Here is a 127,855-nt window from a genome sequence, read left to right as displayed (position 1 = left end):
AGAATGAACTATGGACATCAATGCTGAGAAAAGTTCTCTGCATTAAGCATTATGTGAATAGAAAGTTAAAATTTTAGCAGCTTATCATTTTGGACGACACAGCCATGACTTTGCTCTTGCAGGAACTCACGAAAGGAAATGTTTTAAATTTTATGTGATGTTCAAACAGAAGAGATAGTGCCAGTTGCATTACTGCTTCCATTTATTAAGGGTGAAACTGTTTAATTTCTTTATATAATAGTAGGGTAACCGAGAACAGATTATCTCAACTGTTACTCAACTCGTTAATGACGAATAACTTTTGTTACCAAAATTGTCACGTATACTTGGGGAAGTACCTTGACTAACATAAACTGTAGGCTGGTCCTATAGTCACCTTAGACTGGTCTACTTGGGTCCTCTTAAGCACGTTTTGCCAACCATGTAACAATATCTTCTTTGTAACAGTATAACACAATGTGGGAGAACATAATATATCTACCTTTTACCAACTGGCCCAGCCCATCTGTTGGGTGACTGTTACTTGTTGCATAACAACTACTTAATGAAGCTAATCATACATGTAACAACGCTGGGTTGTCACCACTTATAAAATCACTTGTGAAACATGTGTTACTTATTTCCTAACGCACTAAATATGATCAAAAGTTTATTGGGTCTTCAGTGACAATAATGAACTTTTCTTTTTGTGTGTTATTATAAAGGTTTTCTGTATGCACATTCAAAAGGATTATCACTGTAGCTATAGTGTTAAACGAGAACGGAGGGTATTATCTTACAGCGGCTCTTCTAAAATACGTCCGATTGATGCGAGTGGGAGTGATCTTGGTAAGGACCTCGAGAGGGGTAGAATACCTGTATGTCCGGCGTCCTCCCCTCGGGAAAAAGCGTAAACTTACATCAGCGATGGCTCTAAATAATGTCTACTCTCATCAGGGTTATCAAACTGCACTTGCCCACAATAGGTGGCCAGGGGAGCCAGATACTTATCCCTTAGCTCCTTTTAAGTGACATATGCCGTGGACACACTTTTATCCTGACTCTGAACATGAACCTCATAGCTAATTAAGAAGCTACAGGGGAAATGATAGCTAGCACAAAGTTAATGTAATTAACTCACATTTAAATAAATAGCATGCCTATAAGACAGGGCTAATACTAGTACAAGGTTGATCTGTGCAATGTTTTATGTTAAAAGTCTTCATTTTCATATTTACTAGTTAGATAAAGTATTTTATAATGCAAATAAGGCTTTTTTCTAAGATGTGTAAGTTATTTAGATTATAAGTTGTTCATTGCATCTTTGCTTACCTATGTATACTGTACGTGCATATGTAAATACATAGTTTAGAAAAAAAAATATTAAACCCTTTATGTTAAAATGTAATACACCTTTCTCACTATTATATATAATTGCTTTATTTTTTTTTTTTTATAGTATGGAGCCTCCAACTCTTGACATAGCTTAGGGCTAGCATATCTTAATACAGCCCTCCATCCAGCAATAATTGGGTGATTATATAGTTACAGTACAGTACAATACATTTAGGATTTATTATAATTAAGTTTGGTGTAATACTGTACAGTACTGTATATTTCTACTTTAATGTTAAGCAAGTCAAAAGGCGAGCCAAGTGGTGCCTCTCTCCACCCCACCAAGGCTCCAGCAACCATATAGGAAAAGTAAGGTATCCTGGGTGGTAGTTGTTATTATGCTTTTTTAAAGGGTAATATCAAATGAAGACAATTTTAAAAAGGTACTGGAGACAGTGAGTATTACAGATGAGGTGTGTGTGTGTGTGTGTGTGTGTGTGTGTGTAAGATGAGGTGTAAATATGGAGAAAAGTAGAGATGTCTAATGAAATAAGTTGAAAGAAGTGCTGCATGACCAGCCTTCTGGAAAACATGTAACAACACACAAGTGAACATACTGGATATGGCATGTATATATGTTTTATGATGGGAATGAGTTTATCTTGGGCCACTGCAGGATGAGTGAAGAGAGTGGGTGAACTTTTGACAGTTTCTCTAATGCATCTTTGTTGAATTAGGTCCACTCAGTCTACTTCCCGACCTGCTTAACTTCCTCTATCACAATAAAAAGTGAGTTAGTGAAATACTGTACAGGCATCCCTTAAGGTACAGAAGCAGTAATGGAGAATTCATATTAAAAGGAACGGAAAAATATGGAATAATCTTTGAGATACAGAGGAAAAACTTCCATTGATTACTAGGACACTGTACAGTACAGTACCTACTGGTATTGGTTTGATCAGATCGCCAGAGAATCTCCACCCCCCAACTTATTGCACCTAAAGATTAACCACCTTAATGCTATTTGTGGGGATGGGGTTAGGTTAGGTTAGCATTTGAACGGTGTATCATTGCGATGAAATAAACTAGGATGGAAATTCATCAGGTAATCCTACTATTACAAGGTGCCGGTAAACTTGGTTTTGGGGGGTGGGGGCTTTCAGTCTTATACTGTATTTTCCTTTTTGAATTTATATACATGTTAAAAAGTTTTATAAATTGAAGTTTAAAATTTAAAGACAAAAAAATATTTTGTGCTAATAAAGTTAGTCACAGATCTGTAATGTACAGTTAAAAGGTCAGGAATTTTGGGTGTATGTTTTAGGGCTGCAGTCCCATACTGTTCCTTAAATTTACCATTGAAATACATAGAATGATTTAACATGATTCAGCACCACACCTGGTAGTGAAGAATTAACATTAAACTTTGAGATGACTATACAAGAATTCTGCTCATTCTTGGTGGCAATCTTTTTTTTAAGAAAAAAGTAATACTGTATGAGTAGTACTGACTAAATTAATATAAACACTTTCAAATATTAGTAGTATAAGGTGGAGGAGAACAGTTACCTGAAGTATCTTATGGATCTGAACCAAAAATTCCTGGAGATACTATTTGCATGATGAAAACGAAAATGGGGCTTAAGAATATCATTACCAGAACATATTAGAACCTGACCTAACCTTATCTAACATCTAACCAGTGGACACTTTCATGAACACCAGAAAGGGGTGGAACTTAGCACAAAAGTGGTGTTTTAGGAGATTGCTATGAAAAGGCCTACTGAGAAAAACAAATAAAAGTACTGTACTAAGATTATAGAACTTCAAGAGAAATAATTAAAATGTACAGAAAAAGAAAAATTAGATACTTGGTCATATAATTAGGGATGAGGAATAATAACAAATACCAATGTGTAAATTTGAGGATAGGAGGGAGCCCAAGGGGACAGGGGAAGGCAGAGACTGGGATGGATAAGAATAAATTAATAACTGGGTTCCCAGAGATCACGTAACCTAAGAGAATTGGTAAAGAAACAACAGTAGAATCTTTTGAGTGGAGGTCCTCCCTCGAAAACGTTCTTAGACTATGATAAGCCAACCCACAGATAGGAGATTACTCTGCATAATTAATCTCTCGAAATTCTGTCACAACTGCAGTTGAAGATGGTCATGAAAGCAATTGCTCAACACGATATCTTACTATGGAAGGAAAATCTTAAGTTAAAAAAGAGTATTTGCTCTTCCGTATTGGCATCAATTGTGACATTCCTGTAACTACTGTATAACCTAAAGTTACCACCGTGTGTGTGGATATGTGCTTTCAAATGACAGAGATTAAATTGCAGTTTAAAGAAGCACCATGACACTTTAAAGAAAGTTGCTTTTATTGGTACCAGATATCAAGATGAGAATATTTTCTGCTTAATATGGCAAGAGAAGTTTGAAGACAAGGAGCCTCCCCTAGCTTACAGAGTTAGAGTATTAAGGTTTGGTAGGTTTCTTTGGTTGGTTAGGGTGGTTCTGTGGAGTTCTTGTAAATGCTTGGCCTCTTTAAAATACTTACTATAATAATAAGAACATCTGTGGAAAAATAGATGAGAATGAGACAACTCCTTCTGGTGGTAGTGAATTATTCTCCAGAAGTGCAATTACTTTCATCTTCATAATCTCTCTAACACAGGCTGACAATACATGACTTTCTTTTCTTTTCTTTTTTTGCTTATCCTGTTCGCCACTGATCGGCTCGTTAACCGCTCACGTGGTGGTCGTCCTGTTACACACTGTTAGCAGTACTGGGCATGCATTGGCTCCTGAATATATCTGAACCTGCTCAGTGACTTTTATACTCTTCGCCACTGATCGGCTCGTTAGCTGCTTAGGTGGTCGGTCACATCTTTGTTACGCACTGTTGGCATGCACCGGCTCCTGAATATATCTGAACCTGCTCCAGTGTTGATTAAGTCTGGTCTTGAAAGAGCTCACACTCGGTGCCATCACAACACTCTTTGGCAGGTTGTTCCAGGAGTTCCCAACTTTCACTCTGAAAAGGTTTGCCATTACAGTTTTCTGGGCTTACGGCTTCTTCAACCTTGAGCAGTGACCCCTTGTGGGGCGAGCGTCTGCCAGCTCCAAGTAAGGACACTCGACTAAGTAGTGCCCTTTGAGATATTTATACACCTCAATTAGGTCCCCCCTTGCCCGTCTGTAGTATAAGCTAGGCCATTGCAGGTGCTCTAATCTCTCTGGGTAGCTGAGGTGCCGAAGTGCAGGCACCAGTCTGGTGGCCCTCCTTTGTACATTTTCAATCAAATGACAGTCTCTAGCATATCTCGGGGACCAGACAGGGTGACAGTACTCCAGGCAGGGAAGCACCTCACTCTTGAAGATCGTTATGAGGGATGGACCAATTAGATATCTGAACGACCATCTTATAAGACCTGATAATTTAGTTGCTTCATTCACCTTCTTCTTACAATGGCCTGAGAACTTCAGTTCATTGTCAACATACACACCCAGGTCCTTTTTGCATTCAGTCACAATTATTGCAATATCTTCATCCTGTTGGGACATATGATATGCCTCCTTACCATTGGTATGTCCCAGGTGCATCCTTTTGCCCTTCGTGACATTGAATCTTAGCAGCCATTTCCTCAACCATTCTTGAAGCTCACAGAGTAACTTTCTGCAGCCCTTCACAGTATGCTTGGTTCTTAATTTCCCTAAATAACTTGGCATCGTACAACAAATATTTGCATGGAGGAGTGTATAGCTGCTGGCATGTCATTTATGAAACAAACAAACAACAACGAGCTCAATACATTGTCCTGTGGTACCCCGCTTGTCATGGGTACACATGACGATTTTGTACCATTAAGCACCACACACGGCTTTTCATTGAAACTGAGTTTAAAAATAACTAAATTGGTCAAATTTCACTTATACACCGGTCTTTGTTTGGATATTAAAAAATATGTTTTCCGATGTTATTTGATGAGTTTCGAACGAATTTGATATTTATTTCAGCCGGAAATCAATAGTTTTTGAGATCCACCCCTTCCCCAACCATCAATCTTAACGAAAATGTTAATTTTTTTGAGTAAATCACGTAAATAAAAAACCAACCAACCAACTAACAAAACCTAACCTAACCTGACACTAGTTTTCTGATGAAACTCTGCAATTGACGTAAAATAATCTCTATCACAATATAGGCACAGCTCCTTCCACCTGTTCAGCCATATCTGGTTATTATGGTACTGAAAAATCAAATCTCCGCTCCCGATGCACCCACATATTGCTCATTGGTTAAGACAAAAAACTCTTGTCCAATTATAGTCTCCTATTGCTATTGCCAATACGAAACTCCCACACCACCCTCCGCACATGCGCTGTAGACGTTTAAAAAGCCAACACGGAGGCAAGGAGCACTGCGTGATGGGTGGTCAGACCTCCTCTGAGATGAAAAAAAAAAAAATAGCGACACTTGTGACTTATCAAATCTAATAATATTAAAAAATTAATATCTCGGTTATCCTTAATTTCTGAAGGAAATATCATAGAAGAAAAATGTCTTAAAATTGTCTAAACATTACGAAAAACATATTAATAACAGAGAGAGGAAGACCGGTGCATGACTGAAATTTCACCCCAAATTTTCACTGATTATATTAGGGAATACTGTATTATGTTGGGGGAAAAATATTGAAATGGGTGAAATCATGTGCTAACCTAACCAAACCAAAGAAAACCAGACCTGACCTAACCTATATCTTAACTCGCCTATATCTAGAAAACTAAGCATTTGCACAAAAAAAAAAAAACACCGGAAAAACATTTTTAATACCCAAACAAAGACCAGTGCATTAGTGAAAATTTACTGAAAGAAAAGCATGATCACTGTATAAAACTGTGGTATTGTAGTGGATTCTCCCCTACAACTCCGTTTGTCGTTGACCAGTTGACCCTCTTCGAATTCCCCAGCCTGCGCCTCGTGTCTAGGTCGGTAACCAGTGCCGCCTAACAACGCGGACGTCAACTATCGAGCCACGCCTACCCCCGCTATTTAAGACCTCATGTGGCTGTGACTGCCCTCTTTCGACCTACAGCCACCAGCAACTTTGCCGCCCCACAAGCTGCCTGTCCTCCTCTGAGCACCCTCACCAACCAGCTCTCTCTACACCACGCTTGGACTCACGCTGCCACTCCCCAGCTGCACTGTACATCCAATACAATATGTATACAGAGAGCACATTGTGAGCTTCCTTTCTCCAACCCATCCTGAGTGTGAACCTAACCTAACCTAACCCCACAAATGGTGACCCCCGGAGATTCACACTCACACAGGATGGAGGAGAAACTCATAATCACTTAACCACTGACAGTCACCAGCCTTATATTAGCCTTTGCTGCTTTATTAACTTGAGAAAATTAGTTACTAGAATTAAAATAAACACATACCTGCATCTGCTGTTTCCCACACACAGGTAACGAGGTACTGTAGATGTGTGTAATTTATAACTGGCAGGTGACAGCTTGGCCACCTGGTCAATGTTTGTTTACTAATATTCTGGTTACCTGAGCATGGCCAGTTCCTTTACCTTTATTAATAAGACTAAAGACGTGATTTAATGGCCTTTATATTATGCTAGACTATTAATAATAATCTAAATTTATTTAACCGAGTTATACTGTCATATATAAATATATATACAGCTGTGTTAAAAACGTTTATGCATTAGGGAACATCTTTCTTAATCTATCCTCAACTTGGGGCTCGAACCCAGGAGGTACTGGAGAGGGGCACGCACACTATTGGCTACAGTACACCAGTTAAAATGTTATTTTAGGAATAATATGATGCTGAATTATGTCTAACAACCTCAAAAATTATTAAATTAGTCTTGACCATCATTTCAGAATCATTAATAGAACAATCAGCCGTTACTGCACAAATCCTCTCAGGTAAGACCTTAGGGACAGCCAGGCGAGGGTACAGGGAGATGATGCTTTTGTAGTCCAAGTGGTGTAAAATTAAATTAAGGGAGGGGACTTACTTATCGTCGGGTGTATCTACAGATCCCCAAACTGGTGCCCACTAAATCAAAGGAACTTAAGAGCCTTGTAGTGGATTCTCCCCTACAAACGCTGTTTGTCGCTGCCTAGCCGACCCCACCAATTCCCCAGTGTATGCCTCGTGGTCTAGGTCAACCAGCGCCGCCATACACCACGGAGCGGGGGTCAACTGCTAAGCCACGCCTACCCCCGCTATTTAAGACCTGACCTCGTGGTGATCTCTCTCTTTCTACCTACACCAACCAGCCAGCAACACCTCCTCCTGCCTGGCGGTCCTTGCTCCTCCGCCTGCCTGGCGGTCCTCTCTCCCGCTGGCGAGCATGGCGACCCACAAGCTGTCCTTCTCTGAGCGTCCTCACCAACCAGCTCTCTCTACATCACGCTTGTAACCATGCTGCCTTCCCAGCACCAAGCTGCATTGTACATCCAATACAACATGTATATAGAGAGCACATCGTGAGTTTCCTTTCTCCATTCCATCCTGAGTGTGAACCAAATATCTTGAACCCCACAAATGGTGACTCCCGGAGATTCGCACTCACACAGGATGGAGGAGAAACTGATCACGCTCCCAGTCTTCAAGCAACATGGAAGACTGGCTTATCCACACAGAAGCAGCTATCATCGGCTCTACAGCTACTGTCTCTACACCGCAGGTTAGACACCCTAGAGCAGCTCTGCTACTCTAAGCAGAGACCAGCTCCTCTTCCTGCCCCAAGCACCACGTCCTACCGACCCCAGCACACCCGTCCTGCCTCAGACGCCGACCCCGGCCCAGCAGTAACCCCTGCCGCCCCTGATGCGGCCTCTGTTCCTGAGTGCGGACCCACACACCCCTCTTTTCTCCCTCAGGTACTCCCTGCTAATGTCCTGCACCCTGCTGCTGTCGTGGACCCAGCTGCTGTCACGAGCCCTCATCCGCTGCTGCTGACACAGCCCCTGCTCCTGACCCAGGTCCACACACCCCAGCAGGCGCATCTGTCGACTCTGTACCTGCCGTGAGGGAAGCACAACATTCATCGCCTCCACACACCCTTATTCTCCCTCTCTACTCCCACAGATATTGTGTATCTAGACAGTTGTATCCAGCGACCGGCTCATCACGCCATCGCCGTTGTCTCACATGAGGCACGCACCGCCCGTTCTGCCTCACATGTGCTATGCAACCCTGCAGACAACAAGTCTCCTACACAGCCTGGAGGGAAGGGGGAGTATTGTAGTGGAATTCTCCCCTACAAACGCTGTTTGTCGCTGCCTAGCCGACCCCACCAATTCCCCAGTGTATGCCTCGTGGTCTAGGTCAACCAGCGCCGCCATACACCACGGAGCGGGGGTCAACTGCTAAGCCACGCCTACCCCCGCTATTTAAGACCTGACCTCGTGGTGATCTCGCTCTCTTTCTACCTACACCAACCAGCCAGCAACACCTCCTCCTGCCTGGCGGTCCTTGCTCCTCCGCCTGCCTGGCGGTCCTCTCTCCCGCTGGCGAGCATGGCGACCCACAAGCTGTCCTTCTCTGAGCGTCCTCACCAACCAGCTCTCTCTACATCACGCTTGTAACCATGCTGCCTTCCCAGCACCAAGCTGCATTGTACATCCAATACAACATGTATATAGAGAGCACATCGTGAGTTTCCTTTCTCCATTCCATCCTGAGTGTGAACCAAATATCTTGACCCCACAGCCTTAAATAGTGCGCGATGCTCAAATAACTATGGGGCTATCATACTCCTTTTCCACCCCCATGACTTCAAAAGTTACCCCATTACTTATATTAATATATCTTTTTAGAATATTCAGAAATCACTGTTCCAACATGTTAAGACCCATCACATAGAATACACGCAAACAGCTCCAAGGTGTAGTGGAATTCTCCCCTACAAACGCTGTTTGTCGCTGCCTAGCCGACCCCACCAATTCCCCAGTGTATGCCTCGTGGTCTAGGTCAACCAGCGCCGCCATACACCACGGAGCGGGGGTCAACTGCTAAGCCACGCCTACCCCCGCTATTTAAGACCTGACCTCGTGGTGATCTGTCTCTCTTTCTACCTACACCAACCAGCCAGCAACACCTCCGCCTGCCTGGCGGTCCTCCTCCTCCTCGCTGCTGGCGAGCATGGCGACCCACAAGCTGTCCTTCTCTGAGCGTCCTCACCAACCAGCTCTCTCTACATCACGCTTGTAACCATGCTGCCTTCCCAGCACCAAGCTGCATTGTACATCCAATACAACATGTATATAGAGAGCACATTGTGAGTTTCCTTTCTCCATCCCATCCTGAGTGTGAACCAAACAATCTCATACCCCACAAATGGTGACTCCCGGAGATTCGCACTCACACAGGATGGAGGAGAAACTGATCACGCTCCCAGTCTTCAAGCAACATGGAAGACTGGCTTATCCACACAGAAGCAGCTCTCATCGGCTCTACAACTACTGTCTCTACACCGCAGGTTAGACACCCTAGAGCAGCACTGTTTCTCCTAGCAGACACCAGCTCCTTTTCCTGCCCCCAAGCACCACGTCCTACCGACCCCAGCACACCCGTCCTGCCTCAGACGCCGACCCCGGCCCAGCAGTAACCCCTGCCGCCCCTGATGCGGCCTCTGTTCCTGAGTGCGGACCCACACACCCCTCTTTTCTCCCTCAGGTACTCCCTGCTAATGTCCTGCACCCTGCTGCTGTCGTGGACCCAGCTGCTGTCACGAGCCCTCATCCGCTTCTGCTGACGCAGCCCCTGCTCCTGACCCAGGCCCACACACCCCAGCAGGCGCATCTGACGACTCTGTACCTGCCGTGAGGGAAGCACAACATTCATCGCCTCCACACACCCTTATTCTCCCTCTCTACTCCCACAGATATTGTGTATCTAGACAGTTGTCCCCAGCGACCGGCTCATCCACGCCATCGCCGTTGTCTCACATGAGGCACGCACCGCCCGTTCTGCCTCACATGTGCTATGCAACCCTGCAGACAACAAGTCTCCTACACAGCCTGGAGGGAAGGGGGAGTATTGTAGTGGAATTCTCCCCTACAAACGCTGTTTGTCGCTGCCTAGCCGACCCCACCAATTCCCCAGTGTATGCCTCGTGGTCTAGGTCAACCAGCGCCGCCATACACCACGGAGCGGGGGTCAACTGCTAAGCCACGCCTACCCCCGCTATTTAAGACCTGACCTCGTGGTGATCTGTCTCTCTTTCTACCTACACCAACCAGCCAGCAACACCTCCGCCTGCCTGGCGGCCTCCTCCTCCTCCGCCTGCCTGGCGGTCCTCTCTCCCGCTGGCGAGCATGGCGACCCACAAGCTGTCCTTCTCTGAGCGTCCTCACCAACCAGCTCTCTCTACATCACGCTTGTAACCATGCTGCCTTCCCAGCACCAAGCTGCATTGTACATCCAATACAACATGTATATAGAGAGCACATTGTGAGTTTCCTTTCTCCATCCATCCTGAGTGTGAACCAAACAATCTCATACCCCACAAGGGTATGGTGGCCAAACTGGAACACCTTGCCCCAGTTGGCACCAGTCACCATATAGTGTTGTCATTCAGATTTAACTGTTACCTAGTTCAAGATAAGGCCAGGTTAAGGTGCAAATATTACAAGGGAAATCACAAAGGGATGAGGGGTATCCACTGGCCTGACTCAGTAAGGCACAAGAACGCAGCCACTACGCTGAATATCATAGCTAGTAAACTGACCCATTTGATCGATAAATATATACCCAAGACCAAACCCAGTGCCTCTAGGAATACAAGGGGATCCCTACACATGAACCATACGGCGTTCGACAAAGTTAAGAAGAAAACCCAGAAATTCAAGACATGAGTTGGGTCAAACGATGAGCAGGACAGGAGGATGTATGCAAGAGCCAGAAACCAAGCAAAGGTAGAGTGTAGAAGGGCTGAAAAGGAGTTCCAGAGGCTGGTTGCAAGTGAGGTCAAGTCAAACCCAAAGGCATTTTACAGCTATGTAAAGTCAAAATTAAAAAAGCGAGTAGGAGTATCAGATCTGAGGTTTGAAGATAGCAGTTACACAGATTCTGACCAGGATAAAGCTGAGGCATTGAACAGCTTCTTTTCCTCGGTGTTCACAAGAGAGGATGCAATTAACCTTCCTGCATTTGAGGACAGATGGTTCGACACAGCACTGACCCACATTGTGTTCAGAAAAGAGGGTATTAGAAATAAACTGTCCAGGCTAAAGGTCCATAAGAGTCCCGGCCGTGACATGGTGCATCCCAGAGTACTAAGAGAGTTGTGCAACGAGCTTTCCATGCCCCTGAAGATCCTGTTTTGTAAATGCCTGGATGAACAAAAGGTCCCCATTGATTGGAAAGTGGCTCGAGTCCTATCTTCAAGAAGGGCGATCGTCACTCCACGAACAACTATAGACCGGTAAGCCTGACCAGCATAATATGGAAAGTACCTGAGAGTATTATCAGAGATGCCGCGATGGAACATCTACTACGAAACAACCTTGTAAAGGATTGCCAACACGGTTTTATGCTGGGGCGGTCCTGCTTAACACATTTGCTCAAGGTATTGGATATTTGGACCCATATTCTGGAACGGGGTGGTAATATCGACAATATATACCTAGATTTTGCCAAGGCTTTCGACAGTGTACCCCACGAAAGGCTGAAAATCAAACAGGAAGGGTACGGAATTCGGGGAAATGTCCTAGTGTGGATAGAAGACTTTCTGCATGACCGCAAGCAGTATGTGGTGATTAATGGCACGAAATCATCATCTGTACCCGTCACAAGCGGGGTACCACAGGGCAGCGTATTGGGTCCGCTGTTTGTTTGTTTGTTTCATAAATGACATGCCTGACATTGTACACTCCTCCATACAAATGTCTGCGGATGACGCCAAGTTATTTTGGGAAATCAAGAACCATGCGGACTGTGAAGAGCTGCAGAAAGATCTCTGTAAGCTCCAAGAATGGTTGAAGAAATGGCTGCTGAGATTCAATGTCACGAAGTGTAAGAGGATGCACCTGGGGTGTACCAAGGTAAGGAGGCGTATCATTAACGGGATGAAGAAACTGCATTAATTGAGACTGAATGTGAGAAGGACCGACGTGTGTATGTTGACAATGAGCTGAAGTTCTCGAGCCATTGCGAGATGAAGGTAAATCAGGCTAATAAATTATTGGGTCTTATAAGAAGGCCGTTCAGATATCTAGACGGTCCGTCCCTCGTAACGATCTTCAAGAGTGAAGTGCTTCCCCATCTGTAGTAGTCACCCCGTCTGGTCCCCAAGATATGCTCGGGACTGTCAGTTGGTTGAAAATGTTCAAAGGAGGGCCACCAGTCTGGTGCCTCCCCTTGCCGCACCTCGGCTACCCTGAGAGATTGGAACACCTAAACTTGCCTAGCTTATACTACAGACGGGCAAGGGGTGACCTAATTGAGGTGTATAAGCATCTCAAGGGGCACTACTCAGTCGAGTGTCCTTACTTGGAGCTGGCAGACGCTTGTCCCACAAGGGGTCACAGCTCGAGATTGAAGAAGCCACAGGTCCAGAAAACTGTGAGGGCAAACTTTTTCGGAGTGAGAGTTGTGATCTCTTGGAACAATCTACCAGAAAGTGTTGTGATGGCACTGAGTGTGAGCTCTTTCAAGACCAGACTTGACCAACACTGGAGCAGGTTCAGGTACATTCAGGAGCCGGTGCATGCCCAGTATTTGCCAACAGTGCGTGACAGAGACATGACCGATCGCCAGGGCGGCTAGCGAGCCGATCTTTAGGTGAAGAAGATAAATGAAAAGGAAAAGTAATCAGAGACGTGACCGATCACGCAAGTGGCTAACGAGCCGATCAGTGGTGAAGAGGATAAAAGTAAAAGAATCTCAGGAGTCGTCTTGATTCCATGAAAAAAATTAATTACTTGGAGGATGGGAAAGTAAATTCAAAGAAAACTACTGTACCTGTATGTTGAAAATGATGCTTCATTCCTAGGTGTCCATTTGGTGGAAAAATCAAACTTGTCACTGTGTAACACAGTTTTTCTGCTATATGTTACGAAATACATTATAGAATCCCTCTTTAATTTCCTGAATAAAAGATATAGTTGTTACCGCCCCTCACTGGGTGAGCGGTAATCGTGGAATTTGTGATAACATATGTGGGTGTTATGATAACGGTAATATGGAAAAATAGTTGATACAAACACGGAGTTAACTAGTTAAGTTGAAGGAGTGAGGGGGAAGTTAGCAGTGTTGATGGTGGTGGTTCTGCTGAAACCACACGATGACGCCGTGTGTCATCTGTCCTGGGTGGGTCAGTTCAAGGCACAATGCCGCCACTGTGAGCACTGTCACCTACGGACTAGTATAAGACACGTTACACATAAGTCTATGCTCTACGAGGCTTTATTGTTCTAAAATGTCATGTATTGGGAGATACTGTGAATACACCTTTGTAATATTCAGATAAGTGTGTATTAAATGCTGTTACCATTGTATCCAATAATAGAAAGCTGTATTTGTCACCTAACTTGTAATCCACAAATCACGAGTATTGACAGGCTTTGACCATTAAACACCATTGAGTCTATGTACAGTACACCGGTCTTCTTATCTAGACGTCGCACACTTACTGCTTCATTGGTGGTAACAATAGTTTAGATTCTGAAAGAACAAAACAATTTAGTCCTTTGAAAAACTTAATAAAGGGGTAACAGATGATTAATTGAAGGCATATCGTGGACTTATCATGCCAGATTTGGATCTGGCTTCATTTGCTTTACAATACAGAGATGCCTGTGAAGCACTTGGCTCACAAATGAAACCACATGAAATAGTAGGAGCTATTGTTCAGTCAGGAAAGTCTGCAGAGAAGCTGGACAACTTTTAGAGTTTGATAAAAAATGTCAATACAGTGTACTCAAACTATTGTGCACTCTGCAGCAAGAACCAAGAGAAATGTATTGTATCTCCAAAAAAGTTAAGATCCTTTGCTGTATAATAAAAAAGGAAAGAACAATGATACTTTTATTGAGAAAAGCCTTAAAATGAAAGCTGTTTATTATCATTACAATATACTGTATTGGATACAGTAGGCAATTACGATGAATTACTATGTTCCAGAGATCATACACATTCCAGCAGGTGAATACAGTACAGCGTACCCTCAAAGATTCGGACCCCGTAAATCCGGATTTGGGCAAAATTTACGGCGTTCCGGGGGCTAAAAAGTCTCCTTAAGAAGAACTCCCAAAACAGAGCAAAGTTCATCTTAGGCCCGTGTAACTATGATGTCACTGCGTGGGACACAGGTGCCTGAGGTGGGAAAAATAAACTGAGTTATCAACTGTTATTTGTGGGAATAGTATTTCATTCACTAGTACAGGTAATGTACACCATTTCTTATTTTATCGTAGGTAAATGCAAGGTTTATATACTTTATTTATCACTGTGCCTGTCACCATTTTCAAATTAGACAACAAGATATGTAGTTTTCCCATCTGGATATCCATCGTATGCCTGGCAACAGGAGTGAGTGAGAGACCACTAGTTAGAGCATCGTCTGCAATTGTAACTCTCCTCACTCCCTGCCATACTTCACTGGATTTACTGTTATTATTAGTGTTTACTGATACACTATAATAGTGATTAATCATGGCATTGTAGCCAGGTTAGACTCAACACTGTAACCACCAGGATACTGGGCTAAGCTCCGAGGTGTTATGGTTGTTTTTCAACTCGTATTTTCGGGTTGATATACGTAACTTTCTTCATTTATTTTTGCTTAGTTACATGCACATACTTATTGAGAAAAAGTAAAAGAAGTAATTGTCCTAAGGGCAAACACGTAAAGGAAATATACATTTCTTTGCACACGAGTTAGCTGGCTCAGTGAGGGGGCGGAAGGAGAGCACAGAGTGTAGGGGGTGGAGAGCATTGCTTGGGAATTGGCGTCCCATTTGGTCTCTGTTGCTATGATGAAGCAGGAAGTTTATGCAAATGGTGACTGCGTTAAGCTTTCATTTGGCTTTTATTAACTGATTTGGCAGTATAATACAGTATCTTTTGTTGCAACTTATTTTTGGGTAATATTTTTATTTCTTCCTCACATTTCCTGGTACAGTATATATTATTTTAAGAAAACTGACTACAGGAGGAAATTATACAAAAGTTTGTTCCTAAATATTCCCGGCTAAAATGGGGGTTGCGTCTTATATGCCACAAAATACGGTACCGTATATCGGTGTTTTTCTCTATCATTATTTATCGTTTTTATACATTTAGTACATTCGCCAGAAGATATGGGCAATCGTTTTTTCGGATAGGTGGTGCCCCCCTTTTAGTTTGGATCTTCGAGGGTTCACTGTACACATAAAACCCAATAATTGACCTGCCACACTTCAGACTTTTGTCCTCTTCATTAGACAATATGAAATGAGTTAGAAAACAAAAATATAGGAATACAGTACTAGATTTGATAAACTGGTGAACTAAATGCAATAATTGTGGAAGAATGGAATTCGCCATCACAGAATTTAATCAACAAAGCAACAGATAGCTTGGTGCACTCTTTGGAGATTTGTGTCCAACAAGATATTTTTGCCATTTGATGTCCTAATACAGATAATATACTGGAATATTTATTAACTTGTTTTATTTTTATATTCTTTCTACAAAACTAAAATAAACACATTAAAAGGAATAGGTTACCTTTCTCTGGGTAACCTTGTATGAAGGAAAATTACAAAAATATATCTACATCACAAGAAAGAACATAATAGTACTTACACTCCTGTACAGTATTTCCATAATCACAAAGAAAAGAGGAGTCACTTCTAAGATGTCAAAAATATATCAGTTATTGGTCGATCATCGTGGTGCATTACTTATGTATTTAAATAATTTTACATCTAATAACTGAAAATGTCTCCACCGAAATATAATGATGGTTATCAAAAAAGAAAAACAAAATTGGAGGGGATTTTGTTTTTAGTTACCAAAACAGGATATGTGCTTTAGAAATTTTTTTTGATAAAAGTGATGAAGCAAGTTGTTCAAGTAGTAATGATGGTGTAGATATGATGAAGCATGTTGTTCAAGTAGTAATGATGGTGTAGATATGATGAAGCACATTGTTCAAGTAGTAATGATGGTGTAGATATGATGAAGCAGGGTGTTCAAGTAGTAATGATGGTGTAGATATGATGAAGCAGGGTGTTCAAGTAGTAATGATGGTGTAGATATGATGAAGCATGTTGTTCAAGTAGTAATGATGGTGTAGATATGATGAAGCATGTTGTTCAAGTAGTAATGATGAAGCAGAGTGTTCAAGTAAAAGTTTTGAAACACAGCTACAGGTATAATAAAACATCAAGGGTTGTAATTTATTTAAACATTATTGAAAAAGCAAGAGATTCATATGTAAAGAAACTAGTGAAGAAAAGGCTAAACACCATATGTGAAGGCAATAATGTCATCTGACTGAGGACACTTTCCAACAAATATCACAAACAGTAAGTTAGAGAGAATATGGTAATCACATCAAAGGGATCATGTAGACCCAGAGAGCCATTCCCAGGGGTATAAATCAGGATGGTAGATGTTTCTCAGAAGCTTTTTACTCTTAAGGAATTGAAATCAGGTACAGCACTGCCGAGAATGTGTTTATCTTATTTCTCATTGACCAACACTGCTTATTGCAAACCATACCTGTACTGACTTTTTGCTTATTGTAAGTCATCTTTTAATGATGGAATAAGAGACTGGAGTTATCTATGGTAACCCCAAAAATTCAGACACATGAATGCATAGACACACCTTGAAGCTTGACTGACAATGTAAAAATGGCATTTAACCTTTACTCCCCAGGCCATACCCCCAACCCGGGGTAAAACGAGACAAATGAACTTTCCCAAAAATAATTTTTAACCTTTATTAATGATAAAACAATAAAAAAAGACTTTAAAACTATACATTGTCCCTCTATACTCTTCCGTGGCTCCTCAGTGACGAGACAAATAAGGGGAAAGTTTTTTTTTTTTTTTTTACATCGAGAGCTCGATGTCACTACGCACTTAGGGGTCATTTTACCGCTTGCTTTTGTGTCCGAGTTGACCAATAATAATACATTTATTTACTGATCATAATACTTATTTCCTATAAATAATTCATTTAGACTTTATTTTATAAGCATTACTCTTCATAAGAAGTTCTCTGCGACACACACACAGTCTGTCGTCAGGCTTTATGTTTGGGAGACCACGTAGGTCATGCAAGTAATTATCAGAATGATAATTCCACAAATAAATACATTTATAATATAATCATAGCATTATTTTTCAGTAATACTACACTACTTTTATCAATATTACTTTGATACAACATGATAAAATGGACAAACAAAGAAAATTAAACAAACAAAAGTAGGTAATTATGTTCAGGAAGCTTCCCTGTGGCCGAGGTGTGGCGTGACAGGCAAATAGTCACACTGAACCTGATAACCCGCACTGGGCATTTAAAAATGGCAGGAAAAGGCGGGCGTTCTGAAACGTCACCCGGGGCGCGCCGGTCGGGCGTTCTAGAATGTCACCTGGGGCGTAAGGGTTAATATAATTTATAATAAAATTAAAAGAAAAATCATTGATGATATAAAAGCAGCATCTTTTTTCAAAAATTAAAGAAACTAAACAAAACATTTGAAAAGTAGATCAAATGAGTCAAATCTTTCGATATGGTAAAATGAATAGTGATATCTCCGTTAGCCGGAACAATTGGTGCTGAGCACTTCCAGGAATGAGAGATTTCCAGGTAACGAGACGACTCTCTTAAAGCCGGAAAAAAAAAATCCCTCATACCCAGAATTTTCTGGGTAATGGGAAAATTTTCTCGGAACTTCCAGAATGATGCATTATTTCACCTCCCAAAGCCAGCAAACATCCCTCATCCCAAGAATTTTTGGAGCAACGGAAAAATATTCTTGGAAGTTCCAGAAATTGGGCATTACATCATCTCTTAAGCCCCCAAAATATCCCCCATCCTCAAAAATTTTTCGGAATTCTCCAGGTACCAGAAAAAATTTATTGGAATTTTCCAGAAAATGTGCCCCTAGGAAAATCTCAAATCCGACCATCAGAGAGTTCCGGGTTTGAGGGATTCCGGCTAAAGGAGATATTACTACTAACTCTGACGATTTCCTTATGACTTTAAAATCAAGGAATCATTTCTTGGAGTTCGTGAAGTTCCAATGAAAAATTATGGAATAGCTAAAAAACAACCAAGTGCTGAATATATTCACTATTCTGCCTATAACCTAAACCTGGCTCTCAGTGATTGTGTTCAGAGTACTGTACTGTATTTATTGAAATGAGGAAATTTTATGACACGGTTCAACACTTTTATAATTTCTTTGACTGCAGGATAAGATGGTGGGGCCACTATGTTGAAAGAATTTGCTCCTGTCTCGCAAGCTATGGGGAAAGTAACGCTTGAACGGTTATGTCCAGCTCGATGGTCCTCTAGGCATAATTCACTAGTTGCATTAACATTCTGCTATTCACACACTGTAAAGGGACTTTAAAAATAATTCTTGTTCATAAATGTAATGGTATGTAAGTTGCTGTGTATGGTGTACTGAAGCAAATAAAAAAGTAGGAGTTTATTTTTTTTAGTTGTTCTTCAAAAAAATTTATTACAAACAATAAATGCAATTTCTAAGGCACTGCAAAGTCCAGATATTATGTTGGAAGCAACGGTTAAATTGCTAAAGATCTCAATTGACTCTTTCTTTTACTTACACATAGTAAGTAAAAGAAACAGCTGAAGAAATTTAGAGGGGTGTGGAGGCCAAATTTCAGTGCAATTGCATAAAAAATCTGGGGAGGGGAGGGGAGGGAGAGGGGGGGAATTTCTTGCTTCATTACTTTCAATAAAATTGAAAGACTGAACTGATACATAGTACAGTACAGCAAGTCCTTGTTTAACGTTGCTCCCAACAACGTTGTTTACTTATAACATCGCTACTCTTTAGATACCCATGATTCCAACAACATCCAGACTGATTCGTTATAACATTGTCTCCCAACACAGACTACTTTGTATGGCGCATCACCCTCTCTCATCTTGGCGCGCTACGCTCTCTCGCGGAGCGTCACAGCGTCCCCAGTCTTTGTTAGACTTCCACAGTGTACGCGCGTCCTTAAGTGTTTTTGCGATAAATACTGTACTGTAACCATTCGAAATGGCTTCCAAGCGCCCATCAAGTGTTAGTGGTGCTAGTGTTGTGGGGGGAACCCAAGTCAGAGCAGAAAGGGGAGCCCCCCTCCGGGTTTCGGTGACTCGCCACCCTCCTCCTCTCCATTACCCACCACACACTCGCTCCACCTCTGCCCATCAGTGAGTACAATACAAAATGATTTAGTTTATTTATCTTTTTGGATGTATAATATATATTTTCTATAAAATTCCATTGAATTTATGTACAGTATATGTAATGTATTTTATGGGGCAAAAGGAGGCTGGGGAATGTAAGTTGAGTATTTTATCTATTTCTTATGGGGAAAATTGATTCCGTTAAGGTTGTGTTTTTCAAGAACGTAACCACGACGTTAAACGAGGACTTACAGTACCACTATGCTGTAAGTACATTTGAGGAAACTAAAGCTAGTCACACAATGGCTGCATTACCATCAACTATTACTGATTCAATAATTTTTACTCAGAAACAGGGTACAGTACTGTGTTGTGCAAGATCCCAGTGGCCTTTTGATTAACAGCTGGATCAAGGTTGATGTTCCACTTTTGCTAACCACTACAGAAATCCTGCAGGTCACTTGAGATACAACCAGTAAGCTATAGAAAATGACAGTAATACTTATACAAAAAATGGATGTAACATGAAGTGTGACCAGAAAATAATTTAAAAGTTGCACTTCAGAAAGGCATATAAGTGATTAAATCAGGGTTTTCAGCACATGGATATAATTAGATAATCTTATAAGCAGAAAATCCTAACTGAGAGCATGCTGTAGAGCTTCGGGTCACGACATATGATGTTTTGATCTTTCACAGGGCTATTTGAATATAAAGGGCTGGTCTGGCTAGATTATGTTGCCAAGTAGGTATATATCTTTCACTCACTCACACATAAGAGCCTCCCAGTCTCTTCTCACCTTTTGTGATGTAGTCATCTCGTCCTTGGTCTTGACTCACTTCACCATGTGTTTCTACCCCCCAACCACATGTCTAGTATTGTGATCAGTTATTGATAATAGTGTAAATAGTAATAACATAGTAAAACAAATGTCCTGCACCTCATACTGCTTACAAATTAGTGTTGGTTATCTCACACTATTGTGTCACACACACACACACACCACGAACATTCTTAACTCTCCCTAGCCCCGGTGTTGTCAACCTGTGGTAAGGATATGTATTTATTTCCTGTTTATATCATGCATGGCCAGTTTGTAAGACTAGAATGACTTTTTATTTTTTATTTATTTTTCTAATGTTCCTGAATATACCCAAATGGGGGGGGGGGGGTGCTGACCATAGCCTAAAGCCCAGGGGTTAATGCTCAGTACAGTGGTCTGGGCTGACAGTTGGAAAATAAAAACATCTGATAAAGGAAAGAATGACATTGGAGTGAAATAAAGATGCTGAGAGTGACACCGCAGATTGAACAACAAGAGAAGAGGAGGTACAGAAGCCAGCAAAGAATGCTACTGTATTTTAGGATAATACGAAGATATAAAAAATGATAAATATGAGTACACTTCGTTTAATAGATATCTGTGATAAGAAGAAAGGAAGATGATAAAGACAAAGCTATAAGTACAGAAAGAAGCATAGAGTAAAACTGTGAACTGTTGAGATAATATGTATGTTATGGTGATGATGTAAAAAGTTGGTTATGTAATTATTATGCACCATCATACTTACAGTCAAAGGCTGATGGTGGTGCCTTTATTAAATAATTTCCAGATGCAGGTTAGGAAAGGCAGTAAATGTTGTAATTAAATATTATAGTCTTTGTACCATTTACTTTAAAAAACAAAAAAACATGAAATCAGTGTTAATATGGGAGACTGAGAGGTTAAGTTTTAAAATATATACTATACTAAATACATCATTGATACAAGTATTCTTCCAAAACGTACAAATATAACTGGCTAACACATTTCTTGGATACTTGACTCCGAGCCATTACAGCCGGTAAAAAAGTTATGCTCAAGACTGATTTGGTTCAGTGATGTCATAACCAGAGACAATGACTGACATTATGACTTTCAGGGCCTTTGCCCAGGCCTCATCAGCCACAGACGTCCATGCAGATCCAAGGTTGTCTCGCAGATAGTTTAGCAACACAGGAGCCAACAGCTGAAGGAAAGAGAAGAATTTTTTTTAGACATTTACTGTAAACTAAAATTTGAAGTTACCTGAACACAAAGATAAGTTCTAACAATGTTAAAACTTCAATTAAGTTAAATATTTGGTGAAATCTATTCTAAACAATGTTCATCATCACCTTCTGGTACCAACTACGCTAAGTCTTTGATATCCACGAGGAACAGGCGACGACAAGTGGTCAGAGAGAGCACAATACTCCAGCGGTCGTAGTATTTCTTTACATTTGTTTTTGACCTTATGATAATCATTTCTTTCTTTCATTTTTTTTAACATTATGCCTGAAGATTGTGTGCATGTTACAGAGTAAAAGATATATATATAAATATATATATATATATATATATATATATATATATATATATATATATATATATATATATATATATATATATATATATATATATATATATATATATATATATATATATATATATATATATATATATTTTTTTACCTGAAAACATGAGTAGACAAATAACAATAACAAACTCACAGCATGCCTGCATGTGAGTCACTTCACTACCACCAACTACAACACTCACCACCACACTCCTGTGACCACCAGCCACCACTACCCACCACCACTCATGTGACCACCACCATCACCACTATCTTACACCCACACCCTAAACATAGCCTGTCCCATACGAGAGTCGACACATAGAACAGGGGTCTGGCTATACCTTCTTCTGGAAGGGTAAGCCTGCTGTGGAGAGAAACCGCATTTACGGAGTTGGCTTTACCATTTGCCAATCCAACCTACACAGGCTAACTGAAATACCTGTTGGGATCAACGAGCGCCTCATGACACTCCGAGTCCCACTGAATCACTCACATCATGCCTTCTAAATCAGTGCGTACACCCCAACACTGGATGCAGAGGATGACATCAAGAAGGCCTTTTATGCTGGCCTTGACAGAGTGCTAACCTCTATTCCCAAAGAAGATAAGGTTGTGCTCCTTGGTGACTTCAATGCCAGAATTGGCAGAGATGCTGACATATGGCAGGGAACCAAAGGGAGAAACGGAGTAGGCAAGTATAATTCCAATGGCCTACTCCCAGGGCCGGTGCAAGATGATTTGGCGCCCTAGGCAAGCCTTTAGATGTGCGCCCCCTTGAAGGTTTTGATAAGCTAATGTAGGTACAGTAACCCATTACTACATTGTTTTCATCTTGTGGCTTTATTACTTCACCCATGCAAATAACCAATTATTGTTATTACATTAAGTCAATAAATCCTTGACGTAAACTTCAGAGGTCAGGTAACCTTGCCTCATCCCGACAAAGACAGGGAAGGGGCGGCTCAGCCGCCCTGGTAGTAAGGGAGGGGAGGGGATGGTGGGGTTGGGAGAAGGGTTCCTCAGATGTCAGCCTTCAGGTCACTGCTCGACAGTTCTCCAGGCCACCAAAGATAAGGACCCGGGTTAGTCCCTCCGGGGGGTTTACGAATAATATTAAAAAAGAAAACACAGTCGGCTACCGTCTACCTACCCTCGCCTCCCTCCGACCCCCCACCCTTCTAACATCCTGCTCCGACCCTCCACGGCTCCACCACAGTGTCCACCACAGTTTTCCCTTCATTTTTAATTTTATCCAAGTTTGCCCTGAATTTGTGGCGCCCCCAGATGTTGGCGCCCTAGGCGATCGCCTAGTTCGCCTAGTGGGTAGCGCCAGCCCTGCCTACTCCTCCTCTGCAAGTGTGCTGAACACAACCTCACTATCACCAACACCTTGTTTAGGCAGGCCGACAAGTTGGGTTCTTAGCAACACCCACGATCCAAACATGGCATCTCATTGACTACATAATTGTCAGAGAAAGAGATCGCCAAGGGCAACAAGCCTCTTCTGAGGCTTGAACACCACGTCACTGGAGGATCCAGCGGTAGCACATGCTTTCAGAGAGCAGCTCAATGAGAGGCTGATAAACAACCCGACAACAAACAACCAAAATTCCAGTGCTGAATGTGGTCCCATCGAAGCTGTCATCACAAAAACCTGCAACGAGACCCTCGGCCAGATCAAAAGAAGACACCAGGATTGGTTTCATGAAAACTACCTGAAAATCGAAGTATGTATACTCATCAATAGTAAATGTGCTGCACTCTTTGACTGACAGAACAACCCTAAGTCTCGGACCAAAGCCGATACTTTCCATGAGAAGAAAGTGGTGGTCCAGTGTGAACTTCACAAACTAATGAATGACTGGTGAACAAAGATAAAGCATGTGAAATGCAAAAATTTGCAGATCAATACAAGATGCGTGAATTTTTCAATTCCGCTAAAACAATATATGGCCCAACTACTAAAGATGTGCCCCCCTCCACTCATCTGACGGTAACTCCCTAATTATAGATGAAGGTATGTGTCAGTGCTGGAAAGAGCACTACCATTCGCTACTCAACCGAAACACCGATGTGGATGTCTTGACTACCCAGCAGGTCCCTCAGCATACAGAGCTGACCCATCTCGGCTATCCTCCATCCCTGGATGAGGTAGCTACTGCCATCAAGCAGATGAAAAATAACGAAGCCATAGGGCCTGATGGAATCCCAACTGAGGTGTATAAAGCAGGAGGAGCTTTGCTTCCCAGCTGTCTCCACTCTCTCCTGGAGAATATATGGGAGAAGGAGGAAATCCCCCAAGATCTTAAAGATGCCCCAATTGTCAATATTTATAAGAACAAGGGAGACCAGTCAGACTGTGGCAACTACTGCTAGATCTCACTGCTGTCTATAGCTGGCAAGAGCATCGCTCGAGTCCTCCTAAACAGACTTCTTCCTGAAGCGGAAACCTTCCTCCCAGAAACTCAATGTGGCTTTAGACCATCACGTGGCACCACTGACATAATATATGTTGCCCACAAGATTCTGAAAAAGTTTAGAGAACAGCGTCGTGACTTGTACAGTACTACAGTACTGTACATGGCCTTCATTGAAGTGGACATTCAAAATATGCTGTGAAATTTAAGAATGGACTCAATTAGTCACCGCCTCAAGGAAAAACAGATGTAGGCCTGTGTCAGGTGTCATGAGGATAGCTCCGCCCAGACCGTGAACTAACCAATCAGAAAAGGGAACAGAAGAATCTTTGGAAAAATGGGCTCTGATTGGACAATCAGAATGTGTTCTTAGCAGCTGGTGAGCAGTGTTGGAAACACAAGCAGTTTTTAGCATTGGGTGTGATAATGTGTGGAGGTTTCTGGATGGCCCTGCAGTGTATTGGACTGAGGCGTCATAACATGTATTTAATGTTTTTTCTGCAGTCGTACGGGTGTATTGTGAGCTCCTTTTTCCCCTACGGTATCTGTAGTTAGAAATAGGACAAACACATATGACTTCATATCATGTCTTTGCTGAATAAATTTAACTTGGAAAATATCTCTTTCCATTTCCCTTCCTAACCAATACATTAACCTAAAAAGGGGTTCCCAGTAACATGTGGATGGTTACCAGAGTATATAGAGTCAAGTGACCCACCTTTAATTAACTCCAGTGCCACCCCGACTGAATAGAGTAAGTAGATCAACAGCTTATGTTATACACAGGGAGTAAATATCCCTCATACTGTACTCACATCATAGTCTTGTTTTGGTATTCCTCTATTTTTGTGGTTGACACCAGTTGTCTGGAGGAGCTCCACTAACACCCCTACATCATCCAAGTTGTCAACCATGCTGGTTATCGCTGTTAACACCTGGAAAACAAAGAATGTTAGGTCATGTAGGGGTGATGTGGTGACAGGTCTAAGGGCTAGTTTACACGATCAGTCTCGGAGCATGTTTTCGAAGCATGGTAGTGAAGCCGTGCTCGGGCAGTGTTCGTGTAGACGGCAACACTGAACCACCAACCATTCCCGGGCAGTTATGTGTAAGCCTAATAGTTGCGGGGCCACCTACGTGGGTCCCTGCCACACCACACAGATGCGCAAGTTAAAAGCAATGATGGACGTTGAGCCGTTGCCTACACCTCCCAACAGTGACCCTTTGGAGTCAAGGTCACCATTTGAGTGGACAAAGACGTTAACATTACAACTGATTGAACTGTATAGGGACCAGCCATGTCTATGGCAGGTTAGAAGTAATGGATACAGTAAGAGAAATTAAAAATGTAAAGCTTATGGGGAAATGTATAATTATGTGAAAAAATGTAAACCCTATGTGCACACTTGATAGTGTCAAGAAGAAAATAAACACATTACACAGTCAGTACAGAAGAGTGTGTTGCACATTTCAGGGGTCATGCGAATGTATCGATGCCCGTCCTGTGTGTCCTCACGCTTAATGGTACTACCCTCTCTAATATTACCCACTTTTAGTATCTCGGCTCCTACCTGTCCACCACCACGGACATCGATGAAGTGATTCAACATCGGATCAGATGTGCATCTCAAGCCCTTGGCAGACTCCATAACTTCATCAGAGACTGGTCCTCTGAAGGCTGGGTCTGCCATCCAGAACTACTGCAGTTATTACCCATTTGTAAACTCTTCTGTTCTCAGTCAATAGTAAAGGTCCATATCACCCCCAGTTGTCCTCCATACCTACTAGTCTATACTTGCCTTTTTCTCATATGGAAAATTCAGGAAATTATCACCCTTCATTCACAGATTGGCTTTCCATTTCCAACACAGGTAATTCCTCATCGGCACAACTCAACGTAGATCTTCACTCAGTTCTTCTCTAATTAAAACACCTTGAGTAAATGCATCTCCAAAGTCTTCACCAATACCATCACATCATTAGCCATTAAACAGGGTAGAACCAATGTCACACTCTGGCTCTCCCAGAATTAACAATGACAATAGACCCCTCTCATCTACAGGTCAGACCCCTATTTATGGTATGCCCTCAGATCAGTATAGCACACTCTAGTACCGAGTACTGTTAGTATAGTATTGATGTACACATGCATGAACCTGAGATACAGGAAGCATAGATTCACTGTCATCAAACTTTCTTTTGAAGTGTCGAATAAAAAATACAATATACTGACTCAAGTTATTCAGAATTAATAATACAGTCTCTCCTCGACTTACGACGGGGTTCCGTCCCGACGACCAAGTCGAAAGTCGAAAAGGCAAAAACAATACATAGAAATTCTAAAATGGGTGTCCCTTTTTCTTCTCAGCACCACGAGGATTCTCACTTTTACGCTTGCCAGCCATTTTAAAGGGAATTACAAACAAAAATTTTGTCAGTACACAGCACACTCACTAATGTCGGGACTCGAAAATACCATGGCCGTCGTATGTCCGGGTTGTCATAAGTCGAATATGTCGTAAGTCGAGGAGAGACTGTATTACTGATGTTTAATTTTTTTAGGGATAATGTAGCAAAAGAAATATGTGGAATGAGTATGAAAATACTGTACAGTAGTAGATAGTGTGATGTAAAGGTAAATAGGTGTTCATTGTTCATACTACTGTACACTGTCAAGTTTTGGGGAAACACGAAGATATTTGATAAGTAACAAGTCTCGACAATGTGGCAACAATGCAGAAAGATCTGAATGAGCTGTTCAAATGGTCTCGACACTGGCAAATACGTACTCTTTAACATTACAAAATGCAAGACCCTACACATAGGATATAACAACATTAATCACATCTACAACTCCTCCCCGACTTACGACGGGGTTAGGGACCCAAATCCAGGTCATAAGTCGAAATGGTCTTAAGTCGAAAATGCTTAAATAATACATAGAAAATTTAAAATGGGTGTCTCTTTTTCTTCTCAGCAACACAAAACTCTCACTTTTAAGCTTGCCAGCCATTTTAAAGGGAATTACAAATTAAAATTTTGTCTGTGTACTGATGTTGGGGCTCGAAAATACGTAATTTGACAAAATTTTGGTACGACTGAGGCAGGTCGTAAGTGCAGGTGGTCGTAAGTTGAGTAGGTCGTAAGTCGGGGAGGAGCTGTATTCTGTCAACAACACTTTCCTGGATACTGTCGATAAGGAGAAAGATCTAGACATTATGATAGATCATTCACTGAAGGTGGCACAAGTGAGAAAAGCAAATCGAGATTTGAGAAATATAGAGGATACCTTTGAATAGAAAAACAGGAAAATACTCCTCTAACTGTAAAAATTTCATGTACGTCCCAGTCTGGATTACTGTAGCAATACAGACAAAGAAACCCTACCTTCAGAAGGACCTAACCTTTCTAGAAAAAGTGCAACACTCTGTTGAGTGATTAGGATGATTCAGGATCTACAGTATATCATTTAAATTATCCAGGTAGACTGAGGGGAACTAACAACTCTTCAGATAAGACACAATAGGGCGGATCACATTGAAACATTCAAAATCCTGAAAGCGATGGAAAACATAAACCAGAGCTGTTTCTTTGTGATGTCATGCACCACCAACACAAAGGGGACATAACCACAAGTTCACTAAGTTATCATGAAGAACGAAAATAAAGGAAATATTTCTTCACACAGAGGCTGGTAGCCCTATGGAACAGTCTACCAGCTCAAACTGTGGATTTAAGAACAGTACTGGGCTTCAAAATAGCCCTTGAAAAAATTATCAAGAATAATGGAGGGATCCTACACAGGCCTCCTTCCTTTGGCTTAGCGACCTCTAGTGGGTGGCCATTAGGTAAATAAAGAAAATTATTTCTTAGGCCTGAATTGAGTGGAACAAACACCCCTGAAATTGATATAAGTGTTAGATGATACTTCAGAAAGTGTGAGGGTGAATGCATGAGTCACACCCAGAATAAATAAATGTGAGAGAGGACTAGGTTGGGTTTGAGCGAGTCTGTAGGTGGGGACAACTGACCGTGGTGCCATGGGCTGCAAGACGCTTGTTTTCACGTAGCTGATCCTCTGTCTTGTTCATAAACCCCTTGAACCTGGTCTTTAACTGTGGCTCTTCTCGGAACAACCTGTGATGGAGGAACATTAATGTTAAAAGTTAAAATACAGAAGACAATTTCACTACTTCCTGTATGAATAAAATGTAGAGCTTAACATTTAGCTGAATCCAGAATTTAATATGGTCTTAAACACTAGAATTTTTTATTATGTTCTGCGTACAGTATGCTTATAATCAAATTCGTACACAAAGGAACACTGTTACTGTACCATGAAACTTATAGCTCAAACAATTCATCCTTTTTCATACATAAGTAAACATACAGTACTGTACAGTATATCTTTTAGATATTATTAAGGCGAGAGGTACACTCGGAAACTATATTCTCTAGCCCACCTGGGTCGGTGCTGGAGGTTAGTACAGTGTCCTTTCTGGACGGGGGCCCACTCTAACTATCACGTGAGTTACCGTGGGCCTCCATGTGCCCAAGTGGGATGGTCAAAGTATTACACTATATGTGTGTCAAATGAGGAGTAGCTGATCCACATGTAATTTAAGGTTTTTGAAATATGTAGTTAAATTAAACACAATTTTTCATATACTGTAGTTACGCGAATGATGGGAAATAAAAGATATAGATGGGGTGTGGTGGAAGCGCTGTAAACGTTGTGTGGATTCACTGGGTGGTTTGGAAGTGTTTATTTCCTTTCATACTTTCGTAGCTACAACCTATGGTAATTTTTCTTTGTGTTTATATATAATGAAGATAATGCAGAGTATAAAATGCCATATACAATATTTATACATAATATCATCTATACAGCTGTACTATGACTGTGTGTGTTCGTGCGTGTGTTGCCTCATGATAGTTAGAGTGGGCTCCCGTCCAGAAAGGATACTGTACTAACCTCCAGCACCGACCCAGGTGGGCTAGAGAATATGGTTTCCGAGTGTACATGACAAGCAATGCAGTAAGATGTAGTCTCAGGGAATTTTCCTTGCAGGCTTGGATACAGGATTTCAAGTTGGGGAAATACCATTGTTTTACAGTGTCAAGGACTAAAGACCCAATGTATTAGGTTTGGCCAGAGATCTGAGGGCTGCTCAGGTCCCCATAAACTAGAAGGTCTAAAGGAGTCTGGAGATGTAAAATTAACCAATAAAACAAAACCCATTCTGAAAAAATTAAATATGACAAGAAATTGAGAGAAGGGAGGTACCCACTCTGTCCTTAAATTTACCAGTGCCTTGTACCACATAGAAGAGAAGAGGAATTAATTCAGTGATGTTACCATGAGCTTTTATACTCTACACCTGAAGAATTAAATGTTTTATACAGAAGAAATAAAGTAAGCAAGGAGAAAGTACTCCAAGGTGGGAGGACAGTTGAACAACATTTATAACATGCACTGGAGGTGTGAGCAGTTTGAAATACAAGAACAGTGAAGGTGTGAAATTCACTTGCACAGTACTGTACAGTGAGTCAGTGACCATTAAAGTAACCATAGGAACATCATGGAAATGCAGAAACATTATTTCATTGTACTGTAATTCACATTTAAATAAGATAATGTAAGAGAAGAATTTTTTATTCTGAGTGTGACTGTCTCTGTACTAATGAAGTTAAGATATAAGAGCAATAACATGAAAAATTAAGTGTTTAACAAGAATATTGATAAACAAATTATTTTTTTTGCATGCTATATGAAGCTTAAACTGAGATAAATATGAGTGTACACTATAATTACAGCAGAACTCAGTTGAAAAATAAAAGGTCTAGGTATCTGTTTTGATGTTTATATTCTTATTATATTTTCATCAGTGAGTTCTGATATGATAACAATTTTGCAGGCATTTGTTAGGTTCGATTAGTTTAGGTTCAACTTTTAAATAAACACTTTTTAACACATTTGTCATTAATACGACAGTGTCCACTATAAAACAGAATAAAATTGTGGCATTTTACATTTATTTTCTACGAAAAATTTACAACGGTGTATTCATAAAAAATTACCGGAATGCTATAGAAGAAAAGTGCCTTAGAATAGTTTAAACTACTGATTCCAATAGTTTAAATATCTATGATTTCTCAGATGATAAAAACTAAAATGATATTATTTTTGTTTTGGTCATCCAGGGAATCTTAGAAATTTAACCACCCACTTTTCTTCTTTGAAGTTTCCCTCGCAAATGACTTACATATGCCGGGGGGAGTGGGTGGGGCCCCGGGTCAAGAGCTATCATTTGCGGGGGAAACATCATAGAAGAAAAGTGTCTTAGATTTGTCCCTAAACTGTGGCTTATTAAACCATAGGAACTTAAGAGCCCTAATAGAAAATGCAAAGGTTCTCAACCCTGGCCGCCTCCTTGTCATGGGGATTTTAACTATGGCGACATCAACTGGAGAAATGAAACCACGGCAAATGATTTAAATAACCCCGCTACTATTTTTTGTAGAAACTCTGGGACAATTTTTTGTTCCAACATGTTAAAGAGCAAACACTCAAGCCTCTGGACCTCATCATAACTAACGAGGAGGGTATGGTGGCCAAAGCTGGAACACCTAGTCCCAGTTGGTACCAGTCACCACATAAAAATCCTTCAGAATTAACTGTTACTTGGTTCATGAGAAAACCAGGCCAAGGTTCAAATATTACAAGAGTAATTATGACAGGATGAGGGAGGAGATGAGGAGTATCCACTGCCCTGACTCACTAAGGTATAAGAACACAGACACTACACTAAACATCATAGCCAGTAAAGTGAACCATTCGATTGATAAATATATACCCAAGTCCAAACCCATTGCCTCCAGAAATACAAGGAAACAGCTACACATGATCCATGTGGTAGTCAACAAAGTCAAGAAGAAAACCCAGAAATTCAAGGTGTGGATTACGACAAACGATGAGCAGGATAGGAAAATGTATGCCAGATCCAGGAACTAAGCAAAGTCAGAGTGTAGAAGGGCTGAAAAAGAGTTCCAGAGGCTGGTTGAGAGTGAAGTCAAGTCCAACCCAAAAGCGTTTTGCCACTATGCAAAGTCAAAATTAAAAACGCGAGTAGGCGTTTCAGACCCGAGGCTTGAAGATGGTAGTTACACTAATTCTGACCAGGTTTCCTCCTGTTCTAACACTGGATAGACCGCCCAAACGGCTACTAAGCTGATAAGTGGCGAATATGATAAAAAATAATAATATTAATAATAATTCTGAGTGTCAGTACCATGTAGATCGCCATGGACGGTATAATTATAAGCACATCACACAGACGAGGACAGCATACTGCACCACTTATTCATCCAAGTCTCATCACTCTATCCTCCTGTATCTCTTAAGGTAAGTTTCTCACACACTAGGGGTTATGTTATGTTAGATTTTTTCAGATTTTTCCATTTTTTGACCTTCCACTTTTTTCAATATCTCAACAACGGCTCATTTCCGACAGCAATGAAGGTCATATTTGTATTTAACACGATGATTTGCTCTATAAAACCCATTTTCAAAAGTCAATTAGACATTGGCATCTACTAAATAATATCCCCATCATCTACTAAACACCAAAAAACATGAGGAAAGTTAACTTTTTGGGGCACAACTATAGTATGCAGTCTACCGAACTGGAGCTACTATAGTATGTGGTCTACCGAGCTGCAGTTAGTCTACTGGGATATTTACACTAGCAAATATTAACTCACCCTAACCTAATCTATCCTAACTTAACCTAACCAATGGATGCTAGTGTAAATATCTCGGTAGATAAAACTCCAGTTCGGTAGACAGCATACTATAGTAGCTCCCTTTTTTATTTTAGGATTTTTAAAGGTTAAGAAAAGTTAGGTCAGATTTTCCTTAGGTTTTTTTTTTTTTTTTTTTTACCCCACATTTTCCATCTCCTTCACAGTCCTGCTCACTTAAAACAAGTACCTGTAATATTGTAGATAATTTTATTGATTAAAATACTCGAAAAATAAAAATTTCCCATGAAAAGGCTATAGAAGAAAATTGTCTTAGAATTGTCTAAACTACTGATTCCAAAACTTAAAGTCCTAAAATTAGCTGCATGACCTAAACGATATTTTTACCACTTTTATCTCTGAATCAGTGGATCGAATTTGTATATACTGTATTATTATATTCACTAATTACTTAAGGCCATTCAGCTGATCACGATTTAAATGTCTTTTCAATAATGCCAAGTCTAATTGCCAAAAGTTCCATAGATTCCCTCAAAATTACCCTCATTTAATTTTCCAGTATGTTATATAATTATGCATATGTAGGTAATTTTTATGAAATGCATTAAGCAACATTATCAAAATTTTTATAGCAATGGAATATTCATAAACTTGTATGTGATGTACCCATGCTGGTTTTCTATCATAAGCTTTACCTATAACTTCAAACTTGTCTGATGAATTGGTGAAGGTTCTTTTGACATGAAGCATTTCAATTAATGAGACAATGTTCAAAGAATTATTTTTCACCTTTGTTTTCATGAAATTTCCCAAGAACATGAACAAAGGTCTATCATAACCTTTCTTTAAACTGTTAACTTAAGGCTAAAATTTCCAAACACTAATATCGCTCTGGACAGTGAGATGCTAATGGAGGGGACAGTTTTATCCATAATACTTCTGGGATCCAATGCTGTGAGTTCAAATAATGGAGCAGTACGGTTAAAGGGCGTTAAATCTTTTCAGAATCTGAGATACATCCTCGATATAAAAGTCGAGACATCTATTTAATTACGTTAAAGTTGTCCAGCAGGTACTTGTCGCTGGGTTAGAGAAGCATTGTAAATGTATTTAAAAAAAAGATTAAGAGTAAGATTGTATTAGTTCTATTTATTATCGATGTATATGTTGAAAGTTCGGAGATGAAACAGATCTAGTTTGAGAGTTAGGGGGAGGGAAAACTGAGAAGAGTGAAGAGTAGAATCATCAGCGTAAAAAGGAATATAATTAGTAGAAGTGTGAAGTAAATCATTGATAACAATTAAAAAAATAGTAGGTGAAAGAGCAGAACTCTGGGTATATTATAATCAGGCATGTCAAGTCACAAAGGGAGGCGATAAAAAAGTTACAAGGGGGATATTAAAATATAAGTAGATACACCATTAACGTCACCTGTACTGTCTGTATAGGCACTATTAGCGTCCCCTGTACACACAGGCACTATTAGCGTCCCCTGTACACACAGGCACTATTAGCGTCCCCTGTACACACAGGCACTATTAGCGTCCCCTGTACACACAGGCACTATTAGCGTCACTTGTACACACAGGCACTATTAGCGTACACACAGGCACTATTAGCGTACACACAGGCACTATTAGCGTCCCCTGTCCCCTGCACACACAGGCACTATTAGCGTCCCCTGTACACACAGGCACTATTAGCGTCCCCTGTACACACAGGCACTATTAGCGTCCCCTGTACACACAGGCACTATTAGCGTCCCCTGTACACACAGGCACTATTAGCGTCCCCTGTACACACAGGCACTATTAGCGTCCCCTGTACACACAGGCACTATTAGCGTCACTTGTACACACAGACGCAATGACGCGCTTTTAACGTCTGTAAAACAAAATAATGTCTACTGTATACAACCTTAATAATAATGTGCTTTTAACGTCTCTTGCAGAGAGAGAGAGAGAGAGAGACTTACCGTCTCCTGTACACATATAGCCTGTGTACACATTGATACGCGATTAACATCTGCATATTTGTATAGGCACTATTGATGTATAACAGGCCAGCCTGGTTGGTGGTGACGGGGAACCGACTTGACGGGGATACATGTCAACGGAGAAACAACCAGCTTCCCCTGGATTCTGTTTGCATCCTTGTAGGAACCATACAAACGGTTCAGAAGACCACCGCCATGTATAATTTCTAAGGTTCAACATAATTTTAACAAATATAGTATTTGTTAAAGAAGTACTGAAGGAACAGGGACTAAAAGGGGGGTTGTAGGAAGGGAGGGACGACGAACATGGGAGGAATGACTGACCTGAGGAAGAAGTAAATACCGTGGGTCTTCAAGTCAGGTCGAACGAGGTCCCAGGTCCTGACCATAGCAGTGCGGTGTCGTAGAGTGAGGCCCGTGGTAGGGTTGGGCACGTCAGCCTCAGGTCCCAGATCTCCGTCTTCCGCGAATTTCAGTGCCATCACCTGCCAACACCACCATATTTAGGTGTAATAAATTCCCATAGAAATTCATATTGGTTCAGCATGTGCAAAGACATTCAAGGTGCACAAAGATTGATAAATGGCGGTATGATATACAGTATATATATATATATATATATATATATATATATATATATATATATATATATATATATATATATATATATATATATATATATATATATATATGTACTAGATAACTAAAAACAAAATTAAATTAATAAATTTTAATACCAAAACGGTGAGCATCACAACACCTGATAAACTGTCTCCGGCCAGCAACCACTATACTATACCTCCGCGGAGGTAATATTCCTACAAATCCCTAAAAATAAAAAAAAAGTCATCCCAGGATTCTCGAATTATATAACCTGTAATCTTGGTGCGTGCGTTTTCTTTACGTAAACTAATAATTTTAAGCAAAAAATAAATAAATAAAATAAAAAAAAAGGGGGGGGGGGCTTATTTGACATGAGAGGACGACTTTTGCTATTTTAATTAGATCCTTTATGGTTGAGTAGAAGCTACAGTACGTGGACCTGTAAATACACCCAACAATGGATGCGTCTCTTTCCTTCAGTTTAATTTTATACCACATCCATTCTTCAAAACACTTCCTTGTACTCTCACCTGGCTGGCTCTAAATAACCACACCCTTCTTACAGGTTGCCTCAGAAAGGTTCTTAAATGAGTCGTAGCCATTTGTATTAAACATGTAATCCTCCGGGTCGATCCTTCAGTTCTTATGCAACAGTGCCACAGGTTGATGGGTCTTAAGAAAGTTAAACTCAACTCTCTTTTTGAGGAAAGTGTCTGTGTACGTGACCTTTAAACCGGAAATAGTCTCCGGTAGTGTTTCTGACCTTGGTAATGGATTTGGCGTCATTGCAATCTCAGCAGCTGCCTTATTTACACTTTTACCACATTGAAGTCAGATATACACGAGTAGTCATTCTTACAGTGAGTGCCTTCTCCTGGGCTGGAGGTCGACTCACTGTATCTATGCATGGTTGCAATTGTCTCCACCAAGGTCTATACTCTTCTATAAACGATGTTATTTACTTAGACTTTAGCAAAGCATTTGACAGAGTACCGCATCAGAGGCTTCTCAGAAAAATTAAGGCTCATGGTATCGAGGGGAAAGTTTTAAATTGGATAAAATCATGGCTCACCGATAGAACACAGAAGGTCAGCGTAGATGGTGTTAAATCTGAGTGGGGCCGTGTAACCAGTGGGGTTCCCCAGGGGTCAGTACTAGGCCCACTCTTGTTCATAATCTACATAAACGATCTAGATACTGGGATCAGCAGTGACATAAGCAAGTTTGCGGATGACACCAAAATAGGGCGGCAAATTAATTCAGGGCAGGATGCAAATGCATTACAGGAGGATCTAAATAAACTACAACCACCATCACAAACACCACCACTACAACCACCATCACAGCCACCACCATCACAAACACCATCACTACAACCACCATCACAGCCACCACCATCACAAACAACATCACTACAACCACCATCACAAACACCACCACTACAACCACCATCACAACCACCACCACTACAACCACCATCACCACTATCACAAACACCACCACTGCAACCACTATTTCCAAATACCACTAAGAACCCACCATCACCACCACCACCACATCACAAAACACTAACCACCATCACAAAAACACCACACTCATGCACCACCATCACAAACAAAATACCACCACCACTACACCATCACAACAACACCACCACAACCACAACCACCATCACAAACACACCACTACAACCACCATCACTTACCACCACCATCACAAACACCATCAACAAACCACCAACAACCACCACTACAACCACCATCACAAATCACCATCACAAACACCACCACTACAACTACCCACAAAACATCAATACAACCACATCCACCACAACCACCACGCAGCCACCACCATCACAAAACACCCAATGTACTACAACCACCATCACAAAATGTCCAAACACCACCACAACCACCATCACAGCCACCACCATCATCAAATCAACGATCACAAACACCACCACTACAACCTCACCATCACAGCCATCACATCACTAAAGCAAATCTACCATCACAGGTGTGCTACCACTCATCACAAACACTACAACCACCATCACAAACACTCAAACACCACCACTACAACCGATTATCACAGCCACCACTATCACTACAACCACTATCACCACTGATTACAACTACTCATCACCAATTACCACTATTTATCACAATTACCAATTAAATGCTATCACCACTACATTGTTTTATGTTCACCACCACCACCATCACCACTACCACTACAACCACCACCATCACCACCACTTCCACTACCAATGCGGGATTAAAACGTGCTGTGAGTAGCGGCCGTAAACTGGGTCACCCCTAACTGAGCCAGGCAGGCAGGCAGGAGAGCTCGGCCCATTGATGGAAGAGCTTCCCAGAAAGTTGGTAGAGTGGGGCCGCCCTTCTCTGATGAAAGACAACCTTATTTCATCTTTCCCTCTGGCTCCTGCCTCAACTTTTGGCAGTCTCCAGATTGAAAACACACACACACACACACACACACACACCCACACACACACCCACACACACACCATCGCTGGAGTTTTTCCTCTTTTGTTCACATTAATCCTATAGCTCTCAGACCATAATAATGGCATTTTCTAATATAAAAATGTACATATTTTGTCTAATATTTTTTAAGCACGTTGTATTTTATTACTGTTCCCTGCGAGGTCATCTTACAAAGAAAAAAAGTGTGGTCTAACGCTTGAAAATATTGGTATGATATAAAATGCATCCTGTAACGTGTCATCATCACTGCGACCATCTACCACCTGTTGACGAAGTTGTTCAACAAGCAAACAGGAAACAATTTAGTATAATTTTTACATTGAGCAATACTTTTTATTTCCACATCACGTGTATGTCGGCTCGCTGGGTGTATGTAACTAAAGCGTAGATACAACTCACTCCAGAGTACCTAGAGGTAAACGGCCTTTGTCACTCGTTCAACAGATTTAGTTAACTTCAGGTTAATGCCAAACTGCATCAGATAATATAACTGATTTCAATTTAGTTATGATTCCATTTGGGAGTTAATGTCAACTTGCCGTGCTTCCGTTTGTCCCAGAGAGCACTAAAGACGGATTAAGGCGAGCATGTAAACTGAATTCTCTTATTTATATAATAAAAAATGATTTATAAGGTTATTCACGACATAACTCTTTAGGAATGCTTTTACTCACGGTTTTCAAATCGTGTAATTTTGTGACGGATATTTAGGCACGTTAAGTATGGCCAAGAGTGAGGACCTGTGTGATGGGGGGGAGGGACCATCCTCAGTCTCAAGGGTTCGCAAGTTGACTGTCCCTCATAACTGATGACGCAATATATCTAACTGGTAGACTTAAACTAAAACCAGGGTTGCATCTGGAAAATTCTCATGGGGACCTATACCATTACCTAGATATGGTGAGAGAGAGAGAGAGAGAGAGAGAGAGAGAGAGAGAGAGAGAGAGAGAGAGAGTATTTTAGCTTAAGGTCCACGTAGGTAATATGCCTAAAAAAAATAAAAAAAAATAAAAAAAAACTCCGCGGCATTCACATTGTTAGCATTCGGAGCATCATTGTAACAGGGGGGAGGCGACAGCTCCTCCCCAGCACCAGCCCATTCCACAGCAGTTACTTTCACACCGCTGAAGACAGATGACGGAGTCACGCTCGTAACTAGTCGAGGTCGGGAGGGAGACTTCCCTTCCCAGCACCGCGTCTCCAGCTGGCAGTCTCCCATAGGTGTCATCGTCTCGCAGCACCCGCTGGGCCTCCCTCAGGTCACATGTGAGTTATTGTCAGAGCTATCCATAGGGTGAGTTACTTACGGTGGGAAGTGTATCCATTTCAGGTTTATGTCCGAGAGTCAGTGTCTAGTAACGTAAATAAAATGTGCTATTAATGTGTCTGTGTCATTGAGTGAATAATAAAGAGCTGTACTTAGAATTGGTGTTTAGGTTAGATAAGTGTTCATAAACTGTAAAAAAAATAAAGTAATTATTTTAAAAATTCTTATTATTTCTCCTGGGGGACTTTAGTCCTAGGGGGCTTTTGTCCTACACTTGTTATGCACAGTTACGCTAAACATTTTGCCTCAGCGACTGACGGTATCCGACGTGACTCAACCTCATATAAATATCTCTGTATAAAATTACTTGTCAGGCTATACGTAGAATTTATGTGATTATTAAAACGTTGCTATTTTTATCATACGTGAATGATTTAAACTAGAAAACAATGATTAATAATGAACTATTACACAGTTAATAAAAAAAGAATATGTTAGTAATATACGAGTATGTTCTGGCCTCGGTCAAAAACTAAAGCGCAGTGATGCCACCAGCTTGAAAATTTTTTCAAGATCTTAAAAAATGGACCCTAACCTTGAAAGCTTGAAAGAAAAATTTAAAAACTGTCAAATTCTTGAAAGAAAATACACTATTTTTTCACTTTTTCTCATTAATTTTCTGTCTTGATATTTTACGAATTCTCGGTAACTTAAAAATGACAATGTTATCTTGTTTCACATTTAATTAGGTAAGTAATTTGGTCGCCCTGAGGCCATGATTCAGCCCCTGTAACCAAATTAGACATAAAATGCACAGGAACACGACGCGATTTCACGACTCACGGACACCAGCCCAGTGGCTAAGGCTGGCGTTGGTTCTCTACGACGTAACTTTGCAAAAGAGGTAATTGATCCCATGGCTCACCCTCGAAATTCCTACATTTTGGTGCAAGCTAAAGTCTGATAAAGATGGGAATGATAAGTTCAAGTTTGGTTTATTGTCGGAACTTTTGTGTGGACTCCTTGCCCTCCCACACTCATCAGCTTGTGTAGAGTGTTTTCATAGGTCAACTTGGTGAAACCAAAGTAGACAAATCGACTTAAATGTAGAACAGTAGCAAACGGGCTATTAGCTAAGCAGGCTATTTCTCGCCAAGGGAGTAAGTGTTATTCATGGGTTCTATGAAAGTATACATTAGAAGATTTAAAACAAGGACGTTGCCATCGGAGATACACTGAGTATATAGAAAAAATGAAACCATTCAAGCAGCAGATTCTGATAATGAAGAGGAAAATATTGAAATACAGACATTCTTGTAGTGATTATTCTTTTCCTGCATCTGTACTATAGGTATACTTGCATTATTATGTATATATAATAGGAATAATTTCTTCAGTGATTTACTTAAACTTTTATTTAGTCTTACCTCCAACTAACAAGTAATTTTTTTCGTTTTCTGTTATACTGAGAATATTGTCTGCCTATTCATATCATATATTTGTAAATTTTGTGAAGTAGTATGCATCAGTACTATAGGTATACTTGTATATATAATAAGATTAATTTTGGGGGTGATTTTACTTAAACTTTAGTTAAGTCTTCCCTCCAACCATTGAATGTTTTCATTTTCTTTTATACTGAGAATATCAAGACGTGTGCCTATTCGTATCGTACTGTATATTTTATGGAATAGTATGGATTAAAATTGATATACTTGTAACTATTTATTTTGTCATACCTTGAATTTTTTTTATCAATCTTGAAATATTCAGACACTAATCTTCCAAGATTTTTTTTCATGAGTGGCACACTGCTTAAGCGATCGGGCAGGCGGAAAAATGCAGGTGGCGGGGAGCAGCTGACAAGGGTCCATGAAGAGAACACGATTCAAAGTGGTAGTTGCTTCAGTGAGTTTAGACCAATTGAAGCTGTTGAGGTGGTTGGTGTGGTGAGGAGGTTGTCAGGTGGCACGACGGTCACCTCCAATAGCATTGAAGCCATTGAGCCTACAACCTCAACTGTCTGGTCGTCTCCCTGTATCGGTTCCACCACTACCATGATTTGTTGAGATAAAAGACTCCTTGAAATATAATCTATATATTCGCGTCGAGGGAATGGTCTTTTTTTATTACTGAACTCGAGTTAGATATTAATTGATTTCTAATAAAGGAACGACCATTTCCGAGTTAATCATGTCGACTGAATTTACTATATATTCCTGCCAGGGAAGATTCATCGTCTTGTCCATAGACTTAAAGATATTTTTTTTCGATAATCGCTAATGCTTAACACAATACATATGAAGGGGCGTTCATTTACTTTTCAAGGCAATTTTGCAGACATTGGACACACTTAGTTTATACAAAGACTTTTCGCGGCTTTTATTTTTCACTCTGAGGACACTGTCAGGAAAAGACATTCTCATGTACATGGTATTGACCTAATAGTTACGCTGCCCGAGTCATGAGCATAAGGGAACTCTTACAAATAAAGCAGGCGGGACATTCACCACTGCAACCCTGAAAACATCCACACGTTTCCGTTTTTCACCTTAAATGGGAATGTTAGAAATTTTTTCCTCTGGACTGGGATTGTAAGAACATCAGCTTAGGTTAATGTTACGTTAGCTTAGGTTATGTAACGTTAGCTTAGGTTACATTATGTCAGCTTAGGTTATGTAACGTTAGCTTAGGTTACATTATGTCAGCTTAGATTATGTAACGTTAGCTTGTTACATTATGTCAACTTAGGTTATGTTACGTTAGCTTAGGTTATATTGTTATCTTAGGTCGTGTTACGTTAGCTTAAGTAATGTTATGTTAGGTTAGGTTATGTTACTTTAGCTTAGGTATTAAATTATTAAAGATAAGCTGACAATAAATGTAAAATAAATGAAAACTTGCCCTCACATCCTAGCTTTTGCAGGCAGGTAGGTCGAGTTTAGCTGACGTCAGGTAGTCCAATATTAAAGCTTATTTCTTAGGTGTTCTTATATGACCTCAGGTGGGTCAATATTAAAGCTTATTTCTTGGGTGTTCTTATATATCCGACACCATGCACAGAGGAATAGGTAAAGGCCTTCAATTAAATGTTATGCGAGTAATTTATTTATACCAGACAGATCCAAGCGGGTTGATGGGCTGACTGGCGCACCTGACGTCAGCTAAAACTCCACTTACCTACGCTTAAGTAGACCTGGGTTGCGTTCAGTTACGTCCTACATAACTACATAAACCAAATTGGGTGGTTGCTATCATGACTATGTTTATCACGGAGTGGGGGGGGCGGGGGCGGGGTTAGCGGTGTCCTGTGGTAATAATGGCTTACCGTGCACAAGCTATCCTAAACCTCAGAACACCGCAATGTACTGCTGCTCCTCCAGTCACCATCTTTCTTTTTTATAAACGTCTCGGTACTACGGAGCGACCCACCTCAGCAAGTCGCAGAGTTCATAGCGTTATAGAAACTTCGAATCGCCGACTTGGCTGCCGTTCAGTTGAAGAAGTAGTACTACGAGTCACACAACTGAACGCGGCCAGCCTAGCCCCTCGTCCCCAGACTAAGGCAAACTCCCCCAGTCCCCACCTGAGGACTTGCAGCTGAGTATGGAGACTAGCGCACAATCCTTCACGAAATGGATTTTGCTTCGCGATTTCAAAATATTTCACCTGACATTTTGCCAAAGTAATTAATATCGTGGTGAGGTGATGTTTGTTTTTTTAATACATAACTGTAGGATCACCTGATGATTAGACATCCTTAACACTAACAACACGTAACCCAATCTAGCGTCAACTAACCTAACCTAACGCCACAGGATGCGTTAGGGTGTTAATCTTCAGGTATCCCAACAGCCTGAGGTTTGTAGCAGACACCACGCCATAATATGCTGATGACATCTTGGGAAAAATAGTCTTTATGTAATGCGTAAATATATAAACAATTAAAAAAACAAATGAATACCACACAAACAACTAAGATAAATAAAATGTAATGTTGTATCAAGTTGTAAGTTACGTTTTTATTACTCACATAAACAATGGAGCTACAACACGAAGATTAGAAACTCCGGCTTATTTTACCTGATGATTTACATATCTTAACGCTAAGGGAGGGGGGGAGGGATAAATTACGTTAGCATTAGGATAGTTAATCAAAAGGTGAAGAAAGTGGGGGTTTGGTACCTAAGAGGCGTAAACAAAACACAAAAATCCTCGTTTAATATCTTTTACACCACGAGAAACTACTATTGACAACCCAGCCAGGCTTTATACACGAGCTCCTTAGCATCTTCCACCTCTGTGCTGGTGAATAGTGGCGGATGTTGTTGTCACTTTCCCCTTAAAAAATATTCATCAGGTTTATTCGCGCTGCAAAAATTTTCTCTCGGAAATTTTTACCTTTTCCAGGAATGAAGCTTAGAGGGGGCAGGGTGGGGGGTGTTAGGGGGCAGGTGGGGGTATGAGGGGGCGGTGGGGGTAGGTGGAGGTTAGAGGGCAGGTGGGTATGGTGAGCAGGGGAGGTGGGGGTATGGTGGAGGTTAGAGGGCGGGGTGGGGAGGGTAGTTAGAGGAGGTTGGAGGTAGAGGGGGGTGAGGGTATGGTGGAGGTTAGAGGGCAGGGTAGAGGGTGAGGAGGTTAGAGGGGCGGGTGAGGGGTATGGTGGAGGTTAGAGGGGAGGTGGGGGGTATGGTGGAGGTTAGAGGGGGCGGGGTGGGGGTATGGTGGAGGTTAGAGGGGGAGGTGTGTGGGTATGGTAGGAGGGAAACATAGGTGAGGGATAAAGTCAAGCCATGATGGAACAAGATTGTCCCATTGTTCAGGTACTGTTAAGAGTTTGTTTACGCCAAGAGAAGGCCAATAGAAAGACACCCAGGTTGAGTGAGTGAGTGGGCGAGCGAGTAAGAGAACATCACACACAAAGAATTGCTGGGAAGAGGTGTCTGAGGTGTAGTGGGTCATTATGCATATCTACTTCCATTAATACTCGATATACATATACATCTCTCTCACTCTAATTTCTGCCCCCCCGTGTGTGTGTGTGAGGTGAAGCAGAAAATGACACTGACCTTGGAGGAGGGATTAAACCACCCCCATATCACACTGAGCACGGCCCCCATCCTTCCGGTCCACGCCCGCCTCTCTCACGCCCGCTACCTGCAAGACAACAACAACACACACCATTATTACAAATACATAATATTATACATATTAATATTATCAATACTACAATATTTAAAAGTAGGGCGGTCACTGTAGTAAGGAGGTCGCAGTAGAAGTTTGGTCGCTGTAGTAGGGTGGTCGCTGTAGTAGGGTGGTCGCTGTAGTAAGGAGGTCGCTGTTGCATTACAAATATTGAAATGCCTCAATAATAACAAACTTAACGAGGCTGATATTATTATAATTTGAGTAAAATCCGATAAGTGGAGAATCTAACATCATCGACCGACCACTTCAACACACACTGGACAAATGGGTAACTTTAACTAGATATACCTGTCGTTCCTCACCGTTCCTCTGTTCCGACACCAGGTTCGCACCACCCTTCCTCACCGTTCCTCTGTTCCGACACCAGGTTCGCAAGACCCTTCCTCACCGTTCCTCTGTTCAGACACCAGGTTCGCACGACCCTTCCTCACCGTTCCCCGTTAAGACTTAGTCCACAAAAATCCGTGAAAACCGATAACGGAGCCTGATAATGGGGGCGGAGACACACACAAAAATAATCTCATGAAAAATGGAAGAAAACGCGTTGTCTAGGGGGGGGGAGAGAGAGAGAGAGAGAGAGAGAGAGAGAGAGAGAGAGAGAGAGAGAGAGAGAGAGAGAGAGAGAGAGAGAGGGAGGGGGGTAGATGAAAGAGTAGGAGGGATGTAGGGGGTGGGAGAAAAGGGTGTAGGGGAAGGAGGAAAGGGTAGAAGAGGTGTAGGGAAGGGTATAGGGTAGGGGAAAGGGGAGAGAGAGGCAGGAAGGGGACGGGGAAAAGGAACAAGAGGTGATGATGATGAGGAGAGAGGGGATTAACAATGACCGACCTACAGTTAACATGGTGATTGGAGAGACACGTATTAGTAATTAAAATGTTGAGACAGATAAACACAGACAAACTAACAAACACAGACAGACAGACAGACACAAACAGACGTAAGGACCGTGACGTATAAATATCATGACAGTTTACGCTGGAGCATTTAAAACTAGGCTTCACTTCAGAGCATCCTCGAAGTTATTTATCCCGTTCACTGGAGCATATATCATTAGCTTGTTAAGAAGAGTGTAGTTCTTATACGGGTGTGTGACTCGTAAGCTTCTGGGGGGGGGAGTGATTTGTCTAAAGTCGTGCATGTTAGCAGCGTCCAAGAGCCTCCATGTCCGTCTGTCTGTCTGTCTCACGGTGTCCACATTTCTTATTAACGTTTTTCCTCCTCGTCTTCCTCCAACTACTACTACTACTACTACTATTTGATCTTTCGTTCTGGTTTATCCCCAAAACTCAAAACACTTTTACTATATATAGTTCATGAAGTGTCTCACAAGCCAGTTTGGGGAAAATAATAAGCTTTCACCTACAAACTACGAGTCCTTCAGTGCACACACACACAAAAAAATATTACTTACAAGATGTTATGTAATATCGTACCGGATGTCCTTCCACGATTAAATATAGGAAAGTTTAAAAAAATTTCCAAGCAGTGAAACGTAGGTTGGTGAGCACCGGTCATGACTTTGACATCATCAACAAATATGTCATAGTGATTCGTGAAAACTCAGTCAGACTCACTCACGTTTTAAAAATTTTTGTGACTCATGTTTCAACGACGGACCATAACCATGTCTCAAAAAGTTCATTGTGTAAAGTGCTTCTGTAGCCACAATAATAATAATAATATTTTTATTAGTTGTAGTAAGAGGAGGAGGAAAGATAATAGTAGGAGTAGTAGTTGTCGTTGTAGTAGTACTAATAGTGGCAGTAGGAGCTAAGGGGAGGTTGGAGGCAATTAAAAATGGTAGTACTGGTAATAGTAGAAACGGAGGGTCGGAGAAGAGAGTGAGGTAGACTACTTTACCACTTATTCATTTATGAACAAGACACAGAGCCTTGACGGAAGCTTTGTACATACACCTGAGGGCACTATATTAGGCTGCCGAGGCTTGAGTTCCCCTTCCCCTGAGAACCAACAATACCGCACGACTTAAGGGCAACTGACTCCCACTAGCGAAATAAACCAAACTTGAATCCCAGAGTATTGTGTTTCGAAAACATAAAATCCTATCGTTCTGATAAGGTTATGATATTTACACTTACGAGCAGAGATGGACAAAGTATTTACACGAGTAAAAGTACTGCTAATGTTTAAAATAATTACTCAAGTAACAGTACCTCTTCAATGATGAATACTTGAGTAAAAGTTGCTATTGTGTACTTGAGAAACTCCAAAGTTGGTGGTACGGCGGTAACGCACGTAACTCACCAATATGTTAAGGATTCCTGGTCCTGGTTTCCTCCAGTACTAACACTGGATAGACCGTCCAAACAGCTAGTAAGCTGATAAATGGCGAAAATTATAAAAAAGTTACTCCCCATCCCTGCTTATGAGTAATATTATCCACTTATTTAAAAAGTATATGGAAATTCAGGTGGATTGGGGAAATATGTAAGCCAATTACACACACACACACACACACACACACACACACACACACACACACACACACACACACACACACACACACACACACCTGTGGGTAGGAAAAAGGATTGAGAGACAGAGAGAGAGCCCCGGGAAATACAAGAGACGTCCATTAACCATTTAAATAAACTTGGCAGACAAAAGCTACATTTGTCCAGGGCAGGATGCAAATGCACTACAGGAGGATTTAAATAAACTGCGGGGGTGGTCAGAAAAATGGGAAATGAAATTCAACACCAGCAAGTGCAGCGTACTTAATAGTGGAAGAACAAATACTTATAATGTATACAGCCTTAACAACATCAACCTAGAGAAGTCGACTTGTGAAAGAGACCTAGGGGTACTTGTAAGCCCGGACCTACGGCCTATAAAACAGTGCGTTAATGTTCGAAATAAGGCAAACAGAGTATTGGGTTTTATATCTAGACGTGAAAGTAATAAGAGTGCAGAGGTCTTATTGCAACTATATCTTGCGCTAGTCAGGCCGCACCTCGATTATGCGGTTCAGTTCTGGTGCCCTTATTATAGAATGGATATCAATTCACTGGAGTCGGTGCAGCGAAGAATGACGAAAATGATTCCGGGACTTAGAAACTTACCATATCAAGATAGGTTAAAGAAACTAAACTTGCATTCCCTAGAAAGACGAAGAGTGCGGGGAGATACGATAGAAGAATTTAAGTGGGTGAAAGGAATCAATAAAGGGGATATAGATAAAGTTCTTATAATATCCGAGCAGGACAGGTTTCGTAGCAACGGATTTAAGTTGGATAAGTTTAGGTTTAGGAGGGAGATAGGAAGGAACTGGTTCACAAATAGGGTGGTGGACGAGTGGAACAAGCTTCGCAGCTTTGTGGTGGGTGCTGGAACGCTGGAAAGTTTTAAAAGGAGGCTAGATAGATTCATGGATGATAGAGAGTGGTAGTAACTCTCGACAGGAGTTGCCATGCACAGGCCAACCGGCCTATTACAGACTCCTTATTTTCTTATGTTTCTTATGTTCTTAACACACACACACAGGCCAAAGTAATAAGCAAAGTGTTGATGTGAAGAGGGAGGGTGGATGAATGTGGATGCAGATACCAGCTATTTATAACTTGAGTGGATTGCAGCATGGATGTGAATGAGGTGACTTTCGATCAAAAGTAGAATTTGATTGTGGATGAATGGATGTGAGTATTGTGGATGTGGAGGTTGATTCTGTGAGGATAAGGTTAGGATGTGGATCTTCGGATATACAATATACTTAAGAGGAAATCAGTTTTGATATGTGTGTGGATGAAGTGAGGATGATGCGGTGGGTGATAGGTTTGAGTACTAGTGGCTTCTGTGCTGGATGTGTGGATGGAGAAGTGGATGTGGTGGTGTGGATGAGGTGGAGGGGTAGTGGATGAGGAAGTACGGGAGTTGCTCACAAAAGACCATCGCACAACAGCCAATAATGGTCAATACCGCCCCTTGCCACCCTGCCACCCCCTACTACACTACCACCCTTACCACACTGCCACCCTTACCACACTACCACCCTTACCACACTACCACCCTTCCCACACTACCACCCTTACCACACTACCACCCTTACCACACTGCCACCCCTACCACACTGCCACCCCTACCACACTGCCACCACACTGCCACCCCACCACACTACCACCCCTACCATTATTCACACTTCTAACCATTAATTCACTGACTCCACCACACTACCAACCCACCACACTACCGACCCACCACACTGTCACCCCTACCACACTGCCGCCTCTACCACACTACCGCCTTCACTATAAACATAAAACATGTAATCATTTATTGCGTACTGAAGTGACCTAAATCTGACAGTGAACAGTAGGGAAACCCAATTACTCCCCATAAGTTGGTGACATTAGTTTATGTAAGAATGGCCGCGTATTATTGAATGTCCTTCCCTGCCTTTTTCCCATTGCTTCTAAGGTTTATTTATTTCATTATTTCCGTTTCTCAATTTCACCATTTGTCATTATATCATTTAGAATCCTCATTATTTCTTCATATATCCACAACAACTTCCTGACTCATATACTGAGCGTACCGTCATGACGTCAACTTACCAACAACTCAAGTGGGTGTGGTAGGCTGGTTCCCTAGACTGTTGACTTATAAGGGTTAGGAACACTTAAATTAAACGTCTAAAATTATTATATATTCTAATTATGAAGACCTGCATATTCGCCTTCCTAATATTGGTGTGGATGTAAAAGGCATTTATCATCATAGTTTTACAGCGATTTTCCGCACTTGCTTGGGTAAGATTTTATATCAGATGCCGGACTAAATATGATAAATTTATAACTAGTTTGATAAACTGAACCAAACTATAAAAATGCTTGTTAAACAATGTTGTACTTGCTGAATGATAGCCAGTAAAAACTATACAAAAATATGGCCCACACGCCCATAAAGACCCCGTATTAAAAACATATTCTTTAATAATATGAACATTATTGGGCTAATGAGTATTGTTGTCTCTCTCTGTAACGTATATTTCGTAATGCTGGAAGACAACAGAGGAAAAAATTTGTTGGGTAATTTACGGTGTATGGGGAATTACTACTGGCCGGATGGGTGGAAGTGACAACCGTGGAAATGTGAACACGGATTATGACTCCATTGTTCTGTATCGTGACAATTACTTTACCGTTCTTGCGCATCTGAACTTAATGATTTAGACTTTCATATAAGGTTGGTCCAATCAACAAGAATAGTCCCACCCAGGAATTAAAATTTACAGATTTGTTGTTGTTGTGAGTTTTACCCCAACAAATATGGAAGGCCCCATAATAGGTACAATTGCAGACAAAATTATCTAGGCAGTTCGCAGCATTTAGAATCAATAGGTTTCAGGGGATTGGGATTTAACGCATTTTCTCTTTTTTATATTAAGGAATGTTTTTGTTAATTTTGTGGTTCCGAAATAATAGGTGATGAAAACCAGCGTTATCGATAAAAATATAATTATGTGCCTGTCTGTTCCAGCCCTAGCTCCAAAAAGGAAGCAATTAGAGACCTGAAACTTAACACAAATATTACACACTATTGACAAGGGATCCCCAGCACAGGTGGTCCGGGCAAGAACCAAAAGTCTTCCCCGACTGAGATAACACCACGTGTCAGGGAGGGCACGCTGTGCCAGTCAAGGGCAATTTTGTTATTAAGATATAAACCAATTATATATATATATATATATATATATATATATATATATATATATATATATATATTACCCAGAAGTAGATGGTAGATAGTCATATTTTCAAATAACTTTTCCGCAACTGTACACACACAAGTTGTCGGCTGTTAAAGACGAGTGCAGAAAGCCTAACGTGATGTTAACACTGTTCTGTTATCAGCACAGTTATTTTGGGTAATACTTTACAACTGATAGTGTCGTGAGGCGGTGTGACGTCATCAACGCCTACCTCGTGTATTTAAGACGAACAAACATAACAAGTTGCCGGAAAAAAGTCTACTTTTAAAGTCATCTTTTGTTCATATAAATTGCCTTCATGTGGTCTTCATGACAGTCCTGTATGTTCAAATATAACTAGAATTCTTGGATGAGAGACGGACTTATGGTAGTAGTGGCAAGCACTGCAGTGGGTAGTACCGTATAATGAATGTGTCACACTGTTGACGGACATCTAGCTAGTGGCAGGATTCGGCGTCCTCTGTACTGCCACACTCCCACGCTCCAGCTACTGCCCTCCCCAGGCTCCCTCACTCCCACAACCATCAATAATCACTCTTGAATGAATAACAAACGCCTGTCTCCTACTTTGGTTATTATCGTATAGGATATTTGGGACATCCTTCTGTGTACATAATTCATTCTTACCTTCGCGCGACGAACACCAAGAACTCTGATACTACGATGTGTTTTTGCTATTCATTTATTATTTCTTCACCATAAAAAGCAGATGATAAGTGTTGCTTGCACAACACCGATTATCGAGGGAAAAATATTGGCTTACAGATAATAGCCAGTAATAAAAAATCTAGTATCACAATTAATTTACAAACTTTGGTAGGAAGAAAACTGATAAAAATGGGTAACATGACATTGTTGATACTTATACTTCAATCTATATATACTGTGAAGGTCTCAAATAGATGGAACAACCATATGTATCTCTTGCAGCGGACATTTATCAGTAAAAGAACGGTAAATATGAGTGACGTCACATATACAGGTAAGAGAGGCAAGACTTGGTAATCTTTCATTATTCGTTTGGATATTGGATTTTTTTCACGACAAACGGGCGGGAATATAGTTACACTACTGAATTCCTATCAGATAAGCCAAAGGTATTTAAACATCGCTTAACATCCCCATTAATAGCCCACTAAAGATACAATCTGAGCACTACGCCCGTGAAAGCTTTCATGTTTGAATACAGAGTGTAGAGCTGCCAGCAACTGCGTGTGCAGTATATTTGATAGTCATCGAGGAATATGAGAAGGCGGGTTTTAAATATACCTGCCTTATCTACCAGGACTTTGGTACCAGCTCACACAGGATTATAGTCACATAAACTGCCTCCACAGATAAGATTCAAAACCTGGGTTCCACGAACTGCCAGCAATGGAGTCTATGACACCAGACCCAGAAATGGAAAGAAACTGTGAGATATGAACAGAGAAGCATGATGAGCCCTCTTATAGTGGAGGTCCTAGAGTTGATCCCCTCACAACACCAAGGAATAAACGCTTAAGTAACTTCTTCAATATCAATAGCGTTACCTTTTGTCGTCGTGAGAGCTGTTAGTGAGTTGGGTAATCTACAACCCACGTGCTGACCTGACCTGACCCATATAACTCCCATAACCTTTAGTTGGACCTTTGTAAGGAAAACCACGTTCCAGCTGAACGTAGAGGACTAATACCATACAACAAATAACACCAATAAACTTATCAGCATTCTCTATTTGTGTCTACCAACTAATTCGTGAATATTTGTCAGTGTTCCCTTGTTATAAAGAGCGGATTCAGGACTCGACTGAAGATTATGTACACGTAAAATCATAGACGGACATGAAACCTTCATCTGTACACAGTCTACTTTAAATCATAATAGTGGACTGTGGCAAATGTCTTTTCCAGGAACAACCAAATGGGGGATATCTCTCCCGGCCAGCGCGCGTCCTCCGGGTCTTTCACGTCCACTTGGCCGTTCAGGTTCATTCTTCCGCTGCGTCTCCGACATCGACCACCAACCATCCCTCCGTCCCCTCCCTCTCCACTTCCTCCTGACCTTGCCACTGTATGTTATCTTGTTTCTTGATGCAGTGCTGTACTATCTTACACCATGATACTGTACTATCTTATGCCATGACACTTTGGGTAACAATATTTTATAGGCTATGTCAACTTGGTTCCTCCAGCCGTGTTATCTAGTATCATAATTGCCCCTTGTACTGGTGTTATCTTATAGTTTAGTTCGCTTTTTGACACAGTCCGAACCTTGTGAATGTTTTTGACACAGTCCGAACCTTGTGAATGTTTTTGACACAGTCCGACCTTGTGAATGCCATTACAAACCGACACACAGTCCGACCTTGTGAATGCCATTACAAACCGACACAGCCTCGTCATATTTCTCATCTTGTATATCTGTAAAACTTTTAAATTCTCTTGTTTGATGACATTTTACTATCGTGTACCTGGGCTTGTTACTCAAAATATCTGAAGAGCCTGTATCAATTATCTTAGTACTTTCATCTATCTTTTCTTGACTATGGAACTAAAATTGTAATGGACTGGGCTCTCTGTTTGTTATCTACCCTTCCTCTTGTTATCAGCTTGTGTTCCTAAAGCATTTAACGTCATCTAGTAACACCGACAAGCATCTTGCGATAAAGTGGAATCATCTTGTGCTAGTATCCTTGTGATTAGACTATCCTGTATATCATGACACTATCTTATACAGTATGGCTCTGTATCATGCCACAAGTTCACAGTTGTGGACGAGCTTGTAAAGTAGTAGCAAAATACTTTTAAATAATCTACTGGTACTGTCCTTCACATCATGGCATTACCTTGGGGGGATCAGAGCTTAACTTAGGATCCTGTGGGACGGATCAGAACTTAACTTAGGATCCTGTGGGACCTCGCCTGGGCCTAAAGGAACCACAGCAAGCTGGTTTTGGTATCCCTCATTGGAGTTATATGGGCTCTTGAAGGATTCCAGTAGTGTGTGTTTCCTCTTATAGGACTCCAGTAGTGTTGTCTGTTTCCTCTTATAGGACTCCAGTAGTGTTGTCTGTTTCCTCTTATAGGACTCCAGTAATGTTGTCTGTTTCCTCTTATAGGACTCCAGTAGTGTTGTCTGTTTCCTCTTATAGGACTCCAGTAGTGTTGTCTGTTTCCTCTTATAGGCCTCTAGTCCAAACATTATCATCTCTGCGCCAAGAGCGTCACTATATTCGACAATAGGTTGAGCACCAATATTCGCAGTACATACACTCTGCCTTGCACAACCCCCTCTGGTGCACCGCGTCAGTGTGAGTAGTTAGTTAAGTGTGTGTGTTTTCTATCTCAGATGTTTACCAGCAAGGAACGTCATTCTATCAGATAAATTACGAGTACTGACCACACTTGAAACACCATTATTAATCACCTGGGAATATCTTGCCCTGAAAGTATTAAAAATCTTATTATCTTCCTCCATGAATATATTATGGTCACCGAAGATGAAATTACTGGTTCTTAAGGTTCTTCGTGTTCATCAAGGGACAGGATCTTTGTCTTGTATAAACTTTGGGTTTTCAAAGTATCTTCCAGCGTCAGCGAAAAATAATTTTAGCTGAAAAGAAAAACCAGTATTGAATTCTGATTAAAGATTTTCTGTTCTTTTACTTGATGATCTCATAACGAGTCGAGGATACGTCCCTGAAAAGAAAATCAACACATATGTATTTTGTATGTAATAATATGTTAAAAAAATAATTCAAAGTAAAATTCGATGTCTTGTGGTGTCAACAGTGACGGCTATCATGCCTCTATAATCAGTAAACAAGTTTAAGGAACTCTCTCTGCTCTCAGTTTATGTCCTGTAACGCCATGATAGATTTAACCAAAAAATTCACAATTTTGAGTACATATCGTCGACACCCTGCTGATCCTCCAGTACCTGTGTCAGCATAATTATAGTGATTCAGGGCAGTGACGTCCTGCTCCTATACCCCGGTTGTCCTGCTGTGTGAAGTCAACCGAGTGCAAGAATTCACGTCTGTTACTCTGCAGCACTTCCCGACTGAAGTTTAGTGACGTGCGATGTTAAAGATGTGCGCACACACAACGTACACACATTCATGTTCAAACGAGAACCCAAATAAAAAGCATCGACCTGTCCATGAAAGTGCGACCCTCTCCCCACCACCATCACCCACACCTCCCCCACCACCATCACCCACACCTCCCCCACCACCATCACCCACACCTGTCCCACCACCATCACCCACACCCCCCACCACCATCACCCACACCTGTCCCACCACCATCACCCACACCTCCCCCACCACCATCACCCACACCTGTCCCACCACCATCACCCACACCTCCACCATCACCCACACCTGTCCCACCACCATCACCCACATCACCAACACACCACGAAGGAAAAGGCAAGAAGAGAGCTGAGAAAACTATACCGCTTTAAAGCTCTTCCTGAGAAAATAAAACTCCGCCTGGTGACATAATTTATCAACCAATATTAACTTACCCAGCAATACCTCTTCATACTATGAGCACCACTCAAATATTAAAATTACAGGTGGTCCAAAATGAAGCCCTAAGATTCGTCACAGGTGAAAGATACCCCTTCACCAGAACCACAGCCGAGATACATAGAGACCTGAGAATAAAATCCATCAACCAGCAGCTGCACACCCTGGCCAGCAGAGTCTGGCAAAAGATAGAACGATCAGAGCAAGAACTCCTTCAAAGACTCCCACCAGACAACAACAACAACCATACATGGTTCCCAAAAAGTTACCAAACCTCAAAAGGTCCATTACCACCCCCGATCTACACGGCCAGGCAATAGACAACCTCTCTAGCCCAGTATCCGCCAGTAGGGTTGGCGGGATATGAAATAAGGCCCTTAAAACACCCCTGTATGGGATAGGGTAGACGCCCGTATTATTAAACAGTATTTTCCCTTGAAGAGGGTCGTCTTGTTTCAACCAGTTCTAAACTAAACGAGTCCTGGGGGTGTGGCGGTAAAATTAACTAATTCCAATATTATAAATTAATTTTATTGGAACTAGTTAATTTTACCGCCACACCACCCCGTTAAGTACTGTACTGGGGTGTCCCTCAGGACTCGTTTAGTTTAAAACTCTGGTTGAAACACGACGACCCTCTTCAAGGGAAGATGCTGTTTAATAATACGGGCGAGACTGTCTAGTGCATGTATCGACAGACAATAACTAACCCATGACGCAGCCCTAACACACCATTTGCTTAGCTAGGCGGTCAGCCCGCCCTCTCTTACCTCTTCCTAAATTGCTTAAATTTCCGAACTATAACTTCCTTCCCCCACCTCTACTCTTCTTTCACCCCTCCTTTCTCTACACATCACAGTCATTCATTATCACTTTAGCTGATAACAAGTAATACAGTACAGTACCTCTATTAGCGTCCACGAATCAGTGTCGCCTTCTACTCAACACACTCACTACTACTGGGAGCCTCTAGATTCCCGTCCTGCCAGAAGCACCCGCTCTATCTTATCGTTCAATCATCATTGCCAATAACATTTAATATATTCACCACAGGAAAGAATTATTTTGATAGGTAGAGAATATAACAAAACACAATATCGAACCCAAACAACACGGTACCGAACCCACACCCCCGTCCCCAGGTGTAAGGTCCGGAAGGGTGGATGAAATTAGGCGAACATTTTATTTTCCAGAGGATAACGCGGCTTAACAAGGATACAACATCAGCGTAGAATGAAAAAGTCTCGCCGTTTTTTTCAGAGAGAGAGAGAGAGAGAGAGAGAGAGAGAGAGAGAGAGAGAGAGAGAGAGAGAGAGAGAGACACGACCCGACCTTCCACCAAAATTTGTGTCAAAAAATATAAATCATTAAGGTGAAGAGGAAGGGAGGGAGGGAGGGAGGGAGGGAGGGAAGGAAGGGGATTATCCGTCCCTCCCACTTCTCCTTAACTCACACCAGGTGAATCTGGCATGATATAGCGAGGGATCAAAGGATCACTTGGTAATTAGGGTGCCGCTCCAGGTGTTCCCAGGTAGATCTCACTTACTTGTGGAATAATAATAATAATTCATAGTTTATTGAAGAAATACATAACCCATAAGTTGAAAATATATAAAAGACATACCATTAATTGTTATATATACAAGGTTTCTACGATATGTTGACGATTTACAATGGTTGGAATGGGACTTTTCTTGTAGTGATTAATACGTCAACATTCGGGCTGGATACAATTCGCTGACGGGGGATCTGAGGTGGTAGCAGGTGGCGATGGTGAGGATGGTGTAGTAGCTGTGCCCCAAACTGACAGATGATGTTACGGTGATGATCAGAGAGAGAGAGATGAGGGGGGCCAGTATATGGAGCCCTCGTTATGTAGCAGATAAGGATGGGGACCAGGCAAAGGAGGCATATGTAAGTTTAGGAAATATGAATGTTGTGTAAACACTCATGAGCTCAGGCACAGGAATTCTGGGGGACTTGAGATAACAGAGGAAGTAGAGACAGTATCTGGAAAATTTGATGGTTTTACTGACGTGTACTTCCCAGTTCAGTTTGTTATCTATACTGGCGCCGAGGAGCTTGATGGAGTCCACAAACTAGAGTGCGTTGGGGCTCAATGTGATAGAGGGAGGTGGGATATGGTCAGAGGAAAAGGTTAATGTGCATAACCATGGTCTTAGTATGCTTGATGGTGACATGATTGGCGGTGGACCAATCTTGGAGACTGTTCAGTATATTATGAAGAGCTCTGTAGTCGGGAGCTGAGTTGTCGACATATTTCCTGCGAGCGGGAGTTTCTCTCAGGGCATCGTTGATGATGAAGCAGAGCGGTCTCATCCTAGTGCCTTGAGGGACGCCACAGGTAAATGGCTGAAAAGTGGAGACAACACCATGGAAGCGTACAGCCTGGCGTCAGTCACTAAGTTAGCCTGTTAGACCATGGTATAAAACTTCCCAGAAACCCAAGGTTTTGTTGATAAATATGTTGTGACTTATTAAGTCATAATTGTGCTTTGGTGAAGTCTATGAAAGTGAGAACTACAGAGAACTGAGAAGACAGTGGTTGGTGGAGGTGTGTCAGGGTGTTTTTATTTCAAGATACATACACCACATCATTGTCCACATGGCACATAAGCACGTCACACCATCGTCCACACTTTGTAGTGGCGGTTGTCATCTCCTGTCACTGCGTTACTGTGTCACTTCTCTGGTGTTTCAGATTCGTCCAGAGTTCATCAAAGGTCTCACGTTGTGCGGTGTATCAGAGAGTTGAGGTGTGTGAGGGAGAGGACGAAGGTGGCTTCTGTGTCCCCTTCCTGGGTAGCTTCCTGCCACCCTTCGACATCACAACACCCACGTACTCGCCTCAACGACTAACCACACATAATCCCTATCTCCAACACACGGCCAAAGTGAGAACTCTTGAGCACATACATAACCTACAGACTGATAATAACATCACACAGACCATCTTTACTGACGGCTCTCTTAACAATGTCTGTGGAAGGGCTGGGGGAAGTGTTGCCATTGTGACTCAGCCTAACGGTAGTGTAGTAGAGAGGAGCTAGAATTAGTAACTGGCCATACTCACAGCCCTGTTGAAGACACTGCCACTGACAGTTTTATCATCACTGACTCCTTATCCTCAGGAGTATCAGGATTAAGTTGCTGTGGATCCCCTCTCACATAGGCATTAGTGAACATCTTAGAAATGATGTCTTAGCTAAAATCGCGTCCAACAATGAAAATTTCGAGTACAATCTGGGACTGTCAAATGGAACCTTAAAAACTGTATTCAGGAAAGAGCTTTCTGATGAATTTGAAGCCAGTAGACAAGTACAAACAGGCACTAAACAATCCATTGTTTACCATGATGAGATGTATCAAATAAAACATGTATATGGAGCAAGTAACAAGATCACTAAATTACAAGATGATGTAACCGCTATATTAAGGTTAAAGATATAAGTACCTCTCCTCTGGCAGTATGCCCCGCAGGCAGATGTGAACAAAACTAAATGCAAAGTGTGTGGCCAGACATATGGCCACACACTCCAACACTACGTCGTAGACTGTGAAAAAGAACAGAACCTTATTGAGATAGATCCAAGCACACTGTGTATGCAATGGCACAGCACTTTATCTCTAGTACCTAATCAAAATTATATGTACCGACTTAAACAAACAGTAAATACTCTGTAACAATCATTGCCATAATAACAATATCACTGGGGTCTAATAAACACCCTTTGTGGCCTCTACTCTGTAATCCTTTTTGCGCTACCGCTCACAGGTAGTTACTGTCCGCTGAGTGTCCGTGTCAAAATTCAATTCTTTAGCAAGATGATTAACAGTGTCACTAGCAGCAGTTTCTATGAGAGGTGGGATCCAGAGCAGACTTGACACGAGAGTTACCAGTTTCTTCGAGCCATGCAAAGCCGGCAGGGATGTGGTGATGGCAGAGGAAAAGGCTGGGATGTTCAGAAACCTTCTCCTACAGATCCCCAGTCATCATCATCACGCCGTCCTATCATGACCAATTATCACTCCTGCTACAGACAGAAATTACCAGGGATTTGCCACGTTTCACCATAAACAGATGAACCTGTACTGGGAACACTTCTCATGTTTCCTCCCTTCACTACACGTAATTTGCTAATAAAACCAATGGCCCCTCAGATACCTGTGTCCTTTCATCACCCAAGTCTAAGATGGCATGATTGAACTCGCCACATCATCGCCCATAAACACGTCACATCATCGTCCATAAACACGTCACATCATCGTCCATAAACACATCACATCATCGTCCATAAAAACGTCACATCATCGCCCATAAACACGTCACATCATCGGCCATAAACACGTCACATCATCGCCCTCTTCCCACGGCCTCCTTACATCCCGCATAAAAACGAGCGGAAGGGGAGAGATGAAACTTGACACTGACCTTGTAGATGAACCTGCCAGCTGGGAAATAACACTAATTCGTCTCAATTCTTCACCCTCAATAGTGTTTCTCAAGTCACCGATGCCAGGAGTGCCACGACCACAACTCCACCTCCATACTCTAGAATGACCACTCAGAGAAAAAAGGTGCCTTAAAAAATCTTTGCAAGACAGATTTTGATTGGATAGCCCAGAACACCCTCCTTACGGTCTACAAGCGAATGTTAGCCATGTACAAGTTAGTTTAGCCTTGGGTGTGCTGAGGTGTGGTTGGTGGAATTCTGCTTCAGGCAACAACAGTTACAGGGCCGGTAAACGTAGTGAGTAATACACTTTGTAATCGTTCAGGTATACAAGGAAACATCCTCACAGTATATATCTAGTAATATAACCTCAGATCAAATCCTTTGTCTGAATACATTAAGCACATATTTAAATCTTCCCTAATTTAATATAACAACAATAAAGAATTCCTCAGCAATTCATGGACGAACTCAGTGAACGTAGAACAGCGGTAAACACACACTAAATAAATAAAGGAATCAGTACAAAGGAGTACACGTAAGTAATGAAAGAACTAGTTTGAGAATTAAAAAATAAAGAAATAAGCAAATTATACACATAGGTTTCATTACAACATCACCGTCCACAAACACGTCACATCATCGTCCACAAACACGTCACATCATCGCCCACAAACACGTCACATCGGCCACAAACACGTCACATCATCGCCCACAAACACGTTACATCATCGTCCACAAACACGTCACATCATCAGCCACAAGCACATCAAGCATCATATCACAGACAAACACGTCACATCATCGCCCATTACATCATCTGTACAAGCACATCAAGCATTATCAAGACCGGATTTCCTGTAGGTTAATATACAGTATTATGAATCTGCTTCCTGGCTTTATTCAATACGTTATCTGAGAGTGAGTGAGTGAGTGAGTGAAAGATGGTTAATTCTATACTCAATTGTTGTGTAATGAGGGAGAATCTTATTATAAATATATTATTAGAGCTAACAATACAAGATCACCCAGTCCACTAGCAGAGATAGTCAATGTGGTTATAATGTAATTGGAGGAGAATATAATATATACCAAGATTTTATAAACGTCATCCAATTCGTTTGAAATTTGCAACGTTAATACAACAGACTAATGTAAGAACCATCTGTAACCTGGCTGTGTTTGTCAAGTTTGTAATAGATATGTTTAGGTAGATAACGCCCATAAGAATGGAGGAAACTGCGAGCCTGTTGATCCATACTGGGCAGTCCCATTTACACCCAACCCCTATCGCTCATATTATATCCATCCAACCTATGTTCGAAGCTATCCATCCAATTCGAGTTAATGATGATATTTGGTAACTTTTTCCATTCATCCACTACTCTATTTCCAAACCAATGTTTACAGAAAACAGTCCTGAACTGTTTCAAGAAAATCCTCTGATTCTGAGTTACCCGTAAGGTCAGTCCAATTTAGTTGACTAAAGTTAAAGTCGCTTACTATACAAACTTCGCTATGTCTGGAAGCCCTACAGAATTCATCCCATCTACCCTATCAAGGTTAGGTCTATATACTACCGTTATGATTAATTTGTTCCTACCATCGCTTAATTATATCCAAATTGTTTCCGTATTCAATTGTTTTTTTTTCTCTATTGATTCCACACTTCAAATTATCCCTGACATAGATTGCTAATCTGCCGATCAGTATGAAATAATTTATAACCTTTAATTTGGTATTCGACAGATAACTCACGTGAGTCAAGTTTATCCATGTTTCGGTGAATGTTATCATATCGATTTTTTGTGTACAGTACATATTAAGGTTCTTGTTTCAACCATTTTATTTCTCACACTTCTACTGTTTGCGAAGTAGACATTTAAGTTAGTCGTTAACTAAATCCTCTGTCTGTTGCATTTTGGTTTTAACTCTGTCTAATTTAGCTTTATTATCATGCCTAGCACGATTACCCTGTATAACCTTTCGTTTAGTTTACCCGTGCCCACTGCAGTCTCATCGACCCCCGTTCTCTGAACAGTTTAAAGACTTCGACAACTTTTGAACTGCCCTCTCGAGTGAGCCAGCCGCCCCTTTCCTAGATAAATGTACCCCATCCCGAGCAGAGAGAGAGAGAGAGAGAGAGAGAGAGAGAGAGAGAGAGAGAGAGAGAGAGAGAGAGCTACCAGTGGGAGGACTCTTGTGAAAATCGTCACAAGTCTTCCTGGAGGAGCAAGTCGCCGGACAGCAGATCTAACACAGTTCAATTGACGCTTGACCGATCTTAGGTACAATAACAGCAGTACACGGGCTTCTAGGGATGATCCTGGCGTTGAAGGTGATACCCCAGAGCATGTGGCAGCCATCAACAACAATGTATTCATACCTTTAGCAGGGTACACCTTACTGGGTAAACATTTGTGTTATTTAAATACAAAACATAAAGTTGATTAACATAAAAGCGAGAACAGGCAGAGCGAACGTCACCAGGCAAGCAACAATGACATACCTAACATAAAAAGGACCGAGTGTACATAATGCACTTCAAAAGCTCTCGATATTGACACATTAAATGAAAAGATATCAATCTATAGAGAGAAAAGTTTCTTTGGTACTCTTTGAAAAACCATTTCTTCTTGTAACAAAACCTGTTTGATAGTGTGTGTGTGTGTGTGTGTGTGTGTGTGTGTGTGTGTGTGTGTGTGTGTGTGTGTGTGTGTGTGTGTGTGTGTGTGTGTGTGTGTGTGTGTGTGTGTGTGTGTCTGTCTGTGCTACCGGAGTTGAACACAAAGGTATCTAGGTGTTTACAGATACACTGTCTAGATATACTCAAAACGTAATTTCTCCATAAGTCACACCAAAGTTTTTCACAGATATTAAAAAATTTCACAATAAACATGTCCATGTTTTCTAACGAATATTATAATACAACATTCAATGACTGGAGGGCTGTGGTCGCCTGCCTTGAGACATGGGATGGCAGCTTGATTGACTGACACATGTAATTACAGAACCATCCTTTATATCAATTATATACCCCAGATACCAGTTGAGATAATGCACTAAAGACATTGGTGACGTTTGTGTTCACTACATTACGGTATACAATATGTGTAATGGTAGTCGGTGTGTTCTGTGTGATGAATACGTCCAAGACCGAGTCATTTAGGAGCTCTGTGTCACGAAGGAATCCCGCCAAGAAGTGTACTTACTGTCAGTAGTTCCAAGAGAGCTGCACTATCTGGACGAGACCCTCACAACTATGCAGCTCACAATACAAGGTGAGTTGAGAAGAGGGAGCTCGATTGTGTCAAGGATCACCGCGCCAGTTTTCAACACTTTACTCCTCAGAGTCGCCACACTTACACGCCGCAACGTATCAACACCCGGACGTATATTATATGATTCACGCTGACAAAGGACCTGGCGACTCCGACCTAATTGGATAATGGTAGCGTGGCGGCGTCTCCGAGACTGTTTCTCCAGGGCTAACATGATCCCGACTGCCTACTACAGCGCCACAACCAACACAGTAGTTAACTTCTGATTCTACCACGGTAATCTAGCTAGAGTTATTCGGTTAATTTATTTTTTATCTAGAATATCAGTGGTACAATGTTTAAGTCTTTGTTTATCATAGGACAAACACTTATTATACAGGTAAAAACCTTAAAAGGCCTCCGAGAAATAACGGAGCGGATAACAGGTACAATCCAAGCAAATGATCATACAAGCGTAAAATTTGATATGAACATTCAATATGGGTTACTTATCAAATCTCTTCAATTAGTCATTCAAAATTCCAAGATGGTTGCCAAATTTGCCTCACCGATTTTTTTTTTCATATATTATTGGTAAATCTATGCACATAAGGTGTCTTTTCCTATGTTTTTAAGCATGCTGGAACAGATTATGATTGTTTTGGGACCTTAGTTGTGTCGTTTATGTATAAAGTAACGGTCCTGCACCTACAGTACGTTTACCTCTTTCCATACAAGTAAGTGTAAGTGATTCTCAGTTCAACAATGAGAAACATGTTTATATTTTACTCATATCCTTGGGAGATATTGTTTGTGTGGTGGTGAATGTGTAGTGTTTGTGTGGTGGTGGTGTATGTATAGTGTTTGTGTGGTGGTGGTGTATGTATAGTGTTTGTGTGGTGGTGGTGTATGTATAGTGTTTGTGTGGTGGTGGTGTACTGTATGTATAGTGTTTGTGTGGTGGTGGTGTACTGTATGTATAGTGTTTGTGTGGTGGTGGTGTATGTATAGTGTTTGTGTAGTGGTGGTGTATGTATAGTGTTTGTATGGTGGTAGATGACTTGCTCTTGCCTTAGTGTGTGGTACAGACAACGGGCGGCTGTACCCAAGGTAATACGCGTGTAGAGTGATGCCCTTAGATTCGTCACCATACTACATCATTCCATACCATAATACACCATATCATACCATAATACACCATACTAGAAGACACCATACTATACAACACACCATTATCATACTACAACAAGCCATATCAGAGAGTGGGGGTGCAGGAGAGGGAAGAGTGGGAGTGTTGGAAAGTATGGGGTAAGAGGCGGCTGGGGATCATATTCCGTCAGTTCAACCATTGCTGGCTCTCTCTCTCTCTCTCCAGGTCATTCCGTCACTCTTTAATTCCCAGGATAAAGATGCCACCTATATTATGTCCACATTAAGCACCTGTTGTTATGTTTCTTCAGCTTTCTGGGTTACAAATACCTTTTACGAAACACGTATTCATTTAAATTATTGTGGGAATAAGAAACAAGCCGACAAAAAAAAATTATTAGTAGGAGTTTTTCCCAGTTCGTAAAAAAATCCACAAACAATGTAGGTTTTTCCTTATGATGAGAGTAACGAGGGTAATTTTACGCGGGTGTGAGAGAAAGAGGAACGCGATGGGGGAGACGATAGTAAGCCTCTGGGTACATCCTGTGGGTTGGTGGGTGTAGGGTATCAGCAGTAACCTTGACTGAAGTGGCGGGTGTGAACCTTTGGGAAGTGACAAGAGGCTGGTGGCTTGTCTGTTATTGTTGAGGTTGTAAGATTCTATGGTTTATTAGGTGAGGGTGGCAACCGTGGACCGGGAGGAGCTGCTAAAGTTATCCTGCTAAGTGGTCAATTGATGGTCGGGTTTGATGTTGGCAAATCTCCGTGTTGCATCCTTGAGTTTATTGCTTCACACTTGTGGAGGTGCTCATGGTAGACCTTTAAGGTGCTTCACTTGGTGATAAACGATAAGTTGAATAAACGAGCCGTGCATCAGTCGCCGGTTAGGAACTAGTGTTTAAAGTGTCGTTAATATCAACAGCCAGCACCTCATTACGTGCACTTAATGAAGAAGGATATTAAACAAATGGTGAAAACAGAGACAAAAATCTATCCACTGAGAGACAACTGTTGATGACGGTGATATGGTCTGTTTACCGTAAGGTGGTCTGGTCGTCATTGCTTCTCCAATCGTCAAAAGTTGAGTAAATCTGGGGGAGATGATTGTCCTCAGGTCTTGGGAACAATAACCCAGGAAAAGTATGGGAAAGATATAATCATGTCAGGCATAGTGAAAGTCGGTCTCACAGGCATGGCGGCCCGTTAGACAGTGTGGACACAACATAATTAATCTTGGGTATAATAGGAGGCAGCATGGCCGGTACTGTACTCATGTTCCCAGCTAGTAAAGTAAGGCACTCATTAAAGCTGGGTGGACTGGGGGTGCCCTAGAATTGAGCCAGCGGCTATTAGGACAGAGGCCCAGTGATATATCCATTTAGCCACCTTGAGTCCTCCGTGTTCTCCCCATTCCTTCTCATCACTGCGCTCTCGTTTCGAGTCCAACTTTGCACTTGAGACTGCTGAGTCTGCCACTTCCCACTTGAGAACAAAAACGTGTTTGGTGAAGTGCTTCTCAAACTCTTGAGGCCCCGTCCGCACCACTCGCGCGGTCCTTCCACACCCAAAAGTGGAGGTCCCTTGGCTGTTACCGTCAAGTTCGGATGGGATGTAAATTAACAAATCGACAAATACTTGTAAAATTAATGAAATAAAATAATAAAAAAAACAGGAAAAAAGGAATTAGTGAATCAAAGAAAATATAAAGTAGTAAAGATGCTGAGAAAAGACGTGACGTAAATGTACACACAAAGTTATTTCTCAGTGACTAATATATATATATATATATATATATATATATATATATATATATATATATATATATATATATATATATATACATATATTTATATATATATCGTTATTTTCATAAATGTCCACAACACAGCCGAGACCAACTAATATTCAGCAGCTTCAAGTACTCAAGTAAGACCTTGAGATCTTAAGTGGAGGACTCTTGTTTTCATGTTGTAGTATTATAAAAGACGTCGTCTTTGATCTATATCCATAAGAATCAGTAATGATAAACATTATATGCAGGTAATGAATACTGACGTACTGTAGCTAGTGGAGGTGATGGTGTGCGAGGGCGGCGCCGTACAGTTTCCCTTGGGTCAGCTGTTGTCACACCTGTAGAGTACAACACCACGTTACTATATTAACAAACCATTCACAGGTCCGTACGCTACAGTATACTCTCCTACAGCCTGTACAAGAACACCAATTAAAACTCATAAATATAAATTTATATCATAATTTACAGAGAGATAACATTTCAAGAAACAAAGTACACTACCAAAGATGAATGCAGTGAAAAGCAGGAATGCAAGCGGAGATGGGACGAACTCACGGGCGCCTGAGAGAGAGAGAGAGAGAGAGAGAGAGAGAGAGAGAGAGAGAGAGAGAGAGAGAGAATTAGCTTTGTCCAGATAAACTTCACCCTAACGTGTCCTGCGATAGGTCTGACACTTCACCCTACACACTGAACTACTTAACTCATTGTAAATACTGTAATAACTTCCATGTGTTAATTCAGACAGTCCCACCCAGCCTTCATCCACACCGCCATCCACAACCTTCATCCACACCACCATCCACAACCTTCATCCACACCACCATCCACACCACACACACAACCTTCATCCATGAACACACCATTATAACCCTTCATCCACACCACCATCCACAACCTTCATCCACACCACACACAACCTTCATCCACACCACACAACAACCTTTCATCCACACACCACACCATCCACAACCCTTCATCCACACTCCACACCACACACAACCATCATCCACACCACACAACCTCATCCACACCCATACAACCTTCATCCACACCACCACACAACCCTTCATCCACACCACCACCCACAAAATATTGTTCCACCACCCATATTGTCTCACCACCCACACACAACACTGATCCACCAGCTCCATACAACACTGATCCACCACCCACATAACACTGATCCAACACCCACACAACACTGATCCACCACCCACATAACACCGATCCACCACCACACAACACTGGATCCACACCCACATACAACACTGATCCACCACCCACATAACACTGATCCACCACCCACATAACACTGGATCCACCACCCACATACAATTGATCCACCTGCCCACATACAACACTGATCCACCACCCACATAACACTGATCCACCACCCACATAACACTGATCCACCACCCACACAACACTGATCCACCACCCACATAACACTGATCCACCACCCACATAACACTGATCCACCACCCACATAACACTGATCCACCACCCACATAACACTGATCCACCACCCACATAACACTGATCCACTACCCGCATAACACTGATCCACCACCCACATAACACTGATCCACTACCCACATAACACTGATCCACCACCCACATAACACTGATCCACCACCCACATAAATTTCCTTGTCTCCTTGTAAATATATACCTAGAATTTCGAACACTCAGCACGTAAACTTTGTGATAAACCTCTATAAGCATACACTTGAACACTATATTATTGAATGTGACACTGTCAAAGACTTCAGGCCACCTGGCTTATTGTATCTTGAACTATGTAATTACTACATTGAATCAAGTGTGCTTGAGGACATTCTTGCTGTTTATCCCAAATTTGCTAGCCCACACTGATTAGTCTTCAATTAGAATATGACTTCAATGTATGTGATCCACTGACCTATATATACTGCTAATGAATATGATGTATTTCCTTCTTTGTGTACGAACCTCTGTCCTGCGTGGCAGTGAACAGTGGCATTACCCACATGAATCTGACCTATATATAGTGTCAATGAATATGATGCATTCTTTGTGTACGAACCTCTGTCCTGCATGGCAGTGAACAGTGACATTACCCACATGAATCTGACCTCTATACATTTATAGTTGTTAATGAATATGATGTATTTCTTTGTGTGTGAACCTCTGTCCTGCGTGACAGTGAGAAGTGATACCACCCTCCGTGTCAAGACCTGACTGAATTACTCAGAATAGGCAAACTGTACTACAAGCTTTGTCAATAAATTTGTTAAACTAAACGCGTCCATCCCACACCACCACCACCACCACCTTCTTTACCATCTCCTCCCTCCCTTCCTTCCTGTCTCCTCCCATGTGTGAACCAACCACCAATAAGGCTATTACACTCGTCTCCTCCACACCAATGGAGTAACGAAGTAGGGAGGTCAGGCACAAGGCGCGCACTGTCGGGAGGGTGTGTGAACAAGGAGGCCCTAACAACAGTACCGAGCGTGTGTGGCCTGGCGGTATACGTGGGTAGGTTTCCAACATAGTGCCCATGCCCGCTCTCTTGGCCAAACAGTATGCTTGATAGACTCACGTTGGGCCCATTATCTGATTTTATTTCCTGTTTTAACGTCCTTAAGATCTCTCTCTATTTATTTTTTTATCTTTCTGGTTTATTTCTTGTCTATATTTCTTTATTTAGTTTTCTTCATTTTATTTGCCTTTTTCGTCTTTATTATAATTTTCTTTACCTTCTCCTCATTTCCTTCTCTTGCTTTATATGTTATCTCGTTTATTTTATTTTTCTTTATCCGTTTTCTTTCCTCCTTGTTTTTGTTGTTCTTCCTGTTCTTCTTCTAGTTGTTGTTGTCGTTGGTGTTCTTCTTCTTATACTTCTTTTCCTTCTAGTTCTTCACTATCTTCTTCTAGTTCCAGTTGTTATTGTTGCTCCTCTTCCTTTTCTTTTAGTTCTTGTTCTCGTTGGGGTTGTTCTTGTTCTTACTCTCGTTCTTCTTCTTAAACTACAAGCACTAATATCCACAAGTGTATAATTACTACTACGCATGAGCAGTGATCGTGCGTAGTAGAGGTCAAGCCTAAGGTCTCGGGCGAGCATGGCAGAGTCTTATGCCTGAGGTCTTTCACATCAGCCGGGAGTCAAATTTCATGAGCAAATTAACACCAAGGCAGAAGGTGATGAAATGGTTGTTTTTCATCTTCCTCCAATCACAGCCTGATTCTCGACCTCCTCTATAAAATAATCACAAACTGTGTGTCCCAATGTTGGAAGTAACAGAGGGACGGGGCGCACACACACACACAACGCCCTCGGCCAGTGGCAGAGGAAAGAAAAAAGGCAGAAACAAACTTTCAAAACAATAGGAGGAAAAAATACAAACTATTATTTCTTGTCGCGTCACTGCTGTCAACTCCGTGTATTGTGTAGACGCAGTCAGCTCCCGCAACTTGCGATTGGCTGCGACAATGGGCAGCCATGCACGCTTTTAGGTAATTCTCAACTGTGATTTGCTGGCATGGTAGTCCAAGAAAATCTAGAGATTCTTTTTAAGAAGCATTCGGTGTTTTAACAAATTTGAAATTATGTAGGAAATTAATGTTTTACAAAAGAATCATAAATTCATCAGCATGAGTGCTTAAAACGACATGAGAATTATGAAACTTATTTTGTAATTTTTACACTGCTGCTAAATGTTGAATTTATAAACTGTTGTTTATAATAGTTTAAAAACCATTTATTCGCACCTTTCGAGAAACGAAATCGTCAAATATATTCTTTGTTTATTTACTTGTTTTGCTGTAACGAAAAATTAAATATTTTTTTTTAAGTTGTAACACTGCCCCACCTCACATAAACACGATCACGGTGGAGATAAGCAAATAAACAAATGAATAATAAATAAATAAACAAGATATTTCCAGGAAGCGACAAGTGTCCTGTTAAGGAGGCTAAGCTTACAAGACCAACATAATAATACGCAGGTAAAGCACAACTAACTAACCAGCAACTCAGAGACCCACAACAGCGTCTCCTACCAATGTGACCCGACTTCTAATGCTTCTATCAGTCATCATAATAGACAAGTGGATGACTATGGTGACTGAGGCAGGTGGATGATGATGGTGACTGAGAAAGGTGGGTGACGATGGTGACTGAGAAAGGTGGGTGACGATGGTGACTGAGAAAGGTGGGTGACGATGGTGACTGAGAGAGGTGGATGACAATGGTAAACTGAGACATGTGGATGACGATGGTGACTGAGACAGGTGAATGACGATGGTGACTGAGACAGGTGGATGACGATGATGATGGTGATTGAGACAGGTGGGTGAGGCCGATAACCTAACCTAACCTAACCAGAGGTGACGGGAACCGGTCAGCGTGGCTGGTGATAACGGGGAAATGACCAGCTTCCGAATGAGACAGGTGGGTGAGACAGGTAGATAAGACAGGTGGATGAGACAGGTGGTTAGGACAGGTGGATGAGACAGGAGGTTAAGAGAGATTGATGAGACAGGTGGTTGACAGGTTGAGACAGGAGGTTAAGACAGGTCGATGAGACAGGAGGTTAAGACAGTTGGAAGAGACAGGAGGTTAAGACAGATGGATGAGACAGGTAAATAAGACAGATAGACGTTGGTGACAGGCGAAGTCCTTGTTTACGACCCAAGGTTTACTGCCTCCTGAAACTGTTGATGGCATTACACAAACTACTGAAGCAGATAACGAGATACTCAAACACCTGTGACGCAGATAACAAGGTGCGGCCAAGACAACACCCCCCCACCCCCCACCCACCACGCACTGCTGGCCCCCAAAACGCAATGATACCGATAAGGAAACGACAAGTTCTGCTCTATATCAACGTGACATAAGAGCCGAAGTTTTATCGTAAACACAGTTAGGACACTCAATTTATGCTGTTTACCACGACATGAGAGCTGCCAACGACCAAGTATTAACGTCCGAGTATTAACGTGGATAGTTGTCAGCTCAGCGCAACACAATGCCTTCTCACCAGATTTATAACCACTACTTCTAATAATAATAATAATAATAATAATAATGGCTACTCTTCATATCCGAGGCCAAAACAACAACCACCCCCTAAGTTAACGAGTTGTATGACCCAGAAGACCGGACAACTTGCCAACTGCACTGGCTAACCATTACCCCGGAACATGATCCGTAAATCGACGAACATCCTCGCTATCATATGTTGGGTTTAGCATTATGAGTGATTAAAAGAGGTAAATCGTGTAAAACAACTTGCCCATAGTTTCACCCTGCCCGGCGGATTGAACCAGGTATCCATTTACTTGTGAGGCGAACTTACAGACCATTACAATCCTCCTATACTGTCATCTACTACTACTACTCTTACGATGGCAATCTTGATTACAATTATAAACTCACATCATCTGAAATCGTTAAACGCCATTACCATCACTACAACCTTTACGTGGCGTGTCATCAATTAAATAAGTCCACTACGGTGTAACCAATTTCTAATAAGAGTCTCTAATGATTTATGGCTCCATGTTGGCCTCCTGACTGCCTCCCAGCACACGCGAGCCACTTTACATGATGATGATGGCAGTGGAGTCCTGAGAGCCGCCAGCTGACCAGGGTCTCTTGATATTTGTGTATTAGTATGTCAGAGTGTGTGTGTGTGTGTGTGTGTGTGTGTGTGGGTGTGTGTGTGTTTCACGAATAAAGTCTATGTTTATTTGCTTGCATATGTCGTATTAGTATCAAGGGGCCAATTCATGAGGTCAAAGCTGGTACAATTCTGCTCTGTTTAGGGCCCGTTCACACTAAGGTCGGAACGGACATAACCTGATAAATTGTTTCTCACTATATTAGAATCACATCCAATTCGAATCTTTCAAATTTTATCCTAGATGGAAGACAGTTTACCTCTCCCTAGAAAGACTGAGTCGTGTAACAAGTGTTAGTTAAGCTGCGTCACACCTCGTCTGTTCTCCGGACAGTGTGCGTCAGAATTGTTTGGTTCCGGCGGATCCTAACAGTGTCTATCCCGTATAGGGGACACCTCATAGAGCCAAGGCTACCATCTCACTTTGGGCCAGCGGATAACACTATTAATGTCTCCTATCTTATAATATTAGAAGGTAAACACTTCATAGTTGTCTAAAGTTGGTATATACTGTGGTAATAACAATGCCTGACCGTTGAAACACCGACGTATATTAAAACAACAGCACACAACCTCCAGATATATCATGATACAAACTGTGAGTTCTGTCAAGTGGTCCTCCAGATTCTGAGATTTGTTACACACAAGAGCGGGAGCTAGTTTATTGAACACTCCTGGGAACCTGTGCATGCCATGACGCAAACCAAATGAAAGCCTGTCCTATAAGCTTGGAGGCCCGTGAGGAGCAGCGCAGATATAACATGTTGAAGACAAATATTTGTTGTCAATACACAAGTGGCAGCGTATCCGGTACTGCACTCGACCGCCTTCACTGCCTCAACTGTAAGTCAACTGAGTTAACTAACTATGAGCGCCCTACCCAAGAACCAGCACCCCTACAGGAGACATGAAGAGTTGATGCTCGCCGCCAGTGCATGGTGCTGCCCCCAGAACTTCATCTACCACGTCATCTCGTTCCTCTACTGTCCATCGTTTGGTCAAGGTGAACAAGTACTGTATATATTCACACCAAGAGTTAAAATGGGTCCCAGAGGCATGGTGACTTAAAACAGTATATTATGCAGAAAGTATCGCCTCACGTTACCGAGTGGCTGACTTCATAATAAAACGTATTCCAGCGTTAACCTCAGATCACAAAATTGACAAAGGTGTATTAATTTCTTCCTATGTTATCACAAGATTTGTCAAACTTATATAAAAGTTAATCTACAACACATTTAACTTATTCTAATGATAACTTAAGATATACGGTACTCAGGTTCACTACTCGACTTGGTGAGACGATTATAAAAATGTAACAACTTCGTCCCGGGAGAGTCAGGGGATGGCCTCGCTACTGACTCCCTTCAGTATCATATGAACTCAATTAATACTGGGTGGTAACAAGGACCAGGTCAGGTACAGTATAAAAGGATGCAGTCGTTCAAAGTTCGGTCAGGTTAGGTCAGGTTATGTTCGCTGATGACCCCTAGACAACCAAAGACTGGCATTTAAACATCATCTTCGTGTAAAATATTATTACAGTACTGTATTCTTAAACATATTACGTCATTCGTAGTCTTGTTCCAATAATAGTACCTATCTATCTATAATGTATATGGCGCGCGTAAAAGTAATAATGATCACGTGTGGCTACAGTGCTTCCTTCCAGTCACTCTGTAAAAGATAAATACCTGTGGATACAACGGTGAGTTCAGGAGTCAACAGGTCGGGTGAGGCAGGACACACTGACATATGATGCGTCCCGTACGGCGGCGGACGCACTACTGCTCGCCACACCAACCTTCCCCTCGGTATAACTATGAAACTTCCGTCAGTGACCTTCAGGTTGCCCCCCCTAACCCGCGGCTCGTACTCAGCAATGAACGATAATGTGCCTGGCCGACCCAAACAATAACAAAAACACGTACAGGATAATTATGTATTCAACGTCCATCAGGCGGTGATGTAAAATAATGTATATAATAATAATAATAATAATACCGGTTTATTGAAAAAGTTCTGTAGCCCAAAGGCTGAAAATATACATTAGACAAAACTTACTTATTACATACAAGGACATAGGGAGGGAGGTGCTGCTGACGGGGAAGGTTAGGTTAGGTTAGGTCAAAATCTTTCAAAACACGTAAAAAAACTGTCGGAAAATATAGGAATGGCCGAAACGATAATTTAACCGAACAGACAAAAACAGATCACTACCGTAAACTCTTATTTTCTGCTGAGGTAAAAAAAAAAAAAAAAAATAATAATAATAATAATAATAATAATAATAATAAAGCAAGTAGTAGATAAACACGACTCTCAATATTACTACATAATATCATCTCTACAAACGTTCCCCGGTATCGTCTCCTGTTCAAACGTTCCCTGGTGTCGTCTCCTGTACAAACGTTCCTTGGTGTGATCTCCACAAACGTTCCCAGGTGTCGTCTCCTGTACAAACGTTCCCTGGTATCGTTCCTGTACAAACGTTCCCTGGTATCGTCTCCTGTACAAACGTTCCCTGGTATCGTCTCCTGTACAAACGTTCCTTGGTGTGATCTCCACAAACGTTCCTTGGTGTGATCTCCACAAACGTTCCTTGGTGTCCCCAACAAAACAGTCATTGCTAACACTATCCCTTTATTTACATCATTATTATCGTCATTTTTATCATCATCATTATCATCATTTTTATCATAATTGTTATCATCATCATTATCATCATCGTTATCATCATTTTTATTATCATCATCATCGTCATCAGTAGACTACTATTAATATTATTGCTGTAAAAATATCCCGTCTTATTATTACCATTATTGGCACACCCTCGCGTCCAGTCCCTCTATTGTGATGATCTGAGAAGAGGAGGAGGTGGTGGAGGAGAAGGAGGAGGAGGTGGTGGAGGAGAAGGAGGAGGAGGTGGGAGAGGAGGAGGAGGAAGAGGTGGTGGTAAGAGGAAGAAGTGGAGGAAGAGGAGGGATCGATTATGTGGCCCCGGAAGGAAAAAACTGAAGAATCTTGAGCTTAAACCACCACGTTATCCCCCCCTTATACCTCCCCCTCCCTTATACCCAACCCCCACCCCTTATACCTACCCCCCCCCCCACCTTACACCATGGTGGCTCTTGGGATAAAGAAAATTTTCACATTATTAAAATACATAAATAAATATATGAGACAATTATAATGTAAGCGATATAGTCAACCATAGGAGAGAGAGAGAGAGAGAGCAGATGTAAAATAACATCTTTATAAAACACTATATTAACCCAGCCACATACTAACCTGTTCTCTGTCAATGTTACAATATACAGAATATTGACATAAAGTAGACTTGGAGCGCGGTATGGTAAATGGGTGTTATACTCTTCCTGCAGTAGAGCCGCAGGCGATCACTGGGTGGGTCTCTTTGTGTACAGAAAGCCTCGACTAACTTCTATGAGTCCTACTTTTATAATGATATGAGACCATGACGATTACAATCTATCAAAACGACATAACTAACACTTTTGAAATATACTTTGGCAGACAGCTACCAAATAGGGAGGTACTACCGCCTGGAAAGATATTGGAAGCATAATGTGTTGTCTAATGGTAGACCCTGCTGCCATATGTGACCAAGTCCCAGGTTGTTGATCTGACTTTCTGCCTCATTTACACACAATTGCAGGGTCTCAATTGTTTCTCTTACTATTGACAACACAACATACATATATTGTTTCTCACTCTTGATCTTTTTTCATTGTTGTATTTATGGTTCTTTATTATTATTATTATTATTATTATTACTACAGAGTTATTGTTATTATTATTATCGTTATTATTTTATTATTTTATTTTTCTATTATAAATTTATTTACTATGAATTATTATTATTATTATTATTTATTATTATTCTAACATTTTCGCCCCCCAGGCCCCGATGTGGGTCTGTGACCTGTGCCTGGGTGGGCTAATAATCCCCGTAAAAAACAAATAAAAAATAAATAAATAAATAAATAAATGGACGTTTGTTAAGATTTTTTTAAGGTCCTTCATTTGTTTTGAGGCAATAAGATGGTTATAAAACAGAGCGCATATGTTGGTGTGGTGCTGGCAAAGAACATGGAAATTTAAAACATAAAACAATACTGATATTATACTGGGAAAATTAACAAGGGCAATTAAAAGTAACACGAACATAAGTTTTTTAGTGAGGCACTTTGGTTTGATGTCCCTGACTAACGGTTCAAAATTTGGAGTGAAGTCGCAACTCTGACTCTCTGGGACTACTTCAAGTTCCCGAGGCTCATGTGTCAGCTGGGATCTGTGAATGGACTAGCTTCACCCCGTAAGTGTCAACGCCGCCTATAAACGCCAGTAGAGATTTGTTGTTCCCACACACACCAGTACCCACACGAGGGGAACAAAGAATAATACATGGTGACAACTCCCCAGTCGGGCGTCAGCTATAAAAAACAAAATTTTAACAAATAATAAATAATTCATAATTTGTACACAAAACACACTTCAATGAAGACTTCGTGGTATTATATATAATAATTTAGCAGAAATCAACTCGAAAAACTGTAATCTCTTTAACAAACATAATAATGAAACCAACTCAAAACAATAATTATTTCTGTGTGTGTACCACAGTGTTGTCATCAACTTACTATTTTTTATATTGTGTTTGTTTAAGTAAATCATTTTCTTGTAGAATACCATAAATGATCACGTCATTATAAAACACACGACATGGAGGAGAATTATACAGATTCAGTTTTTATAGCCATAAAATAATAAGACAGGGATGACATTGATTAAATCAATTTGATTTAATCACTTAATTAATCAATGATTTTGTTTGTTTTTCGATTTTTTTTATAAAAAAGTTAGCGAAAAAGAAACGTGAAAGTTTATAAAAGAAAATCATTGTATAACTTTGTGCTGGGATTTAAAGTCGTCATACTAATAACAGTTTATTATGATTTTTCTGTGTAATATAATAAGCTTTGGAATATGTTATCTTTAGGAACACTGGCAACTCAGTCTGGACCACCAATGACAGGCAGGACGTGAACAATATTCAGTATACTGTACTAGAAAAAATAAACAGTGAAAAAATATATAAATAAAAAATCGAATTTATAAAAAACAATGACTTTTATACTTTATATAAAAAATACCAAATAAAATCACCAACCCTGCAATAAGATTATACAATTCCTGCAATATAGCTCGTGTTGTCATTCCAGGATCCTCGAATTATATTGTACAACCTTGGCGCCAACGAGCTATTTAAACTGGGCAGTTAACACGCAGAAACCAATACTTCCTGCATTCATTTTGTTTTTCAATTTCAACAGTTTATTCCATAATATAGTGCTGTCGCTAGGTACCTCTGTACAATGTTACCAGCAGCATCTGGCAGTCTCAAGTACATATAAATACTGTAAAACACGGGGGCTTACTAATCATGGTGCCTCCGTCAACAGGTCACGGGGTGGTGGTCCAGCAGGCAACAGCGTCACGGAAGTGTTGTGTGGACACCTCAGGATGTAATGTGCGGCTGTCTGCTCTCTTGCATAATACGTACACAAGCATTCTTGGCATTTTTGTATATCCAGACTAATACTTTAAGAAAAAAATAATAATTTTTTTTGTTTGTACATGATAAGACAACTGATATTTTAACTGGTCACTTATGGGCTATGTTCTTCAAGCGCGATTAGAGCTGCGCTCAAGCTTATGTGCTGCCAAACAACACAACCTTCTTCCTTGCCAATATAGTGAGATTTGGATACTTGTCCCTTGAGAAGTATTTACGATAAAATTCCTTGACCTGGATGTGTCGAAACTTCATTTTCAGATCCAGATCCTCCTGAAGCAAGTTTCCTTTATTCTGTAATCTGCAAAGCGGGATTTAAACTTTTTTATCAAGTGATCAAAGCTTACTGGCGTATCCATTTTTCTTGTCCACTGAAATCATTTCTGAGAATTTTAAAACAAGAGTTGGTAAGTGCGATGCGTCATCTCTTCGTAGCTGTGTTTATTACGACCTCAGTTTGTTTTGGAAACATTTGATGAGGCCACATGTCGTGAATTAGCTATCCTCTTTTGTGTAGCTTGATATTCAGTTCATTTAAATGTGTCATAATGTCGACGAGGAAAGCCAGACCAGAGAGCCTTCATTATTGTGTAATTACTGCATTGGCTCAACTTTCATATCCACGAAAGTTGACAGATCTTCATTGATATCGTAGACAACAGTTCCTAGGTAACACCTAAATCCTCGTTGACTTCACGAATGAAGAAGGCCAGTTAGGCTGTATCTGTTGTAACAATCTTTCGTCAACAGAAATGGAAAAAGCAGTAAATCCTGATGCCTCTTTTCCCAATGATGTATTGATGTAATTTGTAATTTCGTCAATTCGCTTCGCCACAGTAATGCGTGAAAGACTAATTTCTCTACATCTTAGCTGGGCAAATTAATTGTACAACGTCTGTGATACAACTTTTCACGAACTCTCCGTCTAAGTGTAGCTTTGAAAACTTTGCCAGTTGTGACTTCCACTGTACCGCGTAACTCACTTCAACAATGATGTCAGCATCGTTTTTCATATTTTAGAACACCATCTGTTGTCCAGGGAACTTCTTTAACCTCGGCACTTCATCTCTCCATGCTTGTCCCCGGTATTTGTTATACGACTATACGAGTCTCTGCAACACGCACAGCAGTGGTAAAACTTTCTGCTCAATAATAATTTAGTCGTCCGTCCGCTTCTCTTGGAACTCTCTGTTCGTCACCAATCTTACTCTTCCTACTCGAGGGTGCCATGTCACTCCTGAAAACCCAACGAAATATAATGAAAAACATGACAACATAATTATACTATACGGTCTCACGACAAGTACTGCATGCGGGGGCGAGTGTTAGTTGCCAAATTCTAACATTTACAATAATTCGTTTGAATAGTATATTTGTTCATTTAATATCAAAATAATAATAAGTTATATTACGAAAATGTCGCTGGTTGAGAGTTATTAGCGCATTAATCCTTTAGACTCAGTAGAGGGCAGCGAAGCACTTAAGCTAATTTATTCTGACTAATGCCAGCCGATTATATTCGCTGAGAGAAACCCCCGTCGTCGTCTAAAGAGTTAATAAAACTATAAACTTGCTGTTTATCCCAAATTTGCTGGCCCACACTGATTAGTCTTCAATTAGAATATGACTCCAATGTATGTGATCCACTGACCTATATATACTGCTAATGAATATGATGTATTTCCTTCTTTGTGTACGAACCTCTGTCCTGCATGGCAGTGAACAGTGGCATTACCCACATGAATCTGACCTATATATAGTGTAATGAATATGACGCATCTCTTTGTGTACGAACCTCTGTCCTGCATGGCAGTGAACAGTGACATTACCCACATGAATCTGACCTCTATACATATATAGCTGTTAATGAATATGATGTATTTCTTTGTGTATGAACCTCTGTCCTGCGTGGCAGTGAGAAGTGATACCACCCTCAGTGTCAAGACCTGACTGAATTACTCAGAATAGGCAAACTGTACTACAAGCTTTGTCAATAAATTTGTTAAACTTAAAAACTATAAACTATCTCCACTAAATGTGATAGTTCATATAATTATAGTTTGCGGAAAACAAGTACCGATACACCATAAACTCAGGTATGTGTAGGGTTTTTCTTTTGGATATACATGTATTTTTTTTTTCAGGGATTAGCCAGCCCGAGCACAGGTCACTGACCCACATCGGGGCCTGGGGGAGGGGGGGGGGAGGATTTAATAATTATATTAATAACAATAATAATAATAATAATAATTCATAGAAAAGAAAATTTATAATAAAATAAAAATAAAATAATAATGGTAACAACAATAATAATAATAACACTAATAATAATAATAATAAAGAACCATAAATACAAAAATGGAAAAAAGATCATTAGTGAGAAACGAGATATGTCTGTTGTGTTGTCAACAGTACGAAAAACAATTGAGACCCTGCAATTGTGTGTAAATGAGGCAGAAAGTCAGATCAGCAACCTGGGACTTGAACGAATGTAAACTTGTTTGATTACTTATTTAATATTATATATCTACCAAACTTATTTTGATGATAACGTGTGTGAAGTGCATTGAAAAAAAACAAATAAACTAATATATTTTCTGAAGGTGAATCACCAGATGGCGTAACTCCCGATAAAATTACTCTCCTTTTCCTCTTTTCATTATAATGTGTTCCTATAATTCCCATTCCCCATCTCTTGTTCCCTCTCCCAAACTCTCTAACCTGCTGTTATTATTGTAGGGTGAGTCAACTGGTGATATTTAGCAATGAAAAAAAAAAATCTGGCTTACAATACGGTCCATAATCTTCGGATGATTCTCTGCGGTAATATAGACCCGCAATTGGTGTTAACTGGACTCGTCTCGTTAAGCCAGTGTTATATGATGCCATTAAGACAAGATGTTTACGATTTATGTTAAGCCAGCCACTTAAAATGGGTTTTACGTCTTTAATTACGAGGAGCATTTATGAAGGTGATCTGGCCAGTAGTTTCTAAGATATTAATTGGCAAGGATCAGGTCTGGCGAATCACGAGTGTATATTTTTAATAAGGAAACAATTGGACCCTCGATTTCGAAGATAATGATGAGGAATTTTTGTATTAATGAGCAGATAATCCAAGAAAATAATGGCCCTCGTTGAGCCATTAAGGACGGGAGACTGTATGGTGACCCAAAACAGCGGCGATTATATTATAACATCACTCATTATATAGCACTTCCACCTTACAGTAAAATTCAATAACGAACTGAATAACATTAGTTGTGTTACGTCGCTGTCCATATAGAACACCGACGACATATTGGTGATAACTCCTTATATATAAAGACTTAAAAAGTGCGCGCGCGTGTGTGTGTCGTCATAAGGAGAGTAAACTGAGAGATTGTTCTATTTTAGTCTATCTCCCTTGTGTCCTTGGTTGCATCACACACACACACACACGTACAACCTCCATCTCTGACACAGTCCAGAAAACCAACAGGGCGAAACAGCATCTCGGCCTTAACCAAACCTCCCACGAGGGACTTTCAGCGCCGTGTTTTGCAACGAGAAGACGTGGTGGTGTGTGTCCTGCACCCACCAACAAGGCTTATAACAGGAGTGACTGTGAACCCTTAACTGCCGGTATAGCCTCCACCCGCATCCTTCATGATACAGTATCCAGATTCCTCACGTATGGAATTATTCGCCTCCAGGTATCAAGACAGCCCCCACCTCCACTTCACTCTGTGTGGGTCTCGTCAGGGTTGGTGTGGGAAGCAATACTGTGGTTTATCGTTTACAGATGGTGTTTCTATGTCACTTATCTTTACCCTATTATGGCACTCAACCTAACTGTTGTGGCACTTATGCTAACTGTTGTGGCACTTATCCTTCCTCACCCTGTTGTGGCACTAATCTTTATCCTGTTGTGGCACTCATCCTAACTGTTGTGGCACTTATCCTAACTGTTGTGGCATTTATCCTAAATGTTGTGGCACTCACCCTTACCCTGTTGTGGCACTCATCCTTATCCTGTTGTGGCACTTATCCTAACCTTGTAAATGATTGCCAACACGGTTTTATGCCGAGACGCTTCAGTTCAACACAATTACTCAAGACTTTCGACAGCGTATCCCATGAAAGGTTGAAAATTTAACTGTAAGCGTACGGGATTAAGGGAAGTGACCTAGCGTGGAAGAGAGATTTTTTGCATGATCGCAAAGTGTGTGGTGATTAATGGTACGAATTTGTCATGTGTACCCGTGACAAGTGGGGTACCACAGGGCAGTGTACTGGGCCCGTTGGTGTTTGTTTGTTTCATAAATGACATGCCAGAAGCTATACACTCCTCCATGCAAATATTTGTGGACGATGCCAAATTATTCAGGGAAATTAAGAACCAAAAAGACTGTGAAGAGCTGCAGAAAGATCTCTGTGAGCTTCAGGAATGGACATATAAATGGCTGCTAAGATTGGATGTCCCGAAATGTAAAAGGATGCACCTGGTTCGTACCAACGGTAAGGAGACGTATCATATGTCCCAACGGGACGAAGAAACTGCATTAATAGAGACCTAATGAGAAAAGGACCTGGGTGTGTATGTTGACAATGAACTGAAGTTCTCGGGCCATTGTGAGAAGAAGGTGAACCAAGCAACTAAATTATTAGGTCTTATAAGAAGGTCCCTCGAAAAGATCTTCAAGACTGAAGTGCTTCCCCGCCTGGAGTACTATCACTCCGTCTGGTCCCCGAGATATGCAAGGGACTGTTAGTTGGTTGAAAATGTCCAAAAGAGGGCCACCAGACTGGTGCCTGCACTTCGGCACCTCAGCTATTCAAAGAGATTAGAGCGCCTGTAAATGCCTAGCTTATACTACAGACGGGCAAGGGGAGACCTAATTGAGGTGTATAAACATCTCATAGGGCACTACTCAGTCGAGTGTCCATGGAGCTGGCGGACGCCCGCCCCACAATGGGTCACAGCTCATGGTTGAAGAAGCCGCAAGTTCAGAAAACTGTGAGGGCAATTTTTTTCGGAGTGAGGGTTGTGAACTCTTGGAAAAATCTGCCACAGTGTGTTGTGACGGCACCGAGTGTGAGCTCTTTCAAGACCAAACTTGACCAACACTGAAGCAGGTTCAGATAGATTTAGGAGCCAGTGTATACCCAGTACTTGCCAACAGTGCGTAACAGAGACGTGACCGACCGCCCAAGTGGCTAACGAGCCGATCGGTAGCGAAGAGGATAAAATTCAAAAGGTAAAAAGTAACACAACTTGCCTGAAGGCGATAGGCTTGTTCTAGGCTCGTCAGCAGCAGCAGCAGAAGAAGGGACGAAGGGTTGGGTTTCCTGCTGTACCACCAACGTTCAACGTTTTTATACACTTCCTGGCTCGTGGAGAGAGAGAGAGAGAGAGAGAGAGAGAGAGAGAGAGAGAGAGACCTGCCTATATGCTTGCTATTTTAGGCCATTCAAGTCTTCTCTATAGTTCTATCGCTTACGGGGTCAAATTATTGGTTTGCTAACTTAATAGACAGGCCTGTAACTTGACATTATTCGGGACCTGCCACGCTTTACCATAAACAGATGAATTTTACCGGGAATTTTCCCCCCACACACCCATTATCCTGTCACTTTATGTAACTTGCTGACAAAACCCATGACCCTTCTGGCATTTGCGCCCTCAATGCAGGAGTCAAGAAGGCAAGCATGAACTACACATGCTTCCCTTTTGGAGGCTGTACTCGTTTTTGCGCTTCACCTTGCACAGGATGCAAGGAGCTTCCCAATTAACTAGCCCCTCGCGGGGAAATTAAAACAAAAAAGATGACTCTCAGTTCGTGTGTTTGTTTACTTCTGGTTTGAGCGGGAAGAGGGCGGGTAAGAGAGTCAGCTGTTTCGTAAGAGAGTAAGTGGGGGTGACAGAGAGAGATGAAGGGGTGGTAGCGGACTTGGTACTTACAGTTGAATGTATGTCTGACCGTGACATGTATGTAAGTATGTATGTATGTATGTATGTATGTATGTATGTATGTATGTATGTGGGGGTTCGTGTGTGTAGTTATCATGTCATGTGTGGTTATACATGTATGAGTTTGCATGTTCACCTCTGTATGTGTGTATATAGTGTGTGTGTGTGTTCAAGTATAGATTTAAAATAATAATATACAAATGACATACTGTAAATGATATTCTACTTTATATAATTACAGAGGTAAAGGTTGAAGGGGTAGAGGGTGACTTAACGAGGAATTTCATCAGTTACAATACCAAAGGGAGATTGGCAAGAAGTGAACACACGTGTTATCTGAGCTTACTTATGCGTGTTTGTGTGTACCTCCGCATATAACCGTGATATTGGCGCGTATAACAAAATACATTCCACATTGTGACGTTAAAAATAAGAGGTTATCTTGTCTGTAAGTAAATATAACTCAAAGATAAATACCATAAATGTTGTCTCACACCCGATTCTCAAATGTCAATACATCATATTTTTCCCGGGGAGTGGAGGTGTAACAACGTATCCAACTGCACAACTGTCTACGTTAAGTAAAAAACGTTCGCTAAATACAAAGTTTTGAGATGAAACAAACAAACACATTCTCTGAACGTTGCTATAAACAGGTTTGTCAAGGACCGAAACATACCCGTTGACCTCGAGGCACTAAAGACTACTTCTTTGGACTCGGCGTACCCTTGAGAGGTACCGGATACGTGTCAGGGTTATTAGGTCCACGGGGCACACGCACACACTTTCTGCTCAGGCTCTCCAGATGCTGCTTCACCCACCGTCATCTGAGTCATAAGTTATCTGTCATGTCACTGTGGGACTCGAGTCAGGTGATGGTACGTGAGCTTCACCTTTGGTTAAGAGAATTTCATTATTGTCTGCTTGCATTTTTTTTCCATCTCTCATTCAGGAGCCTGGTGTGTTCAGCGTGGCTGTTGACGCCTGTGGCAGCTGAATATTCAGTGTAGCTGCAACGGGTATTATCCAATCCATGCCACACAGGCTTCTCCACCAGTTACCCGCTGAGCTGAGTACCTTGCCTTTACCCAGGTTGTGGTGCCATACCCGGCTGTCTCCTGCACCACAGACCTCCCACCCTGGCAGCAGCAGCAGGGATTACCTCTATGAAAAACTCTGAACGCAATTTTACTCGAATGAATGAAAGTGCCTGCAGACTTTTCCTCTGGTCTGAATAGGAGTGAGCTTGGCGGTGCAGCTGTTACTCTGTCCTCCGGGTCATTAAAAAATTTAGATCTACAGTACAGGGAGAGGGTAGAGGAGGGAGAAATTTTTTAAATAATGAAATCTGGAATTTATCTTCCATAAAACTAGATCTTCAACTCAGTTACCGGGGAGCTCCTTATACAATGAATCACGAGGACATAAATAGTACCATGGCTGACAATGTTCCACCCTAATGAAACTACCTTGAGAGGGGAATATCACACACACACACACACACACACACACACACACACACACACACACACACACACACACGTGTGCGTCACTCTAAAAAAGTATAATCGCCCGATTAAGCTTTAAAAGTCAATCAACTTTTTCTGCTAAATGAGGATAAATCTCTCTTTATTGTTATAACTTGTTGGAAATTGATTTCTATATGATAATATTTGCTCAGTTTCATGTAAGACGTCGTCTACCATCATAAGATAGACAAATTAAACCTAGTTTAGTTTAGTTTAGTTTAAGGCTACATCACGTTAGGCTCGGTGTGAAGTTTAATTAAATAAACTTCACAGGTCTTAGTTGTAATGTAACGTAACGTGACCAATACACAACATGAAACGGAACACTTTCACAGGTATCTTACATATTCCCAGCAATGTTTATAAGAAATTCCATACATTTTACACAGCCTTACAACCTTACGCGTGCCAGAGAAAAGCAGACAGAACACAGAGTTAAGGAAGCGTGATACAGTAAACCTCCTGTAGTCTCCGTGAGGCATGTGTACCTCTCAGGACCCAGGTTGACCCTCAAGAGACGCTACATGTACAGTACTTCAGGAGGTTGAACTGTGTTGTTGATATTTATGATGTGTGGTGATGCCGGGTCTCCTTCCTGCCTGGTGTACACAGTACGTTGATTCTTTCTCCTCTGTTCCTCCTTTCTCTTTATCATACAATTTATTAAGTTACGCTTTAGCTATGTTATCAGACTGACTATGAACGAAAAGTTGACTGGAATACGGTGATAATGACAGCACTGTGACGTCATCTTGGTAATACTCCCACCTACCTCCCACTCTCCCCTATTCACCTCCCACACTCCCCTATTCACCTCCCCCACACTCCCCTACTCAGTCTCCCACGCCCTCCCACTCCATCTGCCGTACTGCATGTCCAGTCTTGTCCTCTGAGACATCGGCTATTCTGGCACTAGCTACCAAAGGTCGGGGCCCCTCACGTATTAAAGCACACCGCCACCCTAGAATACACAATTATGTTTATTCCCGCACTACATTTACGTATACCTCGACGCTCGAATACCAAAACTTGTTTATTCCTGGAGTGTTGCTCTCCACATGTCGAATATCGAGTTGCGTCAGTGGTCGACCTAGACGAGGTAAAGCTTTAAATTACGACTCCAGTTTTTATTTTCTGGGCTCCGATCAGTCAAAGGCTTCAACTTGTAGTCAATATTGAAGTCCCCAAATAATCAACTCTAAAATTAGATGCTACATTGTGTGTCCAGGAGCGGGGATGGTATATATAGCTCTCTCACTTGGGATAAATGTGAAGTGCCGATAACTTCTCTTACATTTATTTATTAAAAAAAAATCAAACTGGTCATGTAAATATAAATAACAATAGTAGAATATACCCTGAATGAAAGGCATCACTACTAACATAACCTAACACAACCTCAACTAACCTAATTTATGTATAATTTGGTTATAACAACTGTAAACGACATTTCAAATAAAACAGCCAATTTTTACCACATGTCATATATTTTTCAACAACGTTTCTCAGTTAAAAAAAAAAAAGAGTAACACAATATTAAACCAATGTGGCAAAAGTATCAGTTGAGTAAGGCAGAAGAGGTTATTCCGTTACTCTTGTGCTACCACACCCTCCATCACCCCACGTTCCCCATCTCCTCTCTACCATCCTACTTCTTTCCTCTCTTACTTCCATCCCTCCCTTTCTCACTTACGACTATCCTGTGATGGCGGAGGAGGGAGAGGGAAGCGTCAACAGCGGCATGTTTGATGTGTGAAGTGCGTGTTTATCTCTGTCAACAAGAGTTAATTTGTCCTGCCGTCGGAATTTTAAACCTCGGGTCGACCATCCACAGCAACATACGAACTTTTACTAACTTTAACCTAACCTATCTTAACCTCTTTAGTATTTCTTTCCTGCGTTGGTTATATTATTCATTGTAATACGATTATATTATACATTAAATGAAGAAATGATTAGTGAAGGAATATTTATCCCTTACGATTTTATTATTTGTGTAGGGGTGATCTTAGTTCCCGAGTTCTCCATCTTTTCTCCTCTTTCTTTACACACACACACACACACACACACACACACACACACACACACACACACACACAGACACAGAGTACCGTATAAATCATGCCCAGCCGCCAGCACAGACACCAGCTGTTATGAAGTGTGTGTGTGTGTGTTGTAGTGTGTGATTATAAGAATGAGTGCGTTGTAGAGTGTGGTTGTTTTAAAGAGTTTGGGGAAGTATTCTGTCGCAAGTTGAGTGTTGTCGAGGTGTGTGTGATGGCTGTGACTGTTCCTGGTGGTGCCCTATACATCATCGTGCTGTCACCAGGTGTTTTCTCCATTGTTCTGTCGAGTGCTTGTTTGGCCGCTGTTGGGGTGAATGGTGATGTAGTGAGGATGTGTTCTTGAGTGAGAGTGATGGTGTCTATAGTGTTTTATGGTGTGGTTCTGTCGTGTAATGATGTTTATGTGGCTTAGGATGATGGGTTTGTGTTGGGTTGAGGAGGTGTGGATGGGAGGTGTGTTCCCAGTGTTTTTTTTTTATGTCTAGGTTACTTCAATTGGCTCTCTGATTCGTCTGCCGTTTACTAGCGGATAATAATCTAAGGGGGGAGGGGGGGGGCAGGCTGTCCCCCCGTATGGCCTTAGAGATGACGTGTCTGTTTGTGTAGAAGGATAGAGATGACGTGTTTGTGTAGAAGGATACAGATGACGTGTATGTTTGTGTAGAAGGATAGAGATGACGTGTCTGTTTGTGTAGAAGGATAGTGTCTGTTTTGTGTAGAAGGATAGAGATGACGTGTCTGTTTGTGTAGAAGGATAGAGATGACGTGTTTGTGTAGAAGGATACAGATGACGTGTATGTTTGTGTAGAAGGATAGAGATGACGTGTCTGTTTGTGTAGGATAGAGATGACGTGTCTGTTTGTGTAGAAGGATATAGATGACGTGTATGTTTGTGTAGAAGGATATAGATGACGTGTATGTTTGTGTAGAAGGATAGAGATGACGTGTATGTTTGTGTAGAAGGATATAGATGACGAGTCTGTTTGTGTAGAAGGATACAGATGACGTGTATGTTTGTGTAGAAGGATAGAGATGACGTGTCTGTTTGTAAAATATTACTCCAGTTGTATTGGATTATGATGATCATGTTTGCATCGCTTTAGTATCTTTGTTTGTCTAGTTGTTTCTTTGTCATGTTTTTGTTTTTAAAGGAGTGTTTCTTAACTGTGTTGGGATGTGGGTGTTGATGCAGGTGTGCAGGGGATGTACTTGTAGGTGCATATTGAGGTGATGAGGGAAGGACTGTGGTTAGTGAGCTTGTCGGGTGACTTTAAGTAACGTTTGTCTTAGCTGTTGTAATATTTCAAGAGCTATATGGTATCTTCTTGTTTGGGAGTTGTGAGGGCGAGGTTTGTTTTCCTCTTCCTGTGGTTCAGAGGCGCAAATGGAGGCAACGACACCAGAGATCCACACTATCAGCGGTTTCAGACTACCTGGCTTATTGTATCATGAACTATGTCACTACTACACTGAATCAGAAGCCCTTCAAGATATTCTGGTCAGTTTATCATAAATTTGCTAGTCCACACTGATTAGTCTTCAATTATAACACTAATGACCTGCCTCATCTCCCCAGTGTTAATCTTGTCAATAAACTTGTTAAACTAAAACACACACACACACACACACACACACACACACACACACACACCACGTTGACCGTTGGTGATACAGCAGGAAACCCAACCCTTCGTCCCTTCCTCTGCTGCCGGGCGGGGTACTGCTGACGATCCTAGAACAAGCCTATCGCCTTCAGGCACCCTTTTCTATTCCTTCAACTCCCTTCCATCCATCTTTTACCCCTCCACTTCTTCACCCGTCACTTGCCTTTTATTTAGTTAGTGATACAGCGGTAATGCGTGTATCTCTCACCAATATGTCAAGGGTTCGAGTCCTTCTTGGCTGGAACGCACGTGAGAAGGGTGTTATCCAGTGTGGCCCTCACTACCAAACACCACAGGTTCCCAGTACCCGGTTTCCTCCTGTACTAACACTCAATAAACCGCTTATTATTATTATTATTATTATTATTATTATTATTATTATAGACCAACCTCCCGTATATTTTACATCCATTTCAACATAACTGAGTATTTTCACCAATAGTCAAATGACCATCCCAGTCATGTGTTCTCCTGCACGAGTTTACTATAAGGCGGGAAAACCAAACCTAACTCCCACGACGCCCCACACACACAGACACACACACACTACAAAAACTTCTCTCCCGCCACATGTACTGTAGGGTGATCTAAAATACGTGTGTACGCTCCGGAAGCTCATTAGGTGCACCCTCATCAGGACGCAGGTAATTAATTAGCCGCCCTCAGGTTCTATCAGCGTGTGGGATCAATACTCGAGAAAGTCACAGCGGATTTCCTTTATATGTCCCCATTAACTAACGAACCGACCAACCAACCAACCACAAAACTCACTGTCCGCTGGTACGTGTTATCGAGTTACACTGCGCACTGTACGTGTTTGGACAGCGTAATTATGTAATGACATCATGAACAAGTACGTGTGCTACACTACCATGCAACTCTCCAATTTATTTCGTTGCCAATAATAATAACAAGAGCAATAACAATACAACTACTACCGTCTTATAACAATACTGCTACTACCGTCTAATAACACTACTACTACCGTCTAATAACACAGTACCGGCCTGACAACACTTTACCTGACACTCGCTTTGACCACAATGACCTGACGAGTCCTACAATATACCTGTGAGGAGAGAGAGAGAGAGAGAGAGAGAGAGAGAGAGTGAGAGAGAGAGAGAGAGAGAGTAATGGAGGTGAATACAGGTACTAAGGTCAGGTGTAAAGACCATTAATGAACCTTGAATTTACAGCTAATAATAATAATAATAATAATAATAATAATAAATAAAGGTAAAATATCATAATTATCATTTTCATTACTTCAATATATGGTTCGTTATCATTATAAGCGTCAGGGGTTCGGTATTGCACCTGTCTAAATATAGTTGTTCTTGTACCTGCATTTTTGGTTTACCTGATCAATGACACACAGTTTAATCCCTACACACCAGAGTATAAATGACACACACATCTGAACAAGACCGACCTCCTCCTCCCTGGAAGCCAAGGGTACGCCACGTGAATTAGTAATTAAACACCAACCAACCGGACACAAACCCTGTAGTCACTGCTGTTTCATGTCACTGTTTCCCTTAACGCCCCCAATAAAAACAGGTGTTGCCACTGCACAAACTGTTAATGTGATAATTTGGGTGAGATTTATACCAAAAGTTTATCTAATATGCGCCTTGTTACCTATTGATCAAATTTAATAGGTTTGGTGCAAATTCGTTCTAGAGTTATTTTGGGGACTGACAGACAGACAGAGACACAGGAAAGAAAACACTACCCCGCTCCAGTTACAGGCGACGTGACAGGAAGGTAAAAACTCCCCCAGGCGCCAGGAAGACTCGGGGAGAGATAAATCTTACACGACAAGTTAAAAAAATCTTGGGCCCGAGTTATCGAAGTCGGGAGACTGAACTTGACAGCCCCGACGTTCCAAGGCCGATACTTGTCGCCCTCATCACAGGAATTCCCACCTTGTACGATATCTATTCCCTCTAATTAGTGATGATACGACAACGTGACCAGATAGTGGTAGTCTTTCGGTGCAATTTTGACCTCAGTTTGTCCCCCAGACGAAGAGTTGTATTACAAGTGAGACAGTTAGGTTAGTTTCCTTTTAGTATTTTTTTAAGGTTTCTTGATGTTTATGTTAGCAGAGTATCTTGAGGAGGTGCACATCCAAAACACCGGGTATGTGCTCTGTAATTTCCTGCACATAATTATATTCTTCTTCGTGTCTTCTGTAACTCAGGACTTGCATTATTTGTAAATAAGGGGCTGGATACTCAAAAATAACTCGAGTTAGGAAGTCTTTTTTCGCTGACTCGATACTCAACTGGCGACTGGGAGTGGCCATGTTTGGTGACACAAAGTTATGACTGCTCAGGGTGTATTGTAGGGCCGGATAATTATGCACTTACAATGGCTAAATATGCAGCAGAAATTGAGACTATATGCACTTTAAAATAAATGAATAACTTACTTTTCGGTACTTTTCCTCAGTTAATTTACTGAGGAGAATTTCTTAATGAAAGATTAAACACACAAAGAACAATATACTGACATACACTACTTTTTTGTATATTAATGATAAAATACTTTTTAAAGAAGATAGAAGAAAGAATTTGCTTAAATAATACTTAATATATTTCCATACATTTATTGCTGTAAATGCGATAGTTACGTTACTAATGTTACTTTCATGTATATGTTGAAAACAAAAATAATTGTGTGAAAATTAAAAGCTCATCCTTTTAATGAGTAATAATATAAAAAAAACTAATACAAATAAACATAATCCAATGCATCAGACGGACACAAGAACAAGTGCAGAAAAACACAAGGAAGAACAGAGACAAACAGAAACGTGTACACTTGTTTCCACATATTTTTAAATTTCAAAGGAGTACACAAAGTGAATTAGTAAGAAGGTGTTAAGATGCGTACCAGAGACCCAGACCACATCCTATTCAAGACACACCAAACACTTAATAAAATTTTGATACGTGTTGTGAAATATGAACTGAATGCACAAACGTTGGACATGATAAGGATGTAGGCAATTATATAACACAAAGAGTATAAAGTATTGTGTCGCCAGATTCATTTCCGATTGTCCAACAGGTGTGTGGTGATGTGGACAGAGAGGCCTCACGCTTTCTTCTAAATTTACCTGAGTAACATCAGTAATATACATCAACAAGGTAAAACGGTCAAAATTTATCATGCGACAGGTGAAACCCTTTACCACGGCCTATATACCAGGAAAAATGCTCAGGAGGTGAGTGTGGGAGAAGGCTTACCTGCATCGATAATCTCTCTTTAATGGTTGACCACACACGACAACAACGTTACATTTATAAGATAGATGTTTGCCAAGGCCACGCTCCTATTGTTAACCACAGTGACGTGAGGTTTTAATAGACCCCAATTATTATTTTTTGGGTGTGTGTGACCAGCCTGGACAATCAGTTTTGGTCTGGCTACCGCATAGTAAGTACTCTCTCTCTCTCTCTCTCTCTCTCTCTCTCTCTCTCTCTCTCTCTCTCGGTTGTTTGTTACTTGGGAGTGTAATTTGTTACTTGCTTTAGAACACTGTGAGACTTAACGTAGTTGACCAACGCCAATATCCGTATGTGTACTCGTATAGTTAAATATATTGTGTGTGTTAGGGAAGGCTCAATGTTTGTAATTTGAAGGTTAAAGTTTTTTGTGCTTAATTAGTATTGTTCTATGTGTATTTGTTTATTTCTTGTGATTACCATTACTTTTGAGTGTACATAATTTGTTTCTAAATCTACTGGAAATTAACTTCATTTGGAGAATAATATAAAAGGCTAGTGGGGATAAACAGAGAGTAATGATTAGTTATGACTAAACCTTGAGGAAAACATTCAACAATTACTCTATTACGCAGTTCAACGGTGGCTCGGCCTTCAAGGGAGGGGGGGGGGCAGCCACTCGTCACCAGGGACACCCTCGTAAGAACATAAGAATGGAGGAAACTGCATCGAGCCTATTGGCCCATACTGGGCAGTCCCATTTACACCCAACCCCTATCGCTCATATATCCAGCCAACCTATGTTTGAAGCTATCCAGCGTATTCGAGTTAATGATGATGTTTGGTAACTTGTTCCACTCATCCACTACTCTATTTCCAAACCAATGTGGACCTATTTCGCGCCTAAATCTGAATTTGTCTAATTTAAAACCATTGTTACGAGTTCGCTCCTGGTTGGATAGTTTGAGTACCTTTGTAATGTCATCTTTGTTTAGCCCTGACTTCCATTTATACACCTCTACCATATCGCCCCTCACTCTACGTCTCTCGAGGGGAGTGCAAATTAAGATGCTTTAACCTGTCTCTGGGAATCGCCAACAATTAAGGTTTTCGTACCTTCCTTGTCAGCCTTGTCCCTGACTATGCTAACGTCCAATTCGTCTATCAAAGGACTGAAAGAGTTGGTACACTTAGCTGTTGTTGTCGTATCCTTGGTGTGTTTTTTCACCACCAGTTTGGTCGTCCCTCTCCTCACAACCTTCCATTCACCTGAGTTTTCGTCAGACACGGGCTTTCCTTGTCTCGTGTCTTCTTTCTCCATATTTGTTATCACTTCCTTTAATTTCAAGATTTTTTCCTTGGCCCTCTCTAACTCGGCCCTCAGAAGGGCACAGCCCTGTTCACAAATAGCACTAGCCATTACTGACAATTAATCCCCGGGAGCTAAGCCTGACGTGACCTTCCCTCTAGTGAGGTCAGAACTTTCAACTAATTTGTATTCATGAGCAAAGGCTGTCTTGGTCGATTCATGCTATAATGATGCTATAATGAATATATTTAACACACACACACCTGGTAACAACTAACAAGAATGCTTTAGATCTCTCAGTCTCCCTTTATTTGTCATCAAGCTTCTCTTGGATCAAATTCAATGTTTATTCTGATTTCTAATTGTTTCGGATTTTTCACTTAATAAAATCGTATGATGATGCGTATGGCTCAAGTGGCTGCCAGTCAAGGTAAACAGTGTGCTTAAAAAGTGTCAAGGTTGGGAGACACGAGTTAATCATAAGCATCAAGGGACTTTATGAAGACCGTATACAAGGCGCACCTTACACCCACCAATGCTTCGCAACTGCCCTCTGTAGTAAGACCAGCAACCTAAAATGTGTTTACATGACAAGCAGACAATCTCCCCCAAGGTAATTATACCAAGGTAAACAGTTCACGTACCATAAAGACCTCCAAGTACGGTGCTCAAACAAACGGATTTATCTGGATGAAATCTGGACCATAAGCGATTTGGCCCAGAAGTAGCATCCGGACGCTCCCGGGGCCAGGCTCACGCGATCAATACCAGTCACCTTTACTGGAATTCTTTTTTTTCTCTCTCAAAAATATCTAGTAAAAAATTTATTCTATGCCTAACTGAATAATCACTTGGAATGAAATGTGTGCAAGTTACCTGTTGTGTTATGAAGAGCACCGTAACCTTGACCAACTACTGTACAGTACATTTACAGAAAGACGATTCAATACACACAGCTTAAGCTAATACACACTGAGGCAGAGAGTGGCAATACTAACTCAAGTATAGCATTAGTACAACCACTGCCCCCTTCTATTACTCTGTTCGTTTACTTAACTACTCTAGAGAGTGTCTCACTACTTGACCTGTCGTTTGTCCACACTCCCACGACCTCTCCCAAGTCACTCAGTGGTCAGGTACTGCACCAGTCAGGCCCATTGTTAAAGCTCCGCCCAGTTTATCAGTGACACCCATTTTCCTATCACGTGCTTTAAGATCTCATTTCCATTTCGTTAGTCTTCAAGGGAGATAATAGTGTATTTAGTTAAGGGAGTATGACAGTTTGTGAAGGTCTCCAACTTGTATTACTTCAGTGTGGGTGCGACACACTGTATACTGACCAAGTTAGGTACAGTACTTATTCACCTAAGGCCGCCGCGCTACTCTACTGTATACACGAATACTGGGAGACACAACTGGGTTTATTTTCTCGTCTAATCGTTATATATTTGTTTTTCTACCAACCAGAGATGAGAGAACACTTCCACCTACCAAAGTTCTGATGAAAATTAGACGCCACACTGATCATCAACTTACTTAAGAAACAAATCAAATTCGTTCTTGTATCACCAATCAGGGAAGTCGAGTTACGAATCCTTAAGACCTAAATATTTAAGTTCTCTTACGTTAATCTCTTCACATAATTTTGTTAAGTGAGAAGAAACTTAATTAGCTAACACAAAATACAACACAGTTATGACGGCCAAAATAACTATAAATTGCATTTTTTTTACAGCCACAAATGGGAAAAAATAACGAAGCTTTGAGAAGTTTAAGCTGGTGGCAATACTTCATCGTTGTCTCATCTACAGTTTCCACAATAGAGGGGACAGACACACACAACTGGCCATTCATCACTGTCTTGAGGCGTTTCCTCATAAAACTCCCCGTCAGTGTGGCTCAACTTACTGATAAAATAAACCACACTGTCAACACGGACATGAATTCACACTTAACTACAGGGCCGGGCTGTGGGTGGGCCGCCAAACCGCGCCTTGAAGGAACAATACTCTACTTTTATTTTTACTACGCCAAAATATCTTCTTCATTCAATACATTCTAACTAAATATGATAAAAAAAATATAATGCGTGTTCTCTGACAGTAGCCTACTTGCTTTTCCCAGCTTTCTCCCAGCTTAGAATCTCCGCTGGTGCTGACATATCTTATCATGCTTTATCTGAGCATAGATTGAGTTTTATTATGCTTCTTATACCGTTTATATGATACTGTGAGGTTTAATACACCGTCACCCTTCATCAAACCTGAATTTATTGTTAAGTTCAATCCCATCTGCTGATATTTCTTACCGCCGTGTTCTGCATTGTTGATGGTGTCTGCCGAGTCAAACCACATCGCTCACACTTATGATGTATTGCCTCTTAAAACTGTGTGTATCTTTAGTTTAACCTAACCTAATCGAATATAATCTAACCTAACCTAATCGAATATAATCTAACCTAACCTAATCGAATATAATCTAACCTAACCTAAGGTAATCTAACCTAACCTAACCTAAGGTAATCTAATCTAACCTAACCTAACCTGACCTACCCACCTCCACCTCCTCTACCACCATCAACACAGTCACTACACTCACCATCAACAGTCACTACACTCACCATCAACAGTCACTACACTCACCATCAACACAGCCACTACACTCACCGTCAACACAGTCACTACACTCACCATCAACACAGTCACTACACTCACCATCAAGTCACTACACTCACCATCAACACAGCCACACACCGTTCTACACACTACATCGGTTTGGGTTACTGGATGAGAAAAAACTGGACAGATAATGAACAGCTCTCTAGGTAGTCTTATAACTCTTCTTTTATAAATTAATTAATAATACACATAAAACACATGCATTATATATACTATACTCATTCTTTTGTCATAACACATCATGGTAATATCTGGCGTTCTTACAGTAATATCTGAGCTCACTTCACAGCATGATGGTGGGTAATAGTTTAAACAGGATAATAATTCTGGGCAGGAGGAAGGAAGTAACGCCATAAGACAGTACAAATCTGTCAGCTAGTGCGAGAAGTAGTTCAATAGTAGTGGTTGATGGCCCTCAAGTTGACTCGAGCACAGTTATGTGTACCTGATCCACTGGGGTAAAACTAAAGAAAAGGTGGATTCTACTATCACAAGTTTCTCAGATTAGTCACTAGATAAGGTGATAAGATAATATACCATCACTTACTCCACATAGCAGCGGAGAGTCGACTGTCACACCTTCATCGGTTTATCAGCTATAGAAAGTAGCGTTGGCGTGATACCACCAGTTCTCACACACACACACACACACACACACACACACACACACACACACACACACACACACACACACACACACACACACACACACACACTGTATATAACTTAACTAAGCAGCTAGGTATGGAAGAAAGACGGCATTACAGTAGTTAGAGTTTCAATATTTACAGCTAAGAACATTTATTTAGACCATCACCACCACCAGCCCTCACTATAATAAATGATGCCTACACGGCTTTAGTTACTTTGTGCTTAAATGAAAGTCTTTCCATTCTTCTCCCTGAATGCTGTCAGGGAGGTGTGGGTGGTTAAGCTCAGTGGATCACACACCTCACCGCGTCTACCAGCTGCTCTCAGTTCCTATAGGCACGTTATCTTAATATCCTCACATTTGTTTTCGTCTTTCCAGTAGTAATTGGGAATTTGGATGTTAATAAATTAGCATATCGCATTCCGGGTCTGGTTATGTTGGCTCTGGGTTATACAGTTCGTAAGCTCGGGGTGTGATGGTTGTGTTGGCCACAGCTTCGACGTAATTTCAAGAAATGTGCTCCTCATCCTCAAGCATTAGGGGTAATCAACATTATTATTATTATTATTATTATTATCAACAGTGTAGATGCACTCATGAACAGTACAGTGCCAGACTTTGTAGTTGTTTGACTCTTCCGTTTGACATACAGTATATTTATCGAAAAAAAAAATAAACGAAAGATATAAAAAAAGTAAATAAATTTTCAAAAGATTTAAAATTTAAAACAATAAAATTCCCGACAATATGCAATAAGAGAAAAATTAAAAATTTACAAAATGTTTTTCATTTCACCTTTATAATTTGGCCGTTGTACGCATATTTCCCTTCAACTTTTCTTTTTTTCTTTTACAAAATTTTAATGATAATGAAAACATTAAATCGGAGAGATATCCATAGGTTAAGATCATCAGTGTGTAAGTATTAAGCACACTCGAACTGTTCAGGGATCGTCTCGGTCATGACACTGTTCACGGGTACAGAGACAGTACTGTAGCTTCTAACGGGTACAGAGACAGTACTGTAGCTTCTAACGGGTACAGAGACAGTACTGTAGCTTCTAACGGGTACAGAGACAGTACTGTAGCTTCTAACGGGTACAGAGACAGTACTGTAGCTTCTAACGGGTACAGAGACAGTACTGTAGCTTCTAACGGGTACAGAGACAGTACTGTAGCTTCTAACGGGTACAGAGACAGAGTAGTTTAACGGGTACAGAGACAGTACTGTAGCTTCTAACTACAGAGACAGTACTGAAGTACAGAGACAGTACAGCTTCTAACGGGTACAGAGACAGTACTGTAGCTTCTAACGGGTACAGAGACAGTACTGAGACAGTACTGTAGCTTCTAACGGGTACAGAGACAGTACTGTAGCTTCTAACGGGTACAGAGACAGTACTGTAGCTTCTAACGGGTACAGAGACAGTACTGTAGCTTCTAACGGGTACAGAGACAGTACTGTAGCTTCTAACGGGTACAGAGACAGTACTGTAGCTTCTAACGGGTACAGAGACAGTACTGTAGCTTCTAACGGGTACAGAGAAAGTACTGTAGCTTCTAACCCGACACTACTTGCTATTGTTTTGGGGCAGCGTGTAAAGGTTTCCTCCATAGTGGCGACACACCAAGTGACTCGTCAACATTGAGCCCTGTACTCTAAAACAGTTGGCCTAGCACTGTGTAGAAATAAAAACAAATGCAAAACTTCAAACACAATAAAATTCTCTCTAATTAAACCTAACTCCTAACACACTATAATATCAGTACAGTTCTTACCTGGATGGTGAGCTGATGCCATAGTGACCATGGTACGTACCAACCATAAAGAAACAACGGGTGCTGGGATCAAGTTGTCCTGCACCCCTGTAAACCACATCCCAAGTGTGACAAGTGTCTGATAGTGCTGGGGCGTTACACACGTCAACAAGAAAGGTTGGTACACATCATGTTTCATGTTGTGTTATTGTTGCTGGCACAGTCGGGAGGTGGCGGGGTGTGCACCGTGTGAGGCAGGTGGACTCTTCCTCTCTCTCCCCTCGCGCTCCCTCACACCACTCTATAACTCCCCCGTCCTTCTACCTGACCCAGACACATCCTTTCCTCTCCCTACACATAGTAATGAGGACGGGGTACCTACAGGAGGTCCTCCCTGGTAGTGTTGTAGTATCACTACTGCCCACCCACATAACTAGCGTTCCCCGCCAGCCCGGCCCGGAGCATCACCAACCCGCAGCTTATCGTTTCATCTAATCAAATCACTGATCAAAGCCAATTGTGGTCCTTAATGGCACCACCACCACCACCACCCTCTTGCACCCCCCCCTCCCCCCCCCGTACGCTCTTCCACACTTGACATACTAATTTCATGTGCTTCTCCCAACACTCCTTCGCACCCTCCCCCGCCCCCCTGGTCTGCCTGCCACTCACCCTCCACCTGTAACATCCTCACACACTCTCTCTCTCTCTCTATTTGAATTCACAACTCGTTTCTCCAGCGACATTGTTGACTTTTATTACATTTCTCACTGTCTAGTTTGTCTTTTATTTCTCCCCTTCACACTGCCCTTCCTTCATACCTTCCTCTCACCATTCATACTGCCCTCCCTCCCTCCATACTGTCCTCAAATTTCACTACCTCCCACACCACTCTCCCACCCCACACCCACCCTCCCACACTACTCTCCCACCCCACACCCACTCTCCCACCCTCCCACACCCACCTCCCACCCTCCTCCCACCCCACACTACTCTCCCACCCCACACTACCCTCCCACCCCACACTACTCTCCCACCCCACCACACTTCCCTACCAGTGACATTCAACTCTGGAAATTTCAGAAGGATTCAGTGAGTTTTTTGTTCATATAATTATGGTAAATGTAAAAATGAAAAAAAAAAGATGAAATCCAGAAATGATTGAATAGCTTTAATCTCTGCAAGTTCGGAAACATTACTTAATCCGTTTTTGCTGATTTGGGTCCAAGAAAATGTTTAAATTTTGCAAAGAAAATAAATTATTGAGACTTTTTTTTCAGAGAATAACGAAGCTTAAACTAGAACCTTTATTACAGTACTGCCCCACACACCCCCACACACACACCCACACACACACACACCATAATAATAACAACAGCAGGGATACATCATAAACAAATACACCCAAGAACAGAACTAGGACTACCGAGCATCATCAAGACTTGGCCACTGTGTCATGTGGCCAAGAATGATGACGGGGATCACGTGTTGTAGTTATTTGTTAAGGAGTTTATGTTACACAGGAGATAAGGAAGTCCAGGGTGCCATACTGTTCTTGAGGGAACCCCGGGGTGCCATACTGGAGTGTCATATTCTAGCTCTGACTTACTATACCGCATTATATGAAGTAACTTATGAATTACTCTAGAACCAGAACGGTAAATAGTATAAATAATATTTTGTGGGTGTATACGTCACAAATCACGTTGACAGGATATACGAAAACGCGAATAGAACGAAATATTACGAAAACAAAATAGAAGAATTGTGTTGATAAGCTGTAAGTGTTGTGATGTTCAACTAGTATTGCTTCATATAATAGGTTAGGCTTAAAGTGAGGTCTTTATTAAGTTGCATTATATCAATATTAGATTTCTGAAAAATTTATGTAAACGGGTCATGCAGTAGAAGAGTAAGATCTTTTTATTTGGGATATATTTTTGCTGTTACAGTGAGAACTTTTACCCTACCTTTAAATTTGCATAAGTACTAAATAAATTTCACATCATAACACACGGGTATACAAACCGTTTACACGGAATTCCATCGCCAAAAACGAAGGATTTTCGCATTTTGTTTTTGTAATATTTCGGCCAAATTACTAATATTACTGATGAGTGTAATAAACAATTGCAGTTGATAAGATATATATATATATATAACAATAACTGATACACTCAATGCTTTTATAATGTTACCGTTTGGCTGGGTGGACGGGCAACACTTAGGCCAGGAATACGTCACCACTCTTGCTCCCCTAAACTGGCTATTACAGTCCTTTTGTAGCCTATAGAAGAATCTCCTTAGGTCGAGAATAGCCCACACCCACCCCAAGCACTGCAGTTTACATATTTGGGGTTTTCCGTTAGGTTTTTCCCGATAAATTCTAAGCTCAACCTCAGCCACGCTTGAGACTCTTGTTGTTTAACTTCAGCAAAGACAAAAAGATCCTGTTTGAGGCAACAGAAGTAAAAGAGAGACGGGTAGAGTATGTAGAAGAACTATACAATGATAAGGATAGAGGAGAGGTAAGAAACGAAAAGGAAATAAAGATCAAACTACCTGTTACCGCAAGCGGTACATAATTATGATGACATACAAATGTTATGTTAGGCTGTAACTCATGTCATGTTTATTGGGCGTGTCTGCCCGTATACAGTATATAGTGCTGAGATGGAGGCAGATGAGAGACCTAGAGTAGGTTGAGGTGTTGGGAGGTGAGCTTGTTTGCGTATAATACGCCTGACACAGCGAGTTTGAAGTGGCCAACTCGATCATATGATGCCCAGCCTCACTTTAGCTATCCCCATCACACCACCAACACCTAACCTGTTTCTCCTGAAGACTTTGAACACGTAAGTTTAACTTGTATTTATTGTGTACACAGGTAGACTGGGTCCATTGCTTCGTTTATCATTGTGACGACATAAAATATGGAAACTTAAGTACTCATTATAAGTGTTAAGATTAGGCTGATTACATAGCTATGATTGTTATGTAAATATATATTGGATTAGACATTTATGTGATTGCCTATGTACGATTTATGTGAAATACTAAAATGAATTGTATCCAACAGGTTTGACCAAATTATAATGTTTGAGTCCAACGTCACAAGTTTCACTAAACCCTCTAACCGTCTGATTGGCGGATACACTACCAATTCTGGAAACACAAGTTGAGGCAGCTGTGAGCAACACGATAAAGCTTGTGGTGTTGATCAGCTTCCAGCAGAATTTATACAACAAATGAATAAGAATGGGAAAAAGTGTTTGACTCAAATGTGTAATTCTATATACTTCAAAGGAGACCTTCCCTGCGATTTTAATAAAATCAGTATTTGTATAATTACCTAAAAAGACAAGAGCCTTATAGTGCCCTCTGTAAAGAACAATTAGCTTAATAAGTCATACCTGCAGAGTTTTATTAAACCTAATTTAAAGTAGAATAAAGTTTAGAATTTTTAATGGGAGAAGTTATAAGTGATAATGAAGGACTAAATGATAATGGTAAAGTAATATCAAATAAACACTCTGCAGATGATACTGCTCTTATCACAGATAGTGAAGAGGCATTATAAAAACTTGTTAACAGATTAGTGGAAAAAGTTCAATAATAAGGTTTAAGAGTTAATGCTGCAAAGACTAAAGTAATGGTTGATTCCAAATTGAAAATAAATCCTAAAATAAAATTATGCTTGGCAACTGGGAACTTACAAGTGGAAAATTTTGTGTATTTGGGAAGTAACATTAGCTGTGATGGTGGATGTACGGAAGAAATCACAACAAGAATAAGTTAAACAAAAACAGTATTTAATAATCTACGACCTAATGAAAAAGGACATTAACTTTAATTTGAGAAAAAGGGGACAGCTGAAAGGACTGATGTATGGGTCAGAAGCGTGGACACTTTCAGCAGACACCAGACAGAGGTTGTGGAGGCCTTTGACATGTGGTGTTATGGATGAATGTTAAGAATAAACTACACTGACAGGAAAACAAATGAAGAAGTACTAAGATTAACAATAGGATAAAGGACAGTATGAAGACGGCTGGATGGGAAGAAAGTGAGAGAGACTCGTGCAATGAAGTAGAGTGAAGGAGCCATGCCGGAGAGGGAGTCAGAGGTCCTCCTAGAGGTGGTGGGTACGGCGTATGTGTGAGTCATCAACACTTGTGTATTAGTAGATGGATGTTTTCAAAATAACAAGAAAGCGAGATTTCTCTATAGGTTGTATTAGGTTAGGTTAGGGTCGATTAAGGTTCTTTAAGGTTAGGTTGAGTTGGGTTTAATTACGTTACGTTCGATTAGATTAGTTTAGGTTAGGTTCAATTATGTTAGGTTAGGTTAGAGAAATTTCGAGACCGTCCAAAACGCCGCTGGGAAAAGCTACGACGCAATATTTCGCGAATTTTGTCTTTCATCCTAACATACATAATATTGAAATGCCCCTGATGAGAGTGTACGTTGTAGTTTATACAATAGAAAAGTGGCATAGAATACGAGGGAACATGACACGACAAGCAGGTGATGTGTGGCGTCAAGTCTGGTGACGAGGGAGGATTCAGAGGCAACAGGAATAACCCATTAGAACAAGTTTGTGATGGACTGGGAAGTGTCGGGCGTCAACACGATAGTTTAGCCGACTCTGTAGAAAGACGTCTTGGCAGCGTGTTTACATGTACAGTGTGGGGTGATGGAGCAGCCAGTACCCGGCAGGCAGCGTTCACAGACTGGCGGGAGTGAGCATCATTACGGTGGGGAGGGACGGGGAGTGATAGTGGACATAGCGAAGATATCAGGACCATAAGTATTATAAAAAAGCATGATAAAAGGTCTAATGAACCTACCTGCACACACACACACGCACACGCATATACACAGTATCCAAAGAACAATTTTAAGCAGCAGAGGTAGCAGTGAGCATGTACACACGCCAAGCATAAGATATGGAACTAGAGATACATAAAATAAATAAGGTATAGGGAAGAAGTGAGAAAATGTGGCGGAGTGATGGGTGGAGGTCAGATACAAAGAGGAAAAATAAAAATAAATAAATAAATAAATACTGTCCTAAGTTTAATAATGTACATAGTTCCTCACTTGCCGAGACAACTTGAGACTGAGTGAGGTAGGAACCTCTGTCCTGCATGGCAGTGAAGAATGACATTACCCACATGAATCTGACCTCTATACATTTATAGCTGTTAATGAATATGATGTATTTCTTTGTGTGTGAACCTCTGTCCTGCGTGGCAGTGAGAAGTGATACCACCCTCAGTGTCAAGACCTGACTGAATTACTCAGAATAGGCAAACTGTACTACAAACGTTGCCAATAAATTTGTTAAACTAAAAAAAAAAGGGAGGAGGGCGGTGTAATAAGTAAGAAAAATAAGAAAAGTGCAAAATTTGGCCGACAAACTCAAAACCCGTGGCACATGGGAAAGGGGGCGGTGTACAGTACAATATAACTGTCAACACACACACACACACACTGAAAGAGTAAGGTTACCTTTGAGGGCTGGGAGAAAAACAGTATTTTAACCCTCGCCCCTACACCAGCTACATCACTAACATACAAGGGAGTGGAGAGTAGAGCTCCGTTTAATCCCCCACAGCTGCCACCCATAAAATGCCCAAAAGTTCCGTGTGTATTAAAGAAAAATACGAGTCATCTACATCTAAATATACAATTCTGCAAAAATTTCATATTTTTTTCTTTTTAAAGTTGTTATATTCATGGGGAAAGCGTGTCTGAAGTTGGTGGCAGAGTACGATACTTTACTAAAGGCAATGGCCTCTGACGCCTTCCATTTTGTCAGGGATCACCTACCCGAGCGACATGGAAGCCGCGCATAACGAAGGAATGGCTTCTTCCCTCATGCGTTTAGCTGATGAATCATTCTCAAAGATTCCCCAACCAACCATGAACTATGAATGATAATAATGAAATGGCGTAAAAATAGTAATGTCGCGGTTTAATAAAACTAAAATAAAAATAGGAATGTTAGAACTATGACGCAGGTTAGTAAACTGAGAACAGATAAAGTACTCCCTCCATAACGCTGACGTTCTGACACTGTGCGGTGAGATGGGGAGCAATGGATAAGAAATGTGACACCCTAGAGAAAACGGGCTGCTTGTGTCTGGCAGACCGGATGACATAAGGCATAGATTGATGTAAAAAGGCGTCAGGAACAACAGCTGATCGTTGATACCTTTCAAGGGGATGAGGGGGAACTGGAAGCAGCTAAATATAGTACTGTCCAACTAGATCTTCAGTCTGTCCAACTAGATCTCCATTCTGTCCAACTAGATCTTCCATTCTGTCCAACTAGATCCATTCTGTCCAACTAGATCTCCATTGTCTGTCCAACTAGATCTCCATCTGTCCAACTAGATCTGTCCAACTAGATCGCCATTCTGTCCAACTAGATCTCCATTCTGTCCAACTAGATCTCCATTCTGTCCAGCCAGACCTGTTAACTCTCCTCGTCTTGGGACAACTTGTAGTGAACACGGCAGTACCTACCATACACTCATCACGCACTTACCACGCCCTCATCACGCACCTACCATACACTCATCACGCACCTACCATACACTCATCACGCACCTACCATACACTCATCACGCACCTACCATACACTCATCACGCACCTACACTCATCACGCACTTACCATACACTCATCACGCACCTACCATACATCACGCACTTACCACGCCCTCATCACGCTCCTACCACGCCCTCATCACGCACTTACCATACACCTTACAATCAACAAGTCCCTTAGCGGCGGAGGCACTAAGTGTGGGGGAGAAGGTATGTTGTCATTTTCTCTCCACGTAAGAACTGAGAGAGAGAGAGAGAGAGAGAGAGAGAGAGAGAGAGAGAGAGAGAGAGAGAGAGAGAGAGAGAGAGAGTCACAAATTTACTCTTAATTTGGACTAGTTACCCTCCTTTTCCGCTCCTCTCCTTCCATTCTTTATCATGTTCCTATCATTCCCCTCCCTTTAGTTCCTTTATCCTATCCTCCTAATTTGGCCTTCCCTTAAGTATGACTACTTAACACCTTCAGTACAATGGCTTAACCCCTTGAGTATAATGACTTAACCCCTTGATTACGGTAGTTTAATCCCCTGAATACGATGGCGATCCCTTGAGTACAATAACTTAACCCTTTGAATACGATGACTTTACACTTTGAGTACAAAAACCTAACCCCATGAGTACGATGATTTTACCCCTTGAGTACGATGACTTAACCCCTTGAGTATGATAACTCCTTGGATAAGATGACGTCCACTAGCTTAACTATGATTAATTACCTCCTTGAGTCCGATACCTTAACCACTTGAGTACGATGTCTGGACCCCTTGAGTACGATTACTAACCCCCACAAGGCAATACCAACGTATTCAAGAGTACAGGCCATTGTGTTCCCACGGTGGCTAAGTCATTCTCCGCAATTAATTCATCGTGCTTAAAGAGTTAAAATATATTACAGGATAATTCACTGGTTTTATGACAATTTGCTGACAAGGGTGTATTAATTTTTTCTCATCTTTCTTATTTAACACTTGTGACTTCCAGAGACCGTAACAGTTTCATTTCGTTTTAATAACTAAACACACGAGGGTATTTACACGTACACACACACACACAACATAAGTGGCCACACCCTAACAAGCCATAACCAAAGGACAAAATATATAACTGCTCAATTATGCTTCATATCTCTCCCTAACTGGTTTTTATTTGATAATTACATTCCATTAAATATCATAATAACTAGTTTGTAATTGAGATAACAGTATATACGATAACACATTCAAGCTTCCCTCAAACTCATATACTGCTTCTCCTATATAATTGCTTCACATTGAATGAAGCACAACGGGGGATAATATCAAATTTAACTAGTATAAAAACTTTTGGGGGAATCTATAACCAGGGACACAGCAAGGTGGAATGATTCTTCCAGTCACTGAATGAACGATACCTGAGGGTATTTTTCTGACTGGAGAACAGGAAGCACTAGACACTATCCTTGGAGGGACTCTAGTGACTGTACCCATACCCAGGCTTGCTGGTTTCCACGAGGTTTTCTTAAGCAGAGTGATTCTTGGCACCCAGACTGTGCTGAGGCTTCTGAAATTGTGTTCCAACCTCTAACCTTTAGCTCCACCTCCACATGGAGCTGGTGACGAAACTCGTCTTAGGAGATGAGGAAAGGATCAGGGTAGCACAGTGGCTTGGGATGAGCGAGGACTGCAGGCAGAGCTGATGAAGGGTCTTCAGTGCCTGCGACCAGTTGGACGAGAAGCTCTTATTGAATGCCCCTTTGCCTTATCTACACAGTGTCGTTACTACACCTGAGTTTCTTTCTTGAAGCTTGAGAGGATACTGAAGTTTAAGCAGCTTGTAACGGTGAATCTGTCCGCTCAGACTAGATCTTGATGACAAACTTAAACACACACAGACTGGGTAAAGATGGTGCTTACATGCTGAACAAAGTGAAGTGCAGAAGCATGGAGAGTTCATACTTACCTTCTTTGACTAATACAGCTTACGGGTGTGAATGCCTGAGGCATGGTATTTTGACCATGCCTAAGGGGCCATTGGTTGAGTTGGCAGGTTACACCTAGTTGAGGGAGAATGAGTATAAAGAAGGAAGACTCCCTATACAGGTTCATCTGTTTATGACAGCGTGGTGGGTCCCTAATAAGTCAAGTGCCAAGCCTGTCTCAGGAGGACGGATATTTGGTCAGGGAGAGATGAGGTGACGGTGATGGCTGGGGACCCGTGAATTGTTTCGCCCACAAAGTGTACATATAGTGCAGCCAGGCTCAGAGTTGCCAATGTACTCCCAGGAGCACCTGTAACCAAGGTGGTCTCGTGTACACAATCTGTTGAGTCAGTCAGGGGTTGATACTCTCTGTAGTGGCGGTTGTCATCTCCTGTTACCGCGTCATAGTGGTGTAGTGCGCCACTTCTCTGGTGTTTCAGATTCGTCCTGTGTTCGTCCAAGGTCTCACGTTGTGGCATCCAGAGCAGACTTGACACGGATGTTATCAGTTTCCTTTCTCTCTCTATCCGAGTTAAATTTAAACTCATTTTAATGGTTTTTAATGCTTATTTTACCGGGAGACCACGTGCCCCTTAAATATTAACTATAGGCACGTGCGTAATATGCCTATGCCTTTGAGCGCTATGTACAGTACTAGTAATTATTACAGTACATGAGTTTAAATGAAACAACAGTAATTAATAAAATGATGGATATAAAATTACAGTTAAAGCACATTTACTTTTCGTTTATTCATTGCACTAATCAAAGTGAAAATGCCTGCTCTATATCCACAATACAACTCCTTAATACATTACAAATAACCCAGATATGGAACACACACACACACACACACTGTTCGTACGATGAAGCAACAGGGTCCCGACGTGTTACTCTCAGAGGCCATCAGGAAACACACAAATATTACCTATCATCTTGGAACTCTACTCAACTCCTGTATGGAATAGACAGGAAGACAAAACAAACGCGTAGAAAGTGGCGGGAAAAGAGGACTAGACAACCATATTCGAAATTCAGTCAAATTTGCACCACTAACACCATTCACAAGTTTTGTCGTAGTTAAAATAGCAGCAGGGGAAAAATGCTAACACAGTTTAATTTTTTTGTTTTTGTTTTTAGGTGTGTCAAGGAAAATCCTACTGTGTATTCTGTTCGGAAATTCACTGTGTGTGTGTGTGTGTTTACCAAGTGACTCTGTAATAAACATGTCTCTCCAGCACTGTGTTGACGGTACCTTTAGTTTGATTTATTGGTGGCGCTTAAACACCTTAGTTACAGAAGCTCAGTAATGTTATAAGACAACAACAACAGTACCCGAGGCTGGTACACTGTTACACCCTACAGTAAGTAGATAACTAAAGGTGTCGATATCTGCTACAAGTTGTGGAAGAATTATCAAAGTGAAAAGTGACGCACATGTAGATTTTTAGTGACAATGGTGATAATTACAGAAAGTTTTGAAGTCATGTAATGAGACACTAAATTTCCCCAAATACAAATTAAAAGAACATAAGAACGGAGGAAACTGCAGCGGGCCATTTGACCCATACTGGGCAGCCCCGTTTACACCCAACCCATATTGCTCACATATCCGTCCAATCTATGTTTGAAACTATCCAGCGTATTGGAGTTAATGATGATATTTGGTAAATTGTTCCACTCATCCACTACTCTATTTCCAAACTAATGTTTATCTACCTCGAGCCTAAATCTAAATTTGTCTAATTTAAAACCATTGCTGCGGGTTCGCTCCTGGTTGGACAGTTTGAGTACCTTTGTACTATCACTTTGTTTAGCCTTGACTTCCACTTATACACCTCAATCATATCGCCCCTCACTCTACGTCTCTCGAGGGAGTGCAAATTAAGATGCTTTAACCTGCCTCTGTACTCAAGGTTCCTAATGCCCGGGATTAGTCTTGTCATTCTCCTCTGATTTTTTTCTAGGGATTCTATATCCATTCTGTAATACGGTGACCTGAACTGAACTGCGTAATCCAAGTGTGGTCTCACAAGCACAAGATACAGTTTCGGGATAACCTCGCTAGTCTTGTAACTAACACTCCTTTGTATGAATCCAAGTACTTTGTTAGCCTTGTTTCGAGCAAATACACATTGTTAACTTGGTTTAAGATTCCTACTTATCATTACTCCTAAACCTTTCTCAGTCAGATTTCTCTATAACAACGTTGTTTATCTGATTGTTTTCTGATATCTGGTTTCTCTGTTTACATCTCCTAGACTAAAAACTTTACATTTGTCCACATTAAATTTCATCTGCCATTTTTCAGACCATTCGAAAAATTTGATTCGATCTTCCTGTAATTCAATTTCAATTGTTTATTCCTTGATAGAGGAAGCGGAATCCTAGTGATGTCACTAGGTACCCCTGTACAATAACACCAGAAGCATCTGGCAAGTGTCACAAGTATATACAGTATAAATATTATAAAGGGGATCTTCCTGTAGTTTTGCGGAGTCCTCGTCAGATTTAATTACACACCCTATTTTAGTGTCGTCAGCAAATTTACTTATGATGCTGTCTACGCCGATATCTATGTCGTTTATGTATATAATAAATCAGTAATGGTCCAAGTACTGAGCCTTGGGGTACTCCACTAGTGACGATACTCCAATCGAATTTAGTGCCTTTAATGCTTACTCGCTGTTTCCTGTCCTGTAACCACGCCCTAATACATTTTAGAATATCTCCTCCAATTCCACGAGCCTCCACTTTTCGTATTAGTCTTTCGTGGGGAACTCTGTCGAAGACTTTACTGAAGTCGAGGCAAACCACATCATAATCGTGTCCGGTATCCACTGATTCAAAAACAGTTGAAAGAATGTTTATAATTTGTCAGACATGAACGCCCGCTTGTGAAGCGATCTATCTCCCTTCTTGAAAATCGGCATCACAAATGAGATCATTTGCACTTTCAGTTGGTTGTCTGTATACTTAATTGTAAATTAATCTAAATAAAACACAAGGTAAACTTTATATTTGTATTCATTTCAGTTTCCTTTACAAACACAGAGAAAGTTTAAGGTAAACATCACAGTACTTATATTTATGGTCTACAATTTTGTCAAGTAAAACAATTCTGTATTATTTTTTTATTTATGAATTCCATCAAAATACTAAAGTAGTTCACACAGTGCAGTACACTAAGGTCTGTTGAGCTCTCAAGCATAAAGTTAACGCTGAGGTATGGATAAAAACATGTACATATATCGTTAAGTTTAGCAGAGACAACCCCTGATACCTTAAGTTCATAGTCTATAATGTCATATAATAATAAATGGACACTTGTTTCAACAACGCTCATGCCTTTAACACACTCCATATGGTCTGACTCTAGAGCGTTAGTCTGTCGGTTTGTTCACGATTTGCTCCGGCAATGCCAATATGTTGACAGCCCTATTTATTGAGGGAGGAGCCACCGCGACACAGCTTATCAAAGCAGGAGTGATTACCACAAGTGCGGCTGTAACATACTTACCCGCAGTAGTGTTAGACCAACAGTGCCCAACTGAAATTAATGTCACTGTATCCAAAATGACGCCGGATGTTACCCGACTACTGTACACAGGAGTCGTAAAATGCATCAAATTGCTGAAATCGTGACAGCTGGACAAAACACTTCCCTTACTAGTCTGTACTGGCTGGCAAACGTCACAGTTAGTAAACGCTTGGCATGGTTGTAATGAAGACCACTGACAGTAAACCACACCACACGTGATGTAGAGTGCAAAGGAATTGAGCAGTTTATGCAAAAAAAAAAAACGCGTCGTCTGAGATGCAATGAAAACAAGCCTAAAGTAACTAGAGGAGAAAAATAGTACGATCTCTGATATGTTGAGCGGCGCTAACTTTATACCTCACACAATATTAATACTGTACGGGTTGTGTGGCCAGTTTGTTAGCGTGTTGTGCTGGAAACGCCATAAATATTATACGAACTGAACACTGATTACCCACAAAGGTCGGATATACGAACTATCCCCTACAACTCACATGACGTCACTCACCACATCAATAACCTCCAGTCCCTGTAATCATTTGGTAAAGTCGATTACTGGTTTAAATAATCTAGTTAAGCCTTCATAATACCTTCATAAACCAGGCGTTGTTTTAGGATAATTCGCCAATTAGTATAGACGATGACGGAACACCCACTATATCCAATTTTCACTCGAGTTAAATAATCAATCATACAAGACTCACTATAGCTGGTTGTATATAACGAGACTGGTATAAGTAACGAAGCATATAAGGTATATTGAAACACGATGTCTAGTGTTACAAGTACATTTCATATTTTATTCTCATCACCGCCATTTTGGTAAACTCAAATATATTCTTTATATTTTACAAGTGAGGGAGGTGGTGGTGATGGTAAAGGGGTGGGAGGTACCTGAAATAACAAGGTTCAGAGGTGGGGCTAGGTCACGCGCCTCCACCTCTCCTGCACACACACACACACACACACACACACAATTATCCATTAACAACACACAATTTACAAAAAAAAAACCGACACAATTGTACATGATCATAAAAATAAAACAATACTTCACAAAACACGAAACCAAAGAAACATCAGCCTCACCCTGGCTCTCGTACTCAAAATAACTAAGATAATTATACTAATGAATTGGCAACTGAACTACAACCACTACAACTACCACACGATTCTCACATCAAATTTGCCTTCATTATTTAAACAAATATACGAACATTTGGAAACTTCTCGTGATCACAAAAAAACACAACGCAACACACACATTTCTGATACCCACCGCCACCCTGCAGTTTCCTCTTGAGAGAATTAAGTACCGGAGGCAAACAAGAGGAGGATGAGGGAAGTGTGTGTGTGTGTGTGTGTGTGTGTGTGTGTGTGTGTGTGTGTGTGCCTCGCTCTCTCCTAACTAAAAACAGCATACCGTTTTATATGCAAATGACTGAGAGTGAACGTGTATCATTCACCATCCCAGACTAATATAAATCTCTGGCGGTGGACGTGTACTGATAGGATGAGCCAAGTTGGTAGTGGTGGATAGGGTTAGGTTAGGTTTTAGGATAGAGGACGAGGATAGGATTGGGATAGGTTAGGTTATTTTTTGGGTGGTTATGTGGATGGGTGAGGACAGTGTAGGATAGGGTATTGGATGGGTGGATGGGTGGGTGTGGTTAGGTTAGGTTATTGTGGATCACTGTGGGCAACTGACATAACTGGTGGATCACGGGGAGTCTTTACATAACTGGTGGATCACTGGGAGTCTTTACATAACTGGTGGATCATTAGGAGTCTTTACATAACTGGTGGATCACTGGGAGTCTTTACATAACTGGTGGATCACTAGGAGTCTTTACATAACTGGTGGATCACTAGGAGTCTTTACATAACTGGTGGATCACTGGGAGTCTTTACATAACTGGTGGATCACTAGGAGTCTTTACATAACTGGTGGATCACTGGGAGTCTTTACATAACTGGTGGATCACAGGGAGTCTTTACATAACTGGTGGATCACTAGGAGTCTTTACATAACTGGTGGATCACTGGGAGTCTTTACATAACTGGTGGATCACTAGGAGTCTTTACATAACTGGTGGATCACTGGAGATGCTATAACAATTGGATCTTTGGAAGTCTTTACATAACTGGTGGATCACTAGGGTCTTTACATAACTGGTGGATCACTGAGGTCTTTACATAACTAGTGGATCACTAGGGAGTCTTTTATATAACTGGTGGATCACTAAGGAGTCTTTCTAACTGGTGGATCACTAGGAGTCTTTACACATAACTGGTCATGGATCACTAGGTCTTTACACATAATAGTGGACCTGGGGAGTCTTCCCCTTAACTGTGGTGGATCACTGGGAGTCTTTATAACTGGTGGATCACTAAGGAGTCTTCCCCTATAACTGGTGCGGATCACTGAAGTCTTTACATAACTAGTGGATCACAGGAGTCTTTACATAACTGGTGGATCCACAGGGGAGTCTTTACATAACTGGTGGATCACTAGGAGTCTTTACATAACCATTGGATCACTGAAAGTCTTTTACATAACACAATTGGATCACTGGTCTTTACATAACTGGTGGATCACTGGGAGTCTTTACATAACTGGTGGATCACTAGGAGTCTTTACATAACTGGTGGATCACGGGGAGACTTTACATAACTGGTGGATCACTGGGAGTCTTTACATAACTGGTGGATCACAGGGAGTCTTTACATAACTGGTGGATCACAGAAAGTCTTTACACAACTGGTGGAACACAGGGAGTCTTTACATAACTGGTGGACCACTGGGAGTCTTTACATAACTGGTGGATCACTGGGAGTCTTTACATAACTGGTGGATCACTAGGAGTCTTTACATAACTGGTGGATCACTGAAAGTCTTTACATAACTGGTGGACCACTGGGAGTCTTTACATAACTGGTGGATCACTAGGAGTCTTTACATAACTGGTGGATCACTGAAAGTCTTTACATAACTAGTGGATCACAGGGAGTCTTTACATAACTGGTGGATCACAGGGAGTCTTTACATAACTGGTGGATCACTAGGAGTCTTTACATAACTGGTGGATCACTAGGAGTCTTTACATAACTGGTGGATCACAGGGAGTCTTTACATAGAATGAATCCTTGGACTTCATAACAGAACCCATCCCTAGAGTACATCTGATTCTAGCAGGAATGACCCAATGGTTTTTGCTCCATAGGGGTACAGTACAGTACAGTACAGAATATATCACAATTATATCATGGTTTGTTTTCATTTCGGAAGGTCCGAGAGCGAGGACAAGGTTTGTTTATTGCCTCAGTAAATTCACAATAGTGTATCCTTGCTTCCCCACCTGATATACGTTCTAAAATTTTAATAAACGTTTAAGTGATATTCTCGAAGAACACAAATCATTACGTAGTCCAAGCAGTCATTCTATAATTTAGCGAAGTTAATGAAACTGAGTTTCATAGGCATGACTGTTCATTGGGAACAGTACTACGCCAGGACCAAGGAGGCAACAAGGCAGGCACTATACTCGTCTTTTCTCACTTCTTCATGTGTAGTTACGGACCATTTTACAACTGAGTGGACTGAGAATGCCCCGGGATCGAACCAGGGACCCTCATGACGGGGGAGGGGGCAAGCGCTTAACTCCTCGACAACTGTAACCCCAAATCGATAACTGCTACACATATTAATTACTGTGTCTTAAAGCTATTGCTGAAAACAGCATACATTCACACGTACCCGTATATATAACATATAAATAAAGACGGATACAGAAACATATACAACAGCATACAAATACTAATTTTTCCATGCCAGTACTTGTTATGCCAGATACCTCCAGGACAATGTATCCTACACAGAAATATGAATAATAAGGTAATAATCCTTTATTTACGAAATACATGTCGATGATTAACAAAAGCAAACAACGTTCTAATGATCTAATCGAAGGCCGTTCAAGAGGAAGCTTACCTTGACAGAGTCCACTCGAATTACTTCAATGATACCCCGAGTTTACGACGCCTCGCTCTAAATCGTCCCACAAGTCCTTGATACAGCGGCACGGTGCGTTAACCTCTCCTCATTTCAGAACATTCCCGGGAGACCTGTAGCGCTGACCACCCAAACGTTCACTTGGCGGGCTTCCTGTATCTTGGCTCCATTAACCATTACCAGTAGGATTTTTCCTTTAATCCTCTATGTTTATTTTGAGGTAATTATATAAGCCACTGAGGGGAACAACGACCAAACTGCAAGGGGGTGAGGAAGAGCGGTATGAAGGGAGTGTGGTATATGAGCAAGAGCACGCGTTGTGTGTGTGTGTGTGTAGCTGGGGGCAGGACGCGCCAACGACCGCCACCTCCTCTCCTCGGGGCTTGGCGCACACTGTCTGTCTGCTGACTAGTGCTGAGGGCCTGAGCTCTGAGGGTGTCATTCGCTCTGGCTCATCGCGGCCCACTGCCCCTGCTCCTCTACTGTCTGTGCCCAGTATCACGTTAATAAATTTCATTCTCAGCTCCGTGGAATGGAACAAGTATAAAAACCCTAACGAAACACACAAATAACGAATATAAACATTCTAGCAGCTTACTGGATCCCCATAATGTCACACTTCAATCTTTATCATCTGTGTGTGTGTCTTTGACGTAGGCGACCACCCTTACTGTCTGGATCAGCTTTCCAGCCGTCCGTCCACTTCCGAGAGACTATCGACGTTGCCTCTCTCTTCCTCTCGCCCCTCGGTTTCCTCGTTATGCTCAGATTTTTCAATTCGTCTCTCCTCAAAATATATCGTTTTCTAATTGCAGCCATGATTTCTATTCCCTTCTCTATCGCTTCTATTAGTCATCCCCATTTCTTCGCTGGTGCTTCAAGCTTCTAATCCGTATAATATTACTGACCACACATAATGTTTTCCCCACTTTCTTGTTGTACTTCCAATGAGTCTATTTCTTAACAGGTTTTCATCTTCTCAACGCTTTTCTTTACTCAACTTATTCTTTTCGTGGTCTGTATTTCTCTAGTATATAAAAGTATTTACCATTGTAGCTTCTCTGCTCTCCAGAGTGAAAACAAATCCGTGAAAAAAGTCCTTCGTTCACTCCTCTTCTTATTTTTATCCCATATGTCGTTTTCCATCTTCACTGCTGCTGCTTCTTGATCCCAATATAAATTTATCACTCTCACGTCTTTTCCATCCACATTTTCTTGCTCTAACATATTAAATCCTTCGTCATGTTTCACTTCATCGAACATCTTTTCAATTTATAAAACAAAGCCACTATGCCAAGTCTTTTGTATCTAAATCGCTCTTCCTGCTGTCATTCTTTAAACAAATATATATATAGCATTTCTTGTCCACTTCTAATTATACAGATTTCCATTAATTAAAAAAGGTTGTGTTATATGATTCATTAAACTTATTGATCTACTGTACGTCTACAACACTTCATCGTTCCTGGTGTCTTAAGTGAAGTAATAAATATTGAACTTTGTGTTATTGTTACGTTTCCTGTCGCCTCTCTCTCTCCCCTCAGGTCTCCAGTTCATTTCCATACCTACCGCCCCATCTCTCTTCTTTATAACATTCCCTTCCACCAGTTATCATCTTAATTTTCCTATATATCTTGTCTATTTATTTATTTATTTATTCAGGTACTAATTCCTCTTTAGTGTCTGTGAAAACCAGTAGTAATTTCGTGCACTCTTTCTCCGCGTCTTCTCTTCAAATATCCTTACACTACACAAGTTAATTCTAGATCATTCTTTTGAGTTATTTATCCTCATTTACCATAACTATTGTTTATTGGGATCTATTTATCTTATATTTAACAATTTAACTTGATTTTTTACTGTGGTCGTTGTCGTAATCTGCTCCTCAGATATAAATGTTGATCTCTTTATGGTCTGATACTCTTAACGATGTCAGTTTGTTAAAGATATGGATGATTATAAGGACACCTGCACGGACTTATCAGGAGACGTTAAGGACACCTGCACGGACTTATCAGGAGACGTTAAGGACACCTGCACGGACTTATCAGGAGACGTTAAGGACACCTGCGCACCTGTACGGACTTATCAGGAGACGGTAAGGACACCTGCACGGACTTATCAGGAGACGTTAAGGACACCTGCACGGACTTATCAGGAGACGGTAAGAACACCTGCACGGACTTATCAGGAGACGTTAAGGACACCTGCACGGACTTATCAGGAGACGTTAAGGACACCTGCACGGGCTTATCAGGAGACGTTAAGGACACCTGCACGGACTTATCAGGAGACGTTAAGGACACCTGCACGGGCTTATCAGGAGACGTTAAGGACACCTGCACGGACTTATCAGGAGACGTTAAGGACACCTGCACGGGCTTATCAGGAGACGGTAAGGACACCTGCACGGACATATCTGGCTATTAAACATATATATCCTATTGAATATATGCTCTTTGTGGGAGGCTGAGTACATTTCAAGTGCCAAGGAACTAACGTTGCATCGGTTACGAACATACTGACTTCCACCATCATGTTTAGTTACCGGCAAGTTTATACAGAGTGGTCAAAACAACTCGTGGCGTCCCTAAAAAAATACAAATCACAGAACAGAGTCACAGTTTGGAAGCACTCGACCTCTACTGTTGTTTCTGAAGTCAAATTATATACTAAAACTCCTGTATCTGTTCAGTAGCCGTAAGATGAATCTGGGGTGGTGACCAACGTAGGCGCAGTGAAGGTTTCTGTATCCAATTTTCGTGTTAAGAATTCCGAGATAAAAGATAATATATGTCTCAACATTGTTTTATTACTCTCGTCATCCAATACTGATCCTCTAACCCACGTTCTAGCGAGGCAACTATTCGTGTCGTGTTTCACTTGGATAACAAGGTACAGTCCCCTTCACTAGTGCGTTTACAGGGGTTCAACATATAAACATTTCACAAATCATTACATTGAGATATTTGTTTTAATATTGTTTTACTTTGATTCCATAGTATGTTTACTATTGTGAGTTTCCTTCTGTCGAAATGTAAACAAACACAGGACTGCCACACTGCACAAAACCTGACGAGCCCCTGTAAACGCACTAGTGAAGGGGACTATACCTACCTAACAAATTGAACATAACGCAGCAGACAACTGGTCAGGAACTCACACACCCCCTCCCACCCTTGTTTCCCTTCAACTGTACGCCCTAATATATAATAACACACATCCCCGTAACAAGAGCATTCAATAATCTTGTCACTCAACTCCCTACACTACACTCAGAGGCGACACCGTACACCGTTAAACTCCCATTGAAGGTAATCTAGGTCACCTCTCACCCCAAAATGATGAAAATATACTTATAATAACCCGATAATTGCCCACCCAACACACATGTCTTCGCTGGCCCCCACCATCCCTCCCTACCTCACGCTGCTGGGGTGAGAGGTGAGGGGTTGTAGGGGTGAGAGGTGAGGGGATGTAGGGGTGAGAGGTGAGGGGATGTAGGAGTGAGAGGTGAGGGGATGTAGGAGTGAGAGGTGAGGGGATGTAAAGGTGAGAGGTGAGGGGATGTAGGGGTGAGGGTATGTAGGGGTGAGAGGTGAGGGTATGTAGGGGTGAGAAGTGAGGGGATGTAGAGGTAAGAGGTGGGAGGGGATGTAGGGGTGAGAGGTGGGGGGGGGTGGAGGGGAGTGGGGTGAGAGGTGAGGGAGGTAGGAGGAGAGGTGAGGGAGGTAGGAGTGAGAGGTGAGGGAGGTAGGAGTGAGAGGTGAGGGAGGTAGGAGTGAGAGGTGAGGGAGGTAGGAGTGAAAGGTGAGGGTGGGAGGAGTGAGAGGTGAGGGTGGTGAGAATAAGAGGGACACACAAGACAGGGACTGAGGCAGGGAGTAGCCGATACAGAGGTTCACTTTAGTAGCCGCTGTTAACACCCTGTAGCCTGAAGTGGGTGTTACAGCGTTTGTTGTGTATTTGGTTGAGATACAACAAAAGATATAGAAGAATGCAGGTACAGGTTTGCTTTAATTTTGATACAATTCGGTGGATGGTTTGAACTACGTATAAAAATACACAATATAGAAGTGTGAGGCGCGTTTTTCATTTATTAGTGTTCGGTATTCAATATTTTGCAGTGAACTGGCTGTCAAAAACAGAATTGGACTGTAGCCGTGACGTTTGTTGTTTTAATAAACCTCACGAAAATTGCGTGCCTGCATGGGAGCTTCTCACTTTCGTACACAATATCGATTCGGAAACTGTGGACAAGAAGCACGACCAAAACAAATGGCGTACAGCTTAGGAAAGGCATACGTTCTTGTTTATGTCATCTGGTATGTAGTAAATATTAATGGGTGACTGCCTCCCTACTGACCATTACTCTAACTGGCAATTGTGAGAAACTGTGGCACATTATGGCGTTTATGGGCCTCAGGCTGAAATTATTGCGTGCCCTTTATTGACTACAAAGAGCCAAATGCTACGAATGAAGAGAAAAAAGTACGCAAATAATAAAAATTTAGCATTTCAGTGTTAATTTCGTCACTATTATTTCTTGGCACTTTAAATTAATATGACACTGTATTTTTACCAATTACACAGTGTGCTATCCTTACGCGATTCATAATGTTATTATGATCAACAATAAAGCACAAATAAAAAAAGTCACGATGGTACTCGAGAAACCTAACATAATCTAATGCGTTAACGTGCGTATCTTTAACTATTATGTCAAGGGTTCGAGTCCTGCTTGGCCCGGACACACGTGAGAAGGGTGTGTTATATAGTGATAACAAACATCACAGGTTTCCCGGTCCCCGGTTTCCCCCTGTACTAACACTGGATAGACCATCCGTCCGAACGGCTAGTAAGCTAATAAGTGGCCAAAGAAAATTAAGTGAGGTCAACGTGGCAAGCGCGATTTCTCAGCGTTCGCGAAACCCAGGTCAATAGACCAGGGGTGTCCTTTGGGAGTGGGACCCCCTTTTCATCAGAAAATTCCAATACCTTTTCTTTAATGTAGTATTGTACTCAGGCATTTTTGTATTGTAAAAAATAATTACTATTGACCTCAGAGTATATTCTAATATCAAGTGCACATGGCCTCAAATGCCCATAATATTGGTCAGATTAAAAAATAAATACAAATTTGGGGAGCTTACAGCCCCAGCTGGGTGGGCTCGCTGTGTTCCCCCACCCACAACTTCCTGGACCCCTCCTTTTGATATTCCTGGATCCACCCCTATATAAGGTATGTTGTGTTCACCAGTGAACAAAAACGCGCCACTTCCCGCACATGACGTTACTTGTCCACACACTGCCAGCACAAGGCCACTATAGTGCACAGGTGGGATCGGCCAACTTTCTGACTCACGTTGTAGACTTGCTGTTTACCATTTCAAGTCAACAGGATGTGATAGTATGACTATCAACTGTGAAATGTTTGGTTGCATCACTAATGTCAGTTACGGGGGAATGTCACTTTTCAGTTACCAAAAATATTGAGAAACTGAGAAGGAAATGGATTCACTGCATGAGGCATGACTCGTTCAAATGCTGTTAATGCACGGATATGCAGCTTAAATTTTAAGCCAAGAGAGTTAAAGAGAAATTCGCAGTATAAGAACATAAGAATGGAGGAAACTGCAGCGGGCCTATTGGCCTATACTGGGCAGTCCCATTTACACCCAACCCCTATCGCTCATATATCCATCCAACCTATGTTTGAAGCTATCCAGCGTATTCGAGTTAATACGTAATGATATTTGGTAACTTGTTCCACTCGTCCACTACTCTATTTCCATACCAATGTTTACCTATTTCGCGCCTTAATCTGAATTTGTCTAATTTAAAACCATTGTTACGAGTTCGCTTCTGGTTAGATATTTTGAGTACCTTTGTAATGTCACCTTTGTTCAGCCCCGACTTCCATTTATACACCTCTACCATATCGCCCCTCACTCTACGTCTCTCGAGGGGAGTGCAAATTAAGATGCTTTAACCTGCCTCTGTACTCAATGTTCCTAATGCCCGGGATTAGCCTTGTCATTCTCCTCTGAATTCTTTCCAAGGATTCTATATCCATTCTGTAATACGGTGACCCGAAGTGAACTGCTTAATCAAAGTGAGGTCTCACAAGTGCAAGATATAGTTTTAGGATGACCTCGCTAGTCTTGTAACTAACACTCCTTTGTATGAACCAAAGTACTTTATTAGCCTTGTTTCGAGCAAATACACATTATTTACTTGGCTTAAGATTCCTACTTATCATTACTCCTAAATCTTTCTCGCAGTAGGAATTCTCAATAACATCGTTGTTTATTTGGTATCTGGTTTCCCTGTTTACATCTCATATGCTGAGTACTTTACATTTGTCCACATTGAATTTCATCAGCCAATTTTCAGACCATTCCAAATTTTTTTTTTTACATTTTCCTGTAGTTTTGCTGAGTCCTCGTATGAACTACGTGGCCAGCCAGTCCGTAGAGCACAAGAATAAAAGATTCAGTAGAGGTCAGCCACGGAAATTATTTAAAAAAATTGGTTTTCTAGTATTTTCCTTGGCGTTTCATTCGAATCTGACCTTCAATACTGTCGGAAATAAGCCGCTATGGAGATATGAGTCATATCATATGACTAACAATTTTCATGAAAATATTGTAAGAACAAAATTAATCATGTAGGTGAAATTTTAGTAAAATTTCAAACGAAATAATGACGACAGCAAAGACTAAAAACCGTTTGTAGTTTACTCTTTGGACGCTGATTAGTCTTCAATTAGAATATGACTCCAATGTATGTGATCCACTGACCTATATATACTGCTGGTGAATGTGATGTATTTCCTTCTTTGTGTACGAACCTCTGTCCTGCGTGGCAGTGAACAGTGGCATTACCCACATGAATCTGACCCATATATAGTGTCAATGAATATGATGCATTCTTTGTGTACGAACCTCTGTCCTGTATGGCAGTGAAAAGTGACATTACCCACATGAATCTGACCGACGTATATGTATGTATGTGTGCGTGTGTGCATGTATATGTACGTGTACATGTATATGTGTATGTATATACGGATATGTATGTATATGTGTGTGTGTGTGTGTGTGTGTTTACATATATGTATATGTACTGTCAATGAATATGATGCAACTCTTTGTGTACGAACCTCTGTCCTGCATGGCAGTGAACAGTGATACCACCCTCAGTGTCAAGACCTGACTGAATTACTCAGAATAGGCAAACTGTACTACAAGCTCTGCCAATAAATTTGTTAAACTAAACTTTGGACGACAGATTATCGCAACCTTAAAGTATATTTACGGATTTAAAATATCAAGAAGTGAAAAGCTGTATATTATTTGTATTAAACTGAAATTTGTATCATCTCTTTACTCAATATGCAAACAAATATTTTCCATATTCACCCCCTCAATGGACGATCAAGGCTCCGAACCGCTCCGTACTCGTTAGTTAGGTTAGGTTCCTATTAGCTTCCGCTTTTGCTCTCCCCAACCCCAAAAATCAGAATTACCCCAAGATTGTTGGAGGGGAAGAAAAAAAAACGACTAATTTCCGACGAAAATGAAGGTCAAATTAGAAAGAATCGCACCAAATACCTCGTGGAAAGCATAGATACCTGGTGAAAATCCAATTAGTAGTGAAACTGCAATTTAACCCTTATATTTATAATTTTGTTTATTTTCATTATCTTTTCTCGAAAACCGAGTCACTTTAGAACTTAAATCTGGCGGTACACATCTTGTAACTAAACACATCGAGTATGTCTCCAACATTTGACGAGCTCATATAGTTCTTTTATATCTTATAAGTAGCATGCAATTTAATGAGGACAAATTTTAAGAATAATCATTCATAGACTATGTGATTACTATTATTGGCATTTTAGTTGGATTTGGTTCATAGGTTAGTACTACTAACCTAAGGTGAATACATAGCTTAAGGTCCGCGTATGTAATCTTTCTACAAATCCTTAAAAGAAAAAAAGAAAAAAGTGAATCCAAATTTCGTAAAAGAATGTATAATCCACATTCAGGTCGACTGGCACTACACAAAATGTTTACGTTTTTCTAGTGACCGAGGTCTGGTAGGGCTCTTACCGGGGTTTACAGTATTTTGTGCAAGTAAATCACTGTAGGTGCGCGTGATCTAGGTATATGCTATAACCACAAGGAAAGAAGAAAATACAAAGTTCCCAAGCGCTTTCGTGTAATTCACATCTTCAGGGGTGAGTACAGACTAGAGAGAGAAATACAAATCAAGGTGTATATATACAGAGGAGGGTGAGACCAGGTCCACAATGTGGACCTGGTCTCACCCTCCTCTGTATATATACACCTTGATTTGTATTTCTCTCTCTAGTCTGTACTCACCCCTGAAGATGTGAATTACACGAAAGCGCTTGGGAACTTTGTATTTTCTTCTTTCCTTGTGGTTATAGCATATACACAGTATTTTATATGTTATTTGAGAACCAATTAACAAAATACGTCACAGATACAATCATTTGGGTAAAATTAGAGTTCATACAACTGGTAGGATGTCAAAACTATGTTGTTCTAGTGTTTTGATTGGTTCTGGCCTTAATTTCCGTCGGAAATTGCCTGGTTTTTTTTTTATTTATCGCCCCCGTCTACCTCCAACAAGATTTTACATCTACTTTAAAGCTTTGCCCACTTTGAACAAGTAATATTGATGGTAATTATATTCGTTAAAATACTCAACAAATATAAATTTATAAAATTCCTGCAGAAACGCTACAAAATAAATTTAGTTTTTTCTTTCTCCGTATCTAAGACTCAATATGTAGTTAGGTGTTGACAACTTCTAAATATTTCCCAAACCTGTTTTAGTTTGCAGTTTCTATAGTCTACAAAAAACGAATCTTAACCTTTATGACTTTTCTTGTCCAGTGTTAGAACATGAGGAAACTTTAGTAACTGGAAAACCCTGATGTTTTCTAAGTGAATAACATCCTTCTCACATGTTTCAGGCTGAGGCTTGAACCCAGGACATAGCATGAGATAAGCTACACACCCATTACTGCTACACTTCTTTGGTTAGTTCTCACAGACAACTTTTATTCTCCTTTCCGGCATCTCTCTCCCTCATATCCCTGGTCAACACTGGATGATAATTTGCCACCTGAACCATCAACTTTTGGAGATAAAAATTTTCATACCTGATGAAAAGGCCAAAAAATTTACAAGGAGTAAAATTATATTCATAATTTATGATTTTGTTCTATCCTGAAACTAATTTATGCCCACGATCTCAGACTCCTCAGTCTACATCCAGTACTTCAGGATGTTTTGTTGGGTTATTGCAAAGACATGATTTCAATTTATAGATAACTTTTATTTTAGGTTAGGGTGTCAATAATCTTTCTTTTCTCACCTAATTAGGGTGGTGGGTATACACTAGCAGTTGCCTGGTGGAATTATTCACCAATTTCTGGGAATATTTGTTCATAAAATGAACTTACCTAACATAACTTAAAATAATGGTTAGCATTTACTAAAAAAAAAATAAAAAAAAAAAAAAAATTGCCTATAAACGTAACCAATGAAACACCCCAGATGTAAACATAGGAGAAGTGTTATCGCAGCTACGAGTCTTCAGCTGTAGATTAGTGTTCAGGATGTAAAAATTCTTAAAAATTATATTATGAGAAACATTTTCCTCACACACTTTTTGGCTCTCTCACAAGATAAGAAACCTTTGATCTTCTATAGAGAAATATCCTTGAGCAAGTTGCTGCTTGCTCTGTCAGTAATAAATTAACCACTTAATAGGATTGTTTTCATGTGCTTGTAATACAAAATGCTTCAACTTTTTTTTTTATTATTTAATTTACCACTTTGACTGGGAAAGGAAGCCAACAGCTTGTTTAATCCACCCATAGTTGCTGATGAGTAAGTATTAAGCTCTTGGTCCTTGTTACTCTCAGCAAAACAAAATTGTTGTCCAAATAAATACCATACAATATTTGTTGGTTTATAGAACAAAAACTGTTAGCCTTTATACATAATATGTAAGATAATTATTCTGTACTGTACTGTATTACAATACATAAAACCAGTGAATTAAAATATAGTGAGGAAGTGAAGATCGTCTCCAGCCATAACCAGTACAGTACTGGACAGTACCTGGACAATCCTGCCACTATGCTTACTATTATTTATGTTCTGCATTCGTATTTTGGTATGTATTATTTTAATTTTATTGCTCAGTTATTATATTATTGTTATCCATTGTTATTAATAATTCAGATTAATTTATTAATAACTTTAAAAAGTAATTTATTTGTACAGTACAGTACAGTACAAGCATTCCCAGATTAATGAAGGGGTCCTGTTCCTGAAAAACTTTTAGTAATTTAATTTTTTATATAATGACTCACATTTTCCCATAAACTCACATTGTAAAAGCTGAAATAAATTCCAATGAAAAATGTATTTGACAAAAAATCTTAAAATATCACAAAGTTTTCAAATAAATTTTGGGTGTACACAATAATTGTAAACTATTAATGAACATAACACCTGAAAGCAAAATACTGTACAGGTGTTCCTCTATTTATAAACTTTCAAAGAGACGGTACAAACAAATCTGTCCATTTAGGTACCAAATAATAAAAAAATAAAAAAATAAAAAATAAAGGATGTTCAGTCCGGCTATTACCCCAGAGCACATTACCAGCCTTTAATACTACAGTACTTATTTTAAAGTGTAGTTTTAAGCATAGTCTGGTGGTATTATATTCTTTTGTAATTTCCATTTCAGGTCATTAACAGGGGAAAATGCTGTCATTTAGAATAACAACACTCTGGAGAAACAGCTTAAGTTTTAAAAGTCAGATCATTCCTTGTAGTGAATCTGTAGTTGGTGCTGGCAGGAGAAAATGGCCTTCTCCTGTGCAAGGATTGATGGGAACACTACAACCTGTCAGAAGAATACACACATCAAGGTAAAAAAAAAAATTCAATTTTAACTTTTGTATTGTATATCATATTAAACATGATTTTTACCACCCCAAAAAATAAATAAATAAAATAAAAAATATCCCAAACTGCTTTGCATACTTTATATTTTTCAATGGGATTACAGTACCTTTGAGTATCCAATGCTTGTCCAACAACTTTAATAAAAATAAAAAAATACTTAATTTGTATTTTCACCTTAGAATAAAATGTGGTGCCTAACTTTACTTCCTCTCTCAGTCCCTCTCCCTCCAATGACATTGTAGGTAGGTATTGTATTCAGCAAGCAAAAACATGGCAAGGAGCGATGCATTTTGGGGTATATATTCACAAACCTAGATCACATGGTAATGCAGAGGGAACAGCACAAAAAACTCCTGTGATGCTTGAAGCAGAAGAGGGGGATTTGATGAGGAACAGGGACAGACGTGCATGGGTTATATACAAGGGGAAGATAGTGGAGGCAAGAGCACCAGTACAGAACCAGGGGACAGTGGGACACCCTCCACCTGCTATACCTCCCACCCAGGAGGAAGGTCAGCACCATGTAAACAATGACATCTCTGGCCACACCCCACAAAATACAATGTATTTAGTAAATGAGGCAGCTGCTGAGAATAGAGGGAGGCCGGAGTCACTACCAAGATCTGAGACATTACCGAGGACAAATTCCGGCTTGAAAGTCATGTACACTAATGCTAAGAGAGTTGTGCAACAAGCTTGCTGAGCCCCTGAAGATCCAGTTCTGTAAATGCCTGGAAGAGCAAAAGGTCCCCAAGGATTGGATAATGGCTATGCGAGTCCTATATTCAAGAAGGGCAATCGTCATTCCATGAATAATTATAGACCAGTGAGTCTGACCAGCATAGTATATGTAAAGTTACTTGAGAGCATTATAAGAGATGCCATGATGGAACATCTCTAAAAAAAACAACCTTGTAAAGGACTGCCAACATGGTTTTATGCCGGGACACTCCTGCTTAACACAATTACTCAAAGTACTGGCTGTTTGGACCCAAATTCTGAAACAGGGTGGCAATATCGACATACAATACCTAGATTTTGCCAAGGCTTTCGACAGCGTACCCCGTGAAAGGCTGAGAATTAAACTGGAAGGGTACGGGATTCGGGGATAGTGTCCTAGCGTGGATCGAAAACTTTCTGCATTATTGCAAGCAGTGTGTGGCGATTAATGGTACAAAATCGTCCTGTGTACCCAAGACAAGATGGGTACCACAGGGCAGTGTATTAGGTCCATTGTTGTTTGTGTTTAATAAATGACATGCTGGAAGCTATACACTCCTGCATGCAAATGTTTGCAGATGATGCCAAGTCATTCAGGGAAATTAAGAACCAAACAGACTGAAGAGCTGCAGAAGGATCTCTGTGAACTTTAAGAGTAGTCGAAGAAATGGCTGCTAAGATTCAATGTCATAAGTGTAAGAGGCTGCACCTGGGACATACCAACAGTAAGGAGATGTATCACATGTCCCAACAGGATAAACAAACTGCTTTAATAGAGACTGAATGCAAAAGGACCTGGGTGTGTATGTTGACAATGAACTGAAGTTCTCAGGCCATTGTGAGAAGGTGAACCAAGCATCTAAACTAGTAGGTCTTAAAAGAAGGTCGTTCAGATATCTAGACGGTCCGGCCCTCGTAACAATCTTTAAGAGTGAGGTGCTTCCCCGCCTGGAGTACTGTCACCCCATCTGGTCCCCGAGACAGCACAGGAGTGGTCCCATATGACTTTTGCTGTGGTCACGGAAACTTAGAAACTTATTTCGTGCACAAGAGTGTTAAGATAAATGAATTTTTTATTATCAACTCTGCTGTAACTAACATACTGTACAATTCCTTTTCAGACCTCGCTATTTGAACCCCATAATAGTAGCAGTTCTTCGACCTTTGAGCAAAATGGTTGCAGTGTTGGTTGGCCGTGGCTTTAGAAAATGGTGGCAGTCGTTACCAAAGAAGAAGAAAGATATCTTTATACAACATTTTATTCGCAACAAATTTCGCTACTTAGGTAAATGATTTCAATCAAAATTTAGTATTAAATTTACAGATTTGAACCTTTACTTTTTTAAATATCTTAAAAATTATTTATTTTAATTACAAAGGGTTGAGTAAAATGTTAATACAGACAAACCTTGGTAATGTGGACTTTAAGACTGGAAACTGGGCAGTATATGTAGGTCTTCTAAATTCACAATAAAAGTTTGAGTGATTTTTTATGAAAAAGTTCAGGAAGAGGACATGGAGTGTGAACTAGTCAGAGCAGTGTGCTAAGAAGACTGATAACCATGTTATACAGTATTAACTAATGACTAAAACTAATTTGTGAATGAATATTAATGTTGAGTAATAAAATCTAATATCGTTTTATAAAATCACATAATGCCTAAGAGTAGAAGTTTTGAGCAGGCTTCCTGTAATGTAAGAACAACTGGAGATACTTTTTGATATATAAGCTAAGTTTATTTACAGGTGCACACCCAGTTCTATGAATGCATTACTCTAGTACTTGAATGACAGAACTACTCCAGGGTTATTTATGACAAGGGCTCCTCACTCCAATTCTTGGGCCCCCTTATTTTAATTTTGTCAACTGTACGTACAGTACTGTAAATTGTATTATTATTATGACTAATAAAATTTTGCACTAAATTTTATCCTTATTCCATAAAGGTGGTTCAACTATGTTGGGCCTTGCAGGGTATACATACTATGAGAGCCATGTAACCACCACTCCTTTTACGAGACGTCGGAGGTTTATGGTTTTCACACCAGATCAACTTTTCAAGATTGCACAAAGCTGTTATCAAGTGGTAATGATATATTTTTTTTAAGGGTATTTTTCAATTAGTGTAATGAACAAGCGTAGTGCATGGCTTAAGCCTCATTCAGAAGTTTTCCGCTATAAACTCCTTCACCGGATTGCTTTTCTTAGAACTTTTATTTTAGTGAGCAGTTAATTTTGTAAATTTGTTTCCCAGTTTGTCATCTTTGAGTTATATAAGAGATCTTCTGATGCTGTTAGGAGGCTTTTCTTATATATATTCCAGTACTTTGAGTTTCCTTTGATGGGGTTCAGATCACTTCTTTTTTTTCCAGAAGGGGGAAACAGGTTTAAGGTAGTGGGTGTTTGTCTCAGCTCCTCTATCACACAACTCACCAGCTGTTGTCCTGGGTCATTAACCTTTAAACGGCAACAGTTGTAAATAGATAATATGTGCCATTTGTCCCATTAAGATGGTGATCATCTACCAGTACTGTAGACTGTACAGTATATAATCAAGTTTTTTTCCACACCACAATCTTAACCCTTACGCCCCGGGTGACATTCCAGAACGCCTGACTAGCGCGCCCCGGGTGACATTCCAGAACGCGCCCCTTTTCCCGCCACTGTTTAAATGCCCAGCGTGGGTTATCAGGTCCAGTGTGACTATTTGCCTGTCACGCCACACCTCGGCCACAGGGAAGCTTCCTGAGCATAATTACCTACTTTTGTTTGTTTAATTTTCATTGTTTGTCCATTTTATCATGTTGTATCAAAGTAATACTATTGCTAAAAGTAGTGTAGTATTACTGTAAAATAATGCTATGATTATGTTATACAGTAAATGTAATTTATTTGTGGAATTATTATTATTTTATGCATTACTTGCTCTACCAAACACAAAGACAGCCAGACAGCCTGGCGACAGACTACGTGTGTGTTGCCGAGCACTTTTTTTATGAAAAATAATGCAAATAAAGTATTCTAAATTAATTATTTATAGCAAATAACTATTATGATCAGTAAATATATGCATTAAATT

At 40.9% G+C, this 127,855-nt stretch overlaps 2 protein-coding genes across 19 annotated transcripts in view; one reads left to right on the top strand and one right to left on the bottom strand.

Moving 5' to 3' along the window:
• Nucleotides 1-21,390: 21,390 nt before the first annotated feature.
• Nucleotides 21,391-113,424, bottom strand: LOC121871775 (globin-like). Of its 5 annotated transcripts, none has more exons than XM_042374242.1 (7): nt 113,014-113,424; nt 65,064-65,134; nt 43,741-43,828; nt 34,616-34,776; nt 28,563-28,668; nt 25,347-25,466; nt 21,391-21,742 (listed from the first exon to the last, which is right to left on the bottom strand). In XM_042374242.1, the coding sequence occupies exons 3-7, from the start codon at nt 43,789-43,791 to the stop codon at nt 21,593-21,595; spliced, it is 588 nt and encodes a 195-aa protein (XP_042230176.1). In that variant the 5' UTR covers nt 43,792-43,828; nt 65,064-65,134; nt 113,014-113,424; the 3' UTR covers nt 21,391-21,592. The 5 variants fall into 5 exon arrangements, with proteins under 5 accessions (XP_042230176.1, XP_042230174.1, XP_042230177.1 ...); XM_042374240.1 differs by lacking the exon at nt 113,014-113,424 and adding an exon at nt 72,163-72,277; XM_042374243.1 differs by lacking the exon at nt 113,014-113,424 and adding an exon at nt 65,301-65,324.
• Nucleotides 113,425-121,114: 7,690 nt separating this feature from the next.
• Nucleotides 121,115-127,855, top strand: part of LOC121871773 (metalloendopeptidase OMA1, mitochondrial-like) — a 19,400-nt gene continuing 12,659 nt past the window's right edge. The window contains exons 1-5 of one of the 14 annotated variants that reach the window (XM_042374227.1): nt 121,115-121,201; nt 122,042-122,107; nt 123,835-124,018; nt 125,897-126,060; nt 126,723-126,862. In XM_042374227.1, the coding sequence (XP_042230161.1) occupies nt 123,852-124,018; nt 125,897-126,060; nt 126,723-126,862 (471 nt within the window). In that variant the 5' untranslated portion in view covers nt 121,115-121,201; nt 122,042-122,107; nt 123,835-123,851. Of the gene's footprint in view, nt 121,202-121,257; nt 121,277-121,438; nt 121,747-122,041; nt 122,108-122,850; nt 122,964-123,041; nt 123,253-123,834; nt 124,019-125,896; nt 126,061-126,722; nt 126,863-127,855 lie in introns of those variants that run through there. The other 13 variants (XM_042374230.1, XM_042374228.1, XM_042374229.1 and 10 more) reach the window with 13 other exon arrangements.

This window comes from Homarus americanus, unplaced genomic scaffold, assembly GCF_018991925.1.
Source record: "Homarus americanus isolate GMGI-L3 unplaced genomic scaffold, GMGI_Hamer_2.0 scaffold39675, whole genome shotgun sequence".
Taxonomy (NCBI): domain Eukaryota; kingdom Metazoa; phylum Arthropoda; class Malacostraca; order Decapoda; family Nephropidae; genus Homarus; species Homarus americanus.
The sequence above is the reverse complement of the archived record's forward strand: the minus strand, read 5'-3'. Positions and strand labels throughout refer to the sequence as shown.

What these genes read in the sequence shown, in the direction of transcription:
- LOC121871775 (XM_042374242.1), bottom strand. Translation starts at nt 43,791, where the DNA reads ATGGGGGCCGTGCTCAGTGTGATATGGGGGTGGTTTAATCCCTCCTCC. An exon ending in GGTTTAATCCCTCCTCCAAG is followed by an intron (nt 34,777 to 43,740) that starts GTCAGTGTCATT and finishes TGGTGTTGGCAG; the next exon opens with GTGATGGCACTGAAATTCGC. An exon ending in TTGCAGCCCATGGCACCACG is followed by an intron (nt 25,467 to 28,562) that starts GTCAGTTGTCCC and finishes TTTGTTTTCCAG; the next exon opens with GTGTTAACAGCGATAACCAG.